At 38.4% G+C, this 144,179-nt stretch overlaps 2 protein-coding genes across 18 annotated transcripts; both read left to right on the top strand.

The window, feature by feature from the left end:
* Positions 1–2,469: 2,469 nt before the first annotated feature.
* On the top strand, positions 2,470–9,103 carry LOC113413361 (goannatyrotoxin-Vere1-like). The gene is made up of 4 exons (XM_026669523.2): positions 2,470–2,540; positions 3,142–3,329; positions 7,058–7,132; positions 8,626–9,103. Exons 2-4 carry the CDS (start codon positions 3,142–3,144, stop codon positions 8,648–8,650), a joined length of 288 nt encoding a protein of 95 aa, XP_026525308.1. The 5' UTR covers positions 2,470–2,540; the 3' UTR covers positions 8,651–9,103.
* A 35,678-nt stretch (positions 9,104–44,781) lies between these two features.
* On the top strand, positions 44,782–139,069 carry MPP2 (MAGUK p55 scaffold protein 2). 17 transcript variants are annotated; one of them, XM_087947049.1, is made up of 15 exons: positions 53,077–53,278; positions 61,852–61,957; positions 83,973–84,091; positions 88,582–88,734; positions 98,990–99,139; positions 101,022–101,249; positions 107,791–107,922; positions 109,929–110,034; positions 113,856–113,924; positions 115,898–116,059; positions 119,349–119,551; positions 120,064–120,192; positions 121,374–121,522; positions 125,322–125,378; positions 138,425–138,718. In XM_087947049.1, exons 2-14 carry the CDS (start codon positions 61,927–61,929, stop codon positions 125,338–125,340), a joined length of 1,650 nt encoding a protein of 549 aa, XP_087803175.1. In that variant the 5' UTR covers positions 53,077–53,278; positions 61,852–61,926; the 3' UTR covers positions 125,341–125,378; positions 138,425–138,718. The 17 variants fall into 17 exon arrangements, with proteins under 17 accessions (XP_087803170.1, XP_087803175.1, XP_087803174.1 ...); XM_087947048.1 differs by lacking the exon at positions 138,425–138,718 and adding an exon at positions 128,825–129,442; XM_087947055.1 differs by having other exon boundaries at positions 53,078–53,278; positions 121,374–121,490; positions 138,425–138,717.
* The last annotated feature ends 5,110 nt before the right edge of the window (positions 139,070–144,179 follow it).

Below are 144,179 nucleotides of genomic sequence, written 5' to 3'. Positions count from 1 at the left end.
TCCTTGAAAATATTTCACGAAACATTTTCAAAGAAAAAAAAAACTCAATTACTTTTGGAAAAGCACCTTTGGGACACCCATGACCTGAATGATTAAAATCTCCAGAGTCATTTTAAAAAAAATATTCATTATTTTGTCAAAGATTTCTGTCACTATGAAATTTGGAGTCTCAGATGAGAGTTTATTGTTTTATTGGTTGATATTGGGTTTTTATTCTTTGTAAGCCACCCAGAATCACCTAGAGTGAGTGAATGACCATATACATTTTCTAAATAAATAAATAAACACTCCCAGTTCTGGAATTTATTTGCTTGGAGTATGTTCTAATAGTTTGTCTGATGTATCAGCTGTGGTGTAGCAGTAGCAATCTCAACATTCATTATGATATACAGAGCAGCTCTTGAAGATGGTTTGAAAAATACAATTAATACAAAATTCAGCTACAAGAATTCTGCTTGTTTTTCTGTCGAAAGCAAGTGGGTGAAGTCAGGGGTGGGATTCAAATTTTTTAACAACTGATTCTGTGGGCGTGGCTTAGTTGGTGGGTGTGGTTTGGTGGTCATGTGACTGGGTGGATGTGGCTTGGTGGCCATGTTATTGGCTGGGCGTGGCCAACTCAATATCACTCACAATGAGGCACGCATCTCCTCACCTGGCCTCTCATGGCTGTGGGGATGCTGCAACAGTCGTAAGTGTGGAAAATGGTCATAAGTCACTTTTTTCAGTGCCATTGTAACTTTGAATGGTCACTCCACACAAGCAAAGTACCAGCAAAGGAGGGAAAAAAACTCCAGAGAAGTTCCTGAGACAGGAAGTCTAGTCCTGCCAAGAATGTAATAAGGTTTAACGGAGAGGCAGTTTCTGTAAGCAACACCAGAATGTTTCCTTCCTGCCTTCCTTACAGGATTAGGTCAGTGATTTCTTCTAACAACCAGTTCTCCAAACTGCTTAGAATGTTAACAACCAGTTCTACCGAATAGATGCGAACTGGTAGAAACCCACCCCTGGGTGAAGTGGCTAAAGCATTGAAATAGGGTGGGGCAAACTGAGGTATAATTGTGCTATCAGATGTAGATGGTCATTGGTTGACTTTGTACTTGTTACTCCCTCAGAACCCAACTGATTTATTGTCAGGGAGAATGAAAGAAAAAGTATTCTGTAAACAATCTTGAATTCTTGTGGAAGATAGGAAATACCAGTTGAATAAATAATAAATATTGGTTAAATTATTATTTATATCTAAGCACAAATGGGCAGTGTGCTGGCTCAGTTGATAAGATGCTCGGCTTATTGGCTGAAAAGCTGGCAGTTGAGATTCGAAACCCAACTGCCACCTGATGGGATGAGCTTCCATCCTCACCCCAAGCAGTTCAACCAACCAAGCAGTTCAACCAAGCAGTTCAAAAGCATGTAAATGCAAGTAGATAAATAGGTATCACTTTGGTGGGAAGGTAACAGTGCTCTTTGGTGTCATGCCGGCCACATGACCATGGAAATGTCTTTGGACAGCACTGGATCAATGGCCTTGAAATGGAGATGAACACAGCCCTCTACAAAGCAATGACTAGCAGAATAAAATCCGCAGGGACTCCTTTTTTTTAACCAAATAAGGCTTGATAGTTCATTAAAGATTCTTTCAATGAATATTCAAGCAGTCATAATTCACCCTGAGATTATTTTGTGCAGTGAATACAGGAAAAAAAAACCTTGGCCGTATTTTTTGGTAACTTTGTAATACTAGATCCTAAAAGAATTACATGCAGGTTCCGCTTTCAACCATTCCTACCAAAATAATAATAATAATAATTTTGGAGAAGAAAACCATTATCTGGACTTATGTTCCCTTTGCCTTTTACAACCATATGTAATAATGAACTGTCAAAGCAACCTATGTTGGAAAATTAAATGTTGATTTCTATTTTACTTGAAAATGTAATATTTCCTTTAATCCCATATGTTATTTCTAAGCCCTTGATGTTGGCTGCCTCTGAAAGAATAGTCATAAGCAAAAAGGACTGGGTCTACTACTATGGGGATGAAGCCTCTTTTACATTGTAGTTTGTCTTAAATATGAATTTGTCCATTCCAATGGGAAATTTTTTTATGCTTTTAAAAGAATGTGTCTTCACTCTGTACCCTTCACTCTTGGGGGGTATATTTTTCCATCATTGCCATCCTACTGATGGTCATCAAAAGTTGTAGTTCTTTGACACTGGCTTGGAGACACAGTTCTTAATTCCCTATGGGTTCGGCTAGTTTTCTGATGAATTCCTCCCTCCCTCCTTGGAAAGATAATCAAGGTAGCTGATACAGAATTGCGTCGATCAACAAATTATGGGTGAATGATTGAATGAACGTGGGAGAGAGAGAAAAAAAGGCAGGGGGAGGAGCCTTCCCCCTCCTTCATTTACTCACTTACCAAGCATATAAATCCTGATTGTGAGAGCTGTTAACAGAGGCAATTGCAAGATTCAACTTGAAGATTGCAGAGCTTCAGCATCTCTTCATATCCAGCTTTGCCTTTGTACTTCCTTTTCACAGTGAGTAGCTAGGGCAGGGTGGAGGAAATTCAGTGATGAAAAAGTGCCATTGTGCATTTTATGAAATAGATGGACAAGGTTATTGCTACCTCACATCCCACCTTACTTTTATATGTGTGCTTTATTGCAAGCAGATGTTTGTGTTCCAGTGAAGTCAGGATTAGACTGGTTTTAGAAAAGCATTGTCGGCAAATGCTCCACAGGACCAAACTCTTAACCAGAGCTTGACAAACTAGACTGAAGATATCAATGAAACTGATATTCAGTAGGATGGGACGGTGCATTTAGACAATTGTTAACCTACAAATGATAAGTATGTGTAATATCAAATGATTTTATACATACAGAGAGAGGGGGGGAGGGAGGGAGGGAGGGAGACACACACACACACACACAGAGAGAGAGAGAATACAATATACAAATTATAAGTTTCTCCACAATATCTTTTACTAAGCTTATTTTGGGTACAACAGTTAATACAGAGGGTAGACTTCATTCAAAACATGAGAGTATCAGATTTCTTGCAGTCTAACATCTAGGGCTAGTCTGGTTTATTCACTATATTTTTATGAACTTGTCAGTATTATTTGTTTCCTCCTAGATGGTTGCCTCTCTGAAGTCTTGGCCTCTTGTGATTGCCATGGCTCTTTGCATCATGTTCTGTCTGGGAACTTTTGTGGAAGCCTATCCACCCAAGCCTGAGAGTCCTGGAGAAAATGCTTCACCAGAAGAAATGGCAAAATACCTTGCTGACCTTCGGCATTACATTAACTTGGTGACAAGGCAAAGGTGTGAAAAAGCATGAATGTAGTTTTTGTAGTCGTGGGCATGTTTCATGGGTGGTGTTCTATGCCATTTGTCCACCTGTGAATGCTACCTTGATTTCTTTTATTTCTTCTTAATGTACAATGGATAAGAATTTGTTGTGTGGATCCAAAGAATAGGAAGAATTAATGTGGCCTTGTTTCATTCAAGCTTCCATCTCCAAGCACATTTTGTTAAAAAATTTTCTAAGTGAAAAATTTGCAGTAGCAAATTGGTAAATACATGTAAGGGGAAATGCAAGAATGTTGGCTGAGAAACTATAGAGTTTACTTGAATATCTTAAATCATGATTATTCAATGCATGAGATTTTTATATCAGATCTGCCTAGAAACTATGGATTCTTTTCATGTTGCATCTATCTTCAGCCAAGTACTTCAAAAAGTATCAAAATTCAAATTTAATTTAAATCTATCCTGATAGAATTTACAGATTTCATCCTGATAAATTCTATGTTTGTCGGTCACTTAATAAGCATGTGTGGTGCATGCACTTTACAAACACTTTAATGGGTCCTTCCTGTTGCAAGTGTGTGCATACATAATGATGCTCTTAATCTCCAGGGAATGCTGTGCTTTGCAGTCTTTTAGGAGGGAATGAGGAACTCAGCTCTAAAATGCTCCATTAGCTTTTTTCCCCCCTGTTAGTGTTGGTTGTTTGGAACAGCTCATTACCTGGACAGTGTTGGGCTTTTAGATTTATTGATTGTAGATGAGTGAATGGTCATTAATTCCTGAAGCCCAACACTGCCCAACAGAAACCAGCCATGGAAGCCTACACCATCTCTCATTTCTTAGAAGCTTAATTGGAAAACAGATCCAGGAGACTACCAATAAGCACTTGTCTCTCTCAGTTGTTGGTGTTTATTCCTGTGTTACTTTTGAACTCTTCAGTGTCCATGGTCTAGTCATAAAGTTGAGAAACTGTTCTTTTTTTTTTTTTACTGAGCCATGGAAAAGCAGTGAATTTCTTCCTTAGAAGCCAATCAAAGAACTTTTTCTTGTTAGCAGCCAGAAGTCAACTTATAGATTTTCTTCTGCATAAATATTCTTGGATCTTAGAATAAGTAGGAAAATATTGACAGTTCAGAGGGATGTGGTGGCTCAGTGGCTAAGACGCTGAGCTTGTCGATCAGAAAGGTCGGCAGTTCAGCTGTTTGAATCCCTAGCGCTGTGTAATGGAGTGAGCTCCCGTTACTTGTCCCAGCTTCTGCCAACCTAGCAGTTCGAAAGCATGTAAAAATGCAAGTAGAAAAATAGAGATCACTTTGGTGGGAAGGTAACAATGTTCTGTGTGCCTTCAGCATTTAGTCATGCCAGCCATGTGATCATGGAGACGTCTTCAGACAGCACTGGCTCCTCAGCTTTGTAACGGAGGTGAGCACCACCCCCTAGAGCCAGAAACGACTAGCATGGATGTGCGAGGGGAACCTTTATCTTAGTTTAGTTGTGAAACCATTGAATCATAGGGCTGTAACTTTAGGTCTTCTAGTCCAACTCTCTGCCCAAGGCAGGGGTCCTTATAACATCTCAGGCAAATGCTTGCCCAATCTTTTCTTGACACCTTCCAGCAAAGAGGCACATCTTCAATATAGCTGAACAACTGCTCTTTGCTAGCTACTATTAACTTGGAATATTTCAACAACTTCCTATGAAACTCTGGACCTATTTTCATTCAGGATAATTAAAAAGAATGGAGAAACAGAAAAAAGGGTCTTAAAAGATATGTCTTCTGATTTTTGCTCAGACTTAGTTGATGAATCTCTTACAGATAGTTCTTGACTTACAATCACAATTGGGATCAGAATTTCAATTGCTAAACAAGGTAGTTGTTATTGCATAAAATTGCACCCAATCTCATGATCTTTTTTATTAGATATTAAGTAGTTGTTAAACAAATCATATTAAATGCAGAATATTAAGCAAATTTGGCTTCCCTTGTTGCTTGTCGGAAGCCAGCTGGGAAGGTTGCAAATGGTGATCACATGATCCCAGGACACTCTGCAACCATTGTAATTAAATGCTGGTTGCCAAGCATCTAAATTGGGACCGCATGATGCTGCAATTATGTTATGTGTGAACACTGGTTGTAAGTTACTTTTTTCAGTGCTTTTGAACTTTGAATGATCGCTGAATAAAGAGTTATAAGTGGATGTGATGACCCGGAGTGTAACACAAATGTAACAAAATCCAAAATGTAAATAAATGTCCTTTAATGCCTCCAACTTGGCCCCACTGTTCAATAATTCTCAGTTGGTGATAAAACTTATTCAAAAATAGTCTTCAAAAGAAAGCAATACAGTCCGAACTTAATGAGCAGATAGAGATAAATAAAAAACTAAAACAAACTACAATGAAGGAATTTCCACAACGGACCAGGATAAGTAATTACCAATTTCAAGGAGATAACAAGGCACAGTCTGTTGGAAGGACACTAACCAAGTTAACTTCAGCCCAAAATAACACCTCTTTGCTTCTGGCAACACTGTGTTTTAACCGTCTCTCTTATATACTATTCTCCCCAGCTACAACCAATGAGGGGGATCATGGCCGCTTCCTCTCTCATAAGCCAAGTTGTTTCCTTCTCCATTCCTCCCTGTGTGTCCTAGGATGAAGAGGGGATGGGCCTGGTTCTTCCTTTGACTGCCCAGCCGGCTTCTGCCCGTCCCCAGCCTTCTCCACAACCTCCGGAGCCACACATCCACTCCCTGTCGGCTGTTCCTCCTCTCTCTCAGAGTCTGACTCTAACAGGGCAGAGTTGGGGCATGACAGTGGAAGAGTTATCTGCATAATGTGACACAAAAGTGCTTTTTCACTTGAAGCAACTGGGACTTTCTTGTTTTTCCTTTGAAGATGTTTTGCTTCTCATACAATAAATGTCTTCAAAAGAAAAAAATGAGAAAGTCCAGTTGCCTCCTGAAAAAGCACCTTTAGGAAAACCATGACCTGGATGACTGAGAATCTCGACAGATTGTATAAAGTGAGCACTCAGATTTTGCAATCAGCTGTACACCCCAAATCTCAACAAGTGGCAATACTGAGGCAACTTTTTTCTGGAACTGGAAGCTAAGCAGGGTTAAGTCCGGGTGATACTTCGAGGGAATTCCATAGCTATAAGCTAAATGGAAAAAAAATTTAAAATCCCAGAAGAAGACAGTGCTTAAATACTGGCATATTGTTGCCAAGAAATTACAATGAGAATTCTAAGGAGTCAAACTTGAATCTGCTAAATGAGAAAATATAGGGCTAAGGCCTGATGGATGCTTACAATTCCTTGCCTTAAGCTTGGTTGTGCAGAAATGGATGGTGGACTCCCTAACTGTTAACAATTTGCAGAAGATCTGTAACTAAAATTTATTTAGTTATTTATCCATTTTGTTCATGATTTGTTTTATTTATATCCTGCCTTTTCATTCATCCATCCAGGATGATTAGGGAGTTAACAGAACATGATATGTAGAAATAAGATAAAAGCAAGACAAACAAAACACAGTTAAAATACTTAAAAAGTAATATCATGTTATACTTATTATTCCAGGTAATCAGTCCTAGCTGTAGGATTTTTATTTTTTTTTTGTAATTGCAGGGATCCTGTACAAGGAAAAAAATGAATAAAATTCGGGAATTTTTTTCTCTCCAAGGAAACAACTGGGGAGCCTTAACTTAGTTACTCAATCTTTGCTTTTTATAATCAGGTTTGGCAAGAGATCTATCCCAGGGACCTTGATGTCAGAGCTTGTTTTTGGAGACAACAGTAATAGCAGATCAAGGTGGGTCTAAACAATTCGTGTTATAAGGGTGCTACAATCCATTCCATTCCCATTTCTATTTATTAAAAATAACTTGTGATCATCTTTACCTCTGTTGACTTTGGCATAGTGAGTAAAAAAAAAAAAAGAGCAAAGATGAGCAATTAATCACTGTCCTCGCTGAATTGGTGCAACTCCTAATATAATAAATCTCCCACAACATGAAAATATACTAAATTTCTACTACCACTACCGATTTTATAAGCTGTGCATTTCTCTGGTTGTATGCAAAAAGAAAACAAAACCTAGTTTCTGAAGTTGCAAATCCATCAGGGCACCATTCACTTTCTAGGCTGCAAGTGACCCCAGAATTCCTGGATAAATGGATTATCTAGAAGTTATCTTACAAATTTTGTGGAGTTTGCAGGCTTTCAAATGGTTTCAAAAGAAACATCTCTACAGTTTCAAGTATATAAAATCTGATTAGAAATTGAATATCATTTCTCAAATATTGCTTAAATCATGAAATCCAATAATTTAGAGGTTTATGGAGAGAGAGAGAGAGAGAGAGAGAGAGAGAGAGAGAGAGAGAGATCTGATCTAATCTCTCTCTCTCTCTCTCTCTCTCACACACACACACACAGAGGCAGGGGTGGGATTCAAATTCCTTAACAACTGGTTCTTGGGCGTGGTCTAATCTGGGTGTGGCTTGGTGGTCACATGACTGGCTTGGCATGGCTTGTATGTAAATATTATAAATATTTATGTCAATATTTATTTTTTTATTTTTTTAAAAGAGCAACTTTTACCCAAAATCAGGCAAAGCAGGCAGGCAGATTGAGCTGCTCCCAGAATCACACTCAGATTTCTTTGTTTCTGCCATTGGCTACCTGAGTCTGCACTGAAAAATAGAAGCTTCAGTCCTAAGGAAGGTTCAGGGCTGCTTAAAAGCAGAGCTGAAGATCTAAAGATTAGCTAGAAAGCAAGAAATGCAACAATTTCCTGCTTTCTAGCTAATCTAAATAGAGAGAGATTCTGTACAGCAGTCTCTCAGTTTGGTCCTGTTTTAGTGTTGTGGGGACCACAATTTATGATTTTTTATATATATTTTAGCATTACATTGAATAACATAATTACTATTGCTAGTTTCCGGCAAGATCTATTTAATTTGTACATATTTAATCTTTTTTTATATTTTAAATTTTATGCTGTATAGTATGCCTTATTTTAATTGTGATGCTTCTGACACAAATAAATAAATAAATTGGATAATGCTGCTATTAATCCATGCAAACTAATCCCAGAAAAAAATGGCATTTGTACCCATTCATTTATCTACATGGGTCAATGTTTATTCAGATTTAGAATGCCACCAAACCTTACAAGGTCAAGAATCAATTTATAATTACATCACTAGCAAACTATTAATTCAATAATGTAGTATAGAGATAGTCTTCCTTTGAAATAAGGTTTAAAAAAGAGGTTTACTTTAGTTTTGTCTTTCTTTTTCATAGGTTTGATGATTCCTATATGTGGTGAAGACTTACCCACTTTTCAGTGAATGGAAGATCAGCTGCCTCTTTTAAAATATTCCATTCCTCTTGTGTCATTTAATATTTTTAAAAAGTCTGTTCTTTCCCCATTTCTGTTTTCTATCAAATGTTGAATCTTGGAAAATTATCCCTTTGGGGATTCCTTCTGCCCTCTAAATAAAAAAAGAAAATGCTTCTTGCAAGCATAAGGAGATACTGCAAGAAATCTATTGTGCTGGGACAGGTATGATGTATACTTGTACTGAGTAGTGGCCTAGGCTTTCTTTGAAATAATGTCTGACTCACCCATGAAAGATCACACTATGTTCATTCTTTATTTTATACAACAATAGATGTGTATGAATGTATGAATGTTTGTGTGTGTGTAGTGTGTATGTGTGTGTATATATATATTTATATAAATGTATGCATATTCAAAGAATTTTCTGCATTAACAATAAAAAAGCAAGTGTATTGGAGAAGAATTTTGCAAGATGTTTCTTCTTTCTTTTCATCATTTCAACTGGCACATCGGGAGTCCTTGCAACAAATTGAACACAGCACAAAGTTTGCACATATTTTTTCTATCAATCCCTGCAGGATTGTCTTAAACTTGCCTCAGTTCATACGTGAGAGAGACTGCTTATATCATCTTAGTAGAATTTTCCACTTATTTTGGTACCATCCAATAGTAGTCTTAAGGAAGTCCTTGACTTATGACCACAACTGGGACCAGAATTTCCTTTGTAAATTGGGGTTGTCATTAAGGGACATGGTGGCTCAGTGGCTAAGATGCTGAACTTGTCAATCAGAAGGTCAGCAGTTCAGCAGTGCAAATCCCTAGCATAACAGAGTGAGCTCCCGTTACTTATCCCAGCTTCTGCCAACCTAGCAGTTCGAAAGCATGTAAAAAATGCAAGTAGAAAAATAGGTACCACTTTGGTGACAAGGGAACAGCACTCTGTGTGCCTTTGGTGTTTAGTCATGCCAGCCACATGACCACAGAGACGTCTTCGGACAGCACTGACTCTTTGGCTTAGAAATGGAGATGAGTACCACCCCCTAGAATCGGAAAAAACTAGCACACATGTGTGGGGGAACTTTTGCCTTTTTAAAGTAAGTCATCACATACAATTTTTTTAAACCACAGTCATTAAGTGAATGACTTGATTGTTAAGCAAATCCAGCTTTCCCAATTGACATTTTTTAAAATCAGAAACTAGCTGGGAAGATTGCAAATTATGATTATTCAACAGTAGAATTTTGCAACCCATTGTGCATATCAGCTGGTTGCCAATTGCCCAAATTGTGAGCATGTGAGTGCAGGATGATGGTGCAATGGCCGTGAGAGGACATGTCATAAATCACTTTTTCTGAGGCTGTCGTACTATCATTAAATGATTCATTGTAAGTAGAGGATGACCTGTGTGTAAATTTATAAATTATAAATCCAGGATAGTGTAAGTAAGCATCTCTCCATTGCTGGTGCCTGCTTTTTAAAATTGTCTTGTGATTAAAATAGAATTTCCCTCTTATTCTGTTACCATCTGAGGATAGCTTTGAGCTATATAAATTCTATATAGCTTCCTTACTTGTTACCTTAGAAGGAAGCCAGATGGCTGTTGTGATTTGAAAGACAGCAATAGAAGCAGAAGGTTAGAGGAAGAGCCATGAAAAATAGTGGCCACCCGCTGCTCAGTGCAGGGATTCAGATTAAAATAATATCAACAGATGGATGTCTAATCTTTCTACAATTTACAAATCTACAATTTGCAAAAGGAAGCCTGCCACTTCTTTGAGGCCATAGCCATATAACTTCACTTCTTTGTCACAAGGGTGCCTCAGCCAACATTCCTGGGTGATACATCCACTTGCCCTACCTGCACCTCAAGATCAGTCTACTGCTGGGGACAGTAGACTGTCCCCAGTGTACTGAACAATTTGAGACCTCTGATTTCTCCCTTCATCCTCACCTTATTTCATAGTATGTGGTTGGTATGTGGTGCATTGATGCTCAAGTGGAGAAACCTGGACACAATTTACTCTGTAACTTCTGCTACTTCATATTGAATATGCCACTCCAGGGTCATCTCCTTCTCTCAGGCCTTTCTCTGCCCCATGTCTGCAATGGCATCACTCTCTTGTGTTTTGTCTTTCCCCCCCACTACATTTCCCCATGGATTTTGGAACACTCAGTTGACCAGTTGACTGCACAAGGATTAGGAATCCCCATATATGGCTAGCATGGCTCTTCCATTTAATATTTTGTCTTGTGCCATTGCTACACCCTGGTACTTTCAGAATGGGTCATTTATTGGGAAAAAGGCTTGTTGCTATCATGTTGGAACCTCTTCCAGGACACAAGACAGCTAGACTGATGGACATCAAGTATAGGCTGTGATTATGCTGTGCTTCCATCATAAAATTGATCACATATGGCTAACAAACCAAGAGTTTCAATATCCACCTGAAGGTTTTCCATTGACTTCTGGATCTCTTATATACCAGATAGCAGAAGATTTTATGTTTGGGCTGTTTTGAGTACCTCCCTCTCTTTGCTTTGTGATGAAGTGAGAGGCAGAGTAACACAAGTACCACCAAGAGGATGATACACTGCCTTCAGGTTTTGCAAAGCATTTTCCACCTATTTTTCCTGCAGTTTTGGATACTGTATAATTAAGTCAGAAATAAAACAGCTCAGCTGGTAAATACAGATGGTGGCAGCAATTGTAGAAGTCGAGCTGATTTGGGAGCTATGCCATGAATTCTTGTAAAAATGCCCATGCTGTAGCTTAAAGCAATAAAAGCAATATATTCTGCAAACTCACAACAATATAAAACTTAAAAATAGCACCAAAAGAATTTCTAAAGAATCCTGATGATGGGATAGAAAAAAATAGTATATTATAAAGACAAAGAAAACTATCGATACCTTGTTACTTTCCTTTATTTCTTTCTCAGTGAGATTTTCCTAAATCCACACAATTGATACCTCAAAGCTTAGACTCCAAACAGCTGGTCTAAAGGGCAACATCCCTGATCAAATAAAAACACTTGTTTCAGGCAAACTTGTAATACTTTTGGGATCTCGTGTATATTGGAGTTCCACCTAGTGGTAGCTGCAACAAGGTGATTTAATGCAGCCATATAGAAATAAAAACATAGATCCAAATTGCAAACAAAGATCAATTCTGGACATTTATATAAACATTGTCCTCTCCCAGAATAGGTGCTGCATCATTTAAGCACTAGGAGAAGGGAATACCATGAAAAGGAACAGCTCTTCCTTAAAACTACACATTATTTTGTCAGAGAGGTTGGGACAGGGGAAGAGCACTTCCATTCCCATTTGTGTATAAACAAAGTTAGCTTTTCAGCCATAACTTTATAATGGGTTCTTTTCAGTGATGGGAGAATTAGTATCTCAAAGATCCATTTTCCCTCCTTCCCTTTTCACCCCTGCTGACATTCATGAGTTGTCAAGAGAAGCAGCAGAGATGATATTTTGGCACAGCGGAGAACTTTGACCCTCTCATTGCAAAAGATGAATCCTCCTGAAAAATCAGTGGCTGGGAACTGAGAGAACAAAATGCCCACCCTGTTCTATATTAACATTCTCCAAATCCTGAGTTCTGATTGGTCCACGCGGACCGCAACCCGATTGGTTAACTAAACGACTGTGATTGGCGTGCTAAGAATCTACTGCGATTGGCCGAGCCGATCGCGGGAAATTCAAAGCGCTGCCATTGACCGCCGAGCCGCCGGCTGGCTGAATAAAGCCAAGCGGCTCGCCGGTCCTGGACTGAACTGTATATTCAATAAAGAGCTGAATGTGAGTCTCGCGTCTCTATGCAACCCGATCTACCCGGGACCGATCTACCCGGGACCGATCTACCCGGGACCGATCTCCCAGACATAACACACCCTATATGGTCAGTTGCGACAGGGTAGTCCTTTGCCTCTAAGCTTATCTTGGTATGAATCCAAAAATAGATATGCAACAAAATCCTGCTACTTATAAAGAATATACAGAAATGATATATGTGCTTGTAGGTAGCAAGTTGTTACTTATGTCCTAAAAACATGGGGTCATTCAGATGTAGCTGAGTTACAACTCTACACATTCTTCATGGATGGTCATCCTACCTTGTGCTGTTGAGAATTGTAGTTCACAATATTTGAAGGAAATGATTCTGTATCCTTTGCTTTTTACACAGATGTTCTCATTAACATGTTGGAAAGATAATGCCTTTTTAAGTAAAGGATCCTATGTATGTTTCTGCAATCATACATATGTCCACAAGCATATGCCACACATTTTCCAGAGATTATTATTTTTTAGTTGTGACTGCAGTTCTGTCCAATTTATCTTAAAGTTGACTGAAAACAAACAACCACTCTTTTTTTTTTGCTTTCTTCACTCTTTAAATCTATCTCTTACTTGTGTAGTTTTTTTTTTCAAAGAGATGGGTGGAGAACATCAATGACATAGGGTTGTCCATGAGCTATACAGAGATTGCAAGGAAGAGACTAGAAATATAAAGATGTCCCAGACTTGGGCCTAGAAATAAGCCATCCTGCATCAAGTTTGCCAGACTCTCAAGGTAAACATTGGGAGAAAGATTCTTGGCTTTCTAGAACAGTGAATTTTCTGAAGAATAACACTTATTACCTGCAGCTCTTTACAATGCAGCCTTTTTATGGATGGGTAGATAGAAAGAAATGTAGTGCACTTTGTTCTGATTGAATAAAAACTATAATGCTGACTAGTTCTAGAGAAGATTGCTCCAAGAAGAACAAAAGCAGACACCAGTTAATGGCATTAACAATGCATCTTCCCAGGCATTTGCTCCTACTAAATTTGGGAGCTGATAGGGACAACACTTGACTATGTTGCCTTTGGTATTTCAACGAGGCTTTGGATTGATTTAAAACGTACATTTTTACAACCCATTCTTATATAATGGATAGACATGAACTGCATTTGAATAGAGATATATACCGTGTTTCTCATATAATAAGGCCGGGTCTTTTTTTTTTTTGAGCCCCCCAAAAATGGCTAGGCTGTCTTTTCGGGGGTGACTTAATTCCTCCCCCCTTGCATCTTTGGGTGGGCGGCGATGGCTTGGATGTTGACCTCGGTGTTGGTGGGGTACTTCGTATCGGGGTCAACGCAGGCAGCACCATATCCGGGTGTGCAACAAAAGTACTTCCTAATGGCAAGCCCCCCCACCATTCCCCCATTTCGCATGTTTTAATATAGGCCTTAATTTGGGGGGAGGGGCTTAATTTCATTTCATGCCTATAAAACATGCTGGGACTTCCTATTGGGGGAGGCCGTATTGTTGGAGAAACAGGGTAGATACTGTAATATGTTGTAATGACGAGGCAGTTGAGTTGTTTGATCATGAACAACTGAATCATGATGAACTTTATTGGAGTCTTGCATTTATATACATTTTTAGTTATCCTCCATCATTGGTTAACTTTGTTTACTGCTTAACTTTTGTTACTGTTTAGTACAGTAATCCATACAATTAATTATATCTAGTTAAAGTCTAACATATGTTTACTTTCCCTCTCTAATCCTCCTTTATCCATAGATTAGTGACTTTGTTTGCCTGAGTTGTATTTGCTTGGAAACATTCCTTATCTGAGGTTTGCCATCCGAGATTGGAACATTCCTGCAATTACAACTCTACATATCCTCGTTTTTTTATTTTAAATGAAGGATTCAAAGATTTATAAATGTATCGCAATTGTAGAGGGTTAAGAGAGGGGGAAGCGGGACGAAACAATGCAAATAAATTTGGAATACATTGAATAAAACAACAGGTTGCAATAAGTACAATAATAATAATAATAGCATAAAAGAAAAACTGTCTGAGCCAAGACCAATCAGGGAGCCAATTGGTTAGCCACTCAAAAGGTGAGTAATGAGCATAGATATTATTTTGAATGTATGATTGTAAATTGGCAAGCTCATCCTCAATAGTTTCATTCAAAGAATGAAAATGTACAGCACATCCACGGCGTCCAACTAACGTACAGAACCCTCCCTGACGGGCTAAAAGATAGTCTATGGCAAAACGCTGCTGTAAGACATCTTGATTTAAGTCTTCTATTTCATGCTGCAAATCACGAATAATAGCAGCGGTAGCATTGATGGATTTTTCAAGTCAGCAGGTGAAACCAAGAATAGATCGTCTATTTTCTTGAGCAATTATGCCAGGATAAGAGCCTAGAGTAAGGACTCCTGTAACAGCCCCTGCCAATGCATGGCCAAATGTAGAACCAGAAGACAATTGTGTGTCAATAATGACTTCATCATTACATGTAGGCCCCAGACAGGAATGCCGCTATCAAGTTGATGGGAGCATACCTATTTGAACAGGTAGAGTAAAATAACTTATAGTTGCACATTGATAATTCTGAGGATGAAAATTAGTGGCATATTTATCAAAAAAGAACTACATATTAGGATCCTTAAACTGCCAACCAGCGCATATCGATCCTGTATTAGATTGATCAGAGGCATTAAAAATAGGAAAATTGTCAGGATACATATCAGGAGCTATATTAATTCCATGCAAAGAAGAATTAAAGGTACCTGACAACCAATAGTAGTCAGAACAATAACTATAATTCCCTAGCTTTTTAAATATGTGCTGAGCAGCATCATAATCAGACCAATTATGAAGCCAAGTGTGTTTAGCGTGACAACAGAAACACAGACCCATTGTAAATTGACTAACTTTCAAGTAACGCCAATGGACAGAATTCAATTGCATAGGGGGTGTAGAAAATAGCCAGTAGTGTGAAATAGATTGTAGTCATGAGACAATAAATGTAGAAGACATGATCAAGTTAGGGGTAAAAGAAATTTGACCAAATGCCATTGGGGGCTCATAGTATAAAGTAATATTTGTGCCATGGGTCATAAACATGTATTGGGCATGACGAACCCACAAATTAGGGTTAAGACGAACCACAGAAGTGTCATTTTGAGCAGAAACACCATTAACCATAAACAAGAAAATACAAAGTAAAATGGTAACAGAGTTAGCAGTAATAATAGCAAAAACAGCAGCAACAAGATTTTCAGGAGTCTGAGGTAATGAGCCCTGTTGCAGTTGTTGTTGAGCTTGATATGTAGTAGATTTAACCTGGCCTCAAGTGATGGGTTGCGGGCGCGTTGACCTTGGAAGATGGACTTCCATGCTTAGATGAAGATTGAAATCCGGAATCGGGTTGTGAAGGCCCTGATGCCATGCCATGATACGGACGAACACAGCACGCTGGAACCCACACTGCTTGTCGAGTAGAAGGATCTTCCATGGTGGTATAACCGCGACCCCAGGTGATCAGTGGGGTAGGGCCTTTCCAGGTTGGATCTGGAGCTTGGCGATACTTTACCAAAGGCCTTGCTAAAGATTCAGTAGTTCGAAAATGCAAATTAACAGGTGAGTCTGCAAGAGAATCTTAAAAAGGTTAAATAATTCCAAGTATATAATGCTACAGCAATGAGATTTTGAATCTTTCACAGATGGTAAGGGCCAGACTCAGTTTGTAATTGTTTCTGAAGCAATGCCTTAAAAGTACGATGAGCTTACTCAACTATAGCTTGACCCTGAGAGTTGTAAGGAATTCCGTGTGCTAAAGTAGTATTCCATTTCTGACAAAAGGTTTGAAGTTCCTTACTAATATAAGCGGGGCAATTGTCAGTTTTAAACTGAGAAGGCCGACCCATTACAGCAAAAGAGGATAGGCAATGAGAAATAACATCTGAAGTACATTCATGTTTTGAAGCAGTAACCCAATGGAAGTGTGAATGAGTGTCAATAGACGTATGAAGATAACAGTATGGCTTAAAGGTTGAAAATTGAGTTACATCCATTTGCCAAATTTGATTAGCTTGGGTTCCTTGTGGGTTGACACCCACTGGAAAGGGAACTGCCAGTTTCTGACAAGCTGGACAAGCACGGACAATATCCCGGGCTTGAGATAATGAAATTTTAAATTGCTTTGCAAGCGATTTGGCATTTTGATGAAAATAAGAATGACTAGCAACAGGATCAGCAAACAAAGACGCAAAATCCTTTAAGGATTCATCTGCCTTCCGATTTCCTTCAGTCAAGGCATTAGCAAAGGGAGTATGACTTCGAATGTGTTCTACATACAAAGAATACAAGCAACTTTCCAAACTATTCTTTAAGGATAAAAACAAGGATAACAAATTCTTATCCAAAGAGAGAGCACAATAAGAAAAGGGAAGAGATTGCATAGCTAAATACACATATTGAGTATCAATGATCAAGTTAATAGGTTGGTCATTGAACAATCGTAAAGCCAAAATCACAGCAGCCAACTCAGCACGTTGAGCTGAAGTCTGCATGGCAGTAAATTTAGAATACCATTGTTGTTGAATCTGCCAGACAACCACACCCCTTGTAGGTGATCCATCAGTAAAGACTGTAAAAGCTTTAGAAATAGGATTTTGCACAAAAATGGAAGAAAAGGCTGGATTTAAAGTAGTAGTAACCACTATTCTAGGATCCTTGGGTAAAGAATACAACAAGTTTCCCACATATTGAGAAAAGGCTATCTGATATGATTCTGAAATCATATAACAAAAACAGGAGTATTTCAAAGACTAGTAGAAGGTTCTATATGAACCTTCAGTAGCCAATTGTTCTTGAACCAATTGTTGTAAAGCAGCGAGTTTTCCCCTTGATAATGGCCATTGTTCCACCCAAACCGGTGTAGAACAGAGCCATTTAAGAGGAAGAGCCATCATCAAGAATCAAATGGGCATTAAGAAGAGAAAGGATATCACGGCCCCAAATATTAGTATGAATATCTAGAATGTATGGTTGTAGGAAAAAGGACTTACCAGCAGATGTTGTAACATTAATTTCTTGAACACTCTGCCAAGCAGCTGTAGAATCTCCTATTCCCCACAATGAAGAAACTGTTGTTTTTGGCCACTGTACTGGCCACTGTAAAGAGGAGATGACAGTAACATTGGCTCCAGTATCCAATAACCCTTGAAATGGTTGTTTATTAAGGAAGAGCGTTAACAAAGGACGAGAGGAGTTCAGCTGATGAAGTAAGCCTACAGATAAAGAAGTTGATCCAAATCCTGCATCCCCATGATTACCTATACCAGGAGATGGAATTTCATGTGGAAGAAGAAGCAATTGAGCAACAGAAGAATTATAAGGAAGAACTTGAGGAAGATTCACCCAAATTTGAATCATGAGGATACCAGTGTAATCTGAATCTATTACCCCAGGCACAACAAAATAGCCCTTTTTATGTGCAGAAGAACGAGGCAAAATTAAGCCAACTAATCCTGAGATGGAACTATTTTAACTTCCATGGGAAATTTAAACTCAATTTCCTCTTGAGTGATTAAATCGATCCCAGTGCTACCAGCTGTGGCTGGGGAGGAGAGAGACTGCTGGAGGAGTCAGAGTCAAAGGCACGCTTTGGATTCTGGGTGGGTGCCACACCCATTGGCAAGTTTCCCGACCAAAACCGACATTGATTGGCCCAATGAAATCCCTTTTTGCAAATAGGGCACTTCTTAGAAAGACGATTCTGAGGCATGGAAGGTGTAGAACGACAGTCCTTCTGAAAGTGGCCAGGCTTCTTACACTTAAAACAGTTATCAATTGGTCGCTGTCCTTTCTGAATAGCAGCTGCTAACATATGCATTTTATAAGTTTGTGATCCAATATCCTGGCAGACTCACAGCATATCTGCCAGAGTGTAATGAGCAGTACCCTTTAATGGCTGTAAAGCTCTTTTACAATCTGCATTAGCATTTTCAATAGCTAACTGGCGAAGAAGTTCACCAGCAGCTTCCTGATGATCAAACTGCTGTCTAATTGCTTTGGACAGACACTCAACAAAGTCAGCATAAGGCTCATTGGCATTCTGTCGAATGTTTGAAAAATTTGCTCTAGGTTCTCCAGCTTGGGGTACCTTAAGAAAAGGATGAAAGGCACATTCAGAAACAATAGTTAACGTAGCTGGAGGAAGGACAACTTGAGTAGGAATTGTACCAAATGGTCCAGAGCCAAATAGCTGCTCAACTGTATATGCTCCTCCTCCTCCTCCTAAAGCAGCAGCTTGAGCATGTCTCATATATTCACTCTCCCAAACCACATATTGCATGGATGTTAAAATCATGCGAAATATTTGCTTCCAATCTTCAGGGATCATTGTATAACCATTTTTTATTCCTTCTACAAGTCCTCTTGTAAAATTACCACTAATCCCATAGTCTGTAACTGCCTTTTTAAACTCTCTTAAGATCTGATAAGGCAGATCCTCCCATTCTGCTACTTGCAGTCCAAGCTGTGGCCCCTGACCAGGATGATATTGTACTGGACAAACAGACAGTAATTCTGCAAGTTCTGTTCCTGAGACAGAGGCTTTTACAAGTCTCTACCATTTTCTGAAAAGAAGACTGAACAATAGAGTCAGGAGGCTTTTGCCCTGTATCTGCAGGAGCTGAGGGAATTGAAGACATATATTCAGGTGAAGAAGGGGGACAAATGACAGCATTAGTACAACGTGAAGGTGGAGGTGTTAAAAGAGAAAGTTCATTGTGACCAAATGTTTCAGTTGCATGCCTACATAAATGCCACACATGCAAAACTTCTATTTTTGCTCGAGGTTCAGTATGCAATGTTTTCCCAATATGTTCCCAATCAGTTAATTTTAAAGACTCCTTTTCTGGGTACCATAGGAACTGAGCTGCAATCTCCTGGACCAGCCTTAAGAGATTTCTCTGTGGTACCTTGGTATTATTTTTCTTCAACAAATAGCCTAATTCATCTACATGCTTCCTTTGTTCCTCAGAAAGCGAAGACCCCATACTTACAGAAACCAAAAGGTTGAAGAAACCACAAAGGGTTGAAGATGCACCAAATCCTTGCCGGACGAAGTAAGTGGGTCCCTGTTCATGCGCCACTTGTTGTAATGATGAGGCAGTCGAGTTGTTTGATCATGAACAACTGAATCATGATAAACTTTATTGGAGTATAGTCTTGCATTTATATACATTTTTAGTTATCCTCCATCATTGGTTAACTTTGTTTACTGCTTAACTTTTGTTACTGTTTAGTACAGTAATCCATACAATTAATTATCTCTAGTTAAAGTCTAACATATGTTTACTTCCCCTCTCTAATCCTCCTTTATCCATAGATAAGTGACTTTGTTTGCCTGAGTTGTATTTGCTTGGAAACATTCTTTATCTGAGGTTTGCCATCCGATATTGGAATATTCCTGCAATTACAACTCTACAGTAATATCTGTTATAGAAGTTTGTTGCAGAAAAATTCAGGGGGACTATATTATGAAAGTTTGAAACCAACTGAGTGTATATACATTGCCTAGTAATCTCAGTAGGGTTAAAGCTGATTTCATCTAGGAGTGGAAGTGAAATAAAGAGAGGCTGGTTAGTACTTGTATGGGTAACTTATAGAAAAGTCTATGAGATAGTCTGAGCAATTGAAAAGCATCTCACAAGTCAGTGCCAAATCATTTCTTTACTGTAGCCAAGAAAACTACATTTATTTCCATCTAATCATCAAATGTTAAGCTCTGCTTTAAAGAGACATTTTGTTGTTATTAAACTAAGTTTTGACTGTAGGAAATTCTACTAAATTCTACTAAATTTATATATTATACAAAATACTTTATATAAATGACCTTTGCGATCACATTTGTCCTACACATTGGTAAAAAAAATCAGTACACCTGTCAGCCTTCAAGATTTTCTCCTTTTGCTTTGCATCTTTCGGCTGTCATAAGTAACGGGGGAGGATGGGGGATAGTTGGGAAGTGAGCTGGAGGTGTTACAAACTGAATTGTATAAACGGGGGGCGGGATACATTCATGCTTAGGTTTCTATTCCTTGCTTTCTCTTCTATGCTATGTGCAGCTGCAAACCTTTATCAAAATATGCCAAGGTCAATGGACAGAAGCCTCATCACCACCTGGAGATGTCCAAATGATGATATTCACAACTTTTAATTGGAAGAACCATTTGAACTATTGGGGGTGGGAACATTGCCATACTTTGTTTTTTTTTTTTAAAAAAGTTTTATTGATTTTAACAACAAATAAAAACACATAAAACATAAAACATAACATAAGAACATCATCATTCTTCATAAATTTACAGACAGTGTATCGGTTGGTTTATCACTTCTTTTTGTGCATCTATTTCATAGTCATCATAATAATTATATTACATAATAACTCATATTATCAATCAATAATTATATATCCTAATATCCTTATTAAACAATCATTTGACTATAATTTAACTAATTCATGCTTAAGCGAGATAACTATAATTTAGTTAATTTATAACAAATCGTAAAATCATACCAAATCTATCTTAATATAATATTCTAAAAATATTATCAAAACCAAAATATATATATATTCTATTATTATATTGTTTTATCTAACCATTGATAAAAAGATCCCAAACTTCATAGAATTGTTTATCTTCTTGTTCTCTAATTTCAAATGTCAATCTACTCATTTCAGCACATTCCAATATTTTCTTAATAATTTCTTCCTCTAATGGTATTTTCTCACTCTTCCAATTTCTAGCAAATACAATCCTAGCCGCTGTTAACACATTTACAATCAAATACTTTAAGTTTTTATTAAATGTATCAGGTAAGATTCCCAATAGAAAAATCTCTGGTTTCAAATCTATATGTTTTTTGTCATTTCTTCCAACCATATGCGAATTCTAGTCCAGTATTTCCTGGCCTCCTCACAAGTCCACCACATATGGTAATATGAGCCAGGGATCTGATGACATTTCCAACACTTTTCGGATTTATTCTTGAACATTCTTGCTATTCTTGTCGGGGAAAATGCCACCTGTAAAACATCTTATACAAATTTTCTTTATATGCTACTGACATTGTCATTTTATAATTTTGAGACCACAATTTTTGCCATTTTTCTAAATCAATCCCATATCCAAAGTTCTTCCCCAAACAATCATTGTTTCTTTGACTTGTTCTTCCTCTAATTTAATTTCCAACAAATAACTATATAGTTTTTTAATCACTTTTTCATCAGCACCTGTCAAAATCCCATCTAAATCAGTCAATTTATCATAGAATCCTTCTGTTTTAGAATCTTTAAGATACCTTGAGTGTATTTGCGCATATGAAAACCAATTCATCTTTATATCTTGTTCTTCTAGCTTTTGCATCGTTTTAAGTTCACCCTTTTCATCCAGTATTTCCCCATATCTAACTGTTTGTTCCTTCTTATAAATTATGGGATAGGAAAAAGCTTCAATAGTTGATAACCAAACTGGAATTTTCAAATAACATTGTTTCTTAATTTTCTCCCAATTCAACCATAACGATTCCCGTATATAGTGCCTTCTGAAATAACCCTGCGATTTAGTTCCCTTATACCATAAAAAAGCATGCCAACCCAATAATAAATCATGTCCTTCCAGTGCCAGTAATCTAGACTTTCTTAACGTTATCCATTCTTTAACCCACATTAAATTTGCAGCTTGATAATACAACTCCCAATTAGGAAGGCCAAATCCTCCTCTAATTCTAGCATCCTGTAAAAGTTTTAGTTTTATTCTCGCTTTCTTACCTTGCCATATATACTTCAACACCATTTTATTTAATTCATCAAAATAGTCTTTACCAAGCCTAATTGGTATTGTTTGAAACAAATATAAAATTCTGGGTAAAATATTCATTTTAATTGTTGAGATTCTACCTATCAAAGATAATTGTAGATTTTCCCATTTTTTCAAGTCAGATGCTATCTGCTGTTTAAGTTTAATATAATTATTCTCTTTCAGTGTAGTACATCTTGACGTCAAAATTATCCCCAAGTATTTAACTTTATTCGTAACTTGAATTTTCAATAAGTCTGCCAACTCTTCTCTTTGCCTTAATAACATATTTTTTGTCAGAATCTTTGTTTTGTCTTTATTTATTTTCAAGCCAGCCATCTCACCATACGTCTCTATCTTTTCCAGTAGTTTTAAAGCTGTCTCTAGAGGATCTTCCAGAATAAAGACCAAATCGTCCGCAAAGGCTTGCAATTTAAATTCCTCCTTTTTAACTTTCATTCCTTTTATATTTGTATCCTCTCTAATATTTCTATTTAATACTTCCAAAGTCAATACAAATAACAAAGGGGATAGTGGACATCCTTGTCTTGTGCCTTTTTTAATATTGATAGAGTCTGTAAATTCTCCATCTATCATCACTTTTGCTGTTTGCTTATAATATATAGCTTCTATTGCTTGAATAAATTTTCTAGCAAAACCCATCTGTTCCAATAATAATAACATAAATCTCCAATTCACGTTATCAAATGCCTTTTGAGCATCTAAAAATATCAAAGCCATTTGCTTTTCAGGGTGTGCCTCATAATATTCCAAAGTGTCCAAAATTACTCTCATGTTGTCTTTAATTTGTCTCTTTGGTAGAAATCCATTCTGATCAGAATGAATAAAATTATTTAAGTATTTTTAAGCCTTTCTGCCAAAATTGAAGCAAAGATTTTATAATCTGCATTCAATAAAGAAATAGGTCTATAATTCTTAATTTGTGATGGGTCAGTCCCTTCTTTTGGAATAAGCGTAATATAAGCTTCTGACCATGTTTTAGGTATTTTCTTATTTATCATAACTTCATTCATAATTTCTAACATTGAAATGCTCAGTGATTCTTGTAATGTTTTATAAAATTCTGCCGGGAAACCATCTGGTCCTGGTGCTTTCCCGTTATTCTGTCTATTAAGTGCTTCAGTTAATTCCATCATTGTTATAGGATTTTCCAACATTTTCCCAGTTTCATCAGATATCTTGGGTAGGTTGGCATTTTGTAAATACTGTTTAATTTTCCCCTCATCAAAATCCTCCTGCTTATATAATTGCGCATAAAAATCTCGAATAATTCTCTTTTTCTCCTTATTACCATGACAGACTAGACCCTGTTCATCCATTAACTGTGGTATTCTCCTTGATTCTTTCTCTTTTCTCAGTTTGTATGCTAACCATCTACCTGGCCTGTTTGCATCCTCAAAATAGTTCTGTTTAGCACTTCTAATTTTTTGCGCCAGTTCTTCTTTCTCTGTTTGATCCATTTTATGTTTAATTATATCCATTTTAAATTTAATATCTTTTTTCTGTGGCATTCTCTGTAATTCTTTTCCAATTTTTATAATCATCTTCTAAAGTTTTAATCATTTGCCTCTTTCTAATATTTTTTTTCTTTGTGTATTCCATTATCAATCCTCTTGCATATGCCTTCATTGTGTCCCAAACATTCTGTATTGAAGTATCTTCTTTTCTGTTTTCATTAAAAAGAAGGCCAGTTCTTTTCCATCCACTGTATAAAATCTTTTTCCTTTAAAATAGTATTATTTAATGTCCATCTAGATCTTCTTTTTGTCCTTTCCATTTAATTGTCATTGGGTTGTGATCTGCCCATGTACTTGTTTCAATATTTATTTCTTGAATATTAGATAATAATTCTGTTGACGTCCAGATCATATCTATTCTGGACCATGATGAATGTCTATTCGAGTAGAAAGTATATTGTTGAGTTTTAGTATTTCTTTCTCTCCATATATCTTTTAGATTTAATTCCTCTATCATTTCAAAAAGGATTTAGGGAGGATCTTCCTATTTTGTCGTGTTATTTTTGCTGTGTAGTCCAATTCATTGTCTACAATTCCATTAAAATCTCCCATTATAAATATATTAGCGTAGTCCAGTTCAATTATTTTCATATGTAACTTTTTATAGAATCTTTTTTGTTTATCATTCGGAGCATAGATTGCAACCAAAAGTATCTTTGTATTGTTATCCACTATTTCAACCATTAATACTCTTCCATCTTCATCAGTATAAATCAATTTTGCTGAAATGGTTTCTTTAATATACAATACCACTCCTCTTTTCTTACACTGGGCCAAAGAAGTAAAAATTTTCCCTATTTTTGGTCGCACCAATAATTGTTGATGTTGTTTTTTAATGTGTACTTCTTGTAAACAAATTATATCAAATTTTAATTTCTCTATTTTATGAAAAATTTTCCTTCTTTTAGTAGCTGAATTCAGTCCATTTATATTCAAAAGAAATCAATTTTTTTTCCTCCATAGTTATGATTTATATTTAGGTCTAACGGCTCTCGTTGATCTTACTTCACGTTGTTCTTTAGTCTCCACTTGTCCACCTACTGCACCTTCTTCTTTTCCCATCTCTATTTGGTCCTCTTGAAATTCAGTTAAGGTAGTCTCTTCTTCTATCTCTGTTTCTCTTCTTTTAAAAATTCCTTATAAAACGATTCTGCTTCATCAATTGAGCCAATTCTGTATCTCTGTTCTTTCCATGTAACCATTAATCCTTCTGGAATCAACCATCTGTAATTCACCTCCTTTTCCAATAATACTTTAGTCAGGAAACGATATTCTCTCCTCATCTCTCTAATTTTTCTGGGTACTTGTTTTAAAACCCCAATCTCTTTATCTCCATATTTCAATGTCTTCTCTCTTGCCGCTTGTAATATCTGCGTTCTGATAGATTTTTTAGTAAATCTAACATGAACTTCTCTTGGTAACTTATTCCTCGATGCATATCTTGTAAAAACTCGGTATATCTCATCTATTCCATCCATCATTTTTTCCTCTGTTATTTCCAAAGCTCCAGCCAAGATTTCTATCATTACTGCAGCAAGATCTTGTCCTTTTTCTTCCTCTATATTTTGAAATCTGAGGTAATATTCTGATCTATCCATCTCCCACTTCACCATCTCATTCTTGTTTTGTTCAAGCGTTGTCACTCTGTCATCAATATTTCCAATTTTCTCATCTCTTTGATTGTCTTTCTCTTCTAATTTTTGCAATTTCTCATCTCTTTGATTGTCTTTCTCTTCCATTTTTTGTAGTTTCTCATCATACTTCGCCATCATCTGTTGGATATTTTCAATTTTTTGTTCAATACTCCCCATCCTTTGTTCAATACTCATTTTAAGTTCTTGAATTCCTTGCATAACCGTCGTTAGATCCGTTTGTCCTTTATCTTGCTTCGCCATTGTTGAAAGTCGTCCCCCAATTGATGGGGAGGCAGGAGCAGAAGTTGATGCGCCAGAAGGTAGAACTTTCTTACTCATTTGAATAACTCGGAATCTTCCCACTCTTTTAATCCAGTTGGCAGTGTAACAATTATAATCCAATTAGGGAAAGGAAAAACGTAAAAAAGAAAAATCAGTAAAAAAAAAACCAAAAAGCCCAAAATTTAAAAAGGAAAAAAAGTTTCAAGGAAAAAAGAAAAATTGCCACCAGAAAAATTTCTTTCTTCAGGTTCTTCTAGACCTTAATCCTCAGTTGCAATAGTCAAAAGGAGAATAAAACCCAATAATATTAAAAAAAATAACAATAATAATAAAAGGAAAAGAAAAGAAAAATTCTTCAGGTTCTTCACACCTTAATCCAATTGCGAAATCTCAAGAAAAAAAAAAACATGGCCACAAAAAAGAGTATATACATACAAAGATAAAAAAACAAAAGTCCCCCAAAAAGAAAAAAAAGGAAAAAAGAAACAATATTCTGAGGCTTTCCCTTTAGAGAAAAAAAAAATGAAAAATAATAATAATAGTAATAAGCAAAAGTGTACAAATATTACAAAAAACTATAGGGTTAAGGAGGAGGGATAAAAGCTAACAACAAGTAAAGCAAAAATCACACTGCATTTTATTTAAACATCCAAGGCTCTTATTATGGCTTCTCCACAAGTTTCAAAGCCAAGCTTCAAACATTCAGTTGATTGTAGAAATCCCAAAGAGACACCTGTGAAAACATTCTCCAGAGTTCCTCTCTCTATCTTATCAACTCAGTGTCCTTGGGAGAGAGTTTCTCACAGTTCTCTCAACTTCAAGTAAAGTATTTTCAAGCCTCTAGTTGGCAGTGTTGCAGAGTTACAAAGTTTCTCAACTCCACTCCCCCTTCTTCCTCCCCCAAAAAAAAACCAATAGAAAAAGAAAATATGTATATATATATGTGTATATTTAAAAAAAGAAAAAATTACTAAAGGAAGCCTCTATTAAAAATATAAACAGTCAAAAAGGAAAGGTAATTATAGAAAAAAACAAAAAACAAAACCAGTCTGGTTACAATTACTAATCACAATAGAAGTTCGCTAGAAAAAAAAAAAAAAGTAAAAAGCCAAGCCTCATTTTGACATCTTCTAAAAAATCGCCACTAAGTCCATCTTATCAAATTCTGTCAAAAATCTTACAGATTCCTTCTTCTTCTAGGGTGTCCTTATCCCAAATAAAAAAAATAAATCTCACCAGCCGATACACTTTCTCTTTCTTTCTTCTCTTCCTTTCGGAGCTGTCCCTGCTTCAGCAGCTTAATGGCTGCCTCTCCGCCCGATGGTAAAGGGGCTTCTTCTGGATCCACCAGGGACTTGCGGTGTCCCTGTGATCGACAGAACGCGCCCTTACTATCACCGTCTCTACGGGACGGTTTAGGTCCGTTGGGACCGACCAGGGGCGAAGATATCAGCTGTAACTTCGGAGCCCCGAAATTACAGCTGTAACGCGGCGACGTGGCTCCGCCTTCCGCCATACTTTGTATATGTGATATACGTGCCCATTTTCTCAGGTTCAGAATTCTTTTGTTGCTACCACTTGACTTCCAGTAGAAGATATCTTTTCTCTAATTAAAAGAGTCTAAGTATTTCTTTCTTGGATTTTGAATGGAGCACCAGCTGACATTACCAAACACAAACTAGGTGGATATGACTTTGTTGATGATCCTCACTCTGTCAAAGACATTGGAGTACTCATATCTAATGACGTAAGCGCCAGAGCTCACTGTAACAGCATTGCCAAAAAGGCATTAGGAGTTGTAAATCTAATCTTACGAAGCTTCTCCTCCGGAAATATTGAATTGCTAACTACAGCATACAAAACTTTTGCCAGAGCAATACTCAAATACACTCATCAGTCTGGAATCCACACTGCATATCGGGCATTAATACAATCAAGCGAGTCCAGGAGTATTTCACAAGAAGAATACTACACTCCTCTGCTCGCAACAGAATACCCTATATCACCAGGCTTGAGATTTTGGGCTTGGACAACCTTGAACTACGCCGCCTACGGTTAGACTTAAGCGTAGCACACAAAATTATCTGCTACAATGTCCTATCAGTCAATGACTACTTCAGCTTCAACCACAACAATACAAGAGCACACAACAGATACAAACTCAATGTAAACCACTTCAAACTCGATTGCAGAAAGTACGACTTCAGCAACAGAGTGGTCAGTGCCTAGAATGCACTACCTGACTCTGTTGTTACATCCTCAAGCCCCCACTCCCTTAACCTCAAACTATCCACTATTGACCTCACCCCATTCCTAAGAGGTCTGTAAGGTACATGCATGTGCACCATCATGCCTACCGTCCCTGTCCTATTGTCCCCATTTATTCGTACCTATTTCCTGTATTCTTAGTCATGTTTATACTTATACCTATTATCTTGTAAGCGATTGACAAATCAAATAAATCAAATAAATCAAAATAAATAAATAAATTATAATGAGAATCAGAGGTGTGATTGAAAATCTTTAAAACTTGGTTGAAATTTCATGATGTTTTACATATACATGTGTGTGTGTGTGTGTGTGTGTGTGTGTGTGTGTGTGTGTGTGACACTGAGCATAACTTTTGTTCCTCTGTTAATAGATCTATAAAGACATGGCTTGAATTCCTATTCACACTTATCTAGTAGAACATTTCACAGAAACTTCCCTGAACTTGATTTCTGAGGAATAGTGCCTGTGTCGTTTTCTGTCTGCCTTCTTTTGGATTCAGGTGTTCATTCATCAAAGAAGATGGTTTACTGTGATTACCCTGACTTTATGCCTGGCTGTATTTCTCAGTCATCTTGAGAATGCATATTGCACCTATATTACCTGGCAAAGATGCCTCAGTGGATGAAATGACAACGTTTTACACTGAATTCCAACAATATCTCAACTCCATCCATCAACCTCAACCAATCAATTCTTTGCTTGATTAGCCTTTCCTCGTTCTTTCCTGTATAGGCATTAATTACAGAACATGATCACACAAAAGCTTCTAATGTGTCCCTTGTAACATTGAGAAAATCTAAAATCTTCTTCCCTGGCTCATCTTTTTCTTTTCTGTTTTTTCTTGCTGTTGCTAAAACAAATTTCATGAAAAAAAAAATCTTGCAGACATTTATAGTTTGATAGATTTCAAGTTGAAGTTATATATGTATATTGCAAAAATTATCTTGATAAATAGATTTCCACATAGGTTTTCTTTTAATATAAGATTTCTTTTGTACAATATTTTAGCAAACATGTAAGTTAGTGTCCATATTCTAAATATGCTTGCATTTTTATACAAGTATGCATCTTTTTTCAAACAGCATTCTATAAATCAGGTAGTCCATGAAGTCACAGAAACTGTGCTTTAACTCATATGAGAGTTTATTTATGGAATATCAATAAATGTAATTTTTTTGTTCCAGCTGAAACTATTTTGTCCTTTTCACCACCTTCAACTTTATCCAGGCTTTATTCCCTCTTTGAAAGAAACTTTGACATGCCAACTTCAGATATATAGGTAGAATAAAGGAATAGAAATACAAATATTTCTGCTACTGTTTTTAAGTGATGAATATATATGTGTGTGTGTATGTGTGTGTGTGTGTGTATTTGTATGTGTATGTATATGTATATCCCCTCTGTGATTTATTTTGGAGATAGGTATTAAAAATAAATATCATGTCTCTGCTAGGTTTTTCAAGTTGGTTTTCCTTTTTTCTATACAGGTAGTCCTTCACTTATAACCATTCATTTAGGGGCTGTTCAAAGTTACAATGGCACCAAAAAAAGTGCCATGATTGGCTTTCATACTTACAAGCATTGCAGTAGCCTCATGGCCACTTGATCAAACTTTGGGTGCTTGGCAACCGGTACATATTTATGACAGGTGCAATGTCTTGGGGTCATGTGATCACCATTTGTAATCTTCCGAGCCAGCTTCCAAGAAGCAAAATCAGTGATGGAAGCTGGGATTGCTTAACAATTGATTCACTTATGCTGAAGTGAATAATTTAATATCTGTGGCAAAAAAAAGGTCATAAAATGAGATGAAACTCACTTAACACCAGTCTGGCTCAGAAACAGAAATTTTAGACTCTATTGTGGTCATATGTTGAGGACTACCTGTTCAGCAGCCAACTTTTTTGCCTCTCTTTCATCAAATAACTGGGAAACAATTGTCTCTTAGCATCTACACCAGGAATTTACACCCCCACTAATGGGCACGGGGGTCTAAAAATGATATGTAACCCCAAGAGTGGTTGGTGGGTGGAGAGCGCTCCCTCCACCTCTTTAACTTTTCAACATCTTCATTTTAACCTTGTTCTTTATTCTGTTTTATCTCTGTCTTTTAACTGTGTTTTAGTATTTCTTATATTTTTATTAGATGAGATGGTAAGTGTAGAGATCATAGATGGATAGATGGATGGATGGATGGATGGATGGATGGATGGATAGATAGATAGATAGATAGATAGATAGATAGATAGATAGATAGATAGATAGATATGGATGGAGGGATGGATGGATGGATGGATAGATAGAGGACAGACAGACAGACAGAGTAAATGGCAACCAGATGTGTCCCTATTTTTTTCCTGCATGGCCAATCTTTAATGTAACTTCTTTCTCCTACATGCTACAATCTAGAAGGGTGGAAGTTAAATAAAAAGCCGTTCATATCTAGGCAGGGGATAACATGGACAAGCTAAGCAGCCTGTCCTGTTCCTTCTAGGAAAGGCCTCAGGGAAAGGCTTAGATTTCTCCTGTTCAGCCCCAATATACCTTTTCAAAACTTTCTTGGAATCAAGATTTTTCCAACATAAAGGGCAAAAAAAAAAACAAAAAAACCCCCAACAACCCTCAATCACTCTACATCAAATAAAGGATCTCTTCTGTCCAAAGGTGGATACTTACTTTCAACCATGAAAGACATTTGAAAAGCCTAAATTTCTTGACCTTAAAGGTGATTCAAACTTGACTTTGTAATTTTATGGGTGACAACTTGCAGTCAGTTTCATTATATAGAATGAATCCTATCTTGGGATGGAAACCAATGTATTCTATCATTCCCCTCTACGTTCAGAAAGAAAAAAAATTAATTCTTTCTTAAAATTCCCTTAGGTGTTTATTTGCTATACTGCACTATTTACTCATTCATTCTGAATTCTTACAAAGGCAGAATTTGTTTCTGGATTTGTATTCTGCACACTAACCAGCTAATTGGTTAAGAGCCGGACTGATGACCTCTGCTCTAATCATATCATAACTTGCCTGTCTAGACACTGTCACCAATAGTTGTCGTGGTAGGCATAAGGAACTACAAATGCCTGTTTTCTAGACGCCAAATTGTATGAGAGGAAGTTGAAAAAAATTGAAGCTGAATGAAAGCTACATTTCCTTATAAAGTTATATGAAGCATTGAGGAATCACCAAGAAAATGGCTGAATGCAATAATTATAACTGACCTGATCAGGAATAAAAATCACTCCTATTTTATACTCAATGCATTTTATGACAAAAATTGTCTTGGTATTCCTCATTTGTTTGGTATTCAACTCATAAGGTAGAACTAATCAGTTTGGGCTGACTTGTGACTTCCTTAAGGGAAAAATTTGTTTGGGCTACTCATTGTTTTTGATATTCATTCTGTTTCCCAGAACCAATTAACAATGAGTACCAAGGTACCATTGTACTGCAGAGACAGTATCACTTATTCCTGTTTGATATTTGATGACATTTGACATTAACTTCTTTTAATTCTAAATATTAAAAGCAGTTTTGGAAAACAGAGAACGGAAGTACATAGGTTCGATTTAAGCTGTCCCTCTTCTTTTTCCTATTTTACACCATTAAGGAACAATTCTTTTTTCCATGGGGAATTAAAGGTCACAATAGAACAGTCAAAACAGAAAATGGGCCCTAATTTTTATTGTTAGCATTCCTGAAATGTGGAGCATTTCTGTTGTTTTTAAAATAGGTTAAATATTTGTGACTTATAGCTAACAATTGGTGGTGCAGCATCCCACAGTCACATGATTTTCATTTGCAACTTCTTGCTGGCTTCCCCATCCCTATCGGTTTTGTTGCAGGTCAAGAGTGAAGATTGCAAATGCTGATCACGTGATTGCAGAACTCTATAATGTCGTTATCATGAGGAAACTGCTGAGTATCCAAATTACAGTCAAATGGGAACGCTGTGGGAGTCACAACTATGAGGACTCATCCTAAGTAATCCTGGTTTATTTCTACCATAGAGAGAGAATGTTAAGTGAGACTACCTGTAGAGAAGTTTAAAATTAGATTAGATATGTTAAAGGGCATTGAATCTGAACATATTCAAGGTATTCCCAGTGAGCAGAAATTATTTGAAAACTCTTCGCACAAATCTGTATTAGCACCTTGAGGGACTTTGGATGATATGTGTGTATCTAGCATTCTGGCTTAATTTGCTCCTTAAGGGCTGAAACTGAATGGCAATTCTTCACTGGGTCAGTTCTTAATAGACGAGAACAATTTACTAGATTGACTGGAATACATTCCTCTTGTATAACTACTAAAATGGGAACCATGGAAACAGAAGCTAACAATCAACTTCCCTTCCTAGATGTCTTGGTATACAAAAAACCCAATGGCTCCCTAGGACACACCATCTACCAGAAGAAAACACATACAAACCGCTATCTACATGCACTCTCACACCACCACCCAGCACAGATCAATTCCGTAGCTGAGACACTCATCTCCAGAACAAAATGCTTAGCTGATGAACAACACCTAAAAACCGAACTAAACACTCTCACCAACGTACTAACAGCCAATGGATTCCAAAGAAAGAAGATTACCCACCTAATCCAAAAAGAAACCCCAACCAAAATCCAAGACAGAGAACAAGAGAACGGCAAAGCCCTCCTCCCATATATAAAAGGCACTACAGACAAAATCAGCAAGATCCTCCAAAAACACAACATTAAAACAGCATTCTGCACAAACAGAAAAATATCCACCATCCTAAGAAACCCTAAAGACAAAATCGAGTTAGAAAACCAAGGAGTATCGAAATCCCTTGCACCGCCTGCCCCACCACATACATTGGACAAACTAACAGGAGAATAAGTGCACGCGTTGAAGAACATAAGAACTCGATCAAAAAGAAGAACCGACCTCTTCCCTGGTCCAACACCTCAAAGCCACAGGACATGAGATTGACTTTAAAAATACCAGAACTATCGCCAAAACCGAACACTTCAACAACAGAATAATCAGAGAAGCCATAGAGATGAAAAACGCCCACACAGCATGAATAAAAGAGATGACACCTCCCGCTTACCAGCCATTTGGAAACCCGCCCTCATGAACAGACGAGTACCTAACATGATGAATGACACCAGACCCACACCCACGAGGGCCACACAAGATGCCACCACCACACTTCCACGTAAAAGCAGACTCACACCCACACAGAAGATGAGACACGACCACAGACCAGAAGCCGCACTGCAGCTGCATCACTACCCACTTCAACCTCCCCTGAGCCATACATGAAGCGAACTGACCCCCACCATGAAGATGCAGCACGACCACAAACTCGAAGCCAAACAGCAAGATCACAGCTCACCAGCTCAAATCCCCCAGTAACTAAGACCAACCTGAGCACAACCAAGCCCCCACCTGAACAGAACACACCTCCAGCCAATCAGAACATGGCCAACCCCCAACCAATCAGAACACAGCCAAACCCCAACCAATGAGAACACACCCCCACCCAATCAGAACACAGCCAAGCCCCCAACCAATCAAGTCACACCCCCACTAGCAGTTAAAAGGAAGAAGCAGCTGCAAGCTCACATCACTCTGAGAAGCACAGAGCTGAAGACAGAAGCCTGAAGATGATGAATGAGACTTCATCGAAACGTTGCCTAGATACTTCCAATCTTACGCGGGAGAAAACCCGAATAACCAAAGATCCATAGATAGATAGATAGATAGATAGATAGATAGATAGATAGATAGATATAGATATAGATATAGATATAGATATAGATATAGATATAGATATAGATATAGATATAGATATAGCACGCCCCCAACTACCTCAATTCCAACTATTGCCGGCCTTAAATGCAAACTACTCAATGCAAGAAGCCTCGTGAATAAAATACCTGAATTTCTCATCCTACTAAATATGGCTAACTTCGACATTATATTTGTCTGTGAAACATGGCTCAATGCATCTCTCCCCGACTCCATTACCACAGTAAGAGACTATCATGTTTACCGATCAGATCGTGAAAATCGTCGAGGAGGTGGTGTTGCTATCTTCTATAAAAAATCCTTACATCTAAAAAATATCCAAGTTACCCAGGAGCTTGCTCTTCCTGAGACCATCATCTGTGAACTATCCTTAAATATCACAATTCGATTCTTACTATGTTACAGAGCACCTGATTATGACATCGAACATGTAAACAAGCTAAATACATTACTAACATGGGCTGCATCCTTTTATCTTTCTTGGTGATTTCAATCTACCTCATATTGACTGGACCCTAAATGATTGTACAACTGAAATCATACACACAACCTTCTACAATGCTATTACAAATCTGGGACTGGAACAACTAGTAACCAACAACACTAGACTAAACAACTGCCTCGATCTCATCTTCTGCAATAGTTTGAATTTAATTTACAGAATACAAACTAAAGAACCCTTTTCAGTAGTGACCACAATATGATTGACTTTTGTCTCAACATACGTCCACACAAAAATCACCACAATGATGTAATCCCCAATTGTAACTTCAAAAAGGCAACTATGATCTTATAGACAACGATCTCTCATCCCTTGATTGGCAATCTCGATTCACTGGATGCAATACTGTTGAAGACCATTACAACATATTTTTACTTGAAGTCAAAAGAGTCATCAAACTATATGTACCAACAACAACTCCCAAAACAAAACAAAAAAGCAGATTACCCATAACAATAAGGAAACTTCAATCCAAAAAGAGATCACTCTGGCGGAAAAACAAATCTGGTCACGTTGCCAATTTCAAAAACCGATACAAAAATTTATGCCACCAGATAAAGACCGAATGCACCAATTATCACATTAAACAAGAGGAAAACCTTCTAAGCACCAATTCCACCCGTGCTTTTTACAATTTTATAAACAACAAACTAAAAGACTCAAGGTCCATCCCTCCCATGATAGGACCTGATGGTAAAGACTTCTGGCAGCGACACCATTAAATCCAACATCTTTAACACATTCTTCGGCTCAGTATTTGCAAACAGCAATGGATCATGCCCAGTATTTCCTAGCCGTACCACAGATAACAACAATGATCTAATACATATCGATTTCACAGAAGACAATGTTGAAAAAGCACTACGCAATCTAAAACCATCCCTATCTATTGGACCGGATGGAATATGTGCCTACTTCTTAAAAAAGCTATCCACTGCCATAGCCAAACCTCTAAGCATAATCTTTGAAAAATCTTTCAGGACCAGCTCCTTGCCTAACCTATGGTCACAAGCCACAGTCATCCCCATCTTCAAAAGGGAGACCCAAGCCTAGTTGAAAATTACAGGCCAATCTCCTTATGCTGCGTCACCTGTAAAGTCATGGAATCAATTATTAACCAATCCATCATCCTCCACTTAGAGACAAATAACCTACTCTCCAATAAACAATTTGGTTTCAGAAAAAAGCTATCCTGTAATCTGCAACTCTTACACTGCAAAAACATATGGACGACACAACTCGACCAGGGCAAAGCAATAGACACAATCTACATAGACTTCTGTAAAGCCTTTGATTCAGTGGTACACGACAAACTACTCCTAAAAATAAAATCCTATGGTATCTCTGGACAACTGAATAACTGGATAGAAGCATTCCTGTCAAACAGACAACAAATGGTCAAAATTGGGAGCGTCCTATCAAATCCAGTACCTGTCAATAGTGGTGTCCCCCAAGGCAGTGTTCTAGGACCAACTCTCTTCATACTCTACATAAATGACCTCTGTGATCATATTAAGAGCAATTGCGTTCTCTTCGCTGATGATGTAAAGCTGTTCAATACCACAGACAATACTGCTACCCTACAAAAAGATCTTGACTATGTATCAGAATGGTCAAACAAATGGCAACTTCAAATCTCAACAAATAAATGCTCTGTCTTACATATTGGCAAAAAAAATCAGAAAATAAAATACAAGCTGAATAGTCAAGATCTTGTTGATGACCCAAGCTCTGTAAAGGACCTTGGAATACTCACCTCTAATGATCTAAGTGCTAGAGCCCACTGCAACTACATAGCCAAAAAGGCATTAAGAGTTGTTAACCTAATCCTCACGTAGCTTTTTCTCTGGTAATATCACACTACTAACCAGAGCATACAAAACATTTGCTAGACCAATACTCGAATACAGTTCATCAGTCTGGAACCCACATTACGTATCTGATATTAGCACAATTGAGAAAGTCCAGAAATATTTCACAAGAAGAGTTCTCCACTCCTCTACTCGTTGTAGAATACCTTATGCCACCAGACTTGAAATTCTAGAACTAGAAAACCTTGAATTACGCCGTCTTCGGTCTGACTTAAACATGGTATATAAAATCATACATTGCAATGTCCTACCTGTCAATGAATACTTCAGCTTCAACCATAACAACACAAGAGCACACAATAGATACAAACTCAAAGTTAACCGCACCAAACTTGATTGTAGGAAATACGACTTCAGCAATAGAGTGGTCAATGTCTGGAATACTCTACCCGACTCTGTAGTTTCTTCCCCAAACCCCAAAAACTTTAACCTTAGACTGTCTACTATTGACCTCACCCCTTTCCTAAGAGGTCTGTAGGGGGCGTGCATAAGCGCACCAACGTGCCTACCGTCCCTGTCCTATTGTTTCTCTTATTCTTTTATTTTTCTTATATGTACCCATTTCATGTATTCACAACTATGTATACACTTATACTTATTATCTTGTAAACAATTGGCAAATCAAATAAATAAATAAATAAATAAATAAATAAATATTAGACCAAATCACTCAAATCTCCACCTAGCTGAACTCAAGCCTTGGTTCAGGTCTTACAGAAGTACACGACTCTCAGTTTTGCCATGTTATCTGGGAAGTTTGATCCTGTTGGGCCTAATGAAGTGGACAGTGTCCTCACAACTGTGAATTCAGTTACCCACCTATTAGATCTGCGTCCCTCCTTGATGATGAAGGCTTTCCAGGAAGTGATGTGTGGCTGGCTTCCAAAATTTATGAACTCCTTCTTGAGAGAGAGAATTATCCCCCTGCCTCTTAAGGAAGCCGTGTTCATCGCCTTCTCAAAAAATGATCACTACACTGAATTACAATATACTGGATAATTTTGTCCATGGCCAAGCTTCCATTTAGGAAAGGTTATTGAGAAGATGGTCACTCGGTAGCATTAGAAAACTTGATGAAATTAATTATTTGGACCCCTTTCTGTCCAATTTCAGACCTGGACTGGGACTGAAATAGCATTGGTTACACTTGTGGGTGATATCTGGTATGTACAAGTTGGGGATATTGCATCCATTTTGGATCTTTTTAACCTCTCAATTACTTTTGATGCCATCAACCATAGTATTTTTTTGAACTGGCAGAGACAAATTGGGAGTGGGGTGGGCAGCATTGTATTATGCTTACTTTCCTCATTCTTCCAAAGATGGTATTGTTAAGAATTTGGAGGTTCTGCCCTCAACCCCTGCTCTGTGAGTTCTCTCTGTTCCTGTCTAATCTATATGAAGCCATTGGATGATCATCCATTATGATGGGGGTGAGGTGTCATCGGTATGGTTTATAGCTGTGCTCCTGACAAATTAAGCAATATTGTTGATATTCAGTCTTCATTTCTGGAGGCTGTGGGGGTTTAAATGGAAGAAAAAGGCTTCAATTCAGTCTTGGCAAAATTGAGTGACTTTTGGTTTTGGGGTCTTCTGGTTGTAGGGATTTAATATCTCTTATTCTGAATGAAGTGGCATTGCCCCAAACAGACATTGTGAGCAACCTGGGAGTCTACCTGGACTTTGCAATGCTTCCACTTTCTTGGAAATGGAATCCAGGAAGCATTGTTCTCTGTCACACATGCCCTAGATATCTCCCAAATTGATTACTGTAATGCACTGTACATGGGTCTGAGCTTGAAGAGCATTCAGAAACTGTAGCTGGTACAAATTGTGGCTGTATGTGCAGTTATGTGCACTCCTTGAACAACGCACCCTACACCTTTGTTCTATGAGCCATGATGACTGTCAGTGTACTTCCAGGTGTCATTGATGGCATTGGTAATGCACCTGGTAATTCATGGCATGGGACCGGGATGTTTGGGACATCACCTTTCCTTGGTTATATGTATCACTTCCCATCAGATCCAGCAGAAGAGGCATTTTATTGGTCCCATTCACTAAGAAATATCATCTGATGGGATCCAGAAAGAGAATATTTTCTGCCATGAGGCCCATTCTTTGGAACATTATTTCCCTACTTTTTGGCTTTTATAAAACTTTTTGGCTTTGCTATCTTGCCTAGGTACCTAATAGTGGTATGCTGGAACTTGCCAGATGGCTATATTATTTGTAAAGTAGATTGTACTCTCGCAGAATACATTTTTAATGTTTTAATAAGTATAGTTTTAAAAGTTTTAATTTTATGTTTTAATTATAGGTCCCCCCATGGTTTTTGTTCTATGGTTGTGTTTATATATTTATTTCAGTATTTGCTCCTCTGTATGCATGTGTTTTAACATTGTGAGCTACCCAGGGTCAATATATGAGACAGATGGCTATATTAATTGGGTGGGTGGATGGATGGAGAGAGAGGGAGAGAGAGGGAAAGATAAACAGATAGACAGACAGATAGATATTCTAGTATACATATTGTACACTACAGATAGATAGATATTGTAGTATACAGATAGATAGATATAGTAGTCTACTATAGTTTACAGTTACACTTTCCAGATGAAATTAAAAATCCAGTTTCAAATCTATCAATGATATAATAGACTTCATAGATGTGGCCTTTAGGAGGAGTGTAGATTTTCCTGTCTGCATCATTTAGTACAGGGATGTCAAACTCAAGGCCTGTGGGTCAGTGGTGGGATTCAATTTTTTTTTCTACCGGTTCTATGGGCATGACAGGAAAGGATACTGCAAAATCCCCATTCCCTCTCCACTCCTGGGGGAAGGATACTGCAAAGTCCCATTCCCTCCCCCACCCCATTAACCTGCTTTCCAGCTCCATTCTCCTGTGCAGGGCAACAAAAGAAGACCCGGCCAATCAGATGGGACTCAGGAGGCAGAGAATAGATGGGGGCGGGGCCAGTCAGAGGTGGTATTTATCGGTTCTCCGAACTACTCAAAATTTCCACTACCAGTTCTCCAGAACTGGTCAAACCTGCTGAATACCACCTCTGCTGCGGGCCCGATCCGGTCTGCGGGTTGCTTAGATCTGGGGGGCTACCCTGGAAACAGTGAAAGACTGTCCCACTGTGCTTCTGCCAGCAAAATGGCGGCCATAGGCGGCCCTCCCAACCTCTGTTTTTGCTGGCAGAGAGTTGCAGGAAGCCGAAAACAGAGCTTGGGAGCCTATTTTCACTGGCAGAGTGTTCTGGCCACCACAGGCACTCCTGACATGAGTGATGACAAAGCTGGCCACCCCCTCTGGCCATGCCCCCACCAGCCCTGGCGAAACACAATCCCGATGTGGCCCTGAATGAAATTGAATTTGACACCCCTGAAGTTCCTTCATGTTTTTCTTTTTCTTTCAGGAACTGATTCTCAGTGGACAGCTGCAAGGAGCCAATATATGGCTGAATTTAGTGCTTCTTTTCTTCCTCAAGCCACCATTGTTGCTATCTTGGAAGACCATCTTTTATACATCCTTCTCTTCTCCTCCTGTTGAACCCGATCCTTTCAATAAAGGGAGTGAGATTCTATTACAATATATTTCAACTTATTTTTCATGCACCTTTTTATTTCTTCTTTTTTATTTATTTTATAAATCAACAGACAACATTTAATTTGTTATGTCAATTGTGAAGCTGTCCAATTGCATTAAATATAAATATTATACCCCAAACCTATCTAAAGTAATTAACAGTGGCAGGATGTATAGATATACTCATCTGAAGTAGCAATAATTTAGAAATAAATTATATTGCAATTCATACCAGAAAAACATTTGAAGAAACGAGGGAAAGCTAACTAGAACAAAATATTTATTGCATATTTGCTTTTATTTTTTGATTCTAAACTCAAAGAAAAATACAAATAACGAGTGAGAACTAAGTGAGGCTCAAGTATCAATTGCCAGTGTGACAGCAGCATATTTCAGGCTCAAATGCATCCAAATACAAGTGAAATCCTCCATTTCTTCCTATACTCATTAATATTGCCATGAGTTAACAAGGCAAAGACTATTTCTTCTTTTTAGTCAGGATATACAACCAAGTGGAGTTTTTTAAAGTTTTTGTTTGCAATTTATTTTAATGCAAGAATGTAGAAGCATATAAAATATAGGTGTATGGCAGAAAGAAATGAAAACGAAGTCTTTGCCTCACAATTCCAGTTATAATTTGCTGCCTTGAGTAATTCATAAAAATAATAAATAAATAATAAATAAATACTATTTTAAAAACAGGTTCTTTGAGGTCTTATAGACTAGGGTTGGCCACACTAATGAGCATAGAGTGCAGGCAGGATTCTATTGTTTGTTCCACATATGATTTATTTAGTAAGAAGTCCCTACCTAAAGAAATCGAAGGGATGTTGCATTGCAAAAGTCAATGCTGTTGACTGCTTTTTATTTGAAAAACAAAACAAAACTCAGCAATAACAGCACTTTTTGCTTAAAATCCTGGAAAACAATAACAATGGGAGAATATCAGTTTGAATGTTTTCCAAAAAAAATATGTGGTATTGTAATTTGTTTGAGAGTTCCATGCTCCAGCTGTTCAATTCTAATAAATGCCCAGGAGGTGGAACTAGCTGATTACTATTTCAGTCTTCACTGCAATACTGAACCAACTGTATTGGTCCATCAATTGGCAGCAAGGAGGTACAATGAACATCTATTAATTACACAACACATAGACCAGTTCAAGCCCAGCTTCCACTGGGAAAATGTAGATATTTTAGATCAAGTAAGGTCTAGAAATGCAAGAAGATTCTTAGATGTTTGACACTCTGATAAAGTATGTATAAAAATGAACTCCATTTATGAATTATTCAAAAACCAGAAATCAAAGAAGGGGCAAATAGATCTGAACACATCCTTATCACTCACTCAGTCAAGCAAGCAACGGCACCTATATTTATACTACACAATAATATGCCATCCAAAGAAGAAACAATACCCCCAATCAACACAAATCCATATAAGGCTGGTAAAACAAGTTACTCATTTCATTTCCAAACATAGAATATTATTTTTTTAAAAAATAATATTTTATAGAATTTAATTAAATTAAATTTAGTTTATGAAATGTTTGCAAAAAAAAACAAAAAAAAAACCTTCTGAGCACCCAGGACCCCTTGTTTCAACCCTGAGCTACAAATATTCTCCTTTAATTTATAGGCTGCCTAACCACCAAATGATTTTGAGTGACCAACAGCTAAAAAAAACAATTATGTAACCAAATTATAAAACTGCCCAATTATTTTAAAATATATACACAATAAATCAACCAATCTAAAACAATTAACAATGTGAGCACACACGTGTCCAACAGAAGCAACAATAGCAACAGTTTAAAAATTAAAGATAGGAACTTCATGGACCTTTGCTTTCACTCAGTTTTCTTGGCATCAATAGAGAAGTACATTGCTCTCTGTGCAGCTTTTTTCCACTTCCTGCTCTTCTGCTGAGTCTTCTGTCTCTGCTTGGCTTTTGAGATGAGATAATATAAAGATAATACAAATATAGCAGGTGTGTAAGAGTAAAACATTATTTAATAATTCAAAAATCATTTCCTTAAATGCCAGGAAAAGTAGATTGACAAGTGCCACTAGAAATACTATAATTTGTGCACCTGGAAAAAGGAAGGAATACCACAAACTAGACATATTTAATACAAATCATCCCCTTTGTTCTTGGCAATGTTGGAGTACATAACCAGAAGGGCTGGCTTTAAGCTAAGATCGAACAGGCTAATGGGAGGTTCCATTATGCCCCTCCTTTCAAATCCTTCCAGCAATGCAAATCCTCACATTTTGTGAGACGATTTTATCAGTCATTGTCACCTGGGGGCACCATGTATCCTTGTAACCTTTTGCAGCATTGCAAAAATACATTGTGGTGTTCTGGTAAATGTTGAACTTTCCTTGCAGAAAAATATTTATGAAGTTAAATATGCAGCAAATCAAAATATGCCCTTTTCTTTTCGCTACATTGTAATTTGTTGTTGTTGTTAGTCATAGAGTCCAACCCATTGCAACCCCATGGACAATGTTCCCCTAGGCCAGGGGCGTCCAACCTTTCACCTTCCCTGGGCCACATTAGAAGATGAAAATTTGGTTTGGGCCGCACATAAAATAAAATAAAATAAAATTATTTTTATTATTTATTATTAATTATTTATTAAAAATTATTTATTTTTTATTTTATAATTTTCCGGCCAAATTTTGTGGGGAGTGGGGGGGAAGAAAGCTCGCCCGCCTCGCGCCTACCTCTCCTCCTCCAAATGCAGCGGCGGCGGCGGCGGGGGCAGAAGTAGCAGCGGCGACGGTGGCGGCAGGGGCAGAAGCAGCGGCGGCGGCAGGGGCAGAAGCAGCAGTGGTGGCGGTGGCGGCAGCAACAGCAGGAGGTGGTGGGGCGGGACTTTTGGGCTGCGGCTGCCCGCCTTTTCTGTTGCTCGCCTCGCCCCGCCTTGCGCCTGCCTCTCCTCCTCCTCCTCACTGGATCTTTCACGAAGGTTGGGGTGGGCGTTGGGTCGCATTACGAGGCGACCTGGGCCGCATGCGGCCCGTGGGCCGCGGGTTGGACAAGCCTGCCCTAGGCCTTCCTGTCCTCTACCATCTCAGACTTTGTAACTAGGCTTGACATTTGAGTAGGAATTTAATATATGCAGAACTGGACAATAGCAGAAAAAAGTAAATGGAATAGATTAACAAGGATTTAAAACATTCAATCATGAAAATTATCTTTTGGGAAATCCCTCTCTCTCCTAGGAATTTATTAAAAACCCATTTGTTTCAAATTATGTCATCAACTTTTCAACCACCTACCCTACGGTACACTCTATATTGCCAGCTACCATTTCTGAGCACATACACACAAAAAAGCAGATTAAACTTAATCTCATGAAGAGGATCAACAAGGAGAAGAATTTAATGAGAAAGAGGCCATCTAGGCACAGATTTAGTGCTTTGCAACCAAGAATATCATCAGATCAATGTGCTTTATTTCAAAGCAATCTATACTACAAACTTTCCAAAATTAGGGAGGATTATAACTCCTATCTCTTCTCCTTGGTACCAAGGCAATCATGTGAATTGTAGTTTGACATGTCTTGAGAGCTTTGGGTTAGAGAAGGCAGGCCTCTCCATATTGTAATTCTGTACCTGTCTATTAATGGCTAAACCTCCTTTACTCCTAGGAAAGTAGACCATATATATGATTATATGCTAATCTATTTTCAATTCTTGCTCTGGTATTTCATATTAAAATTGAAGATAGTACTTGCATCATGCAAGTAATTTTGCATTTCATAAAATTTCAGAAAAGAGCGAACTCAGGAAAAAGGGTTGTTTTGTATTATGCATGAAAAATTTATTTATATTTGTGCCTGATTCAACATGAAAAGATATTGGCAATTGGGGTTAAAGCACTTTTTCCTTTGTTGCAAGACATATCAGAAAACACTTCATAAAACTGAAGGAGACCTCACTAATACAACATGATTACTGTGTTTTGGTTTTTAGTTTATGCTTCTAAGCTCAAAGCCTAATGCAAATAACGAGTGAGACTCAAGTATAGCTTGTCACTGTGGGAACACTATTTCTCAAGCCCAAGTACATTCAAATACAAGTGAAATCTAACAGGCTGATTCAGTGCTTCAAAATCCAAACTCAATTTTATACATTTCTATTAGAGAAATCAAATCCTCTTCTCTCAGACCTTTGACTAACAGAATAACAGAGTTGGAAGGAACCTTGGAAATCTTTTAAACCTCCTGCTCAAGCAGGAAGTCCTGTGATACCATGATAAATGGTGTCCAATCTTTTCTTAGAAACCTCCCATGTTGGAGCATCCACAACTTCTGGAAGTAAGTTGTCATGGGTTTTGATCCAAGCCTTTTATTCTATTGATATTTCTAATCCCTATAAAATTGGGACTTTCTGAACATCTTAAAATGCTGAGAAGAGCTTAAGCCAACCAGGAGTCACATCCCAGTTGACCAGGAGTCCATGTTTACTCTGTGTTTTACAATAACCCCTCTCCCTAAATGAATGCTTGTTATAGTGAGGAAGAGGATGGGAGTCGGAAGAACTTGAGAACCACCAAAATGCTATTTATCTCTTCATTCTAAAATTGAATGGTGGCTGATTCTCTACTGGCCTTCTCATCACCAGGAGGAAGGTGTTTCTGCCTGCAGCTTCTGCAAAGCATTTTCTATCTCCCCCCTCCTATGATTGTGGGTATTGTACAGTTGAGCTAGAAATAAAACAGCTCAGCTGGTGAACACAGATGGTGACATGCAATTGTGGAAGTCTGGAGCTGATTTGGGGGCTATAGAATAATCTCTTGGAGAAATGCCAGTTCTGTAGCTTAAAGCAATTATAGCAATGCTTTCTGCAACCTCACAACATGCACAAAATTTAAAAAAAGAGCCCCAAGAAGCAGACAAAGGCCACAACCGGGAGGCTGTTGGACTTTTGACTGCAAGTACTGGGGCAGAGGATAGGCACCTGTACCAGGTAAAGAAGCAGCTCTTCTATAAAACTATGCATTACTTTGTCATCTGGTAAGCACAGATAATGGCATGCAATTGTAGATGTCTAGAGCTGGTTTTGGGATTATGCAATGAACTCTTGTAGAAATGCCTGTACTGTAGCCTAAAGCAATAAAAGTATTACTTTCTGCAAACTCATAACAATACAAAGCTTGATAGTATCACCAAAAGAAAGCAAAATCTAACACAGTGGTTCAAAATCCAATCTCATTTTTATACAGGTAGTCCTCAATTTATGACTGGCTGTGACAAATCTACCTGGGAGGTAATCATGACCTGGATTTGAAATTCAAATGATCAGGCCCCCCCCTCCTCCTAGTTAAGTGATCACAGTTTGGGTGCTTAGCAACCAGGCTGCATTCACAACTTTTTGCAGTATCCCATGGCTATGTGACCATGTTTTACAATGGTTTGCTGAAAAGTAGCTTTTATTTCCAATTTTCAGCAAACTCAGCTCATAGATTCGCTTAATGACCAAAATATTCACTTAACAACTGCAGTGTTCGGTTAATGACCATGTTTGCTTAATCAGCATTGCAAAAAGGTAATGAAATCAGGTCAGTCACATGACCGATCTGCTTTATGATTATCACGACTAAGGACTATAACGGGCAGGGTCCATTATAGTTATAACTCAAGGACTACCTGTATTCTCCTATTTGGGAAATAAAGTTAAGTCCTTTCAAAGCCCTCAATAATATTGTGGTAATCCTAAATGTTTTTTTGAAATTTGGATGACATGATACAGATGACAACATGTTCTACTGGACAGTAAAATTAATTAAAATATTTTTTTTTAAATTTTTAACCAACCCACCGCCACCACCACACAGACAGACACACACACAATATTACATGGTGGGGCTTGCATTACAACAAAAAGACTAATTAAAAAAAACCAGAAAACATTGCACAGAAATTTCTAAACCTTATTAAGAAAGGGTATACCGTATATGCCGGCGTATAAGGCGACCAGGCGTATAAGGACGACCCCCAACATTTCCACTCAAAATATAGTTTGTTATATACTCGCCCCCTCTTCCACGCCTTCCACTTTTGCACTTTTTTTTTTTTTGAGGCACTTTTGTCTACCGTGGAAACGAATCCCGTGAAGCTGAAAGGAGCAGCCAGCCTTCTCCCAGCTCCCAAGGAAACGAGGCTCGCACCGCCCGGGCTCTGCTGAGGTATCCGGCTGGGGCTGTCAGGAGTTGTTACCGCTGGCGCGGCTCCGCGCGGCTCCAGTCCCGCGTTGCCTTGGGAAGGGAAAGGCAAAAAGGAAGAGCCGTGGCTCTGGGAGCTGGGAGAAGGCTGGCTGCTCCTTTCGGCTTCACGGGATTCGTTTCCACGGTGCGCAAAAGTGCCTCAGCCGCGGGCAGCCGCAGTGCTTCCCAATTACTATTTGCCGGCGTATAAGACGACCCGGCATATAAGACGACCCGCCCAATTGGAGGCATCTTTTTCAGGGCAAAAAAGTCATCTTATACGCCGGCAAATACGGTAGCTAAAACTGGCAATTAAAATAGCTGTAGTAATTTATACAAATGTATACATTCATTTGTATGCAGTGGAAATAAATGTATGTGCCTTCCAAACTAGGGAGTTACGGTATCTGAATGGATGAATAAGTAAGGTGGGGGTGGTTTCATACCAAACACTGGGCTGCACTGTTGCCTCCTTTTTATTTTCTAAGAATGCCTCCAGAAATGACTGTAGAAAGTGCCAAGAAAAGTGTCTGGGGATTATAGTCCTTTACTTCCAGTCATGTGTTAAACCTGAAATTGAACGGCAAGTATAAAATTGCAATTTAGACAAAGCAGAAAGTGTAGATCTCTGGTATTGGGCGAGATATGTAACAGAGCAAGAATGTAAAATGTAAGACTGGGTTGGGGTAGGGGGGATGGTGATGATACCAATATAGATCATAGCATTTTTTGCATGTTTGCAATTCAGGAGACAAATCAGTTCCAAGGCTAGAAAAACACCTTCAAGTAGCATATTGAAATACTTCCCAGAAAGCAGATCCTTTAATGCAAGAATGTCAACCTGAAAACAAAGTTTCCTCATTTGCTTAATAGTGAAGCCAAGGTCAGTTTCTTAAGATGGCTCTTGACAATCTTGCCATGCCTGGGAGAATATTTACATTTTTTCATCTGACTTTTCAGATTCCTGCTCCCATTCCCCTCCAGCTTAGAGTATAAAAGAGTTGATGACAAAGAATACCTATTTGAGAACACAGGAATTATCAATGGAATTTAAAAAAAAAAAAAAGGCCTTGACATCTAAATTGAGGTTAGGATGATTTGCTTTTCTCAGCATGTGGAAACCACAACTGAATGACCAAGTGACTGTTGACCTAAAGTGTTTAGCTTTGGTTTTGCAATCAAAACATTAGCTCTCAATATTTGACCCCTGATCATTTTTTTCTGGAATTTTTTAAAATCTGCACTGGTTTGGCAGCCTGAAGGGAAAAAAAAAAGTGGGGGGGAAGATCCCCAATCTAGAAAATGGCTATGCATCTGTGCCTTGTAGTCTTCTTACAAAAGTTGCATAAATTGCCGGTTTGTGACTGTAATAAATATATAAGTGCAATAAAGGATTGGCATGGGTGAAAGCGGGGGGGGACTGGTGGTTTGAAAAACATTCCTCCTGACTCTGCCCATGGTTCTGGTATCTCTTTTGTTCTTTTGGGGGGGAAATAACAATAACCCAAGAACAGAAAAGGGAAGGGTAATTTCTCAGCTCCTCTGAGGAATGCAGTAAGTATTAGAAACACGCTTCACCATGATTGCCTAAGACATTGTGACCTGTGTGCTATGGAACATGGAACTGAGGCAACTATCGTAGCTTGAAGAATATGAAAAGCAGGCCTCTTGAATGAAATGGCAGGCACTTATTCTTCTTTCCCTCCAATTTGAGCCTTTCCCCAAGACTGGGGGTGGGGGGGAAGATTTTTTAAAAGATTCCTTTTTAAAAATCCTGCCTATTTTTATAAATAGCTCAAAGTATTAAACATACCTAATATTCCTTTCTTCTCCTATTTCTTTTCCCTACAACAACCATCCTGTGGGATGAGTTGGGCTGAAAGAGAGCAACTGACCCAAAGTCACTAGCTGATTTTGTGCTTAAGGCCAGAATAAAAGTCACATATTCTGGGTTTGTAGCCTGGTGCTATTAGAAAAAAATTATGGTCCATTCTGTGATGGAATAAATGAGCACAGTGCATGAAATGGAGGTAGATTTTATTTGACAGCAAATCAAAACTTACAATTCAGTTCTTCAAGATAGCCATGAAATCAGAGCAGTAATATTTATAGTGAAAATGGGCTTTGATTGCGAGGTGTGTAGATACATTGATCAAAGTGTTTTTTTGTTCTGGGGTTGCATGGTTAGGGAGTGTCATGGCCCTGTTGGAATCTGATTCTGAGGGAGAGGTGGAATAGCTGACAGGGCGTAGGAGTGTGGCTCCGGTGGCTGTGGAAGAAACTGGGGAAGGGCACAGTCCGGCTGGGCATTCAGAGGAAGACCCAGGCCCACCCCCTCTTCATCCTAGGGCATGCAGGGAGGAACAGATAAGGGAGCAATGTGGGTTACGGGGGAGAAAAAGGCCCTGATTCCCTTCATTAGCTGCAGCTGGGAAAACAGGATAAAGAAGGTGTTTGCGCACAGCTCCTTGCTGGAAGCAAAGTGTGAATTATTTTGGTTTGTCAAGTCTTATCTGAGTTCTGGCATCCTCCCAACTGTGTGTGTTTTGTTATCTTTTGAAGTCTTCAATTCCTTATCCTGCCCTGTCTCATTAATTGCTGCAACGTGGTTTGTGTGGTTTTTATTTATAATTTATATGTACTTTGGGTTCAGATGGAATTTCTTCCCTTTAAAAACTGTTCTTGGGAGATTTTTTTCTCCAGCTGATGATAACTGGACATTGGGGGCCAAGTTGGAGGTATTAAAGGGACTTTACCTATTTTTGTGACTTTGTTGATTTTGTGCCACACCCCGGGTCATCACAGGGAGTGTGGTTTTCTAAGTGTGGAATCTTCTCTAGGTGTGGAATTTTTATGAGGTGTTGGGGATGTGGCTTCAGTATTGTGAGTTAGGAGGTTTCCATATCTTTGAGATGATCTTGCTTCCTGACTGATTCACGTGTATTGGCTGCCAGCTTACAGGTTTTCAGCTTAAATTTAAATTTCAGTTTTCAGTTTTTTTAATTTTTAGATTTTTAAATTTTCAGCTTAAAGATTTTTATAACCTTGCATATGGGTCAGGAGAGGATTTGCCTATGGAATAGATGGAAATGAGGGGGGGGGTTCATGGCTAAACAGGGTGTCACGGAGGTTTTTAATCTTTAAAATGTACCTTAACAAATAGACCAAACTTGGTTACTTATCAACCCTTAATTCTGTTAATCATTCTGAAACACTAAAATCGTATAAGGCATGCTGAATTACAAATGAGTCAGCCACATTTTAGTCAGACTTGTAGCCCATGGGCCAGAACATCACATGCTGGCCACCCCCATACCTGGTTTAGCGAAGCGGGAAAAAGTTGCAATACATCACATGACAACACCATGACGTGAGTTTGACACCCCTGGCCTAGTACCCTGTTTCTCAAACAATACGGCCTCCCCCAATAGGAAGTCCCAGCATGTTTTAAAGGCATGAAATGAAATTAAGCCCCTCCCCCCAAATTAAGGCCTATATTAAAACATGCAAAATGGGGGGGAATGGTGGGGGGGCTTGCCGTTAGGAAGTACTTTTGTTGCACACCCAGATATGGTGCTGCCTGCGTTGACCCCGATACGAAGTGCCCCACCAATGCTGAGGTCAACATCCAAGCTGTCGCCACCCGCCTGCCCGAAGATGCAGGGGGGGGGAATTAAGTCACCCCTGAAAAGACGACCTAGCCATTTTTGGGGGGCTCAAAAAAAAAAAAGACCCGGCCTTATTATATGAGAAACACGGTATATATTCCAAACCCACCTTTTATGCCCTGTTATTATTCAGTATTTTATGTGAATATAGATAATAGTGTTGTCTTAGTAAACCATGGTTCAGTTAGTCATAGGTGTTTTATGCACACAACTCCTGCTTTCACGATTTATTTTCTTACTATTCTGCATACAATTTCCCTTCCCAAGTTGCCTTTTAGTAGGGGGCAACTATATCATTACTACTTCCTTATGCACCTTAAGTTAAAGTAAGTGACTGATATAAATTTACAGGTGCCAAAAAAAATGTAAACCGTTTATGTAAAAATGAGAAGCGTTCCAACAAGTGTTTAAAGAGCTAGCAATCTTTTCATTCAACATGATGGCTATACTTTGTTTACATAGAAGTAGGTGGCCAGTGTATTCTTTGTCTTGTGTTCAGAGCAGAATTGTAATGAAGGACTTAACTTAAAACGTTGAAGCTATGGATTCAAATTTTTTATCCACAAGTTTATTGGGTGACTTTGAATCCATCACTCCCAGCATAACTCCCAGAACAGGACTGTTGTAATAATAACAGTCTGTTGGGATTATATTTTACTGAAATAAAACTGCCCTGGTACTAACAATTTAGTATTTGAAAATAATTGCCACTTGAATCTAAATCCATAAAAATTTCCTTTATGGCTGAGAATAGGCTCGGTGTTTGAGGATCCATCTTGAAATAAAGTCAGTTGCTAGAAACATTGGTGTCTGCCAATTGAACAAATGTTGTAACATGCATGACATGACATATGCTATGACTTTTTACTTGTATCAAACAACATGAAGTCATTACCTTAGTGCATCAGTTGCATGTTGACATCTTTAGACATATCAACATTTTTGATGTCATTGTGGAATACTGTAGATGCCACTGGCTGAAAAGTATTTGCATCCCTACCTTCTTGAAGCTGTGAATAAGCAAATCATTTGCAAAACATTACAGCCTAGTAAGAAGTCAGTAACCTTAAACCCAGTAAGGTAAATTTAAGATAAACTTACTCAAATCCAACTCCTGAGGGATATTAGAAACCATTATGTGAAATTATGCAATTGTATAAAGTTTGTAATAGGTTTGCTCTAATTTTAGCTCATCCAGTTACTGTTTTGTTTGAAGCTGCTCTTCAAGCAAGCAAGCAAGAATGATTGAATGCACATCAGACACTAATGCACCTATATCAACTTTACCTAATTCAGTGCTTTCCAGAAATCCAATAATATCTGTCTCAAAGAACAAGCTGGGTATGAATGATGAAACTGAAGTTCAAGACATTTGGCTGACATACTGCAATTGGTAGAAGCTGACCCTCTGATTCAGGCAACCAGTACACTCCAAATAATTTTGGAATACAATTCCCCAAGTGTCCCATCATTCCCTGGATTGACTGGAGCTGGGGAATATAAGGTTGGAGGGCACAAGGTTGCTTCCCCCACTGTTTTCAAATGGCGGCCCTTCTTTTTAATGTGGCAGCAAAGTCAGTGACCTTCCCCCAATGATTCCAGGATACCATCGGAACATTTTAAAGACTTTTAAGTAGCATAAGCATATCATATTCACTCAAACAATCATTTAGATCTTACATACCAAAATGTCCTTTTTATCTCTGGCCAAGAAAGAGTTTAGGAAGTCTTTAGAGCAGGGGTCTCCAACCTTGGCAACTTTAAGCCTGCCGGACTTCAACTCCCAGAACTCCCCAGCCAGCAAAGCTCAGTTGGAACAGGAGGAATTCTGGGAGTTGAAGTCCGCCAAGCTTAAAATTACCAAGGTTGGAGACCCCTGCTCTAGAGAGCGCCCTCAAAAATAAACCTTGACATGGAGAAGATGCGACTTTGTTTTCTCCCCTTGGGTGTTCTTCTGCAAGCTGGACTGATGGACCATCTCAACATGTCATTAATATTGGCAGCTTTCAATCAGATCAAATTGTTATTTTCAATGACAAGAGTCTTATTAGGAAAATGCTTGATTAAATTCTCTGCATCTTTACAGGGAATCCTCAACTTACAACAGTGCATTTTTTTGACCAAAGTTACGTCACTGAAAAAGTGGCATGACCATTTTTCACACTCATGGCCTCTGCTGCATTCCCCTTTGATCATGAGATCAAAATTCAGGTGGTCGGCCACTGATTCATATTTACAACCATTGCTGAGTCCTAGGGTCACATGGTCACCTTTATGGCCTTCTGACTAGCAAAATCAGTGGGGAAGCCAGATTCATTTAACCACCACATTAGTAACTTAACAACTGCAGTGATTCACTTAACAATTGTGGCAAGAAGGATCATGGGGAAAATTCACTTAATGTCTCACTTAACAGCATAAATGTTGGGGTCAATTGTGGTTGTAAGTAGAGAAGTACCTCTATATATAGCCATGAAACATTTTGCACCTTGATTTACCCTTGCACGCATCTTCTTTTCAGGTTCCATTTCCAGCACAATTTATTAACCCTTTCTTGCCTGGCCAGTAACTCATTATACAACCTGCTAAAATTATTAAATCCATTTTATCTTTATGAATTAACCACGAACTCTGCATGTTGCCTGAAATTTTTGCACACCAAACTTTCGGTTCTGGTGCTTTTCACAGCTCAATAACATACAGATGTTCAGGTGTGAAGTGTTATCTCAGTTGGAGCAGGAGGATAAATATCATGTAGAGTTCTGCTCAACTGTCCAAGGTTTAGAGGTTTGGATGGAAGGAAAATGGTGCCAGGGATGTTCTTGTCATAATAAAGGTTGTTTGGTTTGGACTTAGCAGTAGGATTTGTAAGCTCAGCCAGCTGTTCCTTAATCATAAAAACTTGCTGAAAACAAGCATTAGACATAACATATTAAACAAACTCAGCCTATTTGACTGTTTTCACACCTTATGCCACACCTCCATTTATTAATATGTAGACCAATATCTGCAACTGGCCGGGCTCCCACTAAATAAAAAAAATATTAGTATAATTGCAAGTGAAACCTTCTTTGTGGCTCTTTTTGTTATCCATAGTTAAGTTTGTTACACAATCATGGTTTATGGTATCAACACAATTTTGGGTGGTCTTATGACAAGCGATGTTGAAAAATAGTTGCCCATTCGGGTATCAACATGCCTGTAAACTCGTCCTAGGAAAGCACGCATCTGTGCCCACAAGAGAGGAAGCTGTTCAAAGAGACGCGGCCCCTCCTTTCGGCCAAATCTAATGGGTGAGTCAATACCCGATCGCTTGCACTTTGCTTGTGAAATAATAAGAAAAAGCTTGAGAAGAAAGCTTTCCCCGCTAGCTGGGGCTTGGTGGGGCCCAGCGTATCTTTCTGTGAAGTGTTGCCCCTTTAAAGCCCCTAGAGGCGACGTCAGGAAGTGATCCGAGCCGGTTCCCAGTCAAGCCAAGGGAAAGCTTAGCTACGAAGCCGCGAATCTCCAAGATCAAGAGAAAGGGGGATTTGGTATTCCCAGCCTCCGGCTTTAAGCGCCGCCGTAAACAGGTGAGTGAGGGCTGCCAGCTTTTTCTCCTTCTTTCTTTCGGCGCACCCATTCCCCCCTCTCTCTTTCCTTCTCTCCTCTCCCGGCTCTTGTCTTTAATAAAGGGAGTGGAACGGAGCTGTAAGCCACCGTAAGCCTTCCCACGATTTCAGTGTCTGCTGCGTGGACCTCGTCGCCTCCTTTTCTGTCCTTCCCACTCCGACTCATTTCGCTCCTCTCGGCTGGAATGTCCCCTCGCTGTCGCCCCGGTTCTTCCTTTGCGTTGTGTCATCTCGCCTCTAACCCTAAAGAGAATCTCTTATCTTGAGATTTAGCTCTCGATGGAGATTTACTCCCTCCACCGCAACCTATTTTCCTTCCATTCCTTCTTCTTTCAGATCAGTTTACTCCAAAACCACGCGGATCCTTTCCGATCTGTCTTTTTTTATTACCAATGGGCGGATTTGCCAGAGTATTAGATTCTCTCTTTCCTCTCCGATTTTCTTTCAGCCTTGAGTAGCGTTGCTCGTGTGAGGTCTTGGAGGATTCTGTGGTTTCATTTTAAATTGTTCGCGGATTTAAGTGTAGTACAGGGTGGAAGGGACCTGAAATGATGAATATAATAATTCCTCCGATTTCTGGTTGGAAAAAGAGGGGTGGAGATGTGTGTTATCCACATCATAGAGAATAGCTGGGTGTTCATGTGACGTATTTAACTATGGTTAATTGAACCACGATGAGGATAAGCCAGATTTCTGGGCTTTCATAACACACTGAATCATAAACAAATTGGATTAGACGATCAGCATTATTAAGCCAAAATATGGGTAGCCAAGGGTATGGCTTAGTGTATTGTGCAAAATGGCAATCATTGTCTCACTACATGGGTTTAGTTGTAGTGCGATCCGGGATGTGAGTCTACTTTGAATTAAGTCTCAGTGGGAATTGCTTTCAGAGGAATAGGTATCATGCTTTGCAGCTTGTTTCTGGCAAGATGATGATGATCCCTTTCAAATCCAGTTGAAAAATGTTCTCTTACTGGGGCATGAATAAATGAACATTTTATTTTTCCTGGACAAAAGTATTTATTTTTGTGCAGGGAAACCATAATATGCTTTTAAACCACCCAATCTTCACCACACCTTTTTCTTTAAATTGCTTTGCCTTATTTCATCATAGTGTGATGATAGACAAAATGGATGGCAGGTCTCACATTATTCAACTCCCTAAATCTCTGCCTTATTCCAGAATATAGCAACAGTGCAGTATTTTAGTGTTTTGCAGCAAATTAACACAAAGTAGGTGGTGATCTGCATTTCTGAATTTGAGGTGGATTACCTGTTTGGATAGCTAGGATATCTAATATATATAACACATGTGTACACACACAACTCTTGAGATTTTAGAGATGCTGGAAGCCTGTTTAGACTTAATGAGAAAAATAAATTACATTCTATGTTTCCTCTTTTCTCTCAATGTATGTAGCTAGGAGTGTAAAATGCTGTTTTTTAAAAAGAAAAAAAGAAAGGAAGAAAGAAAGAAAAAGAAAGAAAAAGAAAGAAAGAGAAAACAGTGCCTAAAAATTAGGAGATATGCTCTTTTTCTTTGTCATGTGGCTGACTTTCTCTCTTCTCCTTATCTTTTGAAGTAGATTGAATTGAGAAAGTAGAACTGAAGTAACCTAATTAGATCCTTGGCTGAGTAAGTATTTGAACCATGGGCTTCTTCACCCAACACAAAAATTCAGGAGTAACCAAGCCTCTAGTCTCCAAGTGTTTTGCATTGCCTTCCCCTGATTCTTGATCAATGACCATGCTGATTTTAGGAATCTATCACATCTGGAATATGCAAAGTTCTCTAGCACTACTTTGAAACTGTATTAAAGTGATTGTTATTGGCTAATGATCAGTCATACACAAGACATGCTGTGCTAAGTTGTGATTTATTTTGCACATTTTTTTAGAGTTTTAAAATTCTATATTTATTATATTTTATTTTTATTATATAACTCAAAGCAGCTAACGTTCCTAATACTCTTTTCTCCTATTTTCCACCAATTTGCTCAAATCACCCAGCCAGCTTTCATGCCTAAAATGAGACTAGAACTCCCAATCTCCTGGTTTCTAGCTGGATGCCTTATCCACCAAACTGGTAATTACTGTTACATGTATTGTTAGGGCGTAATCTCTATTACTGTATGTCATTGACATAGTCCATTTGAATCAATTTTAGTTTGTGGCATAATAAATTTATACAGAACCAACATCTACATATAATGTGTTATTTATTTGAATGATATTCAGCCAGATGTGCTCTGCCATGGACAATTCTGAACATTGTGTCACTAAATATTTATTCCAAATTGTACTTATGGCAAAAAGATGAAAGTTGCACAGATTGTATTGTTAGGGGGAAAAAGGCAGATCACATTAACATTGCAGATTCATTTTAAATTTATTTGGCATAATAAAGAAAAAACTGACTCACAAGCATGTGTAAAGTGTCTTTGGCTTGCAGCCAGACCCGCCCCCCCAAAGCCAGTATAATTACTCATGATTATTAAGGCTTAATTCATAATGGTTTATTTGTGTGGATGCACAGTCCATGGATATACATTTTTGCAACCATGACAGATAGTAAAAAGTGGTTTATATTGTAAAATGTACACTTTTACATTACCCTATCCCCTAGTCTCAGATTTTTAGTTGCTGACATAGCTTTTCAGAAGTTCTTTGTGTGTGGGGGGAGGGAAGGAGGCAAGAGGAAAAAAGCAATTTGATGCTTAAAATTCCAGTAGATAAGAGCATAGCTATATTTAACATTCCTTTTCAGCATGTGGAATCCCAGTTGTAGCCAAATTTTGAAACATACTTGAGATTTTATTTTCAAAATGGCCCTGAATGATGTGCACTTCCTCTTTTTTTAATCCGTCACAGTAAGAAGACTCTTACTGTGTGTGTGTGTGTCTATAAAAATAGAAAGCTACTAACATTGCACTCCATGGAGACGGAATGCACAGCATATTACATAATATGAAATGTGATGATAGGCTAGCACACCAAAAAGATTAGTGGTCCGTTTGCCCCCCCCTCACTTGTCATGTGAACTCATTTCTGCATAATGCACAAGTGTGCTGGTTGATAATTTTGAATGGATGTGTCATAATTTCCTTGGTCTAGGAGATTAGTGGAGGAATAGATTGTGATGGCCTGTGTATGCATGAAAGATATAGAGGATTGTTTTGTGGAAGATTGATGCTTTCCTAAAAGCAACATGAGTGCAAGCTCAAATTCCTACAGCAATCTTTCTGTCCCTTAAACATATTTATTACCCTCAGTCAACCAACCATGACTGCCCAAGGTGTTCATACTGTGAACAGGTGCTCTAAATGATCTCTCTTAATGATCCTTCTACCTGCTGTCAAATAGTGCAAAAAATCTATTGTTACTTATACTATTTGCATACAACCTGTACAGGAAATGCATAAGTACAACCCCTCTCTTGAACAATTCTCAGTTTAAGATTTTTGGGTCTTGGCCTCAAGAATGAGATAGCCATGATTTTCCCTTCTAAATTGTTAAAATTAAAAACATCTAGATACAGCTTGCTTTGCATTCAGTGAGGATTTCTGCAATTCTATATAATCTTCTTCTATTACTCTTTCTCAAATAATTATTTTCAATCTTTTCCTGAGGACACTCAAAACAGCTTCAAGAGAAATAAAAAACAAGCAAAGTTAAAAAGGTTAAAAACAATAAAGTTAATCATGCAATTTAAAAGGCATAGCTGATGAGGAAAACCTGAAGCTTTTTGTCTGTAGAAGAGCAAAGAGCAAGGATTAAATCCAGCTACCAAGGAAATTATTTCTATGTCACTCTCTTTCCAACCTTTCCTCTTCTTCACTGAATGTTTTTCTACTGACCTTTCTGAGCCAAATCATTTTACTTTATTTATACCCCATTGGGAATAGATTGTCATGGGAAAATAAAAATTTATCTGTGAGGTCACTGATGGCACATAATCAATTCATATACCACATTTCTATCTAATGGGAATCTCATAAGCATTTTCCCCCCTTCACTTTATAAAGTTAAATCGTTTAAAATATTTTCAAACAAAAACATGTTTGTGAATATTACATGTTCCACAATTAGTTTATGGACCCAATATTTCACTGCCATTTTACGGTATGAATTCATTGAATATTTTCTTTCCAGATTCTTCCTCCATCTAAATTGGAATTGAGAATGGAAATTGGAATTCCATTCTGCCTATCTCATACTCCAAAATTTAATGCCAGATTTAGCTCAGAGTTCCCTAAGATTTACTGCTGAATATTTTTTGTTGAAGCAATTCCATAAGAGTTGCTTACTTTGCAACCTTAAAGCTTATGTTAGACTACAATATGCTGTATGAAAACATTTTTATTGTAGCAACAAAAGCAAGGATTTGATAAGATTGAAAAATGCAGCAGGCAAATAGAAGCTATTCTAATCTTTAAGGAATTTATTGGGCTTTATTCTCCTTGCTTGTCATCCTCCTCCTCTTGCTTTTGAGATTTGTATCTCTAAAGCATCCCTACATGATTATACAGATGGGAAACATAATTTGTGTCCAACAGTTTTCTGCCTTGGAATCTGTAGTTTCTGTTTGCCTGTATCCAAGATGTGAAAAAATTAGATAGTGTTGAAAGCCTAAAAATCGGTCCACGATGCTATTAAATGATCATAAATCATACTGCAAACATCTGAAATGAGAGGGTGGAATACCAAGAACTGATTGAGCCCTCAGTTCCATTGTATGTTTTATAGGTATGCATTAAATTATAATATGAGTCTTGTTTTCACCCACTGGTTAACTGCTGTAAGTTTTTAGTATAGTTTTTACCCTGGAGTTTTTACCCATCATTTTAGTAATTTGGGTGGGTGGGGAGATCCTGCAGCATTCAATCTATTTCCCGCTAATCTTGCGAAAGCTGCCTTCAATTTTCCCCACTCTGAAAATGAATGTAGTGGCATAAAATGGCAAGAGAAGCTGCTGGGAATTCTAAAACTCTCTCTTCAGTGTCTGATTCCATGCTGCAGGCAGAACCAGGATTAAAAAGCAAGACTTAGGTGTTTGTTGGGTTTTTTTTAAAAAAAAACAGCCTGGAGTCTAACCAAGCTAACTTGTTAGAGGTGGTTTCTTTTTCTGCATGTAAAATACCAGAAAATAGATATGGCAACCAGAGTAAAAGAAATCTTGGTTTTATGTCTTTGTCTTTCCTCTTCACAATTTAGGCTGAGCTACCAAGAACTTTTATCTGAGTATGTTATTGTTGTTGTTGTTTTGAGTCTTAGATTTTTTTTTATACAGTTCAGTCTATACTTCCTGTAGGGAAAGGCTACATCTCACCTCTTAATTAGGACTAACTCCATTCCTAATGTATTATTGATTGTCCAATTATTGATTAACTGCAGCTTGTGGGCATGTCAGTTCTCTGACTAATATTTTCCTCCTGTCAGCAGATCTGCTTGAGATTTTTCTTGTGAACTGTCAATGAAGGTTGGACTAATAATGGAGCACATTAGAGGAGATCAGCCCAATCAGTTCCTTTGTTTACCAAGAAACCATGCAAGAAATATTGGCTAAAATTTTAGAGTTTATAAGAACATCTATATTTTTTCACACATATCAGGTTCATTTGCACCATATCTAGGGATGCATCAAATCATGTCGCATCTCCAGATCTTAGAAAAAGAGACAATTGCTGAAAAGATATTAATATTCAGTGTAATTTGGTATTTGTTGGACAAGCATTGGGAGAATTTGGTTCAAATCCCCATTTAACTGTAATTTCACTGGATGACTTGAACCAGTTGCTCCCTGTCAACCTTCACCATCTTCCAGTATTATTGGAAGAAAAAAATAGTACAGGTCTATTGATTAGAAGAAAAGATAAATAATAATTTATGTTTTCTTGCAAATATTTTTCCTAGTGCCTGAGAGTGTGATAGTCAGTGGAAATAGCCTTAGGAGACAGGAGGGAGAGCTGTATACTGGATAACCAGCATGTAGAAGGTGTTTTAGTTCACCCAAAGGGAGGATGGTGTGGGAAACATTTCAGAAGGGATCCTTCCTAGTTTTCTGGACTGTAAAAGCAAAGGAAGGGGTGAAAGAGAAAAACGTCCAGTCTTGTAAAATTCTGTTAATGTAACTTAACAATAAAGAAAGAGATAGTATTCCTGATTGTGCTTGTCTGGATAACCTCATGGGTTATTGCTAACATCAATCTTGCAGGATTGAAGCAGTTTGATTGCTTTGGGGAAATTGAACCAGTTCATCAATCCTTTGGGAAAATACTGTATATTTTTAGTTCTTTGGCAATGACCCTTACGGGAAGCTAGGGACAAAATGAGCAACCTTTCAATCCAGCTGGAAGGATTTGCCTCTAAGAGCTTACACCCCAACTTCTCTGTGTTTCATTACAGCTGTAATTTTTAAAGGCCCATAACAACCAAGACTTCCTTTCTTCTGTCTAGCCTCTATTTAGTGCAATAAATAGTTATACACAGGAGAAAGAAAGATTTGGTTTTTACTAGAACTTAAAACTACAGCTGTAGGGGAATACAATGAAGTTGGGATGAAAGCTCTGTTGAAAACAATAAGACTTATTCCTAAATTAAACGGAATAATATTACACTGTTTATAGTTGGAATATATAAAGTGATAAAGTTTAACATCCTTTTCAGAATAACAATGTTTTTGTTATGTCAGATAATAAAATGATTGATTGATTATATACTATTGAGTCATTTTTCATTTCCTCATGATGATTTATCTCTGTTATTTCAAGACTCCCAATAGGGTACTTTTTGCCACTATAACTGAGTCTTTGCTGCTGGTCATCCTCTTCTTCTGCTTCATTGTACTCTTTGTGGTGTGCTAAAGCCTTATTTAGGGAACTACGGTAGATCTTTGTATAATTGACTGAAATTGGATAATTTGACCTTGGTTACAGTATTTGTACCTGGAATGAAAATGCTAAGTTGATTTATTTGATGATCCATTAACATGTTTTCTTAGCTGTCTATCGTATCCTCAGGAGACTTCTCCAAGCCAAAGTTCAAAGGTGTCAATATTGTTATTGTCCCATTTCTTTAAAGTCCAACTTTTGCTTCCATAGAGTGTCACAGCATGATTCTAATTAGATGCAGCACTGCATCTGAATATCTTTTTTAAGACCTTCAATAGCTCCTCTATCAAGTGCTAGTCGATGGTGTATGGCTTATTCCTTTACTATTGATAGTTGATTCTAAAAAGCTACTTTGTTAGTTCTGAGGCTGGTGATTCTGATTGTTGTCATTAGTTGGTCTTCTTTATATTTAATTTTAGTCCCATTTTTCTACTATGTTCTTTTACTAGTACTAGGGCTTGCCAGTGCTTTGCATTTTCAGCATTGTAATGTCATCAACACAGTGTAGGCTCTTGATGTTTCTTTCCCCAGTTTTAAAACATGCTTATCATTTCCAATTATACAGATAGTCCTCTACATATGAACATAATGGAGCCTGCCCCTTATGTTGTTGTAATGGTCATAAAACAGGTAAATCATGGAAACTGATCAAAACTGAAATGCTGCAAATAACCATAAATGCCACAGTATTGATGTGCATCTGAAGTTGGGCCACATGATCACAGGGTGGATCTGATTTTCAAACACAGATTGTAAGTCCCTGTTTTTGAGTCAGTGGTAACTTCAAATGGTTGCTGTATAATCTTTTAGCATCAATTTGCAAAGAAATGTCAGCATACAGTTCAGTATATGTATGTGAACAATAAACCATATTTATTATCTGTATTATTGAGGTCAGAACGTTATGAAGTTTTGAAGAACGTAAGAGAAATTGCTTTTTAAAAATATATTGGCCCCAAAGAATGTGAGATTAGTTAAAAATGGTGGTAAAAGCAAAACAAATGAGATCTAGGCAGAAAAGTTCAAATGTTTCAGTCTTACAAGCCTGGCTTTGACTCTCTCTGTGTTTTTTTCCATGCTTGCAATGTTTAATTATGGTTGACAACTCTCTTTTCTTGGATGCAGTCTTCATCATTCATAGCTGCACCCTTGTTTAGTTTTTTAATGTTGAAAATAACTCCACAAATTTGAATGGGGCAGATGGTAGATTACTTCATTTAGGTGGGCTTTTGATAAATCTTGCCAGAATTTGCATATTCTTCATAATTAGGATGAGGAATTTTCAGATTTTTAAAAATTTGAATGTGGGAGAATGTGGGCTGGTGATTCTGATTGTTGTCATTAGTTGGTCTTCTTTATATTTAATTTTAGTCCCATTTTTCTACTATGTTCTTTTACTAGTACTGGCAGAAGATAAGTATCTCCTTAGCTCTTCTTCGTATTCCTCTTTTTATTACCTAAAGAATAAAATGCAAAATAAATAAAAAAATCTAGTGATGACCATATCTATTATTTATAAATAATCTCTGAACTTGATATGGGGTTTCAGAATTAAGTGGTTGTATGCTACTGTAGGCCATGGGATAAATTTTTGAGACCATCCTTTGAAGAGGTGTTGTTCAATTTCTTCTCTTTCTGTAGGATCACCTCAGATAGTCATAAGAAGAATTAACTATTTGTAATTCTATCACTAAGAAGACTTCTCTAGTTGTCGAAATGCCTGTTGCTTCAACCAACTCTGAGACAGGTAAGAACGTATTCCTATCTCTGATTCATATTTTTCCAGCCTGGTATTTTCCAGAAATCTAAAGCTAAATTTAGAACAAAACTGGAGGGCATGAGGTTGCACTTTCTATGAGATAAAGCAAAGATTTGTAGGTATTTTATACTGCTCCCATAATTTCTTGTCAGTATCAACTGGATTTACAGGAGTTCAAGTTGGAACTTGCCAGAAAACTACAATGTTCCTAATCCTTAACGAGTTACCCCATTTTCTGCATTTGCCAAAACTCTGACTCACAGGTTGTGTCAATGAACTAGTCACAAACTGTTTTATTTCCAATACTTATTGATATTCTCTGGTTAGTAACCATAATAAAGACATATGTATGCATATAAACTAATAGATTGGCTGGATTCAGCTAAAAAGTAATCAAATTTAACAGATTGTGCAAATGCAGTTGCTAGGTCTTTGACCTGGATAACTGGGTTGTATAAACCCAGCTATTCTGCTTTTACATTTTGCATTAAGATTTTGCTCTTACTCTCTCTTAGTCTTTTTCATCTGGTGAAGGCAGCCAGCCCTAGAATTTACTAGATATTTCGATTTACAATTCCCAATAGATCCAGGGATTAAGGATTGTGAGTATGTTCCTATGCATACTAGAGATGACACACAAGATTTTTTCTGACACACAAGATCCTTACATCTAAAAAATATCCAAGTTACCCAGGAGTTTGCCCTTCCTGAAACCATCATCTGTGAACTATCCTCAAATATCACAATTCGATTCTTACTATGTTACAGAGCACCTGATTATGACATCGAACATGTAAACAAGCTAAATACATTAATAACAAGGGCTGCATCCTGCCCATACCCTTTTATCCTTCTTGGTGATTTCAATCTACCTCATATTGACTGGACCCTAAATGATTGTACAACTGAAATCATACACACAACCTTCTACAATGCTATTACAAATCTGGGACTGGAACAACTAGTAATCAACAACACTAGACTAAACAACTGCCTCGATCTCATCTTCTGCAACAGTTTGAACTTAATTTACGGAATACAAACTAAAGAACCCTTTTCCAGTAGTGACCACAATATGATTGACTTTTGTCTCAACATACGTCCACACAAAAATCACCACAATGATGTAATCCCCTATTGTAACTTCAAAAAAGGCAACTATGATCTTATAGACAACGATCTCTCATCCCTTGATTGGCAATCTCTATTCACTGGATGCAATACCGTTGAAGACCATTACAACATATTTTTACTTGAAGTCAAAAGAGTCATCAAACTATATGTTCCAACAACAACTCCCAAAACAAAACAAAAAAGCAGATTACCCATATCAATAAGGAAACTTCAATCCAAAAAGAGATCACTCTGGCAGAAAAACAAATCTGGTCACGTTGCCAATTTCAAAAACCGATACAAAAATTTATGCCACCAGATAAAGACCGAATGCACCAATTATCACATTAAACAAGAGGAAAACCTTCTAAGCACCAATTCCACCCGTGCTTTTACAATTTTGTAAACAACAAACTAAAAGACTCAATGTCCATCCCTCCCTTGATAGGACCTGATGGTAAAGACTGCGACGACGACACCATTAAAGCCAACATCTTTAACACATTCTTCGGCTCAGTATTTGTAAACAGCAATGGATCATGCCCAGTATTTCCTAGCCGTACCACAGATAACAACAATGATCTAATACATATCGATTTCACAGAAGACAATGTCGAAAAATCACTACGCAATCTAAAACCATCTCTATCTATTGGACCGGATGGAATATGTGCCTACTTCTTAAGAAAGCTATCCACTGCCATAGCCAAACCTCTAAGCATAATCTTTGAAAAATCTTTCAGGACCAGCTCCTTGCCTAACCTATGGTCACAAGCCACAGTCATCCCCATCTTCAAAAGGGAGACCCAAGCCTAGTTGAAAATTACAGGCCAATCTCCTTATGCTGCGTCACCTGTAAAGTCATGGAATCAATTATTAACCAATCCATCATCCTCCACTTAGAGACAAACAACCTACTCTCCAATAAACAATTTGGTTTCAGAAAAAAACTATTCTGTAATCTGCAACTCTTACACTGCAAAAACATATGGACGACACAACTCGACCAGGGCAAAGCAATAGACGCAATCTACATAGACTTCTGTAAAGCCTTTGATTCAGTGGTACACGACAAACTACTCCTAAAAATAAAATCCTATGGTATCTCTGGACAACTGAATAACTGGATAGAAGCATTCCTGTCAAACAGACAACAAATGGTCAAAATCGGGAGCGTCCTATCAAATCCAGTACCTGTCAATAGTGGTGTCCCCCAGGGCAGTGTTCTTGGACCAACTCTCTTCATACTCTACATAAACGACCTCTGTGATCATATTAAGAGCAATTGCGTTCTCTTCGCTGATGATGTAAAGCTGTTCAATACCACAGACAATACTGCTACCCTACAAAAAGATCTTGACTATGTATCTGAATGGTCAAACAAATGGCAACTTCAAATCTCAACAAATAAATGCTCTGTCTTACATATTGGCAAAAAAAAAATCAGAAAATAAAATACAAGCTGAATAGTCAAGATCTTGTTGATGACCCAAGCTCTGTAAAGGACCTTGGAATACTCACCTCTAATGATCTAAGTGCTAGAGCCCACTGCAACTACATAGCCAAAAAGGCATTAAGAGTTGTTAACCTAATCCTACGTAGTTTTTTCTCTGGTAATATCACACTACTAACCAGAGCATACAAAACATTTGCTAGACCAATACTCGAATACAGTTCATCAGTCTGGAACCCTCATTACGTATCTGATATTAGCACAATTGAGAAAGTCCAGAAATATTTCACAAGAAGAGTTCTCCACTCTTCTACTCGTTGTAGAATACCTTATGCCACCAGACTTGAAATTCTAGAACTAGAAAACCTTGAATTACGCCGTCTTCGGTCTGACTTAAGCATGGTATATAAAATCATACATTGCAATGTCCTACCTGTCAATGAATACTTCAGCTTCAACCATAACAACACAAGAGCACACAATAGATACAAACTCAAAGTAAACCGCACCAAACTTGATTGCAGGAAATACGACTTCAGCAATAGAGTGGTCAATGTCTGGAATACTCTACCCGACTCTGTAGTTTCTTCCCCAAACCCCAAAAACTTTAACCTTAGACTGTCTACTATTGACCTCACCCCTTTCCTAAGAGGTCTGTAGGGGGCGTGCATAAGCGCACCATCGTGCCTACCGTCCCTGTCCTATTGTTTCTCTTATTCTTTTATTTTTCTTATATGTACCCATTTCATGTATTCACAACTATGTATACACTTATACTTATTATCTTGTAAACAATTGGCAAATCAAATAAATAAATAAATAAATAAATAAATAAATAAATAAATAAATAAATAAATAAATAAGATGGCTAGCCCAGCCTGTCGCTTTTTCACTAGGACTAGGGGAGATTTGGTGTTAATGAAGCCCAAGCAATTATCGGAGGTAGTGGGCTGCAGGGATTAAGGTTTTTGACTAGAAGGGAGAGAGGCCTCAGGTCCCAAGTCTAGCCTTTGCCATTGAAAGATTTGAAGCCTCTCTTTCAGCATCTCATAAGTTTGTTGGCTGTGGAGATGATATGTGTATAAGCTACTTTCAGGTCTTGGAGAATAATTACAAATGAAGAGTTTTCTGCAATATTGGATCCACAATTAATTATGCAAACAATCTATGTCTGGATAAACAGAGTGCTGATAAAATTTAACTAGCTTTCTCTGGATCTGCTGCACATTTCATTGCTGACTGCCTTATTCTTTGGATCTAGAGCAAGGTGTCAAACTCAAGGCCCCTGGGCTGGATCCGGTCCATGGTGTGCTTAGATCTGGTCCACAGGGCCGTCCTGGAAACAGTGAAGGACCGGCTTGCAGTGCTTCTGCCCGCCTGAGCTCCATTTTTGGCTCCGATGGCCTCCTGCAACCCTCTGCCAGGAAAATGGAGTTTGGGAGGGCTGCACAAGACCCTCCAGAGCTCCGTTTTTGCTGGCAGAGTGCTCGGACCACCACAGGCATCCCTGACACGAATGACATCAAGATAGCAATGCCCATCCTTGCTACACCCACCCTGGCCATATCCACCCAGGCACCATGATGCAGCCCTCAATGAAATCAAGTTTGACACCCCTGATCTTGAAGAGTTTTAGCTCTTCAAGATATCATATTCCCCCCCCCCCTCTTAATTATTGCATTGTACGGTAGAATTATTGTTGATTTTTCAGATATACCTGTTTAATCTCAATCTATTGTCACATGGACACATGCTCAGCTTTGTCCTGGCATTGTTCCCCTTGTTCACACACAAGCAAAGAACTTCTTTTTTTAAATTATAGGATAATAATTTGAACACACCATTAGTTAGAATTCAGCCAAGATATCATAATCTAATGAAAACAACTGTTTCCTGCATTTGACAAGCCTATTTTATGTCCAGAAACTTAAAATGATTTTGAGAGGGAATGGAAACCCAATAAGCCTTCAGCCTGTCTCTGTGCACTATTATATCGGAATTAGGTTACTGACCATTAGTTTTAAGCCTGGAACAAGATTTGTTTATTAACGAAATATTTCTTTGTCCTTCAGAGATGGGCAGGGTTTCCCCCCCAGATAATAATAATTAAATCTACATTTCAGTTTCCTAAAACAATCAGCAAAATAGCTCCAGTTCAGACGCCATTTGTGGAAACCAGATGAAATTTTACAAATTTTTCTTTAAGAGGTAATCAAGCCTCTTTCTAAATGCAATAAGTTGATTGAAGTGGGTTGGTTTTGCATCTCCTGAAGTAAAATTGAATATTGAAAATAATCTCTCCATAAAAACAATTCCTGATTTACTACTGATTTTTGAAGAGGAAGAAAATATAGAGGGTTAGACTCAAAAGCCAAAATGATTCTTTCCAGATGTATAATTCTATGAAATTCTATGGTTTTGGTTCTTGTTTATGTCCATACTTATACTTGTTATCTTGTACATGTTTGACAAACAAACAAATAAATAAAGAGTAGCCCGCTAGTTGCTTGACTTAACTTGAGAAAGCATCTGAGAAATTTCTGAATTCCTAAGTTTTCTACCCTTTTTTAAACCAGGGTAGAGAACAGGATACCAATAGGTTTCAACATAAGGCATTAGGGAATGCATGAAATAGAAAATGATGCTTTGTTTTAAACCTGAAACAAATTCATCATGTTTTAGAAGGTTTGTCATAGCATATCTCAGTAGGCAGCAGATTGGCAGAAGTTCTTGGCTGCTCCAAGTTTTGCCTGAAACAAATCCTGGAGTGTCTTGCAAAGTGATTGGACCTTGTCCTTTCTTCCATGCTCCTCTGCTTGGTTTGAATATTGGCCTGCCTGCCCATCTTCCCAGTGCCTTTCTTGTCCTATTTCTCTTTAACCCTTTCCATCTCCAGTGTCATTGGTTTTCAATACAACCTAGGGATAGGCCTCAACTTTTAACTTGGTTGCTTAATGACCATTCAAAGTTATGTCAGAACCTCCAAAAGGTATGAGCAATTTCTGATATCCCCCTCATGGTCATGTAACTGCATTTTGGCCACTTAGCAATCAGCCTGCATTTACAGCTTTTTGAACATTCTGCAGTCATGTGACCCTGATTTACAAAGTTTTTGCTAAAAGCCAGCATTCACTTCCAGTTTTCAGCAAAAAAACAAAAACAACAGCAAATGATGCTTAACAAGCATGGCATTCACTAACATTTGGCATTTGCTTAACAAGCATGGCATTCACTTAACATTTGGCATCCCATTTTAGAGCTGTCATAACTTATGACTGTAATGGGCAGGCTTCATTACAGTTGTAAGTTGAGGACTATATCCAGTCAATTCCCATACCTAGCTAGTTTGCCCCCTGTGGTGCATCAAAGATAGGCGCACAAAGATCTAACAAAATAAACTAGAAATATAGGTTGTCAAGACTGGATTGTGTGTAGTATGTGTAGATTTCCCTGACATTGTATGGCATACAATGAATGAATGAATCAATCAATCAATGAATTAATCAATTGGCATGGCAATCAGTGCTTTTGGTTTTTTCGTGCCTAATCCAGAAATACATCTTCCAGAGCCGACATGATTTGGTCTAGATGGCCCAAATTTACACGTTTCAGCCTGGTTGTAACCAAAGGTTTGGAAATTGTTCAGTAACCATGAAACTCAAAGAAAGTGGTAACCACCAAGCTATGGCATGGTTTGGAGGTTGCAGTAGATCTCTAAGAATTCTCTTGGAAACTGATCTGAACTTTCTGGGCTAATGTACAGATTGGTACTTTTCCACCCACACTTTCCAAATGTTCTAATATGTTTCTTGACTAAAAAAACACAACCCCAAAATTCAGTCAGTCCATCATTGGAGAAAAAAAATATAATAAGGAAAACTTTTCACACAATTTTACAAAAGTCACAGAGAATTATAGAAATAGGACAAAACAGATTTACTTAAGATTCTGCAAAATGGATTGACTAATTGCACTTTTTGCTTTAAATTATAGAAAATAAAATTATTAATAATAATGGATGAAAGCAACATAATAAAATAAGTACAAGTGTCAAATTTAGTATGCTTCAGTTAAACCAAAGGATTTGGTTAAAAACAACTATAAAGTCGATATGTTGTTTTAAAAAGACGGGACAAAGATAGGAGAAAATATGAAACTATAAATCATTCATAAAAATCTATTATTTATTTAACTGGATGAGTTGCTTCTCTTATGCTACAATAGCAACAGCACTTAGACTTATATACCACTTCACAGTGCTTTACAGCCTTCTCGAAGCAGTTTACAGAGTCAGCATATTCCCCCCAACAATCTGGGTTCTCAAATAAATCAAAGAAACAGGATCAGATTGCTTGGAAAATCCTCTTTGTTGTCATTTGTTGAATCACAGGGAATCAGGTGGCATATACATTTAGTATCTTAGTTATTATTACTATCTTTGTAAGAGTCCTTATTAGCTTTCAGATATTGAGTAGGGATACATGTTAAACATCTATGTTGCTTGTTGGCAGGATTGGTCCTTTTAATGTTTGTTTGTTTGGTTTATTGATTTTTGTGCCATCAAGTTGTTTGCTTCCTATCCTGTTTCTTTGAAATCCATAGGGAATATCATAGCTTGCACAATTCTCATTTTTGTAGGTATGTTGAATAATACTTTTGTTAAAATCAATTGGCTTCATTAGTCTGACAATATGCAACTGTGTGTGGTAAAGATAATTAGCACTTATTTCAGTAACACTCTTGATTACTGTCTTTTCCCTCAGGTATCTCGCAGGATCTGAGCATGTGCATGCATATGTCTCTGAGCAATGCAGTGCTCATTAGCCATACATATAAATAAAAGCTCTAATATTGCCATTCATTTTCCATGTACATACCAAGATGAAATGTATGCTAACTGCAACAATTTTAAAATTACATTGTGAAAGAAACTGGGCAGGATTAGGTATTGAATTAATAACACATTAACATACTATTAAGAAAACATATTAGATCGTAGTAGAGTGAATAATAGATTTATAGTACTGTATTTTGGAGGTCACCGTATCTACCTTCTGCTTCGGAATTTCTAAGTTTGATTTAAAAATTTGACAACAAAAATTTCCAATCTGGGTCATGTTTTTTATTTATGAAATATTTGGAGATGAGCTAAGGAATCTGCATTCTAAGAACCATACTGTGAGGTCAGCTCGTTTTGCAATCACTCCTAATTTGGACTGTGATCCCATTTAGCCCAAATATGATTTTATTTGACTTGTTTTTTATTTTCTCAAATAAGTTAGGCCTATGAGGAAAGTTTCATATTGACATTATTGAGTTTAATTTCAAGATAAATTTTGAATATTGTAAGAAAAGGGATATGCTGTACCTGAGTTTGAAAAAGGAGAATTATATCAGCTTTAACCTAAGTTTATTTAGAACTGTGAGAATAACTCAGTAACCAAATTTGTACAACATACTAAACTGTGGTTTAGTGGTTTATAGTTCAGGGTATTGTAAAAAAAATTCAACTATTGTCACAGCATCTGTGAACCATAGCGACCTTAAATAAAAATAATGGCTTCTTTGAGGTTAGCATAATATAGAAACAGGGTGATTTAGAGGGTTTTTTTGGCTTGGGTATCAGTTTTAGTGTTTTTCATGAGTCATCTACTGTGGGAGCAAATGTTCACTCATGTGATATGTAATCTAGTTTTATATCTACTAAGAATGCAGCAGAAGAATAGTGATTGTGCATAAGATTGACACCTTGAATATCCTAGCTACAAGGCATTCAAAGAGGCTGCCTATCCCTGAACAGCTTCTGCTGCTATTTTATTTACAAAATCATGGTAGATAATCTTTTTTTTTTTTAAACAAGTTTTATTTTCAAGACAAACAATACATAAATACACATAAACACAAAACATAAAAGCATAAAAAATCTCTTTTCTGAAAGTTGCTTAGTCCCGGGTTAAAACTCTTGGTACAGACACAAGTTCAGTTTCATATTCATTTTACATACCATTTCATATCTTATTAACATTTTCAATTTTCTATATAACTTCTCCTCTCCTTTAAATTTTCTCAATTTTTTTTCCTCCTCTCAATTCATATCCTAATATTTATTATTCTTTGTCTGTTCTATTCCAGCCAATCATTTATTTTTCTTCTTTAAAAAAAAGAAGAAATACTTCTCCTGTACATTATATGGAGTATGATGCCTTTATCTTTTTCCCTTATATTTATAGTACCTAATATAAAATACATAACATACATTGGGATTCTGTCTGGTACATTCTAAAATTATACTATATTATCAAAAATAATACAAATCTATTCATTAGTATTGATATTCATTCATATCTTAGACGTTTAACTCATTACTTTTCAATTAAATCACATACTTTTATGAGAGCCCTATTTTCCATAATTATCCCCCCACATCACATATTATAGCTCAATATTTCATTGAAATGTTCCTCCTTCTTCTACTTCAAATCTCATTTCACAAATTTTTTTGCTAGTATACCATGTTCTAATCATTAATTTTAACAATCATTTATATCTTAAACATTTTATCCATTTCAATTGAATATCATGCCTTTGTGGGAACACTTATGCTTTCCACGATTATTACCCCCACATCACAATCTTGAATCATATTTCATTACAGTACTCTCTTTTTCTTAACAAAAATTTCACTTATTTATGTTAGATATTTTATCACATTTTAAGCTACATATTATTTCTAATTTTCTATAATTACTTCTAAATACAGATATAAAAATGCAATCTTATGTACCTTTCTAGAATCCCATTAACAATAAGATCTATCCATTATCTCTGAAAAACTTTTGCTTCTTAATATCCTGCTCCCCACCATTAGAGCTTCTCATCCCTTCCTTTCTCCCTTGCTTCTTCTTCTCCTTGTCCTCTTTAACCCCTTGTCTCTCCACCTCCCTTTTATTCTGCTTTCCCCCTTTCTGTTGTTTCTTAACATAATGTCCCTTTTTCACCTTATTCTTCTCTTTTTGGGCTGTTTTTTCAGATCTTAAAGACCTCTTTTCCTTTTTCTCTTGCTTTTTTCCCGTCTCCAATCAAAGTCCTTTTTTCATCAAAGATGGCTTCTTCTTCTTCTTTGTCCCTATCATCCTCATTCTGCTTCGCATAAATATAAACCGCCATTTCTAAGTATTGAAAAATAGTGCCAAGTCCATCTTCCCCTCCTTGTTTTTCTCTTTCATATTTTTGATATATAAGTTCCAATCCATCCACAGGTGATGCCATTGTGTAGAGAAAAAGTTTTTCCAAACAACCACCCAGATGATTTAATCAGAAATAATTTCCAAAGGTTCCAAAATCACCAAACAATCCAAACAGACTGTTTCTTTTAAATACCTTCTTCTTCACTTTTTCTTTCTGAGGTTAAAGTAATCACAAATCCTTTCCAAATATATTTTTTGGAAGTTTTTAAACTCTTTGCAATTCTAGGCAATCTTCTCCTTATTTTCAAATTTTGCTCTGATTTTTTTTCACTCTCCCTTCCCACTCACAGCCAAAAAGATTTTTTTTCCCCCGCTGTCACTTTAGGAAGGAGAGTAGAACAAAGAAAAAAAAAACTTTCCCCTTTAGGGTATTCGCAGCTTGTGGCTCTCACAAGGAACAATATATCCTTAACAGCTTTCAAGGTTCCAAATCACTTTCTCCCGTCTTGTCCCGGTTAAAAGCACCTTTCACTTTCTCCAGCTTTCTCCCTCCTGCACTTGCTTACCCGGCTGCAGCTTTCTTCGTGGCGGCCATTACTGACTGCCGTTCCTCCGCCTCGGGAAAAGGGAGTTTAGCCGGCTAGGGAGGGGGTTTGCGGTACCCCCAAACCCCTTGCCAGATCCCCCCTGTCTTCAGCTGCCTCTACGGGGCAGCTATATCCCCCAGATCCAAATGGATCGGGGGAACCTTGGCGGCGAACGCAGCAGGGATCGCGCGGTCGCAAATCCCTGCCACCGCCGAAGGCTAGCAAACCGGAAGTTTCATGGTAGATAATCTTAAGTTTGACAATAACTCTGAGCTAACAACAGTATTCTTGGCTTCCAGTTGTGTCCAATTCTCAGAGATTGCCTGAACAAGTCTTGCAGTTTTCTTCTCAAGGTTTTTCAGAAGTGGTTTGCCATCGCTTCCTTTTTAGAGCTGAGAGAAAGTGACTAGCCCAAGGTTACCCAAGCTTAAGGCAGGACTAGAATTCATTATCTCCTTTTTTTCTAGATTAATATATAACCACTACACCAAACAGTTCACTAACAACAATTAAAAACTACATTAAAAAACTATGAACCAATATAAAACCCACACAAGTATAAACAGCAGCCAATATATGTAAAAGAACAGCAGTAATTAAGACAGGCACTGCATTGGTCTACCACACCTACAGACCCCAAGCCTGGTTACATCACTCATTTAAATTTTATTCTGATTTTACTGATTACATAGGAAATACAGTCTAAAGTCCTAGTGATGCTGTGTAGGATGTGAATGCATGAATGGCCACAGCTGCTATTTTTCAGGTTGGATCCTTTATCTTTCCTCTCCCTAAAAAAGTTGAAGTCCACACATCTTAAAGTTGTTGAGGTTGGGAAACACTGCCCTAAAATATTGATACCTTGCATTATTGCAGTAGAGTCTTCATTCAGGCCAAGCTTTTCCTGTCCAGGAGGAGAAAATGCATATCTCAACTCTAATGCACATACAGCTAAATGCTAAGACCCAATTTATGTGTGAAGAGCTCTTTTACATGCTGGAGTATCTCATTAAAAATATCTGAAGATAACACATGTCTTTTCCAATCTGATAACATAGGTGTTGTTGAGAATTGAAGCTGATGTCCAGAAATCTGAAGGGTGAGAAAAAAGTTGTAAAACATGGTTATGTTGCCTAGAGATGATAAAAAAAATAATTATCCAGTACCTCTGAAAATATTAGGCATAATGGTCTACTTATCTTAGTTATTTTCCTAAGCTGCCACCTCATCCATTCTCCCTATGCTGTGCTTTGGTTGGTCTTTTCTTCTGATAGACACCCTTATAAATAATATGTCCTATATTACAAGTACATATTTTTTTCTTTGAAGGGCACACTTGAATATTTCTCCAGGTGCTGAATTCAAACTCTTAAAAGTCCTAGCCAGAGTGGTCATTGATTGGCTAGTAATTAGGTAAAATGTTAGTGTAATACATTAAAGAAGCACCAAGTTAGAGAGAATAGGAAGCTGTCAAACTTACAAAATCCAAAAGAAAAGAAAACAATGCATACACAGATCGATGTTGACAATGTTAAGGTGTGTGAATCCCAGAAATTCCCAGAAAGCATGCTGAGTTGAAATCCAGACACTTTAAGTTGCCAACACTGAGAAACACTGCCCTAGTGGTGGTGATGATGCTTTTTTTCCTTACAAATAGTAAAAGATAGGTGCATCTGTGTTTAAACGCCTCATTCCATCTGTACAGAAGTATATTGTATTTAGAAGTGGATATGTTGGAACTAACAGAATTTTCATGAAGCAACAAGGTAGATGGAAGACTGTGCCCAAGAATTTGGTCAGTAAATGTCAATTGGCATAAAATATTTCTGGGACAAACCTTTTCTAGGTATACTGGGTCATTTTAACTCCAGTTTCTCCCTTTGCCAAGAAAACTTGTCAACTACTCTGGAAAATAGTACAATTATATCAGTTGTAGTAAACAGTTTTGACAATATTTAAATATTTGCTTTATCCATCCTGGTTTAGATGCAAATCTTTTCTCCCATTGCCACAGAAACAAAGATGTAATAGGGTGAGTGCTGGAGAAAGAGGGACCGGCATCTTAGCAGCTAACACTTTTCAGTGTTAAAATATTGAATCAAGCTGTGCTCAGACAGGAAGCAGCTGAAACTGCTTTGTTAATGCCTCTATTGCACACTAACAGAAATTACTGTCACATTTCAAGAAAAGGGCTTGCTAGTATTATTTTTATGGAACTTCACTTTACTGTTGAACTGTCTCCTTAGACTGCTATTTTAGAGTGTCAATTGCCTCCTTAAAATCTTGAAAGGAAGGTAGAAAACACAAAACAAGAGCGGTTATTACTGCTTTTGATTTTGTTGCCTGCTACAGTATACATAATTTGATACCTACGTATCAAGCGCAGCACTCCTAAATTGTTGGATAATGGTCACCTGTCATGAAAGGACTATAGATCAGATGTATAGTAAATGTTTTGAATGCAGTCTCGAATCTGGTGTTTTGCTTTTCTTATTAAAAGGATGAGATAGGTGATCAGAAAATCCTTTTTTGAGCTGTGCTAAGAGTTGTGATTCAACAGACACTGAGGGCCACTTTCATCCCTAAAGTACAATATGCTATGCTAGATAAACTGAAAGTCTAATTATGTACAAGGTAACTCCCTATATTCTTTCCTTTTAAATTAAGCCACTTGATCAATCCTCACTTCTACTATTTTGCCAAGATAGGTCCTATGAAGAGTTAAGTTGATGTAGCTGAGGAAGGTATTTTGTAGAGTGGTGTGGAAAATTATTGACTTTATTCTTGAAAATGAAAGTTTGATTGAGCCAGGTCAAGTTTGATTTGAGATAAAACAGAGGCTGACCCAAGGAGAGCCTTTAGTTAAAGGTGCATTTTTCCTTTTTTCCTCCTTCATGCCACTTCAATATCTGTCAACAAATGACTTCTTTTGAACAATTGATGTAGATTATCAACATGTCTTCTACATGCTCACATATAATCTTTCATCTCTAATACCATGCACAGAGTCAACGTTACTAAAGACTACTCATTTAAAATGGAACACTTTGACCAAAATTGTATAATGCCATGCTTTACTGGCCAAGACAAGTCCACTAGAATGGAAGTTTAAGCATATTTTGCTTACCCAAAGATATTGAAAGACAAGCACTGAAATGAATGAGGGACAGTTGAAGAGAGTTGAATCCCAAGAGCCCAGTGCATGTTGAAAAGTCAAACAAAATTCAGTTCAAACAAAACAACAATATAATGGAGAAAGAGTGGTGGAAAATGAGAGGAACTGACCCTGCCCAGCAAGATTGTACGGACTCCCCAAGATACACAAAATAGGAGTCCCCCTCAGACCTATCATAGCAATATGAGACTCCCCTACATATAAACTGGCTAAATGGCTGGCACAACATCCAAGCTTCCTGACCAACTCTCAAACAGTAGAGTCACATCATCCACACGATTTCTGACAAAATTACAAGGCTTAAATCTGGCTCCTGATGAGATTATAGTCTCTTCTGACATAGTGTCCCTATTTACATCCCTCCTCCCCCACTTAGCATATGAAGTAACAAATAGAAAACTAAAAGAAGAAGAATACAGCACAGATCAGAACAATCTAACAAGGACTCAAATCATGAGGCTATTACAATACGTCGACACACCTTCTTCACATTTAGAAAGGTAATGTGTGAACAAATAAAAGGGGCACTCATGGGATCCCCAATATCAGGAGTTATTGCAAAAAGAGTCCTGTGTGAACTAGAACACTGTGCATTTCAGAACTACACACCCAAATTTTGGTGCCGCTGTGCAGATGGCACATTTGTCATCATCAAAAGAAATGCACTGAAAAACTTTCATGCCATACTGAACTCCATCCTCCCGGATGTACAGTTCACAATGGAAGAAGAAATAGCTAGACAATTACTTTTTTTAGATGTGCTTGTCAACAGACAAAAAGACAGAAGCCTAAAAATCACAGTTTATAGCAAGGCCACCAACACTCCACACACTCCAAATTTCAACAGCAATCATCCACTGTCACACAAAAAGAGTTGTATTGGAACACTATATAGCAGAACTCACTGTAGCACCCAGCAAGCCAAACAGCTGGAGAGCACATGGACAATTCAGGGTAGAATGGGTACCTACAATAATTCGTTACAAGTTGTCTGCACAACAGGGTGGGGAGAAAAAGGAAAAAAACAAGACACAAGACCAACTACATGGCACAACCTGATATATATCAATTTCAGAAGCAGGAGAATGCAGCTTCTGAGATCTGCAAGTGGGCATTGCTATCATATGAGGGCAAATTATGCATTGGAAAGACTGCTTGGAGGTGGGAAATACTTCTAATGTACTTAAATTATTGTAGGTACCCTATTAGATGCCCTGCATGAATTGTCCCTGAGGTTAGGTAGGACAGAAAGGAAAGAAGCTAACCACCAGATTGCAAGAACACAAATGAGTGGTCAGATGAGGAGACCCAAACTCACTGGTAGTCTTACATTGCAATACACAAGGATATACATTCAGTTTTGAAGCTAGTAAGATCATTGGACAAGTAGGCACAAATCAGGAAGGGAGGTGATTGAAGCCTGGGAAATAGGACCCTCATCAATCAGTGCTGATTTACCCCCAGCTTATCAAGTACTTAGGAGGCTAGGGTTTGGTAGCATAAGGAAACAACAGCCAATGACTTAATAGCGACTCATCCATGCCCCAATCTACATCTAAAAAGGTACACACAACAGCCACCATATAAATAGCACACAGAGAACAGCCCAGAGCACACAGAGAAATTACCTGAAGATGGGTCCAGCAGGAGTCCAAAAGCTCAGAAGACACAATCTCTGGTCTCAGTGACTGACCCAGATTGGATGTTGGAAAGTATCCTTTTTCAAGGGCATTTCTGGAATGTCCATCAACTATGCAGGGTATGGTGGTCAATCAGCTCAGGGATAGTCTAGAACAGGGGTGTCAAACTCAAGGCCCATGGGCCGGATCTGGCCTGAGGGGTGCTTAGATCTGGCCTGCGGGGCCACCCTGGAAGCAATGAAGAACTGGCCCGCTGTGTCTCTGTCAGTGAAAATGGAGCTCAGGAGGGCTGCATATGGCCCTCCAAAGCTCCATTTTCGACTGTGATGGCCTCCTGCAACCATCTGCCAATGAAAATGGAACTTGGGAGGGCCTTCCTGAGCTCCATTTTCACTGGCAGAACACTTGGGCCACCATAGGCACCCTCAATATGAATGACGTTGAGCTGGCCACCAAGCCATGCCTCCCCCCATCCCAAGGTCAAACACAACCCTGATGCAGCCCTCAATGAAATCCAGTTTGACATCCCTTGTTCTTTAAATACTATTGAAAAAGGAGTATTTTTCAATTTTTGTCAGACCACATACATACATTTTATTAGCACTTAAGATTCATCCCTCTTTCTCTTGTTCATCCAAAGATAGCTAGTAACCTCATTTTCTAGGTGAAAAGAAATAGAAAGGTGTGTTCTTATAAGTAATACCACCTGATACACTGTGTATTTCTTTGTATGAAGTTTGTTTAGGAAAATAGCTGAAATCAACATTAATTCTGTTGCTTTACAAAGGTTGGTGAATATTCTATGATTCCCACATAAATGTAACCCATTCTTTAATTATTTCTTGGATGAAAGGGTATTTCCAGTTTGAAACCAGATTCATCTGAATTATTTTAATCTTTCATATACAAAAAACTTCTTGCATTCTTTCATATACATGGTGTTTGGGAACCCAGTTGTCACAATATGCTATTTACCATTAAATTCTAAATTTATTTTGGAAATGTGATCCTGAGAACCTAGACATGTTGAACATACCAAGGTTAGCCATCTAAAAGTGGGCTGTCTTCAGCAGGTGGCATTCTCAGATAACATGAGGATATGGTTAGCTTCCCTTTTTTGTGTCTCTTTGTGTCTCCAATGAATAGTTAGTGATCATTGTAATTATCCTCAAGACCTTGGGTGATGCTTTGTGATGTATCTCAATGCCGTAGGGATAATTACAGTGGCAACCATCTGGTGTTCATTAGAGAAATATCCCTCTTCTCCTGCTCCTCCTCATCTTCTTCCTTAGAAAGATTTATTATGGCTTGTTGGAATGTGAAGAAAGGGAAAGATAGGATGAGACTAACTGGCAAAGGCAGTTAGTTTTCTCTGAAGAGAAAACATATGTGCAAGGGCCTATGTGCAAGGCAGTTCTGGATTTATGTGCAAGGCAATTCTGAGATCTGCTCTGTGTACAAGAAATGAATGTGGTTCAGAGCTTATCATTCCCCTAGAACATGGTTGTCTAATCTTTTGGCTTGCCTGGGCCACATTGAATGAAGCTGAATTTTCTTAGGCTGCATATAAAATATAGTTAATGTATATAAATTACATATTAATGTTAAACGTTTATGATCTTGTGGGGCCACATTACTAGTTGTGGCACGTGAGCATGGATTGGACATTCCTAAAAGGAATAGATCAGTTTTCTAGACAGCAGTGAGCAGTAAGACAAAGGGTAGAATGATACACCTGTGCTTTGTATCTAGCTAACATGCTGCCCTCATATTCACTAGGGAATACTATTCTCTCCTCAGAGTTGAAGTAAAATCAACTAGCAATCTGCTTGACTTGGGTAGATAAAACTAGGAAGAACATCATTTAGCCTTTATCTCAATCAGGACACCCAGACAAAATGTAAAGTTTAGTGGTTTTATTTTCTCTTTTTATTATATTTTTATTAACCATTTTTAAGAAAGGAGAAAAAAAGGGGGGGCAAATAAAGTGAATAAATTGTAAATTTACAGGTATAAAATCAGGTAGACACTTCCAGTTATTTAATTAGTGTTAAACAACTGAATAGGTTACATTGTTTTAAAAACCCATTGATTCAAGTAATATATATCAAAATCAAATCAAATCAAGTTTATTACAGTCAAATAATATATATCTGTATTTAAATCAACACTGTCTGATTCATAAGAAAGAACTATAGTACATCCCATTTGAGCAGTTGGAAGTCTTTCCTCATCTAACAGATCATTGAAGGTCAGAATATTAAGATTTCATGTTAAGTGAAATCCAAATTTTAGCTGTGGTATATGCTCATAAAAAGTAAAGATTTATTATTTAACTATGAATATCTGTACATCAAATTCAAATATGAATTTTTAATATTATCCATCACTTAATTAGTGATTCTTCTGCAAAAAAAGAATTGAATATATTTTCAATGGGAGTAGTTGCCGTGTTGCATTTTGGTATATTTTGTTGGAATGTGAAGTTTTATAATGTATAATAAAAAGAGCAAGTTAAAAAGGAAACCGAGCTTTTAGAATTTGATACATTCTGTTAGAAATTATTTTCCAAAATGTTTGAGCTTTACAACGTTACCAAATATGGAAAAAATATCCAACCTGTTGTTAACATTTCCAACAATTTTTAGCAAATGGTCTGTCCATTATAGTAATCAGTAATGGAATTATATGCCAGCAGTAAAACATTTTATACCACTTTTCTGTAAGTATATTTTGTGTAATAGATTTTTTTCACTGAAATTGTCAAAATTGCATACCAATTATATCTAAATTCTGCATCCATCTAAACATACAGCTTTTAACTTGTTTGGTTTCTGAGTCATATTTCACCAACAGTTTATAAATAAGAGCCAAAAATTCTCTGAATTTTGTTTTATAAATATAAATTCTATGTGTTTCTTTGGGTTTCTGTATTCTTTAAAGCTATTTCATTCATTTGAAGATATTGAAACTATATGTGTGTTTCTGGTAAATCTGCATGTTAAAAGTTTCCATATTTGTCTTATTAATGAACGTAGGCAATGTGATTTGTTACCTTTCCACTGAGAAAATTTGCATTTTCCTTTTTTGTGAGAATTTTGAGGTAAAAGATGAAATTGTGGACTGATTCTTTTTTAATTTATTCCAGACTTTAGATATACTGCTTATTATCGCATTATCTCTTATAAATTGTTTATTTCTATTAGTTCAACGAAATGCAAAGTTTCATTCATTCCTTCATTTTGTATAAAATCCATCTCATACCAGTGACTTTGGGCAATTGATGCAAGGGTTGGTCATGTACATTTTTAAAACATTCTCTCTGCAAAAAAAACACCAATATATATTTACACAGCAAGGTTTACCATTCTCTTTCATGTCTGCAGTAGAAAATTTAAAAAGATGAGACTGATTTCCTGATGCCTGGATTGGTCTGATTTATGTGATATTTTGTCAACTCTTAGCAACCACATAGATTTCCACCCCCACCCCCATGATGATGTATCAATAACCTGTTTTTTCAAATCCCCTGACAATATATTCATTGCCACTGTAACACCTTGTTGCTGGTCATCCTCTTTCCTTTCGTCTTTCTAAGCCTTAGAAACTTCTCCAGAGAATTAAGTCTTTGCACGATATGTCTGAAGTAGGATAATTTGAGCTTGGTCATTTGTATCTCGAGGGATAATTCTGGATTGATTGTTCACTAACCCATTTGTTTATTTTCTTGAATGTCCACAGTATTCTCCAACACCAAAGTCTTCTTCAACACCAAAGTTCAACAGTGTCAGTATTCTTCCTATCCTGCTTCCAAAGTCCATCATTGGCTTTACTACTTCACAGGGCTCCAAAGGAAAGACAGGATTAATATTTCCATACTCTAAAACTCTCCTGCAGAAAATAGAGTATAAGCAGAAAATAGAATATAAGCAGAAAATAGAGTATGTTGAACCTGAAAGTATATAAAAGTTTGTATGGAAATGTATATTCAAAAAATTGAGAGCACATTGCATCTACTATCAAAAATGTTTGGTTATGTTGGCATTTTTGTTAACAATAAAGTGGCTGCCATAATGTGTGACCAGATAAGTTTGTTCACTTCTTTAATTCCTTAAATTTTTCTTTCCTTGTCTCTGGGAAGTGGAATGGGTCAACTCGCCATGGCCATCTTGCTGCTGTCATCTCACTGCAGCCATGTCTCCATGACCAACTCGCTGCAGGACACATGGTGAGTTGTCCTGCAGTGAGATGGTCACACTGGGTTGGTTGCAGCTAGATGACCATGATGAGATGTATGCAGTGAGTTGGCCATGGTGTCCAAAAGCCTCCAGGGAGGTAGAAGTGCTTGTAGGTTGAGTGCTAAGCTAAAGCCGCTAACCCCTTTCTGTCTTTAGAATGATAATGGGTTCATTTTGGACCCCAGGACACACTTCAAAGTATAATAACTTGCCAAAATCTTATGCTTTGTTTACTGTGTGCCAGCTTTCCTGTTAATTTTTGTAATTGTTGTTTGAAAAATAATATTTGAAAAAAATTAAGTGAGACATGAAGCCCAATGGTTGGGTCTGGAAATTGTATACAGACATAGTGGTGCTGAAGAACATTGTTTGGAATAGGCAAAGAAAACAACTTTGATTTATTGTCCATAGTGGTTTTTTCCCCTTTTATTTTATTGCTTGATTTTTCATTTCTTTCCACTGTCTTTGCTGTTGTGCTTGCCATGTTAAGAACAAATACACTTTCAGGGAGAGAAACAAATAAGATAAGATTAGCAGCAGATGCATCACTGGAAGAGCTTCAGTAATTAATACTTGTCTTTAGATGTGACTGTTTCTGGGTTTAAAAAAAAAAAAAAATTTGCTTTGCAGCTTTGGAAGACTGTCTGTCCTGTTGACTGACTGAGAATAAAATCTTAGTTATTAAATCATTTATAGATGAATTTGTGAAACAGAGATGAGGCCAATGCCTGTGGCACTCTGCCAGCATTAATCAGGTTATAGAAAGGGTGCTTGTTTGCATGTGGAAAAAGCAAAGGGGATTGCTTGCCTTAGTTTCTGCCCGGGATATGCTGATAAGAGGAGGGAATGTCAGTTTGACCTAATTCTTCCAAAAGAAGCAGAATATCAGAAGACTTTGTCCCTCTAGTTTTGGATATATCTTCCATCTGAATCATTTAGCATTGGTTGGAAAGGAATAAATTCAAGTGGACAGCTTGTACATTGAATATGATCTATATATCTTTGCGGGCTGGACAATATGCTGCAGAGCAGTTTGATTAAATCTGATTCTGAACCCTGATAATACTCCAAGATTTATAAAGTCACTTAGAGCTTTATTGGAAAATCAACAGTCCCTAGCATTCAGGCTATACAGGTAGCACTTGACTGTTCAAGAAGACTAGTGACTGTTTGAGATTACAACTGACCTCAAAAAAAAGGAGACTTATGGCCCAGATGCAAAGCTCGCATGTTCAGTCCCCCTCCATAGTCACATGACTGAATTTCAGGCACTCAATAAATGGCCACATTTATGGCCATTCACAGCATGTCACAGTCACATGACTGTATTTTATGGTGGTTTTATGAAAATGAGAACTTCTAATTTTTGGCAAAACTGTACGGATAGTGAACTGTTGATTTGCTTGATGACATCCATGTTTAAGGCTTAATAGGAATTGCAAAAAAGATTGCACAATTGGGTTGGTCACATGCCTGGTCTGTTTTACAACTGTTATGACCTATGTTCTATTATGGTTGTATGTTAACCTGTAACAGATTCATCCAAATGAACAGGTGATCAGAAAAAAGGTGTACAAACATAGTACTGCAATTATAACATTAGAAATAAAATGTGCAATCTTGTGAATACCTGCCTAGCTCTCATTCTTCACACCTTGATTTTCATAGCAAAATTCAAGTCTCTACAGTCACTGAGCTGAGTCATTTGTTACTACTTCAGCAGTCAGGTATACCAACCATTTCCAATGGAACAATTCATTACGTGAACTTGACCAAATGCAGAACACAAAAGCAAATTGCATGACAAATGATAATAGTAAAACCATGGATTGTTCTCAAATCCGCTTAAAGCAGCTTAATGAAATAGCTTCAGGAAACACACAGCTTTTTCTGGCAGCAGAAGTTAAGGGAACAGGTTGAGATGAACTATATCCACATATATTGAGCAAGAATGTTAGGTTTTCATTCATTCAATTAGTTAATTTAATTCAAAAAACATGATTTTTAGAGACTGTGAATGCATTAGTGAAAGCATTAGACTGAGATTAGCAAGGAAGAAGTTCTGTTCTTCATTCAATAGGGAATTTATTTTGTAATCTAAACACAAAGGCATCTGTCTCTGCAGTGAAGTGACCCTGCAGTACTTGAAGTGACACTGCAGTACTTGAGAATCATTCTGGAAAAAAACCTGAAGATAAGAAGTCCAATTTATTTGAGAAATCCTAAAGTGCTGCTGGGAGAAAAAAAAAGATAATCACAAATTGCCTTCTTTTCTTAGTACTAGTGGTAGAATTTCTGGACAAAGCTGTTGGCTGGTAACTTGTAAGAAGAGATTTGTGTCAGTATTTGTGAATGAATGACTCATAAATATTTATTAAATTTTATACATTTCCTCCCCACTATGCATATTTCTAAGAATTCTTTCCACTTCAACTTTGTTTTTGAATGCCCATATGGTTTCATATCTGTTCTACATATTCAAGATGTGTTACTTTTCATCTCCCCCTTTTCCATCTCTTGAAAGGTTAGAGAGTGGGTAGATTAACTCTCTGTTTTTCATTATTTTTATTTTATTAAGACTAATGCTAGTGCTATCATTTCTCTACACAGCTATGCAGCAGGTCCTGGACAACCTCAGTGACCTCCCCAATTCCATGGGAGCTGGAGATCTGGATCTCATCTTTCTCCGTGGCCTCATGGAGAGTCCAATAGTAAGGTCATTGGCTAAGGTACAGTTAAATGGGTAGCTAGGGATGGGATTGTAGCTGAGCAAATCCTGCACCTTCAGTTCCACTCACTTCCACTACATCCCAAACTTGGCAACTGTAAGACTTGTGGACTTCAATAGCTGGCTGGAGAATTCTGGAAACCCACAAGTCTTAACGTTGCCAAGTATGGAGACCTCTGCACTACATCACTTACTCTTTCTCAGTCTTGGCCATAACACATTTTTCCAAATAGTTGAGTTGACAGTTTCCCCTATTCCTTTGTCCCTCCTCTGTCCTTCCTTCCTCATGAATAAATTTGTACCTTACATTCATAAAAAAAATCAATCCATTTTGTTTATGAATATAATTATTAATTTTGATAACTGCTTACTGAAAAAAAATCACTATTTACAGCTGCAGAATCTATTCTTAGTGGCAAGACTAACCAGGAAAATGAGAATTACAAAAGAAAGAAAGCTGCTCCTTGGGACAAAAGAGTTATAATGTACTGTCCATATGCAAAATCTTGTTTAAGAGTTTCTGAACTTATAGAATCCTGGATGACGCCAGTTTGGTGATTCTGCAGTATCTCCTCTCATCTTCTCTCCTGGGAAATTACTTATTGATTCAGAAATTCTTCATAATTTTATCTAAATCTTTCCTTCATACTAAGAAAGACTATTGATTTTTGCTGGCCTTTTAATGCTTGATCCACCACTTCTTTCTGTTCTTTCCCGGCATCTTCAACAATTACCATTAGATTCCCAGCATTTACTACGGTAGCATGCATTTTTTTATTTGTAATTGTTCCTAGAAAAACATGAAGCTGAACTCAATAACTCGATGGGTAATACCAGTAGTTGCACTACTTCTGTTTTGTTGACAACAATGTGGAAGTGGTTTGTCATTGTCTGCTCTGGTCTGTTTTAGACTTAATTTATTTTATAGCCTGTGAGTTCTTGATGGGCTCCCAACCAAGTACTAACCAAATCTTAGGGTTTTTTTTTAGATCAGCCAAAATAATTTGGTATGGTTGTTTTTAGCCCATGCTGTTTTGTTTTGTGTTTTAAACTGTTTTAGTTGTATATCTTGTAAGATGTCTAGAGTCTATTGGAGTAGGTGGTGATAGTACATTTCATAAACTGTCATTTTCCTCTTCCACCATCCTGAATGTTGGCTCATGATTGATAGATGAGGTGATTTTGTGCCATCATTTTTTATCCCTAGCGATCATAAAGGTAAATTTTCTCTGTGGCAATCTGTTCTTTATATGGTCTTCCAAGTCTCCCAATGGTGTGCTCTTCACACTATAAGTAATCTATCTACCTTGCTGCTGTCTATCCACTTCGCTTTCCTTCTATCTTTCTTAACATTGGAGCCTTTTCCAAAGAGCTAAGTCTTCACAAAATATGTCTGAAGTAGACCAATTTGAAAGTGGTCTTTTATATCTTGAGTTAGAACTCTGAATCTCAATGTGCTACCAGTTGTGCTACCAATGTGCTACCAATTTATGACTATCAGTATATTGCTAACTACAATTTTCAGAAGTTTTCACAATTAAACAGGCTAATTGGGACTGCTGGGAGTTATTGTTTAGCAAAATCTGGAGAGCTACTTCCAAACCTAAGATAAAACTTCCAAGCAACCTAGAAGACTCCTGCCCAAGAAACAATTAGAACTGAATTGTTGTCTCTCCCTCTTTTTCCGTTATTCATTTCTGCCCCTCTTGTTTCCTGTAATTAACGACTCCAGATTTGCACATATTAGAAGCCATAAGAAATGCAATATAATGAAAGAAAAATAAACTCATATAAGTAATACAGTATATGGTGAAAGGCAAGCAGCAGTTGATCTATTGTTGGTCTTTAAAGGAATGTTTAAAATGTTTAACCTATCAGTCTGAATTCCTGAGGCCAGTATTTCTCAACCTTGGCAACTTTAAGATGTGTGGACTTCAGCTTCCAGAATTTTCCACCAATGTTGTCAAGAGTGAGAAACATCCCTCTGACTATTTTGCTGTCCCCTAAGAAGACTCCCAATGATTTACAGTGTCATACCTAAAATCAATAAAGTAATTGCAAAACAGTAATCATTAACCACCCTGTTATCTGTTATTCTAGCATCAGTGCTTACAATTCAAAATTAAAAACATAAATGCCTTTCTAAAGACTGTCAAGAAAGGAGGAAAATCAAGGGGCAGGCTACTGGGGAAAAAATGAAAATGAAAAAAAAAACATGCCCTCTGCCCCCCATGTATCCTGGGGGGACCCTCAATATCCCTGCTCAGAATTATCAGACTGGTTACATCAGCTCTGCCTGAAAGAGATGGTAGTTTCTTATGGTTTAAAAACCAGAGATTTGGACTGTACTCAGAAGCCTATTGGTATTCACAACAGAATCAGTCTTACATGGGTGTAAAGGGCTTTTTTTGTTTTTTTGCATTAAAGGCCAGCTTCAGAGACAGCCTCAACTTGACTATGTTATAGTAGTCTAATCAGTAATGAAGGCATATGCTTATTTCCACCAAGGCTTCCAATTCCAGAAGGGCTGCAGCTCACTCATCCTCAGAATTTGTCAGCAAAGGCTCTCCTAACCATGGCTTCTGTCTGCCTATCAAACAGTAGCCCTGAGTCTAGCAGTACTCTCAAATGTGCGGTTGCTTTTTTAAAGAGAGGGACACCCCACCCGGTGGCACAGCTGAGCTGGAAGAAAGCCACTTGGTTTTGGAATAAATAACACATATCTCACAAAGATTCAACTTAAGCTTGTTCCTTCCCATTCAACTGTTCACAGACTTCACACACCTGATTTAAGGCCCTTCTGCATTTGGTAGCTTAACCTGGAGTAGAAATTAATATCTGCATATCATTGACCTACTGATAACTTCGCTGTGGAATTAATAGATGACCTCTTTCAGCTTCTTCAAGTAGACTTTTGTGTGATGCTGTGAGCAGGCTGGGAAAGAAGTGCAAAGGAGAATCAATATGAACAATCAAGAGATAGTCGACTGCTTATCTCTTAAATTGCAGTGCAACAGGAAACCTGGAAAGAAGCATTTTAAACCATCTCAAAAAGAGTCTGTCTGAAAGAGGTCATGGTAATGGGGAAGGGGAATGAGTCACATTGTAAGCTTGAAAGTGAACTTTACCTGTTCAGTCAAGCTCACTTCATTTGGTAAACCAAGCAGCGTCTCAGAATAAGCAAAAAGAGAGAAGCCATTGCAGAATTTGACCTGTTGAATTGCTAGGAAAATCCCTAAGGTCTGCTAAAATCTGTCTCAGTCCACAAGGCTTCAGGGAATGGACCATTTAATTAGTCCTTTGATCTTTCAAATATTATCAGGGGTGACAGAAAGTGATCCAAATACTGCAAATGATTCACAATTGCACCTTCAATTTTCAGATGACACACCAACTATTCTGAGGTGAAGCCTGGATTTATCACCTGGCTACCACTGTGAATCAGGCTAGAGATTACTTGGAACAAGTTCATAATAGTTATGCAGGCCCTGAGCTCCTAAATCTTCTCAGCATCTCCATCCTCATCCCAAAGAAGTCAATACCTAACAACAGTGTTTCTCAACCTCAGCAACTTTTAAGATACATATGGACTCCAACTTGCCAGCGTGCTGGAAGTCGAAATTCACACATCTTAAAGTTGTTAAGTTACTGGCCTAGAAGACTCTAAACTCCTCCCAGGCGTTTTCCTATTAAAAATAATGGAAGTGTTCTGACAAAATGGTATTCTCCCTGTGTTCTAGGTGATCAGTTTCCTGATCCTCAAGCATTATAGGATTAGGATGAAGAATTGGTCGTTATTCAACCAAATAAATGCAGCAGCAAAATACTTCAGGATTTTCCTGCACTTATTTTGGCACCGAAAATGGTTCCCAGACAGGATTCATATTAAGCCTGCTCTTTTTACCCTCCCCCAATTTCCATGACTGAAGTTAAGCCTCTATTTGCCAGTCTATTATTTTTAGCTCCTCTTTTGTGTCTGTTTCCCTGCTTGAGGCTTATCTAGAGCAGCTATTCATCTTTCATAAAGCAAAGACCTGTTTGATTTCTGGCTACATGCCACCGAGGGCCAGGAAAAGCTCTCAGTTGTCTCACTGTTCCCCTTGCTGTGTTTCTGAGCAAGTGGGTTGTGTGTTTCCATACAGAAGAGTAGTTACTTGGCTTCTTTTTCTTTATAACATGCACAGCCCATTCTTTGTGTTTGTCTTCAGAAAGACTTGACAAAGCTTGACGAGTACCCACTGCGTAAAGCTATTTAATTCTAGAAATCTTTATAAGACCTTTATGCTTATTTTTTTTTTAAAAAAAAATCAACAATCCTTAAAAATGGTGATCTTGGAATTTTTAGGGAACCCAAAGAATATAACTTAATATCCTTACATTATCTGCCGGGACACAAGGCTGTAGGAGGAGGACAAAGGGTTTGCATGGGTTTATCTGTTTATGTGTCCCTTTAATCCCTTCTTTTTTGCCCTTTCCCCATCCACCTTGCAGGCTCATGAGCGTCTGGAGGAGACAAAGCTGGAGGCTGTGCGGGACAACAATTTGGAGCTGGTCCAGGAGATACTTAAAGACATCACACACATTGCTCAGCAAGATAGCACAGCCGCTGAACTGGCCCGCATCCTCCAGGAGCCCCACTTCCAGGTAGGAGGGGAATCTTCCTGGGGGAGGGAGGAGAAAATTGGGGAACAGAAAGAGAGAGGATTTCAGAATTTTTTGTATGTTTTGTCGATTTGTTTGTAGAGTATTTGGAAGGATAAGGAACAAAAATGGTACAATTAGATAAATTAGGTAGATTCTGGACTTCATAAACTTATAGGGGGAACCTCTTGAAATTTTATTACATTTAGAAGCCTTCTGTTCCTCCTTAGAAATTGCCTAGATTTTGCCCCAAAGTCTATTCAAAAAGGTTATATCTGTAAATGTATTAATCAAAGAGAGAGAAAAAAGGGGACAAAAGCAATGAATATTAGCCATTGCGTTTTGTACCGAGCTTAGGATATTAGCATTATATCTGATTGAGTTGGGAATTGCTACTTACAGTAACATATCTTTTGCTGGGATTTTATAAGAAAGAATATCAGATTATTGCTTTAAAAAAAGAGCTAAAACATCTGGATCAAAGTAATTAATGACCTGCATTTATAATATTCTCTTCAGTGGCAGTTGCATCTTTTTTCATCCAGGTGCTGAATTAAGAAGAAATATCTATTGTGTAACTGCAGGTTGTATCATTTATCCATGTCTGTTCATTGACACATTATGTTGCAAATATTTGTTTTATATATGTATAAAAGAGTGGGTAGATTTGTATAGCTGAAGAGATTTTATAAATTGTTTATTATCTGGTAAGTTTGTGTAATTCATTGTTATAAAGACTTTGAATTGGAGCAGATTTATTATTAGTAAATTTCAACCACAGCTTTCTCTGAGTAAAGTGCCTTTGCAGTTCATTAGAGATGAGTGTTTATGGGGTGCTAGACATACTTTACTTCTTTTTAGCATGTCTGTTCATAAGGGTCCATGTTTAATCATGATGATGCCAAAAGGATGAAATATGTATGGTGACCTCATAATGCAAGCTCTCCCCCTTCACACTTATGGCATGTTGTTGCACTCTACTCTACACTTTTGTCACTTGTTCCTTCTACTCCCACCTGGCATGTTTAAATCTATTCAGGATGGCTGTGTGGCCTAACATACACTCTGCTTGAACTGCTATCCAGTTGTCATCTGGCTTAAAATAAAGATTCATAATAGAAGTTAGAAGATCTGGAACTGTCTGTCAATATGTCCCTTGAACAGCAAGCTACTCAGCTTGGTCCTTCTCTCTATCATAATACTAAAGTTGTAGCCACTATTTCTGAATTTGAATCTATGCACATACATTTTCCTAATAATTTTTAAAGTAATAGCAGCCTCTTTCTGTTCCCTTTGTTATTTCTTCTTTGATGTATATATAAACCTATATCTTCAGCTGAGTAGAATGGCAGAGTGTTTGGATGCATGGTTGGATGGGTATGCTTAGATTCTCAATTCTTAGTCTGTGAAAAAATACAGCAGTGCAGTCATCTTCAACCCCTTTTATGCCTTCAATGCCTTCTTCAATGTCTTCTATGTTCTTTGGACTATGATTCTAGTTATCTCCAACCCATAAAGCTAAAGCAACAATCACCCACCTTAGTGACACAAATTTTGCCCAAATTTCAATATAGCTTCCTCTAATCTTTCACAAAAATGTTAAATAAAAACATTGGTACAAAATAAAAACTTCTATCAGAACCAAAATATTTATCAGAATCATCATAATATAATCTCAACCAGTGGTGGGATTCAATTTTTTTTTTACTACCGGTTCTGTGGGTGTGGCTTGGTGGGCGTGGCAGGGGAAGGATACTGTAAAATCTCCATTTCCTCCCCACTCCTGGGAAGGTTGGGAAGGTGGGAAGGTTACCACTGGTTCTCTGAACTACTCAAAATTTCCCCTACCGGTTCTCTAGAACTGGTCAGAACCTGCTGAATACCACCTCTGATCTCAACCTAATCAGACCTGGCATAGAGTTATGCATTCTGTCTAATATTTATGCATTAGCCATGTAGTATGGCTGCAGTAGTATTATTAATCCTTGTTATCTTCTCTGTTTTCCCCTCTTATATTGGTATTATTGATATCATCATCATCCTATTGCTTTGCGTGTACACTGAGAGCACCAGAGAAAATTCCTTGTGTGTCTAATCACACATGGCCAAATAAAGTATTCAATTCAATAAAAATGATAATATACATTTAAACAGTATGACTGAATAATGGATTGGATGTCATTAACATGTTTTTGATAATCAGGTTGTGATGGGGAGGTAATCCTGCTGGCACTATAAATATGATGGCTTATTGGGTGTCTAGATCAACACCATCTTCCCAATACAGAGTCCTCACTTTGGAGCAACACAGTGTTCTACCATCTTCATTTTTCTTCACTTTTCATGTGTTTATTTTTATAGGAATAGGTGTAATTTAATTTCTTTCTCATTGTCCAATTTCCAAAATTCTCTCTTTGGAGTTCTATATTGGCTGTTTTAAACTTTGAATGAAGTGTGGTTGTTGCACATATTTCACAATAGAAAACCAAGATGACAGTGTTTAATAGGAAGATAATAATATAGCCACCCCATTCAAAAAAGTTTTCTTTCATGTCCCCAAGGTAGGGAAAAGTAAGCCATGAAAAATTCTATCTGCTGTTATTTCTGATGTTTGTAATTTAATGGATTTTTTATAGTATTCTTTAGAATCTGAACATCCTATTTCTATGTTTCTCCTTTTGTCTATGTAAAAACAATATTGCTATCATGGTATCAGTAAATCTAGAGGGCTACAATCAAGGGAGGCATCAAAAAAACAAGTTGCAAATTAACATAAGGCTTTTATGTTTTATTTTCTTCCTTTCAATCATATCGAATTCTCAGAGAGTGCCTGAACAAGTCCCTGCAAAAATATATTTGCAAGATATTTCAGAAATGATTTGCCATTGCCTCCTTCCTGTGTCTGAAAGAAATGACTCGCCTTCAGTCACCCAGCTGGCTTTGTGCGTAAATAGGGATTCATGGTCTCCTCCATGTTGCCAGTACACTAAACTGGGTCTCAAATCTAAAATAAAGCCTGTTTGTTTTCGAGATTCCTAATACGGGGAAATAGCTCTCATGACTGGAAAATCTTGTTTTTTGAGTTTCTGATACAACATACGTTGTTTTCATGCTCTGTAGGTGAAATTTCTCAAGTTAAATTGCTTTCCCAACTGAAAGCAAATAGCTTTCAGACTAGGGAAGTATTTGGATATAATCACCCAACCCAGGGCAAGACTTTGTAAGTTTTATTATCACAATATAAAAGAGCCCAGAAGCTTTTATATGTGATGTCGAATAATTTGTATGTTGTTGCTGTGCTATGAGTTAATACAATTTTGACCATGCGCGAGGAGAAGCTAAAGAAGAGTTGCAATTACATTCTAAGTAGTAAATGAGGCCTTCTATCAAGTTATTAATGTGAATGCTGTTGTTTGGAAGAGTAAATTAAGATCATGGTTTGGAGAGAAATGGAGAATCTGCTCTGCTTTAATCTACACAAAGGATGTCATTTTACTTGCTTCTCCCATAAAATATCATTTCTCTGGAAATATCCTTTTACCCAAAATGCAACCAATAGGGTTTTAAAATATATTCACATGCAGTATTTTCATCCACCCATTTAGTTTTATTGAATGAATTAGCATAAACTGAGACAAGCAAAGGGAATATATTTTTTTCTTTTTTCTTTCTTTTTTTCTGCTGTTCCCATCCTATAAGTATGTCATTGCAAATGGTTTTCATATGTAATGAAGGGTGGTTACCAAATAATAGCTTCACTATTCTGCAAAATACGGCAATCAGTGTGTTCGGTCCCAAGACTCAATCTTCTACCCTCATCATAGGTATTTAGATTGTATATAAAGCCAGAGATCATTTAATATAAGCAAGCAGAAAACATTCTGAAGAGCTGAAAGAATATTGTGTTGAAGCAGAGGCTTCAAGGGATCTGCAGTAAATCTAAATAGTTGAGTGAAAACTAGCAGTGTGATGTATTCAGGTAGGTTACTGCAATGTGAATGGTCAACAACACTTGGCAGGTTCAGTCTATTGTTGCCTTATGCAGATTATTTTTCCAATATCTTTGGAGAAGAATGTAGTTTCTGGATCATAAGGCAGTGTTTCTTTTTCTTTTTTTTAAATAAAGTTTTATTTGGGTTTGCACACATACAAAATACAAGTAAAACATCTTTTTTGAAAATAGCATTGTCCCGGGTTGAACTTCTTTATACAGACACACATTCAATTTCATGCTCATTTTTGTGTTCTATTCCATATCATATACTATTCTACATTTTCTATATAGTTTTTCCCCTCTTTTAATTTTCTCAATTTTATTTTGATTATCTCATCTCAATTCAAATCATTATATTTATACTTTTGTCTGTTCTGTTTCAATTTCATATTATCTTTTCTCATTAAGTAAATGTTCTCCTGTAGTTACCAATTGGAGTATGACACCTTTATATCTTTTAATTATATCCATTCAACTCTTATTTAAACTTCAATATATACCTTAAGGTTATGACCTTCAATATAATACATAATACATAACTTCCAATCAAATTCTGCTTGGTACATTCTTATAATACACACTATATTCTTTTAAAAAAAGGATTATAAATATATGTAATTATAAACCCTCATTCCACTCCAATTCAGTTCTATCATTAATAATCATTAAAATCTTAACATCTTTAACATTTCTTTTCAATTAAATATCATACTTCCTTAAAGACACATATAATCTCCATAATTAATTTTTCCCTTATTTCTCTTCACATATGTTTTGTAAATCATTAAATATACCTTTTGTTACATTTATTTATTGACAAGCATTCCACTGAGTTACGATAGCTATTTTATCAAACATTTTAATCATACATTGTTTCATATTTTCTGAAATTATTTCTATTTCTAATATAACAATACTATCTTATGTACCTTTGCAGAATCCCTTTTTCCATTAGATTTTCACCCATTATCTCTAAATAGGCCCTGTTTCTCTATATTTTGTTTCTGTCCTTTATAACTTCTTTTCCTTTCTTTCTTCCCTCTCATCTTCTCCCTCCCCTTTTTACCCCTTGTCTCTCTACTTCTAATTCTCTCTTCTGCATTTCCCTCTTCTGTTGCTTTCTGATTTTATACTTATTTTTCACTCTATTCTTTTTTGGGTTGTTTTTCCCAATCTTAAACTTTTCATTCTCTTTCCCCCTTTCCTTCCCCCCACCTAAGATTACTTGTTCATTAAAGATGGCTTCTTCTTTGTCGCAATCTTCTTGTTCTGCAGGCATTTCTTGTTGTTTTTCATAGTTCCAAATCTCCATTTCTAAGAACTGAAATACGAAGCCAAAAGAACCTCTCCCTTCTTGTGCATCTTCTTTGTACTTTTTAAGTTCCATTTTCAGTTCTTCTAAAAGTGGAGCCATTTTAAACAGTTTTAAACAACAACCCGATTGATTTTAGTCATTCAAATACAATAACCAAGAATCCAGAGATCACCAAGTAATCCAAATAGTCCCAAGCTGTTTCTTCTTATTTCTTTTTCCACTTTCTCTTCCTGGGGTTTTACTATTTTGTTGCGATGTTTCAGTTAAGATGTATCTTTTGGAAGTCTTGTTGAGATTTTGCTATAAGTTCTTTTTAATTCCAGGCAGTCTCCTCCCTTCCAGATCCTGCCCTTTTATTCTTTTTCTCTCCTTTCCTGTTTTCAAAAGCTTTTAATTATCCAGAAATCTTTATTATCCCTTTGACTGTTTATTTTCAGCATTAAATGCCTATTAATGTCAGTGGATTTTTTTCCCAATTTCTTGCTTAAGTCTCTTAGCTGTCAGTATAGGAAAAGGAGAAAAAAAAACCCAAATCTTTTCCCTTTTCTCTTTCCTTCGCAGCTTAAAAAACTTCTTAGGGAACAATGTTATTGGTTTTTTTTTAATAGTTTCAATTCCAGGGTACCTTATTGTTGTTTTTGCTGTTTGACCTGGTCAACCAAAACTTTCTCTTCCTATCTTCCTCCTGCACATTCTTTTCCAGTTGAGTTCTTCTTTGTGGTGGCCATTTCTGACCACCACTACAACCACCTTCGGGAAAGGGAGTAATGACCAGCTGGGGAGGAGAGATGCAGCTCTCCTCAACCCTGCAGGCAGTCTCCCCCTTCTTCACCACCTCTACGGGGTGGCTTAGCCCCGAAACCAGCCGGCTTGGGGTGCTCCAGCGGCGAGCACGGATCAAAACCGCGCAGAGATGTGGTTTCGGTCTGTCACCGAAGAAGCTCAAACCAGAAGTCCATAAGGCAGTGTTTCTTGTGGTGGCTTTAAGATTTTCTGGTTGGAGAATTCTGGAACTTGAAGTCTACACAGTTTAAAGTCATCAAGGTTGAGCAACATTGACATACAGAGTGGCACATTGTCACTACAGATGGCTGGAAGTGTTTCTTATATTAAAGACAAGCAATACTGGTCAATCCATTGCCTAAGTTATTTTAGCTTCTTTTTGCAGTTGTTGGTTGAGGTTGGCTGGTCCTGGCATCTGTTTCAAAGGGGAGAAGAGATTTCTGCTGGAGACTGTTCTGATTCCCATGTATGTATGGGAATGTAAGGAAAGCCTCTGGCCATTAACAAGGCCAATATCTGCTGTGATTATAGTTAATTGAGTTTTAATGTCTTGGTTATACTCTTCTATATAACTATATCCTTTGAGGGACAAGGAGTGTAGAATTATAACTTAATCCCTAAAGCTTTGCAAATGGTTTTGGTTTCCTGAAATGGTGGATTAAGTATCTGTATCACAATCTGATGAGTAAGACAAGCCTTCTTAGAAACAAAATAACTTTGTTTCCCTGTTTCCCTGTTATTAGCATGGTGACAGGGTATGTCTCCATCTATTTTTTTTAAAAAAAATACAGTCTACAGCCACAAAACAAACAAACAAACAAACCCAGAACTCACCTTTTCATAGAGTGCAAATTCCATCTGTAAGACTCAGAGACATCACTGTGCCCAAGGTCAGGCTATAGAATTAGTAGGTTCCCATGAATCCATGTTGTGTAATGGCATATTGGTCAGAATGAGCATAACCAATCAGATGTCAGACAAAATAAGACTAAGCTATTCCCCTCTTTGTGCGAATTCCCCTATATATTATACGAAACCTGAATTTCACTAATTCTACTACGCCTCTATTCAGAAGCTGCCAGGTCCCTGTGGATTCTGCTGCATTCCATGCCCATTTCCAATAGCAGTATTTACAAGAGTGGGTGCAGGCCTTGTAACAACTTGAGAGTAAGCTCCAAATAAATCTCTGGATTGTATGGCAGCTAAGATTACTACAGCCTTGTTTTTTGCGTGCCACTGTGCACGTCTACCAGTGCACGGATTTCCACTAGCAACTTCAGGGTCATCTGTTGCTGTGTGCTTTACCCCAGACAATAGCTACATTATAGCAACAAAAAAGCTTGAAGCAAAGCATGAATTAAACGAGCATGGGAATCTGAGGTTCCTGCAGAGGTTAGGAACTCTTCCACCAGAGAGTACCAAAAGAATGACAAATGCCATAAGCATATTTTAGAATCTGGGTGAATAATTGCAGTTTGTCCCTATGCCAACTAGCAGGCACAAGCAAAAGCAGCAGCACTAAAGCTTAAGTATCTCAGGCAAAGAAAAATAGCATGAAGGGAATACCCAGAACATCCAGCATCTAATTTTCCATTGGGATCCTGGTGGCAAACGCCAGTAAAGAAAAGAATGAAATTCGAGTGGCCAGGAGAAGTATCAGAAAAATCAAAGTGAGGAAACAAGATGGAAATCCTTTGATAACTGGACCAAGCTTAATTGAGAGGAACTCCACTGGCCTAGAAAGGGGGCAGAGTAGCCAGTTGAATCAGCATCTTCTTTGCAGTCCTTGGTATTCATCACAATACAGTAGGGGTGTCAAACTCAAGGCCTGTAGGCCAGATCTGGCCCACGGGGTGCTTAGATCAGGCCCACAGGGTTGCCTTGGAAACAGTGAAGGACTGGCCCACAGTTGCCTCTGCCAGAGAAAACGGAGCCCAGAAGGGCCATGTATGGCCCTTCCATGCTCTGTTTTTGCTGGCAGAGGTTTGTAGAAGGCCGTTGCAGCCAAAAATGGAGGTCGGGAGCCTGTTTTCCCTGGCAGAGCACGATCACAGGCACCCCTGACCTGAGTGATGTTGATCTGGCCATGCCCCTCTGGCCCCGCCCACCATGGGCCCCTGAGGTCAAACACAGCCCTCATGTGGCCCTCAATGAAATTGAGTTTGACACCAGTGTAAAAAGATTTTTTTTTTTAAAAAAAAAGGTCATCCTAATGTGGGAGCTGCAAAAACATGTATGCTTAAAAGTGAAGTTGCTAGTTCTGCTTCCCGATCCCACTGTAAGGGATTGGAATTGGTTTCTGCATTGAACGGATGCAGTGATTTAGTTAAGGCAAAATTTTCAGCAACCCATGGATGACAACCTGCAGTCTTAGGGAAACTCTTCAGAGCCTGCCTAGAAGCTGGATAGAGATAAGAAAGACAGCAAAAAATGTGGGTAAATTTCAGTGTATATATGATGGTCCAGATAGGAGAACATGTAAAGACAAAAAGTCTAGTTTTCCTTTGGCTACTTTATGACTTGGATGCCACGAGGGATGCACAAGTCAAGGGATGTCTTTTGACACAACTCCTAGAAGGGAGTTACAATCAGGAGCTTGTCTCCGTATTAAACCACAGTAGCTCTTTCACAGAAGGACAAAATTAAAGGGTTCTGGAATCCCTGGGACAGCCAAGCATGGTGCACTGGTGTTTCTGATAGCGGTAAGGAAACAGATACCTTATTGTGCATTAGGATATAGACAATCTTTAAAAAAGCAGACCAAAGATCCACAAAGGAAAAGTGAGATGCATCTGGAGGAACAGAAGCAAGGACTATGCTGGGAACAATATGACAAATTGGAATCACAAACTGGTTTACAGATCTAAAATCTTGAACAAAATGGAGAAAATATGTCTCTTATTGAGTGACCATTCTGGACTTTGGAACCAGCAGAGTGGATTAGGATTTGCTGGTGTGTCAGAAAGTAGGTACTAATGAGCATTGGGCACTTATAACAGATCCTTGTGGTTGAGGATGTTGCAGCATCTCCATGGTCACTCAATTGCAATTTGGCATGCTTGGTGATTGGCTTGCAATGATGACATCACATTATGCCTTGGTCACATGATCACTATTTGCAACCATTATTGTTGGCTTCTGACAAAGTCAATGGGGAAATCTCCAGAAGGTTGCAAATGATGATCGCGGGACATGCGATTATGTGGGATTTGCCTAGCAAGGACGACTGGAACTACTAGAAATGGCATTGTAAGTCAGTGCAGTCACATGATGTTGTACCTTATGACCACATTGCTTATTGAAAGTTCCCAGTCACAATTATTGTCAATAAGCAAGGACTGCTTTGGAAAAATGAGGGAGTTTTTCCAGAGGGACTTTAATTTTGACCAGCACCCACCCCTGTAGGAGATTCTCATCATGAGAGGCAGTCATCCACAAAGAGGTGGGTAGATTGGCAAAAACTTCCAGGTTGCCAAATGGTTAATTCTTGGTGAAACACAATTTTCCAATCTGAAGCACAGAGTGCTCAGTGCACTATAAAAATCTTGCTGCCTCTTATAAAAAAAGGGCAAGGACCCAATGTCTCTAACTAGTAAATTATATTATTAAATTACAATATACAAGCCCATATCCATAGACAATATATATTGAATCTAGGCATTACATTTAATATAATAATTGATTTGCTTATGGTAAAATTAGGATGACAAAAATGAGAGTGACACTACAAATGCAGTAGCTTATTGAATTAAAGCAGTCTTTAAGAACAGTCACTGTTGGAATGTTACTCTTTCTGGATAGAAGAGTATCTTCCAATACCTTTGCTTCACTTTTAAGATCATTTAATGTTATCATCAACATTTGTTTGTGCCTAAATGTTTTACGACTGGGCTAGTTAAGCTTACAGTATTTCCATGAGAAAGTGTTTTAGGGAGGGCAGATATATTTTTCTACTTTAATGCTGTCCTCCTACTGGATAGCTATTTGGATTTGATGGGCATTGGCATTCAAGACCATTTGGAGACCCACTGAAATTGCCCATCTTAGCCTTAGTCACTCCCTCCCCCATGTGTTTGTTTAGCCAGTTTCTGATCTCAGCTGATTATGCCTTTCCCTCCCCCCGCCTCCCCCGCTCTGTCGCTATCATTTTCTTTCTCTTTTCCCAGTCCCTTTTGGAAACCCACGATTCTGTTGCCTCTAAGAGCTACGAGACTCCACCACCTAGTCCTGTCCTGGACCCCATGTTCAACAACCAGCCAGTTCCACCAGATGCTGTACGCATGGTGGGAATTCGTAAGACTGCTGGAGAACACTTGGTGAGCAAATGCCTTCTACAGACTTAATTTTACACCAATTGTTGGGTTTTTGTTTAATAGTATCAGAATAAATTATGTGCAAATATAGAGAACAAAATTGTTGCCCCAAAGAGCTTACCATCTAACATTTGGTAGTATTGAGAAACCTATTAGATATCTGAAGAAAGTGTTACAAAACACGAACAGGTTTGATATAAACAAACTTATGATATTTGACCTGAGAATGAAAATTCATCTTTTGTTAATGATGGAGAGGTCTGAATCTAATTGTTTAGAAATAAATTGAATTATTTCCCCTTCTTTGTTTTACCAAATCATCAGACAGTGCAGTCTATTCCTGAGTCATTATAAATTGATATAATTTGTTAGCTAGGTATCCAGGTATATAATATGGGAAGAAAATGTAGAGAGGAACTGAAAAATCAGAGAGTGGGAAGAATGCTTAAAGTTTTGAAAATATCTGATTTAAGAAAAGAGAATAGAAGGGAGGGAGATTCGTTGTCATTATAATTTCTGCTTCTAATTTTGCTGTCATCTAACATTGTTTTCAAAGTGTTTCTGCACTGTTTGTATTTAGTTTTACTGACGTAGTACATTTTAAATGAACATAATGCTTACCATAAAATTTCTGGCTGTGTTAACCACAGACCAGCTGATGCCTATGACTTCTATTGCTGTGCAAGTACTTTGGAAAATTCACTTTTATGAAATCGCGTATAGCATACAAGACCATGCCCCTCCAAATCCGCAGAAAAACCTATCTCCATGGAACTGGTCCCTGGTGCCCCAAAGGTTGGGGACCGCTGCTTTATAGCATATTAAATGTTTAGTTATGTAGTAGAATATATTAACCATATGATATTTTAAGCTTCCTATTTGAGATGTGTTGGCTATCTGTCCACATTTCACTATCTTATATTCCTTATAGATGTAACATGTATTTGAAAAAAAAAAAGGGAAAATCACCTTTAAAGAAAAAAAAAGAGTAGGAAGCTTGGAGAAGCTTAGGAGGACTTTTATATATTCTTCTTAGCCAGTCTCAAACTGGCTAAGAAGAATATATAAAAGTTCCTCCTTTCCCAATACATCAAATTGACTTCATCTTGCAATTCATGAGGGAGCTACCTAAGGTATGAGTAATAGATGCTTTTGATAACTGAGCAGGACAAGGGGAAACATTATATGAATATTAGAAAGATAGACTCTTGACTCCCCCACTTTCTAATATGAATATTAGAAAGATAGACTCTTGACTCCCCCACTAAATCCTGCTGTGTTATCTTATTGTAGTGGGGGGGTGTTCCAGGAAAGGATAAGTAAACAAACAAATCAATGGATCATTGAGCATATCCTACCCAAATTCTCAAGGTATGAATGGCCAGGCTCAAATTAACCTACTATGGACACACTATGCAAAGACCCAGCTCCCTAGGGAAGGGTCTCATGCTGAGAAGTGGAAGGAAAGAGAAGAGAAGGACCAGTAGTAAGGTTGGTGGACTTAGTTACAGTAGTGATAGGCGCACCATTGGAAGATTGAAAGACCAGGCTGGAGACAGAAGTTTGGGAAGAAAATCTATGTGCTAAGAAGTGACCATGGCCTCATGGCATGTCATCGTCATCATCATCATCATCATCATCATCCTCATCAAAGACTTTTGAATTAAAGTCAACTCCTGGAGACTACATGGCCTACCCACCTTATTTTCTTAAAAATAGCAGGAAAACGGCATGTCATTTCTTCATTCAAGAGGTAGGCTTTTAAAGAACTTCACAGCCTAGCCTGAAGCCTAACCAGGTTTGACTTTAGCTTAGAGTCATTTCTTTCAGACCATCCAAGGTCACCTGTAGGATCCTATGTTTGCATTTGTTTCTCTCGTCCCAGGGCGTGACTTTCCGTGTGGAGCGTGGTGAGCTGGTCATTGCACGTATCCTGCATGGTGGCATGATTGATCAGCAGGGGTTGCTGCATGTGGGCGATATTATCAAGGAGGTGAATGGGCAGGAAGTGGGCAGTGATCCACGAGCCCTCCAAGAAGTGCTAAAAAATGCAAGTGGAAGTGTTGTACTCAAGATCCTGCCCAGTTACCAGGAGCCACATCCACCACGCCAGGTAGGAAAACTCGTCTCACCTCTTGAGTGTGATATTGCTAATTGTGATCACTCCTACTTAGAATAAAATACAGAACATTTTTTTTATTATTTTATACATCTAGAAAAGCAAAAACAAAATATGTGAACCCATGTAAGACATCATGAAAATAAAGAAAATGCTAATTCATTTTTGACACTACTAATTATGTTTATTTAAGAAGTATACAACCAACTCATCTTTAAAACAAACCTTGACCATATAAAATTATATCGTCTAACCCAGTGATCCCCAACCTTTTTTACGCTGCGGCCCGGTATCCCCAACCTTTTTTATGGCACGGCCCGGTACCGACATCAGCTGGGCGCTGTCATCTTGTTTTGATGAAAAAGTGCTTCCGGTGAGCTTTCTACCCGGAAAAGCTCACCGGAAGCACTTTTTCATCAAAACAAGATGGCGGCGCCCAGCAAACCAGCGGCCCGGTAGGACTTGTTCCACGGACGGTACCGGTCTGCAGACCGGTGGTTAAGGACCCTGGTCTAACCAATACTCTGAAAGAAGGCCACTGAAAAAGCGAAAGTTGACATTTTTATCAAGCCAACCTTTAGTATCCGTTACACATATGTCTTTCCAGGAACATGTGATAAATGTTCAAGCATGGTTAATTCAAATTTCTTAACAAATAGACAAATTGCATTTTTTTAAAAAATATATAATTTAGCTACACAGCTTAAATAAACTTTCCTCAAAGAATTTGGTTCACCATAGCATGAATAATCAACCAAATAAGAAAAAAAACAACCCAAGGAATAACTCTAAAGCAGAGTTTGACAGTGTTTTTTTTAAATGGTTCAATTATCTGACATATAATTTTGATTATAGATAATCCTCGCCTTACAATCATTCATTTAGTGAACATTCAAAGTTATAATGGCACTGAAAAAAGTGATGTATGATGATTTTTCACACTTACGATCATTGTAGCATTCCCATGGTCACGTGATCAAAATTCAGTTGCTTGGCAACTGGTTCATATTTATGATGGTTGCAGTGTCCTGGGGGGGTCATGTGATCACCTTCTATGACCTTCTGACAAGCAATGGGGAGACCAGATTCACTTAACAAGTAACTCAACAACAGCAGTGATTCATTTAACAACTATGGCAAGAAATGTAAAATGGGCAGGCATGATATTCTTCCGATTAAAATCGGAATTCCGATTTTTTTGGGAATCCCCCCCTTTCCCCCACCCCTTCTTCTCCTCCTTCCCCTCCTCGGAGGCCCTGAGTCAGGAGTTGCTGGCGCAGCTCGCGCGGCTCAGTCCCGCGTTGCCTCAGGAAGGGAAAGGCAAAAAGGAAGAGCCACGGCGGTGCTTTGCAACGGCAGCAGCGGCTCCTGGTTTTGCCTTTCCTTTCCCGAGGCAACGCGGGACTGGAGCTGCGTGGAGCTGCGCCGTGCGGTAGCAACTCCTGACAGCCCCAGCCGGATACCTGAGCGGAGCCCGGGCGGTGCGGCGGAGGCCGCTGAGCGGCAGGAAAAGGGAGCTGGGCCAGCCACAGACCAGCCTCCGTGCAACACGCCACCGCCCAGCCCTGGCGAGGAAAGCAGCGAGCGCTCCCGGGCGTGCGGCGGGGGGTCTCTTTGGCCGGCCCCGATTTTTTTCAGAGCAGAATATCATGCCTGAATGGGGCAAAACTCACTTAACTGTCTTGCCTAACAATAGAAATTTTTGGTTTAGCTGTGGTCATAAGTCAAAGACTACCTGTAATTAATCTTGTGCTAAGATTATAAGAAATGTAATTGTCTCTTAAAACCTGAGACCACTGATTTTGTAGTATTAGGAAATTCCAGTTCTCTGTTCTAAATGCCTTGTGCATTATTTCTATCTATTTAATAAGGTTTTAAAAGTGTTGATAAAAAGATTCCTGATTTATCTTCTGGGGAAAAAATGTTCTCCAGTACATCCAAGTTCATAGAAATTTCCAAGGAAGCCAATATATTTGAGCTCAAGAATGTAACATATTTTTCAGCTGATTGTATTGCTGTTCAGTTATTTCTGAATTATCAAAACTTGTTAAATAGTGGTGGGAAGGAGTAATTCAACTTTCTTTTCCCATTTGATTCACTAAATTAAGAGTTAGGAAAACTGATGACCTTCAAGTATCTTTATAAACGTTTCCGAACAATTTTAAATTAAAAAAAAATAAATTAAATTAAAAAGTACATCAATGTAATGGAGGTGGAACAAGAGAATGTTGCCCCTCTCACGGTTGGCATGGAGCATAAGTCTTGAGCTTAATCAGGAAGAGAAAATGCCAAAGACTCCATAACACCTTAATACAGAACTTGAATGGGATTATAGGCTAAAGCAAGTGAAAGTGACATATCAGAAATCAACGTTCATTGTAATTGAAACTGAATGATGTCATTCTTCATTCCTGATAAGTTTCTGCTCAGGGGAAAGAGATACATCTGGAGACTTAGCCTGACCTAGTCCTCCCCATCCCTGTTTTTTCCTTAGCCAAGATATTTTTATTTCTGCTCCGCCACATGGAGCTTTCCTTATGTCATGTGGAGAGATTTAAATATGAATTAATGCATGAGTGCTTTGGGCAAAGTGGTGTAAGAATTTAATAAGCAGATGTCAACTCAGTTATATACGGCCCACTAATGTCATCACGACAATGAAAAACTACAGGTTTCCCACACATTGCTTTGCTAATGTAATCCTAGATGAGCTGAAAACTGCTATGAGCAAATTCATGCTTAGAAGTCAAAACTTTAAAATCAGCTGTTTTTGTTTGGCGTAAACCAGTTTGGTCCTTATTTTCATGTGAACCTCTGAACTGTCTCTTAGTCCTTCAGAGTACACACGAATGTGGAAAAAAGCTAAAAAAAACCTTACTTCTCCCTAGGGCACTTCAAAACTGATCAATATTTGTTGGTTTGCCATGTAAGGGGGTACCACAAACTGTGTAAAACAGGGGTGTCAAACTTGCGTCATCATGGCGGCGTTACATGACATATTGGGACTTCGCTAAATCAGGCATAGGCATGGCCAACACCTGGCCCACAGGCCAAGAGTTTGACAGCCCTGGTGTAAAAGTTAACCTATATCTTTTCCGTATGTGTTGGGATTACCAATCTCAGAATTCCCCTCCAGTATGCTCAAAAAAAGTTCCAGTACTTCTGAAAGGAGTAGATTGAGAAAGATTGCAACATAAGTTTGGACTAAAAAAAATCAGATTAGTACATTGCACTAAGCCAAGGTTAAATAACAATGGTTTATTTTATAAACTACAATTGGTTAAATTGTACAAGGTTATAAATCAAAGCCGGATAAATCACACTGTGGCAAGCTCTTGTAGAAACTTGTTTCTTGTCTTCCATTCTTCAGTTCTATCCAATCCAAACTTTTTAAGTTACTTTTAGTATATTGCATGAAACTTGCAAACAAGTGCTATAGAAACCACAACCCATGTTCTTTTCTGCTGACAATTCTACAGGGACATTCGTCACCAACTGATTACCCCCTTTTATTTAAATTTCTGGGGAACTCTGATAATATTTATTTGCATTATTTGTTAAATAGCCATGATAAATCTGTCTCTCCAAAAAAGAGAAAAATTTGCCACATTAGGTGTAAACTTTGCCCATTAATAGTTAATAGTAGTCATTGATATTAGGGGTTAACTTTGCTTTTTTCCCTCCTGAATATCTTTTTATTAGACAATGACTGAAATAAAGTTTCTGTCTATCTAAAAGGTATCTCTAACCTTTTTAGGACTTGGATATGTGCTGTGGGCATTACCTAAATTATTTGGAAGGTGACAGCTCTGAATTTTTTGCCATGGTAGATAAAGCCAACGAGTCAGCACCAGTTTACCAGAAACAAAATATGTAACATTTGCTATCCTTTCACTTTTCAAATGTATTCTGTCATTCTCAGTTTACCATTATTTTTTGAGAGGAGGGAGACAGGTAGATCAGAAATCACCTACAAGTTTTTCTTTTCTAAGCATGATTATCATGCTGATGAATTTTTTTTGAGTTAAAATATTATTAAAGTTTGGATCTTTGCTTTGAATCAGGACCAAGTATCTTTTCTTGTATTGAAAAATCTACATACTATTAAAGGTAGGAGGAGCAAAGAACCATATACATTCCATGAGATCTGACTGAAGGTTTATTGGTGTCCCTGCATGCCATATTGAGGACTTCTGTACTAGCTGCTAATAGACCCTTCTTATTTCACTTCAATGAGCATAACAAATAGATGATAGCTAATTAAGGTGCATGGAAATCCAGCAAGCTTATGCATGTAAATGCATTTGTAAAGCTATACTTGTGCGGAGGAAGCTTCTCTAACTAGAATTGAGTACAAATACACTTTACTATGGTGGAAGGGTCAGTTGAGAATGGGTAGTGTATTTAGCTTTAATGCTTCAACTTTTGGCGGGGAAGGATACAGATGAGATGGATGAAATCCCCATCACAGGTGGGTATTTGAATTCCAGTTTGGAGAGACTACTGTGGATGCAATTTACATGAGAGGAAAAAGACAGAGAAAGGGTTAAACGTGGCTTCCACCTTCGGTCCTTGAATATAGATTGCCTTTTCCCTCACTGTGACCTTCCGTACTTTGCTAACACCCAGCAAAATTGTCAAGCTATAGCTACATGAATTAACTTTTACTAAATTAAAATTAGCTTCACAGTAAAAAATATGCCTTATCATTTTCAGCCTCTGCCTTGGGCTTACTTGTAATTTATGCTTGGACAGTGACATTAGTCTAATTTCAATGCCTCAGCCCATGCCTGCAGTACATGTACAACTACTTTCAGCCAATAAATCCCCAGTCTGCATTTTCTTTTCCAATGAACTCCACATCCAGTTCTCTTTTACTATACATACAGAATTGGATTCTTAATGCCGTGCATTGTAGAAATGTTGAGGGAAAAATCCAGAAGGGATTTGGGGAAGAGATGAACGGAAATTTCTTTCCACCTTTGTTGTTGAACAAGTATGGACTCTCAGAGTTCCTTCACAAATCCCAGTCTTTGTTCCATCTCTGCAAGCTTTTGTATGTGGAGGAAGGGGAGTGTGAATGAAATGTCCTGTACAGACAGGCTCAGATATGACTGTTTCCCCGGAGACATCCACAATTTTGTGCTGGCTGGAGTGCAAATAAAAGGAGTCTTATGATGCAGGGGGGAAAAAAATAAATAAAAACCCTACAAGTGCTTTTCATTTGCTGCCTTCCACTGCCAGGATCCATTGTTCAAAAAAGAGACAACTGGCAGAATGGATCCTGTACTGGCCATGCTCTTATTTTGTGGATTCTTTTTGATGATATGTAGGCTATGACTTTGATTGTTGGATTGTTGTTTTCAGGTCACAAAGAGGGCTGTTGTTAGCAATGGAGGAAAGTTACTACATCAAGCCATCTGCATAAGCAGAATCTGAGCCATTCCAATGTATTCAGATGAAAGCGTAGCTAAGAACACGGCTTACCTGTTTGACTGCACACTTCTTTGGATTTTGAGATGCAATTCTGGGGCTGTGTAAGAAAACATGAATTCTGAGAAAAGCGGCACACAAAAAGACATGGATCAGGATGTATTAGGAAATTATACGGATAGCAATTTATTAGTAAATTGTGCCAAAGAAAAAACAACCAGGGGGCTCCTCTTCTTTCGCTTTCATCTTTTAAACAATTTTACTATCTTAGCTTTACATTCTGTATTCCTAGCTTTGTGGAGCCACTTGTGCAATGTAGGTGAATCTTAATCTTTCTTCTGATCAAGAAAAACACAGTAGAATCAGGAATTCGTTTTTCTGGTGTTTACCTTATTAAGGCTTTTAGAAGAATTATTTCCAAAGTCCACAAGTATTACACTATATCAAGCAAATCAATGTAATGAGGCAGCAATACTGGATCATAGAATGCTTAATGAGCCAGTAATGATAAATCTCAATTCCTCAAAGATCTCCAGTTTTTGTTTTTGTTTTTGTTCCAAACCTGATAAGTTAGAGTTCAATGACTTGATCATTTCTTTGATTTGTATTCTTCACAATTCTTTTATCCAACTTATAGTGCTGGGATAAGGGATAAAGAGAAGTTTGTGACCTTGGAGTGAAAGGTTGCTAAATTTATTTATATGTGTTATGATAAAATTGATAAAAATTGGAAATCGCTTCCTTATATATTTCTTTTTTCTGTTCTTTTTATATTCCAACTTTTTCTCTTTTAGTTCTTTCTATTCTATTTTCTTTTAGTTTGTTTTATATTTTATTATTACAATCTCCTTCTTCTTCCTAGTGTATTCCTGCAAGTGCAGGGTCCGCTTTTTGGATAATTGAATTCCACTTCGCACAGTCAGTTGTGACTCTAGGGGGTAGGCCCGTGGCTGGCATATCTTTGTTGATAGTGTCTTGCCATTTCTGTTTTGGATGCCTGCAAGATTGCCAGCCATTGACTTCTAGTTGGTAGGCAGTCTTGGCAACAGTAGAAAGTATAAAGGAACTATTCTTCTTACATAGCTTCGTTTTCCTCTCTCAGATATTTGTGAAGGCGCATTTTGACTATGATCCAGTCACTGACAACCTCATTCCCTGCAAGGAAGCTGGTCTGAAATTTGTAGCTGGAGATCTTCTTCAGATTGTCAACCAGGATGATCCCAACTGGTGGCAGGTATCATCAGTCTTATGTCTGTCAATGAACTCTGTGTAATATTGGGTCAATGTAAGGCAGAACTAGGCAATTGACTAATGTAGAGGGTCTTTAGAGCAGAACAGCATCCCAATTATTCTTCCAGAATCCTCAGCCGTGCCAATATCTTAGAGTCTATTTTTTATCCCTAAACTAGCATACTATTTTTAGGTGTAATGGAGAGGATTCTGACCAATTGCTAATTTATGTAGTATCTGTAACCTGGAATAGGTTAAGAATGGGGACAACACACATTGTTTCAGGCAGCAAAATATTTTGAGCCCTTCATGGTAATTTATAACTGTTTACTAAAAAGCTCAGTACTACAGTAAAGTTAACAAGCTTCAGTTCAAAGGAGCATAATTTAATCTCTTTGCACATTTGTATCAAGATGATTGTTTAATCCAGGGGTCCTCCATCTGTGGGCTGTGGCCCACTACCAGGCCATGGGCTAATTGCCATCGGGCCACATGAATGGCCGTCTGAAGCATGCGCCATTGTGCGCACACAGGCAGGAGCCTCATTGTAGGTACTCACAGCCCCACTTGCGCAAGCGTTGCCATGACTTTCGCAGGCACATGCATACATGTGCACATGCATGTGCCCCTCCCACAAAATCATCCCCTTCCCCTGCTCCAGGCCACCAACCCGGAATGGTTGGGGAATTCTGGTTAAATCCATCTTGTTAGTGAGAGAGTATTTTGGGTAGAACCAGAAAAACAAATTCAAGGTAAATTGAAATCTAAACGGGGCGGAATAGAACCTGTAATCTCCCCAACTTATTTTCACTTAATTAAACCCCTGATGGCTCCACCATCTCCACCCCCCCCCCCCACTTTTTTTTTTTTTTTGAAGTGATAAAATTCCTGCCAATTGCCCTACCTTCTTGCTCTCCTTTCTTACATGTTACGAAATTTTTTCCCTGCTATGTTGGAAGTTTGTTCCAACTTCAGCCAAGCTATTTATTGTGCTTAGACACATACCATTTTTCTCAAATTTACTCTGTTCTGGATTGTTATAAGAGGTGGTAGAAGAAGTTAGTCAGAAGGCAATATAATATAATTATATAATATTAAATGAAGCACAGTATGATGAAGCTGCCACTGCTGTGCTAAAAGCAAATAGGAAGATGCTGCCACTGCTAAAACCAGAACTGGAGTGTGGAAAAGAGGATGACATCAATACTTCTGACAGAGTTTGTTAAATGGGAGTTTATATTTTTTGTTAAAAGTGTTTTTTTTAGGACTCTTCCACGTGACTCTTGAAATCAAATTTGAATTGGGGATGGGTTGAGCATTACCAGTGCACGTATTTTGTTTGATTCTTATCACAGAGAGGATAATTGAGCTCCCTCAAAGAAATATAAATTTGATATATTTTGAGATGCTGAATTCTGCCTACCGCTTGGTGGCAATTATTTGAGGTTTCTGCCATTGCAGTGAGACCACCCTTGTTTCCATTTGATCACCCCATTATTCTTTCTTTCCATGTACTTTTGATGCAGTGAGAGAATAAAGTTGTGGGTTTATAGAACATGGGCAAAAATTGGAAATTATTTCCCAATGCTAGAAATAAACAAGGAGACAGAGTAGCATAGCCTTGCTATGCCAGCAGCCCTACTATTTAAAAAAGTTCCACAGAAGCAGCTGCTTTATAACGATTTTCCTTGGAATTTAATGAAAACACGGAGTGCCAATGCAAACCACCGGAGGCCGAACTGGTCAGGGATTGATAGGGCAGTCTCATAACTACATACACTCTTGAGAATGTTACCAAAGTTTGCCTTAATTATTGAAGTTTCTAAAGCACAGAAGCTAAAGAAGCTAAAGCAGTTTCCTTAGTTGATCAAGAAGTTTCCTTCATTATATGAAATGAAAATTGGTAGGAAGAAAATGCAAGAATTTCTCTGCCTAGCACTGTCTGTTTACACAGAGGAAATGCCCGTTGAGGACCCTACTTGATGCTCAAACCTCCCTTTGTTTTTGCAGGCCTGCCATGTGGAAGGTGGCAGTGCAGGGCTGATCCCAAGCCAGCTGCTGGAAGAGAAGCGCAAGGCTTTTGTGAAGCGTGACCTTGAAGTCACACCAACTTCAGGTAAAAGGCAAAGATCCTGTCAGCAGTAGAATTGGAACCACTTAGGAACATGGAAAACAAGGTCTCCATAATGTCAACAAGACCAGTAGAAAATTAGTGCCGCATGTCCATTTTAGAGATCAGGCTACAAGCATTTGTGAAGATCAAAGGTCTAAAGAACACAAGAGAGCCTTGCTGGATCAGGTCTAAGGCCTGTTAGGGAGCAATCAGATGCAACCCCAAAACTCATAAGCAACATGGAGGGCGATAGCATTTTCTACTGCTTCTGTCCAATGGTTGGGATTAGAGACATACTGCGTTTCCGTCTGATCTGGAGATTGAATAAAGCTATCAGGTTCAGAAGCCAGAGTAATAATAATTTTTCCTCTCAAGTTTTTTTTCTCCATACCTTCTTTCAAAAGTACTTTCACCTTAAAACTATTACTATTATCGGAAAGAAGGATTAGTCATTGCTTGTGGTTAATTTTCTTTGCTTCCTTCTTTCTTTTTTAATTTATTGTGAGTTTGTGTTGAACACCACCCAATATTGTAGCTAAGCAACCTTATAAATCTTCTTATATATAAAAAAAAGAGTAAATAAGGTCACCAGTGGATAGCAGCGTTGATGTGCTTGAAGCTCTGTCACTTTTTAGCATCTTTTTTTTTTACCCTTCCTGAAAAAAAAAAAAAGTTGTATTTCATGGGAATCTTCAGTGAAATATTCATCAATGCATTTTAAACAGTGATTGAATTTGCTGAAAGAGTCTCTCTATTTGGGACAAAAACATACGAAAATAGTGAACTGAGAAAGAGCTAATCTGTGAAATCAAGAACAAAGTACAGGTGGTTCTTGACTTATAACTATTCATTTAATGACCATTCAAAGTTATAATGGCACTGAAGAAGAGACGTATGACCATTTTTCACAATTACGACAACATCCCCATCAAAAATTGGACCCTTCATAACTGGCATATATTTATGCCAGTCGCACTACCTTGGGGTCATGTGATCATGACTCGTTGCCTCAGCAGAGTGAGGAAGATCCTCAGGGACGACTCACACCCTGGTCAGCACTTCTTTACTCTCCTACCATTGGGAAGGAGATATAGAAGCATAGAAACTGCACTGGTCTGACCCAAGCCTTGTTCAAAGAAAACAAACGCCAAACAGAGATAAAAGCAAAACCTCTTTAATGCTCCTCTGTGAATTCCATTCATTCACAGTAGAACGCTATTAAAACTAATTGTCCCAGATAAGAACAAGCCTTGCCAAGGTTGTGCAAGGCTGCCAAGAACAATAGAGTAAATTACAAGGAAATATTCAAAACCAAAAGTCTCCCAACACAAACCAGGATAGTCTGAACTTCCACAAGACATGAAGTGCGAGAATTTCTTTGCTTCCTGCAAAGAATCCCACCTCCAAGGGCTGGCTTTTATCCCTTAAGAGAGGGGCCATCATCATGCAGCCTTACTCCTGAGTCGCCAATGCTGCTGCAGCTGCTCTTTTCTTCGAGCTGCCCTGTGTACACTGGGAACAGGCTCCTCGGGGTCCTCTGCATCACTGCTGCCAGCCTCCACAAGCTCCGAAGGCAGCACTCCACTCTCTGATGGCAACACTCCAGGCTCTGGCCCCCATCCCTGCATCACACACAAGCCCCTCATTTGAGTCCTCACTCTCCAAGACCTCAGCCGTCCGCATCTGCTGCCGGTGAACCGAAACATGCACAAAATAGGCTGAAGAATAGTTTTTATCCGTGGACTGTCAGACTCCTGAGTGGAAAATAACCTCATAATAATATAGTATGATTGACTTGCAGGGCCAGTGCAACATGCAATAAGTTCACATGATGCAATAGGATTGTGTGTTGTAGGATTCACTGGGTTAGGGATTTTCTGTCTTCATTGTGAGTTGTATTGTGTTGGGGGGGATAGACAGTTAAAGATAATCAGAGTTGGGAGGGACCTTGTAGGTCATCTAGTCCAACCCCCCGCCCAAGCGGGAAACCCTACACCATTTTCTGACAGATGGGAGTCCAATCTCTTCTTGAAAGTCTCAAGTGATGACGCCCCCACAACTTCTGAGGGAAAGCTGTTCCATTGTTCTCACTGTCAGAAAGTTTCTCCTTATTTCCAGGTTAAATCTTTCCTTGTTCAGTTTCTATCCATTATTCCTTGTCTAGCCTTCGGGTGCTTTAGAAAATAGCTTGACCCCTTCCACTCTGTGGCAGCCCCTCAAATATTGGAACACTATTATCATGTCTCTCCTGGTCCTTGTCTTCACTAGACTAGCCATGCCCAGTTCCTGTAATGTATGAAGGGAGGCTCAGCCAATCTCATTGTACACATGTTGTACTCTGACAATAAAGGTTTGAATTGAATTGCAGAATTCTATTTGTAATGTTCCCAGCTAACTTCCAATAATCGAAGTCAAAGGGGGAGCCAGATTCAATTAATTATTCACTTAACAACTGCGGCAAAAAAAAAGGTTGTGTAATGGGGCAAACCTGCCTTGTTTAGCAAGGGAAATTTTGAGCTCAATTGTAGTCATAAATCAAGGACTACCTGTAAAGGGCCAGTAAGAGCAACAGAAGAGTTTTACATCATAAAGATTGATGAAATAAATTAAAGACAATGAAAAGGGTATCGCAAAACTTAGTGTTTTGCAGAACTGTATGAGACTCATTATTGATCTTCTCCAGTATCAGAAAATTTATGCAAAATGAGTTGCTCACATTCTGACAGCAGAGATAACAGCTTCAAGAACTGAAATTTACAGCTTGTTGTAATATTATGAGAAAGAAGGTGGTGATTTTTTTTACAGCATTGTGACAAACCGTAAAACATGTGCTCATGATTATGATTCATTCAGACATGAAGTATCACTCCATATTGTTATTCAATGGATTTCCTTGAATCTGGCAACACAATCAGTTCAGAGGATTACACTGTATTACTTTAAATTTTTAAATAATTAAGCAGAGTTTAATTAAAAACAAAAGAAGAACATTTTGCTGCAACATGATAATGCTAGGACTCTTTATGAACCATTCAAGGGGGAAAGTTGGATCTTACACTATTTGCTATGCAATCCAGTCTTGGCACTATCCAATTACAATTCAGCCTTAGGAAACTTGCCCATTGTTGGCAGAGAGGACCGGTGATTTACGTGGAAAGGTAAATGCAGATAACAAAAGAAATAACGTCAAGGATTGTTTTCCTATTTCATTTATTAAAATATTTCCATTTGGAATTGTGGAGGTGAAAATATTATTTTTCATTCATCTCTTTTTATTTTTATTGGTCTTGAGCCTTCCCTTTTGTCCCTTTCCTCTTCATTTTTGTGAATTTGTAGCATAGTCTGGATTTCTAACAATTTTAAGGGGTGGGATACTTTTCCAGATAGTAATATGAATTATTTTACTGATTTCAAAGTATATAATCACTGTCCAACTGCAGTTGTCTTTAGAACAAAGTGCCTATTAGATCACACTAAAGACATCTTTAGTTAACATTTTGCTTCAGTGTTCCAGACTCAACCAAAATCATAGCGTTTTAATGGCTCATTGCTGCTTGCCAATATCACATCATGTAGAAATAATTTAGAGTTATCACTATTTGTTTTACCATATCTTCAAAAGCATTTTAAAAACCCTCAAGCCCTTAGATAGGATTTGAATTGACAGCTCTTTGACTATAAGCAGAGAACAATTACTGTAATTAGACCATTTCTTAAACAGGGTTTTTGTTATGAATTATTTCCTAAAGCTATCTCATTCTGGAATTTTACTTGTCCTTATTCTACCTTGTTGAATCTGTTTCATGTTTTCTTTCTTCTGGCAGGGGCCTTGTGTGGAAGCCTTAGTGGGAAGAAAAAGAAAAGGATGATGTATTTGACCACCAAAAATGCAGGCAAGTGGGGAATTAATCTTCTTTTAACTAATGCACTGTTTATTGCATGAAGCAAATATAGTTGCAGAAATCTCTTACAAAGCACTGGGTCCTGTAATCTTTTCCATCCCAGCCTGTTGTTCACCAATGTGGTATTTTGAATGGAAGAAAGGTAAGAAGAGGCAAAATTTCCTTTCTGTGCACTGTATGTATGTATGTATGTATGTATGTATGTATGTATGTGTATTTAGAAATTTACATGGCTGCCTACATAACACAAGATAATCCTAGGTGGCTTACAATAAAACAATAAATAAACCAAACTAACTTAAGGACGCCGCTACATCAGGGGTGGGATTCTACCAATTCGCACCTATTTGCTAGAACCGGTTGTTAACATGCTAAGCAGTTTGGAGAACCGGTTGTTAGAAGAAATTACTGGCCTAATCCTGTAAGAAAGGCAGGAAGGAAACATTCTGGTGTTGCTTACAGAAACTGCCTCTTCGTTAACCCATATTACATTCTTGGCGGAACTAGGCTTCCTGTCTCAGGAACTTCTCTAGACCTTTTTTCCCCTCCTTTGCTGGTACTTTGCTTGTGTCGAGTGACCATTCAAAGTTACAATGGCACTGAAAAAAAAGTGACTTGTGACCATTTTTCACACTTACAACTGTTGCAGCATCCCCACAGTCAATGAGAGGCCAGGCAAAGAGATGTGTACCTTGATGTGAGTGATATTGAGTTGGCCACGCCCAGCCAATAACATGACCACCAAGCCATGTCCACTCAGTCACATGACCACCAAGCCACGCCCACCACCTCAGCCACGCCCACAGAACCGGTTGTTAAAAAATTTGAATCCCATCCCTGCACTACATATCCCACGTACAGTGGCATAAGATCACACGTTCTCCCCATACTCTTTACCTTGTTGGGCTTGCTTCTATCCTAGTCCAGAGCCCAGCTAAAAAGCCAGGTTTCACAGCTCTCCAAAAGGTCAATAGGGCAGAGACATTCCAAAAAGGGAGACTGTCCCAGAGGGTTGGGGGAGCCACAGTGTAGAGTTGTAATTGCAGGAATGTTCCACTCTCGGATGGCAAACCTCAGATAAAGAATGTTTCCAAGCAAATACAACTCAGGCAAACAAAGTCACTAATCTAAAGGAGGATTAGAGAGAGGAAGTAAACATATGTTAGACTTTAACTAGAGATAATTAATTGTATTAATTACTATGCTAAACAGTAACGAAAGTTAAGCAGTAACCAAAGTTAACCAGTGATAGAGGATAACTAAAAATGTGTATAAATGCAAGGCTAGACTCCAATAAAGTTCATCATGATTCAGTTGTTCATGATCAAACAACTCGACTGCCCCGTCATTACAACACCACAGAAAAGGCATATTCCTAAAGTCCTGCCAAATGACCACGTTTAAGCAAAATGACCAGAAGCCTGTCTATCTTATCCGACTTGTTGGAATGGGCAGATACTCTCAGGGAGAAAACCTGGCTTCATGCCATTCGGGCTTTAAATATTTTTGTACGGACTTTTCAAAAGAACAATGTGTTCAGGATTTATTATTCTATTTCTTCTACTTCATTTTTGCGTATCTGTGATTTTTTTAAATAGCTAATTTGGGGGCTGGAGAGATCCGGTACAGTTGGCATTCCTAGTAAATGAAACTGTTGGATTTGGGGAGTTGGAATAAAGATTTGTCAAATGGTAACTTAATAAAGTTATCTCCATTTTGATGAATCAGACTACTTCAAAAGAATAATTTCTACATATATGGAAAATAAGATTTTAAAAAATCAAGCAAACTTATTTTGGACATTTTTTCAAATCTGTCCAAGCATTTTTCTACGGAAAAACTGCCAAGACTAGATTTACTCAGCCCAGCCTAGAGAAATGAAGTCTGCAGTTCCTAGCCAGCCTCAAAAGCTCACGGGGATTCTGCAGCACAGTTAGCAGTGATATCTTTCCTCTTCATTGCAGAGTTTGATCGACATGAACTGCTGATCTATGAAGAAGTGGCTCGAATGCCCCCTTTCCGCAGGAAAACTTTGGTGCTCATCGGTGCCCAGGGGGTTGGACGACGTAGCATTAAGAACAAGCTTATCATGTCTGACCAGTCTCAGTATGGAACCACCATCCCATGTGGGTCATGGCTGTGGTGCAATTTGGAAGAGAATGTCTTTTGGCCAGATTTGTTCTCCTTGTATTTCTGAATATTCTTCTGCTATATTTTTAGTAGCATTGTTTAGTTGCAAGGTTGGGCAAGGAGACCTTATAGGTTGTTATTTTCCACTTGAGGAACAGAAAGTTATCTGGAGTCAAGTCTTACTTAGATGCTGACAATTTGGCAAACACCCTTTATTACACTTGAATATTTGGGGCTTAGGGCATGCCTGTGTTTCAAAGGGTGGCCCTGCTTTCAAGTCTCTGCATCTATGACAGGGGTCTTCAAACTTGACAGCTTTAAGACTTGTGGACTTCAACTCCCAGAATTCCTCCTCCAGTCATGTTAGCTCAGAAATTCTGGGAGTTGAAGTCCACAAGTCTTAAACTTGCCAAGTTTGAAGACTCTTGATCTATGGGGTTGAAATTACCTTTCTCATAAATAGCACCACTCATGTTATGTGCACGCTTGCTTTTTCATGGAAACCTTTTCTTCATGTAATCTCTTGATGGGAAATACTAAGCAATGCTAAGATCCTTTTCAGTGGAAAATATTTTGATTTCATAGAGAGGCAGGTTGAGAAGGAATTATGTACCCGAAGCAACCCATGGATGGAGCAAAACAATTTACTCTAGTTTTTCACTTCTCTTCCTTGAATGGATTACATAAGTTCTTATGAAGTTCTGTATAGTACTATATAATAATATAGTAGTATGCAATGCTTTTTATGTCTGGAGAGATTACACCCAAGTCCCAAATATTCCTTGGTGACTTTCAGCCAATTCCTACCTCTCAGCCTAACTTTCTTCACAGTGCTGTTGTGGAGATAAAATTTGGAGAGATTGCTGTAAATAGCAATAACAATAGCATGTTAGATTCATGTACCATCCCATAGCACTTTATAGCACCTTCTGGGCAATTTGCAATTTAAGCATTATATGTATATTGTCCCCAACAGGTCTTCATTTTACTGACCTCATTTTACCAGGATCTGATATTTGTGCTTTGATTGCTCAGCCGTAGGAATTTGCTAAATTAATGCTGGCTCTATGTTTTGGCCTAGTTTTTGCCATTCTTTCAAAGCAGGAGACAAAAATATTACAAAACCTGGAATATTTTGTTTACTGATGTAGTCAACCCCCTGCCCAATTACTTCATTTGTCTTAATTTAATGATTATGCAATGTGAACTGGGCTTTTGAAAACGCTGTGCTAGCTTGTTTAAACTCTGGGGAGGGGAGGGAGAACACTTTCAAAGTGCTTTAAGAATGTGCATCACACCCTTTGTTGGCTGGTTTGATGAGCATTTGAAAAAACTTTCCTTTCTCTTTTGCTCTTTTGCTATGAGAGATTGCAAAGCAGTTTTTTTAACTTAAAGAAATTTTGTGCAAAGGCAGTGTCTACAACCACCTCTTGATGTTGAACAAGGTGAGAGTCATCAAATCCCCCAGCCTGGATTTTTTCTCTCCTTTGGAGGCTATAGAGAACTGTATTTTTATTTTCAAAATATATAAATCTCCTAAAATGTTGTGAGAACAATTATAACCCCAAGTTTACCATGAAATGATTTCACTCAGAAAATTGTCTAAAGGCAACATGAAGAAAAGGAGGCATCACCAAAAGTCCTGTGGAGCTGCATGAGTAGCCCAAGAAGGAATATACCAAGACATAAGAGAAAAAAGACAAGAAGGAATATTACATCACAGGGATCTAGAGAGATTAAACCCAAAACTCTTTACAGGTAGTCCTCGACTTACAACAGTTCATTTACTGACCTTTTGAAGTGGCACTGAAAAAAAAGTGACTTATGACAATTTATCACACTTACGACCATTGCGGTATCCCCTTGGTCACATGATCCAAATTCAGGCATTTGGCAACTGACTCATGGCGGTTGCAGTGCCCTGGGGACATGGGATCACCTTTTGCAACTTTCTGACAAGCAAAAGTCAATGGGAAAGCCTGATTCACTTAACAACTTAATAACCACAGTGATTCACGTAGCAACCGTGGCAAGAAAGGTTGTACAATGGGGCAAATCTCACTTAACAAATGTCTCACTTAACAGCAGAAATTTTGGGCTCAATTGTAGTCATAAGTCAAAATACTATGTCCTGATTCTTATAGAAACCCAGTGAAGGATCTGCAGTACATATAGAGCAGGGGTCAGTAACCTGGAGCCGCATGTGGCTCTTTCATCCCTCTGCTGCAGCTCCCTGTTGCTGGTCGGCTCCACGATTGATAGGGCTTTTAGTTAGAACAGGTAGAGGAAAAAGGACGCCATGCTAGGAGGAGGCTCTATGGTGGGGGAATTGCCATAGAGTCTAGTCAGCTCCAAAATTGAACGGGAGCTTCCGGTTAGGACCTTTGTGGCTCTTTGAGTGTTTAAGGTTGCCAACCCCTGATATAGAGAAACAAAAGATCCAGGGCAATGCAAAGAGTTTTCTTTTTTAAAAAATTTTTTTTTATTAATTTTCCAAAGTTTAAAAACATAAAATAAAACTATGCATTGTTATCAACATCAAGATATCTTTTACATTTCCTTACATTTTTCAATATATGGTTACTTATTCCATTACCATTACATCTTACTCTTGTTACAAATCAGTATATTTCATCTTACACTTCAATCTTTTCTATAACATATATACATATTTACATACTTCCTCACTCTTTTCCTAATTGCCATTTTATTTTCTTTTTATTTCTAAACCACTCATACCAGACGTATCAGTTTTCTTCTGAGCCTTGATCAAAGGAGGCAGTGGAGAGGACTATATATGAGTTCTGACCTTTCATCAGGCCTTTCATCAGGAGGTAGAGATCATCTCCATTTTCAAATTCAGGAAATGAGAACCATTGGACTCTGAAGTGGTACTTGTTGCAGTTTATGAAAACACCAACATTTTTTTCTCTTTTTTATGACCCGTAATCCCTTAATTCGGGATAGAGTTCAGGCGACTGAATGGAGCTGAGTGTTTACTGGCTGGATGCTTTTCATTATACTTACAGATACTTTCTCCTTGTGTCTTGAGAGAGAAACATCTGTCTCTACCTAGAATTGAACTGTCAACCTTAAGAGTGGGAGGAGAGTATCTTTACCATTAGGCTATCACTGCTGCTCAAAAAATACCAAAAATTGTGACATCATCAAATGTCAATTTAAAAAATGTTTTGTAGAATTATATTTACTCATGACAGTATCCAGGCTAAAATATTGCCAAAGTTTGTTCTAATTGAACCCAGTTTCTTAATCTGTCTCTGGCAGACACCTCACGGAGGCCCAAGGAACATGAAAAAACTGGACAAGTCTACAGCTTTGTGACTAGAAATGAAATGGAGAGAGACATCAAAGCAGGCCGCTATCTGGAACATGGTGAATATGAGGGGAACCTCTATGGAACTAAGATTGACTCCATCCATGAGGTTGTGGAGTCAGGCAAAATGTGTATCCTGGATGTTAACCCACAGGTAGGAAATATTTCCCATTATCCACTGGTTACTTAGAGATTTGTCTATTTACGGGATTTGAGACACGTTGGTTTCTGTAATTTTTAGAAATCCAAGTATATTTGTATACCTTCTTAATATGACAGCTTCTTCAACTGTAATCATCCTAACTATGACAGATAAATGGAAGTTCCCCAAATTCAGTTTTCTCTTATTGTTGAAATGTTGACAATTGTACTGCCTCGTGTTCCTATTACTTTACAAATCATATTTCTACACATTTTTCTCCTAACATACATGGAGAAACAGCTGTTCACTAAGTTGGTGTCAACCTTGATTTATTTGTATGATCTCAGGATACTGAATTAGTGTTGTGCTAACCTGGAAAATGGAATAATTCTGCAATCAGGTAAATGTGTGACTACAGAAATAATGAATGGTATCTCTACTTTGTATAGTGCCTAGCATGCTAGTGGTGTGGAAAGTTGGGTATTTTTAATAGCAAGTATTCTCTTTGTTGGATATTTGGATAGGCTGTGAAGGTGTTGAGGACAGCTGAGTTCGTTCCATATGTGGTGTTCATTGAAGCACCAGATTTTGAGACTTTACGAGCTATGAACAAAGCAGCTTTGGAAAGCGGTATAGCTACTAAGCAACTCACGGTGAGTCTTCATGAGAAGGTTTCAGAATGATGGAAATGAGAAGTGATAAGTTTGGGAATGGAGCTAACTACCTATGCTAAATCTATACGCTAACTGGCAACTCTAAAACATGCGTGGAAATGTTTTATAAGTTTGCTCATGATTTAATTAGGGCAACTGCCGGAATCCTGACACTAACACTCTTATGTTTGTAACATTTAATTGAGCAGATTGGTGCATTATAAGGCAAAACCTTGTCAACAAAGAGACTTCAAATTGACTAAAATACTGACTCTGGGACCTGGGCACATGATCCCAATTTTTAATATTACATGACAGTTTCCCAGCCACTCTTGCAAACCCTTGCTCCCCCCCTCAGCGGAGGCCACTTACCTACCTCCTGGGAAGGGAAGAGCAGGTAGGAAGGAGGAAGGGAATGTCCTGTGTAATTCCTCTTGCACACCCCCACATACTTTCCCTGACCGGAACTGTGATTATATAGTGGCCTATAGCAAGGGTGGCTTTACCTTTTATTGGCTCAAAAGCTATATTTAACATTTGCAAGGCTGAAAACTTCCGTGGGTGAAGTGATGGTGCAAAATGATTGAGGCTATCTTACACACGAATGAAGTCAGAATGTTATTTTTATCTCTTTATGAGTTTGGGGAGGGGATGCTGTATGTATATACAGTGTGTGTGTATGCATGCCTAGCAGTGGTAGTATGCTACTGGTTCGGACCGGTTCAACCGAACCAGTAGTAAAAAAGAAAAGAAAAAAGCCTCCAACGATCAGCTGAGAGGAGAGAGAAGAGAAATGTGCAGGATCGGCCCTCCCACCCAGCCCTGTGCTTTTCTCTTCTTTATCTTCTCAGCTGATTGGCGCTGCAGGTCTCAGCTGGTGTGGGGAAAGCTGTGTGCTGGCGTTAGGCAAAGAACGCCCACCAAGCCACGCCCACCAAGCCACGCCCACCAAGCCACACCCACCGAACCGGTACTAAAACAACTTGAATCCCACCACTGATGCCTAGGTATAGCATATACGTACACACATACCATACACAAAGAGAACGAGACATACATGTTTATTTTTAGGGATTGTGCTACAGTTTTTGTATATTTGCACTTCAGAAGGGTACAAAACCTACCTATGGTCTCTCTCCCCTGGTTTACCGCCTGCTCTGCCTTTTTCTGTATTTAACCAGGATGCTGACCTGAAGCGAACTGTGGACGAGAGCTGCCGAATCCAGCGAGGCTATGGCCATTACTTTGATCTCTGCTTAGTGAATGATAATATGGAGCGGACATTCCAGCAACTTCAGGTGGCCTTGCAGAAGCTGTACAACGAATCACAGTGGGTTCCTGTCAGCTGGGTTTACTAGGAAGGAGTTCCCCTCTCCAGAGGTCCGTAGCCTCTGAGCCTTGATTTTCCCCACCTTCTACTATCTCCATTTTTGCCAGGGGAGCCTAGACTTTTTTTTTTTAAATGTGCCCATGTCCCTTTTCAACCGTCAACCTTACTCAAGTGTCTAGGCTGTGTAGATTAAATTCAGTTGGCTTCACTCTATTCTAGAGAAAAGGTGTTTTCTCATTCTGTTTCGTAACACCTTCAGCCTGACAGGAATTTTTTTTTTTATTGCCATAAGTGAATGGATGTCCTTCATCTCCTTCTCTCTTTTTTTTACAGTAAGTTGTTTAAATATGAATTCAATCTGGTGAACACAGAATTGGAGGAGGAGTGGAGCAGAGCTACGCAATACCCACAATGCCTTGCTAGGTTTGCTACTCCTGATCCTCTCTTTTGTAATTCAACCATTGTGAGATGAGAAGGATATTTCTCCAGTCACAGCTAACTCACTGCCAAAATCCCTGTTTTTCTAGATGGACCACAATTCTGATATTGCCAAAAGAACTGGTCAGCCTGAGATAACTGGATGTGTTGCTCACTGAGATTGTTGAACCAGGGTAGAATGCTATAAGCCTGGCCTGCACTAATATTGCAACATGTTAAGGGGATTTATGGATACATACATAAAAAGTTTATAGTGAAAATTTACGAATGATTGGTCTTTTGGCAGGAACTTTGGTTTGGAACCTAATGCCCTGGAAATACCAGGGCAGTGATAAGAAGCAAGTGTTGTGACTCAGTTTTCCTATCTATAAAATGGGGCTAAGTATCATGGTAATTATGTTTATACTCTGTGGTATTATCTGAAAATGGTGCAGATCTCTTGCTTGAAATTTTTGGAAAGCTATTCCAATTTATAACAGACAAGGTGGATCAACTGAACCTGACAACTTTTCCTATGTTCAACTGAGACTTCTTCCTTATCCTTCCAGAAACTGGTGTGTTAATAGCAAAGATGCTTCATTGTCAAATTAAGCATACTTTTTTTTTTCAGTATTAGTCAATCTGGGTGCTTTTCCAAGTTACAGATTTCATCTTCCATAATTCTCAGTCCTATCATGCTGACTTGAAAATTCTTGGAGTTGAAATCTATACATCTGGCAAATGATCAAAGACTGACCTATATTAATCATTGATTCAAATGACCGGTGCTTCACAGTAATTGTATAGGTAGTCCTCAATTTACAACCCTTTGTTGAGTTACAAAGTTACAATGGCACTGAAAAAAGTGACTTTTGACCATTTTCACACTTATGACCATTGCAGCATCAATGTGATCAAAATTGGTAAATTTGGCAACTGATTCATATTTATGACAATTGCATTGTCCCAGGGTCATGTGATCATCTTTTATTAGTTTCTGACAAGCAAAGTTAGTGGGGAAGCCGGATTCAACTTACTTAACAACTGCAATGATTCACTTAGCAACTGTGGCAAGTAAGATTATAAAATGGGGCAAAACTTACTTAACAACTGTCTTGCTTAGCAACAGAAATTTTGGACTTGCTTGTGGTTGTAAGTTGAGGACTGACTGTAATACATGCTGATGCATACTATAAATCTCTTCCCCACAGTTTCTATATCCATTCAGTGCAGGCCTCTCAACATACACCATCCAAATGTGTGAACTTCAGAATTCCTCACAGCCACACAGACATTACTAAAAATTCCTCATTGTTGAGGATGGCCAACTCAGTTCCTTGGTTGTGCCAACCTTGCCTTCAGTGAGATTCTGTTGTGTTGGAGAAATGCCTGTGATGGACCATTCAATTTCTGTCCAGTTTGGCTTTCGCCATAATGGTAGGTTCAATGCTTCATGATTCTAGGGTTTCTGAGAGACAATTACTACTACCTCACATACTATGGCAGCTGTTAAATGGTGGCAGAAGCCTCTACAGACCAAGGGTGAGACCTCGGGCTCAGCTTTTCACTGCCAGACCTGGAAGGGCATTTCTAGCAATCCTTTTATATGCATTCATTTCTTTATTTCCCCCTGTCCTCGTTCTGATTTTTCCACATCTTAAATGATGCTTGGAAAAATGCTGAGTCTGCCTAAATTGGTTGGAAGAGGGACAAGGCAGTGTAAAGGGATGAGATTAACAGCCCTGATGGAGCTAGCTTGTTTAGTCCAGGATTCTGTTTGTGTCACATTGCAGCCAACCACTCAGAAATGATCTCCCTCTTCCAGTCTTCTCTAGCAACTGATCTCTAGAGTAGATTGCCCCTGTATGCTGGAGGAAATATGAATTTGTCTTGTCTTCTTTTAAAACGATTAAATTGTGGCCATACCACATCTGACGGCTGCACACTCTGTAATTTAGCTAGGCTTTGTATAAAAGCATTTCACTGTACAGGTTGTGAAGCTTCATTGCATCTGAATTCAGACTGGAAAGACTTCACTTTTCAATTGGAAAAATTGACTAACATGGGTGACTAGTTTACTGCACACCCAGCCATCTCTCTCTCTCTCTCTCTCTCTCTCCCTTTCTCTCTCTCTCCTTTCCTATAACCAGAGCATATACTTTCTAAAGCAATAACTCCATCTGCTGGTAATCAAATCTGATGGGCCTATAATTTTAGTGTCCTACAAGAACTGTTCAGGGAATCCATTTGATCCACTTGATTATTGTGGGGACAACAATGCATTAAGGCAGCTTTATATTTAAATATTGATTGCAGCTCAAACTTTCCCCCCTCCTTTTTGGAAGTATTTCCATATGGCATTAAATATACACAGATGGGGGAAAGGGGCAATGCTGGGGACAGTTGGTGTTGTGGGTCCAAATAATTAAATGTTTTGTTATTGGCATAGCAGGACATCCACTTTGTCAATGTGGAAGCCCAACTTCATAGCAATCCTTTTATAATGTGGACACAATATATTCTAGATTAGCCCATTAATGATTTGGGGACCGTTATTCTAATCCACATTTTCTTCCCCATTTTCTATGTAAAGAAAGCATGCCGAAAAACCTCTCCAAAATTTATCAGATTTATCCTATATTTCCCTTCCTATGTTACCACAATAGGAATATCTCAACCTCCACACTTTGGGCTTTACTCTGTGATCACAATAGATTTAAAATGACCTACTGAGGTGAGCCTTTGAAGTGGATTAGATGAATGAAACTATTGGTGTCTTAAGTGGAGCCATCCATGTTTTTCAAGATGGGCCTAGAAGGATTTGGTGTTCTTGTTGAGCAGCAAAATGGCCCCACACCAGTCCCGTTTTATTTTTTCCCCCTCATGTAATTTTATTTTTGTTTCTCCTGTGCTTAAGCCCTTTGTGTTCCCTCAGTTTTGATCCTTCCATCTCTGTGTCCTCAAACAACCTAATGTAACATTTATCTGGCTTTTAATTCTCTTTTAATTTTCTGTCTAGGTAATTACAAGGGCTAAATTCTTTTTTTGTTCCTTTCTATAATATTAGTCATTAAAACACATCTATAATATACATTGTCAAATAAAGAATTATTCACAGTCCACTTTGTTACTATTTTAGTGACAATTTATTTAAGCACTTCCCTTTCTACATGCATTTATATATGTTACCAGTGAACAACATTAACATTTCTAAAATTTTTGCTTATATATATAAATATATATATATATATATAAATATATATGTATGTGTGTGTGTGTGTATTTAAACTGCATATACTGTGAAATAGAATTCCTTGAAACTGTCATTTCTTGTATTGTTGTTCTTCCTCTTTTAATTTCTTTTTTTTTTTTAATCTTGCAGTTATCTTCCCCTTGAATAATCTGGTGTGTTTTTAAAACCAGAATCATTATTTAAAAAGTAAATAGTTAAGTGTCTATTTACTGTCTGTGCTAGACAAGTTTTTTCAAAAGTGTTGTTACTTCAATTAGCACCATGTACGTGCAAATGATGATTTATATCTTTTTTTTAAAGAAAAAAACATGTCTTGAAGGCTTAGCTTGGCAGAGTATCCTCTTCTTTATAAGTGTTTCTTTTCCTCTTAATGCTGGGCAAAAATGCATTCATTGTAGATAGCCAAAAGAGAAGTTATCCAAGTTTTTCTATTTTGAATTATGTTTCATTACAATTGGATATTTATTTGTAAACAAAAACAATTCATTTAATAGGAATGTTTCAAGTTTATTGCAGTTATTACGAATCACATGAAGAACCTAATTTGAACTTTCAGTACAAATACTTGATATTTGCTATTCAATTCTGACCTCATAGTATGGTCTCTTTCCATAATTTTGGAAATTATTTAGATCTGTGCTGATTTGTTCAGGCACTTTGGAGTAGAGATGCTTTGTGGTTCCTATTCTCCTTCCAAAGTGCTTTTCTGCACTTCTGCTAGAGCTTGGTTTGCCAACCCTTGTTTTAAAAGTGGTGTGATGTGCTCTGCTTGATCAGTATCTATTTTCCTGGCTGTTTTTACCCCAGGTTCATTACAAAATGGCAGTGGCAGTCATAGGGGCCTTTGCAGAAGACCATTAACTAGGGAGCACCAGATACTGTTTCGGTGAGAAGCAGAGATAACTAAATTATGCTACCACCTAAAAGTGGTAAAAAACATCAATAGCAAAAAAACAAAAAACAACAAAAAACCCCACCCCATTTTCAAATTACTTCTACTATAGCCACTGACTACCATGTATATCATCAGAAGTGGCTTCATTTTGCTCCAGAAGTGGTGTATCCTTCTTTAGATTTGGCCAGAGATTCTCCTTATCTAATCAAATGGGAAGATACATAAAAGAGCAGTTAGTCAGTGCCTTGCTTTCCTTGTTCCATCATGGTATCAATTTTTTTGCAGCAAGGAAAAATATTTTAAACTACTAGTTAGGCACTGCAGGGAAGTAGCCAAATTTTCCTTCATTTGCAGTTGGAAAAGAGGAGGACAAGTGAACAGGGGCACCATAGCTTCAAAAAAGGAGGCCAGAATTCTGAATAGATAGGCAGGATGAAGTGCCTGTTTTTGCCAATTACCTTTAGAAGAATTACTGCAAAACTGCTATCATTGGATTTCCTTGAAGCCATGCTTGAGGTGTGGAATGTAGCAATATCACTAATTTCAGGCTGGTACAATTTTGGAAGGAATCCTTATTGTTCGCAAGAAGTAAGTTAGATGGTATATAAATAAAAAAAATAAATGAATAAACATGATCACTCAGATGTTTGTGGAGGTCCACTAGCTATCGGTTTTGGGGGAAATAGGAGGAGGAAGGTGTGCTGGATATGTTCACTAGCTCAAGATTTGTGAAAATAATAAAGACAGAATACAAATAAATAAAATAATAACTGCTTTCAAAATGTTCATAGAAAATGGCAAAAAGATGGATAATAATAAAGTAGGAGGAGAATAGAGGCAAGAAGCAGGAAGTAAACAAGAGAAGACATTGCAGTTGGCATCCATTTACCAAAAAGTGTTATTCCTAAGCCACTTGATTGAAAATAAAAATGTTTGCATTCATGAATATCAGGATCTGTACATGTTTGTGCTTCTCCAACTTCCACCGAATCATCCAACAACAACAATAGTCACTTTGGAATTGCAGTCTAACAGCATCTGCTGAAGTGAATACTCTTCTTCCTATCTCCGGGATTAGATGCCATCAGCTCAGTCCTGTTCACTCCTATTCAGAATGAGGTCAATGGGTCTTCAAGATATGGTCAGATCGGAATTACTGCTGAATAAGTAACTGGATTGGACACCCATTGTGTGGAGCCCATTGTGGCTCCAGAAATAACTGTAATAATGTAAGTAAGATATAATGTGAACATTATTGATCTAAATCAGTAAAGAGGGATTAAGAACCAAAATAATTCCCTTCGCTTCTTAATGTTTTTCTACCTCTCCAGTAGTTCATCAGATCTTGTGTTGCCTTTTTGGCCCTCTTTTTAAAAGAAACTCACATTTTTTTAAAGTAATTCTTTGCGTTGCAATGTACTTTCTTTGAGAACTCTGATAATGTTGTGCATTTTTCTCTTGATTATATCTATTATAATCCTATAGCTACTAAATGAAACAGCTTCCTCTTTGTTATGTTTCTGTTTACATATTAAATTTCAGACAGAAAAAAAAACCCACAGGGTTGTGCTTTTGTGTCTTCTTCTGACTAGTTGGTACTAATTTTAATTAAATCATCTCTTATGCTGTGAAATGCTGGCCCTTCCATATTTTCTTGGCAACTAAATGCTCATGATGCTGTTTCATACAATCATCCAACTCCAGATATATTCAGCTGCCAACCTATATAATTTTCCATATGCCAAATGGGGAAATTAAAATGGGCGTGTATTTTCATAATTAGACTTGGTAGAGTTTGAAAATCTCCCATAAATGAACTTCTAACCTATCCCATATTTTCATCATTTATTAAATTATACCTTGCTTTTCTATCTAAATAAACATTAAGAGCAGTGTGCAACAATAAAATATGAAATACAAAAATATCAACAAAATTTGCTTAACAACTCAACGAAAGAATGCATTTTGCCATTTTGCTAAATCCTGTGAGAGAGTTGGGGTAGGGGAAGAAAGAGTCTCTGTGGGTCCTATATCAGTATTTCCCAGCCTTGGTGGCTTTAAGATGTGTGGACTTCAACTCCCAGAATTCTGGGAGGTAAAGACCATGCATTTTAAAGTGGCCAAAGTTGAGAAATGCTGGCTTTAGCCAATGGGCCACACAGAAGGTGGCCATGTCTTACATATCAGGTAGTCATCCATTTTCAAATCAACCCTTCCTGCTGATCTAATAAAATGAACAGGTTACCATTGAGAGAAGTGGTACTTCAATCAGGCCCTAAATCACAAAAAAAAAAAATCAGTACTTTAATTGCACCTGTTAGACAACTGGCTGCTAATGCAAGCACAATGCAATCTCCATGTCTTGCTTTTGCATGCCACATTTTGTACCACATAAAATTTTCAAGCATTTCAAAAGCAGACCCACAAAATACACAATAAGGAGATACAGTAATGGTTTCCCCTGTCCAGTTTTGTCTGATTCAAGGAGCAAAACTCATCTCTGTTTCTTAGCTGAGGGAGCCACCGTTGTCCAAAGACATTTCCTGTGGTCATGTGGAGAGCATGATTGTAATGCATGGAACACTGTCACGTTCCTTCCTAAGCGATACCTATTTCCCTACTTATATTTGCATGCTTTCGAACTGCTAAGTTTGCAGGAGCTGAGATAATGGGAACTCACCAGTTTTGTTTATTTCTCTTACCTGTGCACTCCCTAAAACCACTATTCATCCTTCAGGACATGGGCAAAAATGTCAAGAGAAATTGGGATGTCTGGATCAACCAACTGTGAGTTGGATGTGATTGATGTTCAGGGGCCTCTAAGACTGTCATAGATTGGTTACATCCTACCATCAGGCTCTAATTATGAATCTTCTCTTTGGTCCTTAAAGGCAAATAAACTGCATGTTCTCTTATCTTTAACCTAAAAGATTAAATGCAATATCAAATCATGCATTGTGGGGCACATCTTAACAGTTAAATGATACTGTGAGATATCCATCTCCTGTTAGTCTCTGTGTTCTCCTTCTGAACAGAGAAAACAACTCTCATTTTAAATACCCGTTTATATCGATTCCCCAGAATGTTCTCTCCCTAAGGGATAAGTTAAAATCTGCGTTCCTTTTATATTTTGTTGATGTTTTAGTGTCTGTTGCCTTTTTATTCCTTGTGGAACTGTAACATAATATAGCCACTGAATAAAATACTGTTTTATAAGAAACCAGGTATATCCCACTAGCTTTAGTAAAAGAAGTACAACAGAATGGATGCGGGCATGTGCATATAGCCGTGATGGCGTACCCACAGGTGGCACGCAGAGCCATTTGCGGGCATGCAGAGCCCCAGCCAAACTTATCTTCACTGTGCATGCGCGTGCCTCCCAGCTGATTTTTGGCCAGTTTGAGGCCGTTTTTGCCCTCCTGGAGGCTTGAGGGAAGCCTCTGCAGCCTCAGGAGGCCGAAAAATGGGCCTTCCATAAATACCGGAAGTGCCGAAACGGACTCATTTTTCGGCCTCCTGGGGCTGCAGAGGCTTCCTTTGAGCCTCTGGGTGGGCAAAAATGGTCTCAAACTGGCCAAAAATCAGCTGGAAGGCGCATGCATATGCAGTGCAGGTAAGGGGGCGGCGTGGGGCGCATTGAATTGTGGATGCTGACAGGCATGCTTATGTGCTATTGCGCAAGTACACACTTTCGGCACATCGCAACAAAAAGGTTCGCCATCACTGCATATAGTATACATGTAGTCCTCGACTTTCAATCATTCATTTTGTGACTGTTCAAAGTTACAGTGCCACTGAAAAGAGTAACTTATGACTGTTTTTCACATTTATGACCATTGCAGCATCTCCATGGTCATGTAATCAAAATTCAGATGCATAGCAACTGACTCATATTTATGATGATTTCCATGTTCTGGGGTCATGTGTTCACTTTTTGTGACCTTCTGACAAGCTAAGGGATGCTAAGTTCACTGACAAGGACCTTCTGACAAGCTAAGGGATGCTAAGGGATGCTAAGTTCACTGACAAGGGATGCTAAGTTCACTTCACAACCATGTCACTAAGTTAACAACTGCAGTGATTCATTTAACAACTGTGGCAAGAAATGTCATAAAATGGGACAAAATTCACTTAACAAATGTCTCACTTAGCAACATAAATTTTGGATTCAACTGTGTTCGTAAGTCAAGGATAACCTGCAAATACATGCCCTTTCAAGCTGTCTACTGGGCCATCTTGTTCCTGTTCTCTCTCTCTCAAGGCAGAGTGCCAAGTACATGGGGAAGTGTTTTGCATAATTACACTTGAACTTCATTATGAAATTATTATGCCTTTATGTTTTGCAATTTCTGAACTACAGTGTGCTCCCATAACCACACATACATTGACTTGTGTCAACATTCTAAGTAATACACCTATTGAAAGCAGAACTCCAAGGAAAAACTGACTCAGAAAGTTCCCGTGGTTTTCATCTAATTAAAAAGTGAAAGTTCCCCTTTTCCCCTCCATCCCAGTCATCAGTCACATTATCCGATAGAGACGCTGGCCGGTTGTTCGGTTGGTCTATTCCTCCTTTTCCCTGCTACCTGTTGAAATGTCGTTGGTTCCCATAGGAACACTTTTGTTTTGACTAACTAACTATTTTCCACCCTCCCTGTCTTGTGGTAACCCTGAAGCCATAAAGCCAGTTTTGCTTCAGGATTGACACCTTCGCTTTGTTACAATAGAACAGGGGTTCCCAACTCACAAGGCACAGCCCATTACCAGACCTTGAGCCAAACAGTAGAAACACCTTTTATTTGCAGTGTACTCTTTAATATCAGAATTTATGAGCTCAGATAATGCTGATTAATGTGTAAAGAAATTGCCTTTGGGATGGTGGTTTAGACATCAGCTAGTAGAAGATTTGTGATTTATTTGCACAGCTATTTTCCTTTTGGAAATAGTGTTGATGTATATGCATATGGAGTCTATCTTCAGAGATTGCACTTCATTCCTGGTGTTTTTATCTAAATTACTATATCTCAACCTTGGTAACCTTAAGATGTATGAATTCCAACTCTCATAATTCTGTGAATTGAAGTTCACGCTTCTTAAGTTTGCGAAGGGTTGAGAAACACTGATCTGCATAGTTTTAGGTACAACAGCGATTTTTGAACTGCATGGCAATGAAGATATTGCTTTACTTTCTTTTTCAGCAATTTCAGCATGAGGGCGATTGGATTAGCAGAGACACTAAAGATAAATTGGTAGCATGTGCATAGAGAACAGAAAGGGCATTTTTATTTTTAAATTTTTTATCTCTAGACCAGCAAAGAAAAACTCTACAAGATTTCTACAATAGACTCTTAAATTCAAATGCTTAAAATGACAAAAAAGAAAAAAGAAAGCTGCTCTTACCCTGTTCTACCTATGCAGGCTTTGTTAACTGCAGCATAGGAAGATGGTGTTAGATTAATTATGCCTAGTCTAACAGAGAAGGACAAGGGGTGATATGAAAGCAGTCTCCCCATATTTAAGGAGCTGCCACAAAGAAGAGATGGTCAACTTATTCTCCAAAGGACAGGGCAAGAAGTAATGGATGGAAGATCATTAAAAAGAGATCCAATCTAGAACTAAAGAGAGATTTCTTGATAGTGAGAAAAATTAGTCAGTGGAACAGCTAGCTTCTGTAAGTTGCGGATACTCCATCACTGGAGGTTTTTCAAGAAGAGATTGGACAGCCATTTGTTCAAAATGCTTGAGCAAGGGGTTGGATTAGAAAACCTACAAGGCCCCTTCCAATTCTATGTTCTATGAATTGTTCCTTACCTCCTGGGTTCTTTTTTAATCTAAGTCCCTTCAGATGAATATTCCCTTCTGGCAAGTCCATGCAATTTTCTTGGCAACATGGTTTGCCCATGCTTGCTTCTTGGGGTTGAAAGAGTGCTTGGTCATCCAGCTGGCTTTATTGCAACGGATGACAAGAACACACTATCTCCAGGTTTCTAGCCTGGAACCTACGCTATATCAGTTTTATTTTTCAAATAATAGCACTTTTCATTCTTTGGCCAGAACTTTACAGAATTCTTAAATGTTCTTCCTCTGCGGCATAAGACAGTTGGAATGTCTAATCCACATCCTTTTTCTGATCTGCTCACTGTCTCTATAGCAGTGATCCCCAACCTTTTTTACGCCACGGCCCGGTATCCCCAACCTTTTTTATGGCGCGGCCCGGTACCGGCATCAGCTGGGCGCCGCCATCTTTTTGATGAAAAAGTGCTTCCGATGAGCTTTCTACCGGAAAAGCTCACCGGAAGCACTTTTTCATCAAAACAAGATGGCGGCGCCCAGCTAAGCCAGCGGCCCGGTAGGACTTGTTCCACGGACCGGTACCGGTCCACGGACCGGTGGTTGGGGACCCCTGCTCTATAGGGTTTATTGCCCCCCAGCAAGCCTTCCTCCTAAGTCCCTCTTTTCTAAATCCCCTTAGAAGAGATCCACTGTACCATTTAGAGGCACTCAGTATTGTATTTGCCAGCATAAGGAGAGAGAAAAAACCCCAATGGTTCTACCTTCAATGCCTCTCCAGGATGATAGCCAGCTTGAATGTGCAGAGCACTTAACATTCAAATTGATCCCACAAAGCCATTTTCTAGGTAAATGCTATATCCTTTAAGCCCAGAAGCTAAAGAAAGAATTAAATCAGTAATTGAAGTCCTCCTAGACCAGGGCATAATTATATCCACTAGAAGTTCCCGCAGCACCCTCATCCTCTTCATTCAGAAAGGGAGGAGGCAATAATAAATAGCCCTTTATACAGGACTTAAAAATAGGGAATTAATTGTAATGCCCACTTTCCTGTGATTCTGGACCCTAATATTCTTCTGGCTAGCATCTCCCCACTTGCTGCTTGCTTTTTAGCATTACTCTTTTCAGTCATATCTTGATTTTCTGTTTCCACCTTCCCCTCTTGGGCGCACCTTGGCCATCTTACATGTTTTAGAAAGTAAATGCAACCTGGCTTTTTTCCAAGTTGTAGTCCTCATGGATACAAGTAGTCCAGTGGTGGGATTCAATTTTTTTTTTACTACCGGTTCTGTGGGCATGGCTTTGTGGGTGTGGCAGGGGAAGGATACTGCAAAATCTCCATTCCCTCCCCACTCCTGAGGGAAGGTTACTGCAAAATCTCTATTCCCTCCCCACCCCACTGACCTGCTTTCCAGCTCTGTTCTCCTGTGCAGGGCAACAAAAGAAGACCCAGCCGATTAGCTGGTACTCAGGAGGCAGAGAATAGATGGGGGCGGGGCCAGTCAGAGGTGGTAGTGACCGGTTCTCCGAACTTCTCAAAATTTCCACTACCGGTTCTCCAGAACTGGTTAGAACCTGCTGAATACCACCTCTGAAGTAGTCCTCAACTTATGACCACAATTAGGAACCAAAATTTCTGTTGCTAAGCAAGGCAGTTTGCTAAGTGTGTTGGCTGTTAAATGAATCACGTTATCATTAAGCAAATCTGGCTCCCTGCATTGACTTGTCAGAAGCCAGCTGAAAAGATCACAAATGACAATCACATGACCCTGCGGTGCTGCAACCATTGGAAACACCTGCCGGTTATCAAGCACCTAAATTTTGATCACATGATTGTGGAGATGCTGTCCCAATCGTAAGAGTGAAAACCGACCATAAATCAAATTGCCATTGTAACTTGAAATGGTTATAAGTTGAGGACTATCTGCACTGTCCTATGATTGATCTACATTTTTAATTCAAACCTTCCACTTTAACCCAAATTAGATAATGATTTTTCTCTTTTGTTTTTGCAGGAGCCCTAGTAGACTTAATTCCTCATTAATATGTAAATTTCTCCTGCTGTGCCTAAACTAAGCAGCTCTGGGGGTGGAAGGGGAGGAAAATGTTGAAAGGCTATAAAACATGACCAACAAAACGTCTTTGTGAGTCAGTTGACTGACTACCTGCAACCCAGACTCAGTGTGACACACTGAGGTGGTGAATCTCTGGTGCTTTAAGGATAGGAATTCTAGATGTCTTTTTTTGTTATGCAACTCGCAAATACACTAACTGGCAATATAATAAGGTGAATTTAAGGCAAAAGTTCCATTTAAAACTCGCTAAAAACTAGTAATAAAACTAAACAGGCAGGAGCTGTGTGTTCCTGAGCCAACAGCTTTGCCTCCTCTCAGCTGGCAAATTTTTTTAGTGCTAACAAGTGTATAAATGCATGTTTTCATGGAGTTTTGTGCAATGTATTTGTGTGAAAATATAAATAGTTAAGCATGACAGATGGAACACATGGGGCCTTCTCCAAAGAAGCCATAAATGGGAAGAGATTTATTCCAGAAGGTTTCAACTTATGCAGCAGGTAGGAAAACGCCAAAAGGAAGAGTCCAAAGTTGATTCAAGGAGAAAATATTTTCAAAATGGTTTCAAAAGAAAAGATGGGCCACGGGAATTAGAAGAGGGGAAGATACTCAAGTGGAAAAGGCATGAACAGAATACAAAACCGTGACTAGCCAAGCCATAGTTTGAAATTATAGAAACTATAAAACTTGCTTTAAAAATCTCCCTATATCCCCTACTTTCCTTCTCTATTTCTAGAGTGCTATATGTCAGGATTCTGGCAATCACTATACAGGTAGTCCTTGACTTACAACCATTTGTTTAGTGACTGTTCAAAGTTACCACTGCACTGAAAAAAGTGACTTATAATCATTTTTCACACTTCCGACGATTGCAGCATCCTCATGATCACATAATCAAAAAAATCCAATCACTTGGCCACTGACTCGTAATTATGACGGCTGCAGTGCCCAGGGACCGTCTTTTGCAACCTTCTGACAAGCAAAGTCGATGGGGAAGCCAGATTCAATCAGCAACCATGTTACTAACATAACAACTGCAGGGATTCACTTAACCACTGTGGAAAGAAAGGTTGTAAAATGGGGCAAAACTCACTTATCAACCATCTCACTTAGCAACAGAAATTTTGGGCTCAATTGTGGTCATAAGTGAATCTTCTTGAATAGAGACTTCAATTTGCTTTTACCATAATTGACTCACTCTGTACGGACAAGGTCAGGATATGATTAAGTGATTAGATGCCCACTTCTTAGTTTCATCAGGATGACTCTATATTTTTTTTTTCTTTTGGCTGATCTGCTTTTGAAAAAGACACAATAATGTTCTTGCTCAACTTCTGGTTTTCTGAATTCTCAAAGCTTCTACCAACACCTGATCTGCAAATTCACCAGTTTTAAATTATAATGTGAAGGGCTAAAATTAACTTCCCTCAGGCTTAAGTCAACTAAGAAATTTAGCAAAGCACATGGAATACCTTGATAGGCAGAATAGAGAATTGATGATCAGCAGTAGCCCAATGCTAAATTATTGGAACATTTGTGGTTCTATTTCCGTTCATTCCTTAATAAGCAAATTAATACCTCTGAACTGTGAATAGTTCAATGCAGGTTTCACAAAACTCTGCCTCCCAATCCAGATTCTTCTTCACCCGCTGATGAAAAGATCAGAAATCATATTTTGCAAGTCTCTGGCTAGCTCAGGGATGTCAAACTGGATTTCTTGGAGGGCTGGATCAGCATTGCACTTCGCCTCCATGGGCCTGTGGGGATGGGTGCGAGGAGATGAGGGGATACTTTCTGCAGCACCCTGCTGGCCAAAACGGGGGTGTGGAGGGGCTGTGTGCCCCATTTTGGCCAGCAGAGTGCTGTAGGAGGTCGTCCAGGTTGAAAACAGGGTGCAGGGTGCACATGCCGCCCCCAACACACACACCTCATTTTGGCTGGCAAGGTGCTGCAGGATGCTGTCCAGGCCAAAAATGCATCCATTTTGTCTGCCAGAGGCGCCGCAGGCTGGTCCTTTGCTATTGCCAGGCCATCCCCACAGGCCACATTTAAGCACAATGGGCTGAATCCAGCCCATGGGCCTTGAGTTCAAACAACCTTTAATTTAAACCTTCATATGTTAAATAGTGCCCCCACCAATCTGGGTTTTCATTTTATCAACCTCATAACGATGGAAGACTGGGTTAACCTTGGGTCTCATCAGGATCAAACACCAGGCCGTGTGCAGAGTTTGCCTGCAATACTGTTGTGAATCAATAAAAGTTGATATTCTAAATGCAAATCAGGGGTTGAAAACCTGCAGACTTGATTGGTCCTTGTACAACAACTTGGGATTGGGCCAGAACTAGACCCTGATTGGCCACTTTGGGAACACTTCTTATTGGTTAGTAGTTTGAACCTGTTGCAAGTTCATTGGTTAATAAGGTAGCAGCTAACCCTATAAAAGGGTTACTGCTGCCCATAGCTTGGCTCTGTTCCATTCTGATTCCTGTTATTATTAAAGAGTTGAAGTCACTGGTCAGATGTCTGGTCTCCTTATTCTCCAAACTTAACAAATACAGTACAGCATTCTAACCGCTGCACCACCATGGCTGTTTAGTGATCATCCAGCTGAATTCATCTACCTATCTGGCTCCAGAATGAATGCTGTTGACTATATAATTATCTCTAGGAACCTTCTCCCTTATGCTAAGGGCCTAGAAGCCACACCTAACAATCATTTTTCAATCCTGCTCCAGTTAAATATTTTCACTGAGGGAACACATAATTGGGAACTGTTACCAACTTCTTCTAAAGCAGACTCATATGTTTAAATGGGAGACCTTATTATGAACTTTGTGAATGATTTGATTCCATAGTTAATGTACCCTCGTTTATGGACCCCCATTTATGCAGGGAGAATAACAAGAGAATAACAGAGAGTGGCTATGTCAGATTTTTCTACTTTTTAAAAATCAAGCCCTCCCTTCCACAGAACTATTCCTGCCACTACAGTGTCATTGCTGACAGGCAGGGGTGGGATTCTACCAGTTCGCACCTATTCTCTAGAACCGGTTGTTAACATTCTAAACAGTTCGGAGAACTGATTGTAGGAAGAAATTACTGGCCTAATCCTGTAAGGAAGGCAGGAAGGAAACATTCTGGTGTTGCTTACAGAAACTGCCTCTCTGTTAACCCTTATTACATTCCTGGCAGGACTAGACTTGCTGTCTCAGGAACTTCTCTGGAGTTTTTTCCCCTCCTTTGTTGGTACTTTGCTTGTGTGGAGTGACCATTCAAAGTTACAATGGCACTGAAAAAAGTGACTTATGACCATTTTTCATACTTATGACTGTTGCAGTATCTTCACAATCATGAGAGGCCAGGAGAGGAGATGCGTGCCTCGATGTGAGTGATATTGAGTTGGCCATGCCCAGCCAATAACATGACCACCAAGCCATGCCCACCAACTAAGCCACGCCCACAGAACTGGTTGTTGAAAAATTTGAATCCCACCCCTGTTGACAGGCCTAATTTTTCAGTAGTGAGGGAAATGGATATGAGTTTATTAATTAAGATTCTGTAATAAGGATCTCTAAAGCAAGCAAACTTAATTAAATATAAAAGAGATTAAGACAAATAGGATTGTTGTGATTTCTTTAATTCAGGAAGAGATAAGCATAGACCAAAGAGTGTTCTTAGTTTTGTTTAGGAATTAGAATTTTAGATTTCTTATACAGTTAGTCTTTGACTCACAACAGTTTAGTAACCTTTTTACAAAGGCACTGAAAAAGGGACTTATGATCATTTTTCACACTTATCATTGTAGCATTCTCATGATAATATCTTTTATATTCAGATGATTGACAACTATCTCACATTTATGATGGTCCCTGGTTCATATGATTCCCTTTTGTGACCTACTGACAAGCAAAATCAATAGGAAAACTCACTTAACAACCGTGTTACTAATTTAACAACTGCAGTGATTCAGTTAACAATTGTGGCAAGACCGGTCATAAAATGGGCCAAAACTCATATAACAAATTTCCCACTTAGCAACATAAATTTTGGGCTCAATTGTGGTCATAAATTGAGGAGTACCAGTAGTAAGATTTCTTTCAATACTCAGTTTCATTATAATATTGCTATAATATTGTGCATGGCTGACTCAGGAATTCTGGGAATTGAGGTTCACAAGTCATAAAAGGGCCAAAGTTCTTCATCTCTGGTATAGGCTGTGGTTCTCCAAAGGTCATTCCCACATACCATGGCATCTTGGGAGACAGGAGGAAAAGCCAAGGCTAGACAGTGGTCTAATAAGAGAAATCTAAGTCCAAAGAAGTGGGTGGGAGGCAGAGAAACCATTTCGGGAGGGATCCTCCCTAGTTCTCTGGAAAGCACGGTATGGGAGGGAAGGACTGCTTGCAAGGTTGTGTTAATGTAACCCACAATAAAGGCATGCTAGTACTCATGGTTTTGTTTTTCCTGTCTAGGCTGCTTTGAAGGGCTGATTGTGCTGCAAAGAAGGCGTCCAGACGTCCAGGATTCCAATAGATGGAATTGTTTAAACAAAGGAATCGGAAGGGCATCAACCCTGCCAGATTACATCACCCTGTCAGATATTATGGGAGATAGGTAGTCCCATAAGTACACAGGCTAATGTGGTTGAGATGCTTTGATATTACGTTATGTTTTATTTCCATCCCAGTTGCACACTGTCCTGGCAAAGGACAATTATAAATGTTTTAACAAACAACAAATCTTCTTTTCCTATTTTGTTTTGGTTTTTTTTGCTTGCCTCTAGGCCCTAACATCAGAAATTAACTGGGTGATTGTAGGGGTAAATATTTTTCTGGAGAGACTTCCGGAGAGATTACAGTAGATTGTATCTACTGTGATTTGCCACCATCCTTTTAGTTGGATGGCCCCAAATCAGTGGTGGGATTCAAAAATTTTTACTACCGGTTCTGTAGGCATGACTTGGTGGGCGTGGCAGGGGAAGGATATACTGCAAAATCCCCATTCCCTTCCCCACCTCACTAACCTGCTTTCCAGCTCCGTTGTCCTATGCAGGGCAACAAAAGAAGACCCAGCCAATCAGCTGGGACTCAGGAGGCAGCAAATAGATGGAGGTGGGGCCAACCAGAGATGGTATTTACTGGTTCTCCAAACTATTCAAAATTTCTGCTACTGGCTCTCCAGAACTGATCAGAGCCTGCTGAATAACTTTGCCCCAAATGCTCTCATGCCATGAATTTGAAATCTAGAATTTCTAAGATTTCCATTTTCTTTTCATTTATGTATTTAGCCAAGCAGGCATGAAATTTGCTTATATAACATCTTTCTCCTAAAAACAGTACTAGTTAAAAGCAGGGTTGACACCAGTCTGTTGGTTCATTGGACAAACAAGGTGGACTTGGAAGGCAGGAAGGGAAATTCACTCCGTGATGAATACTGGGAATAGCCTTCAATATCTGCTTCTAGTGGTCTTCAAAAGACCCCCAAAGTCTGCACAAGGGAGCTTAAAATGTGAAAGCCAATAGGAAAGAGTTGAATTAATAAAGGGCTAATCTGTTCCTCCTACCTACTGTTTGGGGAGACATCACACAGACTTCCCCTTGCAATTCTTGCTGGACATTGAAAGCAGCATTTTTCCCCTTCCGTGAGCACAAGTAGGGCAGTCCAGTTCACTTGAAATTCTAGAACTAGAAAACCTTGAATTACGCCGTCTTCGGTCTGACTTAAACATGGTATGTAAAATCATACATTGCAATGTCCTACCTGTCAATGAATACTTCAGCTTCAACCATAACAACACAAGAGCACACAATAGATACAAACTCAAAGTTAACCGCACCAAACTTGATTGCAGGAAATACGACTTCAGCAATAGAGTGGTCAATGTCTGGAATACTCTACCCGACTCTGTAGTCTCTTCCCCAAACCCCAAAAACTTTAACCTTAGACTGTCTACTATTGACCTCACCCCTTTCCTAAGAGGTCTGTAGGGGGCGTGCATAAGCGCACCAACGTGCCTACCGTCCCTGTCCTATCGTTTCTCTTATTCTTCTTTTATTTTTCTTATATGTACCCATTTCATGTATTCACAACTATGTATACACTTATACTTATTATCTTGTAAACAATTGGCAAATCAAATAAATAAAATAAATAAATAAATAAATAAATAAAACTTGTAGCATTTGATTCTGACTTATGCAAACGCCTCCGTTCCATTTGGCTGGTGGGCGCTCTTCCCATCTCTACCCTTTGATAGTTGTTGGGCTGCTGTTTTCAAACAGATCTAGTCATGGAGTGGCTCAGCCCCATCAGGTCGACCAGTCCGATACGTTCTCTCCACAGGAAAGCTAAAAATAACTGATTGAGATTGGCTATTCAGGTAGCCGTCAACTTTCCTTGGTTGCTTGGTGACCCATTCAGAGTTATGATGGACCTACCTGAGTGAACCTATGACCTGGATTCAGAATTCTGATTAATGGATGCTTCCCCCCACTCCCCCCCACCGCAGTCATCTGACTACATTTCAGGCATTCAACCACTGGGCCTTTTTTAATGCCCATTTGCCATGGTCTGTAGTCACATGGCTGAATTTTATGAACATTTTGCCCAAACCAGCATTTATGTCTGGTTTTCAGGAAAACTGGGCCCATACATTCATTTAATGACCACAGTGTTCATTTAACACTATGGCATTCCTTAATGACTGCCACAAAAATGGTTGTAAAACTGTGTCAGTCATGTGGGCAATCCGATTTACCATCACAAGTTATGACCGTGTGACAGGCTCTAATAGTCATAACTCAAGGACTACCTGTAAGAATAGACTCTTGCAAGTCTTATTGTTCTCTACTTTCTGTTCCTTCTGTTCAGTGTTTTAGGGAATCATTTCTGAATATTATCTGTCATCTACCATATTTATTTTATTTTTATTTATTTATTTATTTTGTCAAGCAATTATAAGATAACAGGTATAAGTATAAACATAGTTATGAATACATGATATACATATAAGAAATATATATAAGATACAGATAGGATACATCTAAGAAAAATAAAAAGAAACAATAGGACAGGGATGGTAGGCATGTTGGTGTGCTTATGCACACCCCCTACAGACCTTTTAGGAAAGGGGTGAGTGTTATATATTTGCATACTTACCTATAATGGGTTGGTCCATGGTGGCGGGAGATTTGAAGAGCCATCATTGGCCACGAGCCGTGAGCAGCCGCTATAAAAAAGGCTGCTGCAGTTTCTCCATGTTCAGTTCCTAGAAGAAAAGAAAAAGAAAAAAAATTCAACTGGATCTCGAGTCTCTTTTCCCACAATGCAACATTGGTGACGAAGGTGGGATACTGAGACAAAGGAGCCCAGTTGAGCACGTGGCAACGAGGACCACACGAGACGAAATGGCTGGGAACAACTCGCCACCTGCAGCATTCAACCCAACAACTGAGGACTGGGAATCCTACATCGACCAATTCCTCATGTTCCTAGAAGGGAGCGACCCCCAAGGAATATCCGAAAATAGAAAGAGAGCCGTTTTCTTCACCCATTGCGGTCCCGCAGTATTCAAAATGGCAAAGGCATTAGCAGCACCCACCGATCTAAAGACGATGGCGTGGACGGACCTAGAGAAATTACTGCGAGCCCACTATGCACCAACCGTTTCATGCCTCATCAAAAGACATGAATTTTATTGGTGCAATCAAAAGGAAGACGAGAGCATTGGAGATTTTGTTGCAACACTAAGAGACATTGGCGGAGCATGCAAATTTCTAAACATGGATGAAGCCATGAGGGACTGCGTGGTCCTCGGATTAAAGGACCGTACACTACAGCAGGGGTCCCCAACCGCCGGTCCAGCGAACCGGTACCGGTCCGCAGAACAAGTCTTACCGGGCCACTGGTTGCTGGGCGCCGCCATCTTTTTGATAAAAAGTGCTTCCGGTGAGCTTTTCGGGTAGAAGCTCACCGGAAGCACTTTTTCATCAAAAAGATGGCGGCGCCAGCGCTCGGTGAGCTTTTCCGGGTAGGAAAGCCATTTCTACCGAAAAAGCTCACCGAAGGCGCTAGCGCCGCCATCTTTTTGATGAAAAAGTGCTTCTGGTGAGGTCACCGGAAGCACTTTTTCATCAAAAAAGATGGCGGCGCCAGTTGATGCTGGTACCGGGCACGGCGCCCAGCTGATGCCGGTACCGGGCCGCGGCATAAAAAAGGTTGGGGATCACTGCACTACAGGGTCAACTACTGACAAGACCTAAGATAACACTGAAGGAGGCAATAGAAGAAGCCACCACAGTGGAAGCCACACAGAAATTGGCAGCCACCATGCAACAAATGAATAAATTGCCAAAGGAAACCCAAAAAAGACACTAGTCATACACACAATAAGACACCAGAGGAAACAAAAAACCCCACCACCACAAAACACCATGAGGACATCGAATCCCTATCAGAAGAAGAAGAGGAAGAAGAAGAGGTAAATCAACTCCAGTCGGAAAAGGGTAGACAGGAGCAAAATGAAAGAAGGTCAGAATTCCGTTGTGCTGGGTGTGGAAGAAACCATCCACATTCTGAATGCCGTTTCTTCGATGCTATTTGCAGATATTGTGAATGGCGGGGACACCAAACAAGAAATAACTATGGCCCTAGACAAAGGTGGAACAACCCCCAGGGAGAGGAAAAGCAAATAGGGAGCCATTGGAGTCAAGAGAACAGAAACAAGCGATGGAAAGAAGCAAACAGAAAAGAGGAAACACATCAAACAATAACTATTGGGCACTCAAACTCAACCAATGCAAAAAAGGTACATGTACAAGTCACCATAGAAGGCCAGCCATGCAAGATGGAGGTGCACTCAGGCTCCTATTTATCAATGGTATCGTGGAATACCCTAAAAGGACTAATACCTGATATAAACAAGGGAGAGCTTGAAATACAAAAGCTCACACTAAAGGACTACCATGGAAACAGAATTCCTGTAGTAGGTACCGGACACTTCAAAGTTAAATTCAAAAAACACACTACAGTCCTCCCATTAACAATAGTCGACCGGGATCGACCCAGCCTATTGGGACTCGAAGGGTTTGCACCATTAGGAATCGAAGTAACCGGAATAAACAGCATTACTGAGACAGACTGGGAAGAGGACCTGATGAAAGAATTCCAGGACATCTTCAACGGAGAACTGGGCAAGTACCGGGGGTCCCCTATCTCATTTAATTTAAATCCAAATATAGCCCCTATCAGACTAAAGGCGAGGCGAGTCCTTTTCGCTTTAAAACCAAAAATTGACGAACAATTAGATAAACTTATCACACAGGGGGTATTAGAACCAATAGACCACGCAAGGTGGGAAACCCCAATGGTTACCCCTATTAAACCAGATGGGTCAGTACGTATCTGCGGGGACTACAAAGCAACCCTTAACCACACGCTACAGCAAAGCGCATACCCAGTTCCGGTGGTACAGCATCTATTACATTCTTTAGGGGGAGGTAAAATCTTCATGAAATTGGACCTTGCACAAGCCTACCAACAATTACCAGTTGACCCAGAAACAGCAGAAGCACAAACAATTGTGACACACAGGGGGGCATTCAAATGCAACAGACTGCAATTCGGAGTTAGCGTGGCCCCAGGTGTATTCCAGAGTTTAATGGAATGCCTATTTCAAGGAATTAAGGGGGTGGTACCATACTTTGATGATGTATTAGTATCAGCCAAGGACAAAGAACAACTGAAAGACCGCCTAAGGGAGGTCTTAAAAAAGTTTAAAGAGGCAGGACTTAAAGTAAAAAAAGAGAAGTGCCAATTAGCCACCGACAAAGTCAAATTCCTGGGATACCTTATAGACAAAGAAAGGATCCACCCCACTGAAAACAAAATCAGAGCAATAAAGGAAGCTCCCAGACCCAAAAATAAAACAGACTTGCAAGCCTTCTTGGGACTTATTAATTTTTACAATGTATTCTTACCACAGAAAGCAATGATAGTGGAACCACTACACAGGTTGCTTGATAAGAAAGCTACCTGGACCTGGGGGCGACGAGAAGAAACAGCATTCCAGGAAATAAAAAACTTACTTACATCAGACTGTGTGCTAATACGATACAGTGAAACCCTTCCAATAACACTAACATGCGATTCATCACCATTTGGCATTGGTGCCATACTTAGCCATGTATTACCTGATGGAAGAGAAGCACCTATTGCATTCTATTCAAA

Source organism: Notechis scutatus, chromosome Z, assembly GCF_049901735.1.
Source record: "Notechis scutatus isolate UNSWTSFEM ecotype Mainland chromosome Z, rNotScu1.2, whole genome shotgun sequence".
NCBI classification, from domain to species: Eukaryota; Metazoa; Chordata; class Lepidosauria; order Squamata; family Elapidae; genus Notechis; species Notechis scutatus.
The sequence above is the reverse complement of the archived record's forward strand: the minus strand, read 5'-3'. Positions and strand labels throughout refer to the sequence as shown.

Excerpts from the sequence above, each read along its gene's own strand:
- MPP2 (XM_087947044.1), top strand. The coding sequence starts at position 61,927 with ATGCCTGTTGCTTCAACCAACTCTGAGACAG. Across the intron at positions 101,250-107,790 it reads AGCCACATCCACCACGCCAG|ATATTTGTGAAGGCGCATTT; the intron begins GTAGGAAAACTC and ends TTCCTCTCTCAG. Across the intron at positions 119,552-120,063 it reads TCCTGGATGTTAACCCACAG|GCTGTGAAGGTGTTGAGGAC; the intron begins GTAGGAAATATT and ends ATATTTGGATAG.
- LOC113413361 (XM_026669523.2), top strand. The coding sequence starts at position 3,142 with ATGGTTGCCTCTCTGAAGTCTTGGCCTCTTGTGATTGCCATGGCTCTT. Across the intron at positions 3,330-7,057 it reads AACTTGGTGACAAGGCAAAG|GTTTGGCAAGAGATCTATCC; the intron begins GTGTGAAAAAGC and ends TTTTATAATCAG. Across the intron at positions 7,133-8,625 it reads AACAGTAATAGCAGATCAAG|GTTTGATGATTCCTATATGT; the intron begins GTGGGTCTAAAC and ends TCTTTTTCATAG.